The sequence below is a fragment of the Musa acuminata genome, chromosome BXJ2-6, assembly GCF_036884655.1.
Source record: "Musa acuminata AAA Group cultivar baxijiao chromosome BXJ2-6, Cavendish_Baxijiao_AAA, whole genome shotgun sequence".
In the NCBI taxonomy this organism is placed as follows: Eukaryota; Viridiplantae; Streptophyta; class Magnoliopsida; order Zingiberales; family Musaceae; genus Musa; species Musa acuminata.
In genome coordinates this window covers 29,710,479-29,854,657 of record NC_088343.1, presented here as the reverse complement: position 1 = coordinate 29,854,657, position 144,179 = coordinate 29,710,479, and positions in this window count along the sequence as shown.

Genomic DNA, 144,179 nt, shown 5'->3' with positions numbered 1-144,179 from the left:
GTTTCGGCAAGCTTTTCGACGAACTTCTTCCGATGGACTCCCAGCAAGCTCCCGAACTTATGATGACTTTAACGAGTAGCCGAGCCTTCTCGGTGATCTCCGTGAACCTCCGACGATCTCTTCGGCGAACTTCCGAAAATTTCGATAGGTTCCTGATTTCTTCTCGATTGGTTCTGGCAACATCTCCGACGATTCTTCGGACTCTTAAACGTCCATCGAACTTGACTCCGGTATACTTGCTTTGTGTTTTCTGGTTATCATAGTTAATCCTGCACACTTAGCTCAATAATATGGATTAGATCAATTAACCCATCAATTGATTTTATCATCAAAATTCGAGATTCAACAATCTCCCCCTTTTTGATGATGACAATCAATTGATGATGGAGTTAAACATAACTCCCCCTATCTATATGCCATATTATGAGAAGATGAAAACACTTGAATTTCATCCATTGAATTCAAGCATAAACCGATAAGTTCTAACCGTAGAACTTATCGTTATTCTCATTAAGCAATAGTAAATGCGAAACTTCGATAAAAATCATAAGTCAAATGATATGGGACGATTTTTACTACGATAGGAGATAAAGATTTTCAACATGAATTTCATGATATAGATGTAAGGCATGCTTTCAATATGATCAATCAATCTTGTGATATTCTCAAGGATTTTGCAAGGCATATAAGACATTCTCAAGGATCAATCAATTTTTATATAAGTCATACTATCAAAATGGTACAAGTCATCACTTTTCTCCCCCTTTGTCATCAACAAAAAGGGAATGAGACTTGAAGCACATAATTTGTGATTATAACATTGATCATACAAAAAATTTTATCATCCAAAATTAAGTATGCTAAAATGTTTATGTCGAGTTCATCATAAAGGAAAATTCAACATTCATCCATTTTATCAAATCTCTTCTTTCTATAATCAAAAATTGTAGGTGTACAAAGAAGAGATCGTGATTAAAAAATTCAAGTAGTAACTCCAATAAGTCAAGATCATAATTCGAATACAAACTCATTCAAATTGTCAACTTAAAACTCATAATCAAGCCATCAAAATCAATTTCGAGATTCATAAAATCATAAAATCTTGATCAGAGAGAATGAAAAACTTTACGGAAAATCCATTCAAACACATTTATTCTTTGGGACAATTTAACATACCTAATTCCCTTCTAATGAATTCAAATTGATCTTCGTTCAAAGCTTTTGTAAATATATCTACTAATTGATGCTTTGTGTCAATGAATTCTAGAACAACATCATTGTTAAGGACATGATCGCGTATGAAATGATGCCTAACGTCGATGTGCTTAGTTCTAGAGTGCTGAATTGGATTTTTAGTAAGACATATGGCACTAGTATTATCACATTTTATGGGAATGTTTTTAAAGTGAATTCCATAGTCTTCTAATGTATTTTTCATCCAAACAACTTATGCACAACATGCACTTGCAGCAATGTATTCGGCTTCCGCCGTAGATAGTGCAACTGAATTTTATTTCTTGGAAGTCCAAGAAACAAGTGCATGTCCTAAAAATTGGCATGTTCCGGATGTACTTTTTCTATATATTCTACATCCGCCAAAATCGGCATCTGCATAAGCTATTAGATCGAATTTTTCAGATTTTGGATACCACAATCCTAAATTTGGAGTTCCTTTAAGATACCTAAATATTCTTTTAACACTCTTAAGATGAGATAATTTAGGATTAGATTGAAACCTAGCACAAAGTCTTACACTAAACATAATATCCGGTCTAGTCGCGGTGAGGTAGAGTAGACTACCTATCATTCCCCTATATATTTGAGAGGAATAAGGTATGGAAGCTTGTTCCTAGACCAAGTGACCACTTAGTCATAGGTACTAAGTGGGTCTTTAGAAACCTAGCACAAAGTCCTACACTAAACATAATATCCGGTCTAGTCGCTGTGAGGTAGAGTAGTCTACATATCTAACTTAGTCACAGTGCTCATAGGGGTGTTTATTGCTTTTGAATTATCCATGTTAAATCGTTTTAACAATTCTAATGTATATTTAGATTGGTTAAGAAATATACCATCACTAAGTTGTTTGATTTGTAATCCCAAAAAGAAAGTTAATTCACCCATTAAACTCATTTCAAATTCAAGACTCATACATTTGGCAAATGATTCACATAGTGATTCATCCGAAGAGCCAAAAATAATATCGTCAATATAAATTTGCATAATAAGAAAATTATTTTCAAAATGTTTAATAAATAATGTAGTATCAACCTTGCCTTTAGTAAAATTATTTAAAATAAGAAAGGAACTAAGCCTTTCATACCAAGCTCTAGGAGCTTGTTTCAAGCCATAGAGGGCCTTAGTCAATTTGAATACATGATTAGGAAGAAGAGAATTTTCAAATCCGGGAGGTTGTTCGACATATACTTCTTCGGAAATAAAACCATTCAAGAAAGCACTTTTGACATCCATTTGAAATAGTTTAAAATTATTACTACTAGCATAGGCAAGGAGCATCCTTGTGGCTTCTAATCGAGCCACGGGAGCGAAGGTTTCTTCGTAATCGATACCTTCTTCTTGGTTGAAACCTTTGGCCACTAATCTAGCCTTGTTTCTAACCACGATACAATTTTCGTCTTGCTTGTTTCTAAAGACCCACTTAGTACCTATGACTAAGTGGTCACTTGGTCTAGGAACAAGCTTCCATACCTTATTCCTCTCAAATTGATTCAATTCCTCTTGCATTGCAATAACCCAAAAATCATCTTTTATGGCCTCGTCAATGCATTTAGGTTCAATTTGAGAAAGGAAGGCGGCATTAGCACAAAAATTCTTGAAAGAGGAACGAGTTTGAACCCCTTTTGATGTATCTCCTATAATTAGCTCCTTCGGATGAGCATCTATATACTTTCATTCCTTAGGTAAGGAAATTTCGGAAGAAGTTGCATCCAAGTTGCTATTTTGAGGAGGTTCATTTAAATTCAAATTATCAAAACCAAGATCATCATCAAAATTATTTTTCTTTAAATTAGAAATTTCATTAAAAACTACATAAATAGACTCTTCTATTACTAACGTTCTTTTGTTAAAAACCCGAAAAGCCTTAGAAACGGAAGAGTAACCAAGAAAGATGCCTTCATCGGATTTAGCATCAAATTTTCCTAAGACATCTCTTTCATTCAAAACAAAGCATTTACAACCAAAAACTTTAAAATAGGAAATATTTGGTTTTTTGTTATTCCATAATTCATAGGGAGTTTTTGATAAGGATAGTCTTAATAGGACTCTATTCATGATGTAGCATGCCGTATTTACGGCTTCGGCCCAAAAATACTTAGGTAAACTATGTTCATTTAACATAGTTCTTGCCATTTCTTGTAGGTTTCTATTTTTTCTTTCAACTACTCCATTTTGTTGGGGATTCCTCGGAGTGGAGAAGTTGTGATTGTATCCATTAACTTCACAAAAATTTTGAAAGTCACGGTTTTGAAATTCGCCACCGTGATCACTCCGAATTGATGAAATCATGAAACCTTTTTCGTTTTGAGTGAGTTTACAAAATTTAGAGAAGCACTTGAATCTATCACTTTTGTGAGCTAAGAAATAGGTCCAAGTGTATCTAGAGTAGTCATCCACAATCACAAAAGCATATTTGCTTCCACCTAGACTTGTTGTATCAATTGGTCCAAATAAGTCCAAATGGATCAATTGTAACGGTCTAGTGGTGCTAATTTGATTTTTTGGTTTGAAGCTTGTTTTTATTTGTTTGCCTAGTTGACATGCATCGCATACCTTATCCTTAATAAACTTTATATTCGGAATCCCTCGTACTAATTCTTGAGATGAGATTTTAGATATTGTTTTCATGCTTGCATGGCCTAATCTCCTATGCCAAAGCCAAGCATCATCATTTACGGCAGAGAAACACATTTCATTACTTAGTTCATCAAGATTGATGGTATAGACATTATTTTGCTTTAAAGAAATCATAGTCATGTTATGATTTGGTTTTTCAATAATGCACATATTTGATTCAAATCTAACGATATAACCTTTATCGCATAGTTGACTAATACTCAAGAGATTATGTTTCAATCCATCAACTAGTAAAACATCATCAATGAAAAAACTAAATTTGTTACCAATAGTTCCCTTGCCAATGATTTTGCCTTTGTTGTTGTCTCCGAAGGTGACGTACCCTTCTTCTTTGCTAGTGAGCATAGAGAAATGAGATGGATCTCTAGTCATATGTCTTGAGCATCCACTATCGAGATACCATCTCTTGCTCCTAGCTTGTGGGTTTGTCTACAAAAGAGGATGATTTTTAGGTACCCATTTGATTTTGGGTGCCTAAAAAATTGACCCACTAACCTTGTTATTTATTTTTGAATCCTTTATAGTTCCTTTAGGAACCCATATTAATTTTTATGAACTAATTTTCCTAAATGGACATTTGTAGGCAATATGTCCGGATTTGCAACAGAAGTTGCATTTCATATAGGAGGAAACATGTAATGTAGGTCCTTTTATGAAAGTGGTAGGATTTTGATGTAATCCTTTTACAAATCCAATTCCATTTCTATTTGCGATGTGACCCTTGTGTGCAAGGATCATATCTAATCCTTTGCTACCAACCTTAATACTCACACTTAGAGCATGGAGGAGTTTGAAGACTATCAAACTTATCTTGTAGCAAAGCATGCTCTTTCTTTAAGATACTTAACTTCTTGCTAACAGTTCTACATTCATCAAATAATTCATGAAAAGTGATAGAGAGTTCTTCAAAAGATAAATCTTCATTAAATAAATCACATACCTCTTCTCCTAAAGCCATTAGCGCGTAATGAGCAACTTGCTCGGTGTTGGACTCCTCTTCTTCGGACGCGCTTGAATCATCCCATGTTGCCTTGAGCGCCTTCTTCTTTGATGTCCTATTTTTGGCTTGAGGACAATCGTTCTTATAGTGTCCCGGGTTTTTGCACTCATAGCAAATCACTTAGTCCTTCTTTTGTTCAAATTTATTTTTTATATTATTTTTAAATTTGTTCTTTCTTAAATATTTTTTAAATTTTTGAGTCAAAAGTGCAATGTCATTGTCACTGTCCTCATCACTTGATGTTCCTTTCAAGTGGTCTTCTTGTGATTTGAGTGCCATATCCTTCCTGTTCTTTGGAAGGGGGTTCTCGAGCTCGTCATGAGCTTGACATGTCATTTCGTAGGTCATTAGAGACCCAATGAGCTCTTCAAGAGGGAATGCTTTAAGGTCTTTGGCCTCTTGAATGGCCGTAACTTTTGGATCCCAACTTTTAGGGAGGGATCTTAAGATTTTAGTTACTAATTCAAAGTTAGTAAATTCTTTACCAAGAGCTTTGAGTCCATTGATGACATCCGTAAACCGGGTGTACATGTCTCCGATGGACTCACTTGGTTTCATTCCGAAAAGTTCATAAGAGTGCACAAGGATGTTGATTTTGGACTCTTTCACTCGGCTAGTGCCTTCATGAGTGACCTCAAGAGTTCTCCAAATATCAAAAGCCGAATCACACATTGAAACATGATTAAATTCGTTTTTGTCTAATGCACAAAACAAGGCATTCATAGCCTTTGCATTTAAAGCAAAAACCTTCTTCTCCGATTCATTCCATTCGCTCATCGGAAGAGAAGATTTTTGAAATCCATTCTCGACAATAGACCAAAGCTCAAAGTCCATAGAAATAAGGAAGATCCTCATGCGAGTCTTCCAATATGTGTAATCCGACCCATTAAACAAAGGTGGTCGTGCAATAGAATGGCCCTCTTGCATGCCGGAGTAAGCCATCTCTCTTGGGTATTAAACCAAATATGAGAGATAACCTCGCTCTGATACCACTTGTTAGGTTCGGAGCGGCACTAAGAGGGGGGGTGAATTAGTGCAGCGGATTAAAACTTCGGTTTTAGACAAATCTTTCGTACGATAAGAAATCGTAATTGGAAGTGCTTAACTTAAAAGCGTATTCACAAAGTTGTGCAGTAAATGTAATGAGGAAATAAAGCAGTAAGAGGGTTTGCAGTAATGTAAATAGCAGTAATGAAATGCAAACCAGAGATTACGCTGTTTTTAAAGTGGTTCGGTCAAGTGACCTACATCCACTTGCGAGGCCCCTCTTCGATGAGGCTCCCACCTTCCACTAGCAAATCTCTTGAAAGGGAAGGGTGAATACCCCTCTTACAACTTTTACAAGCGGTTCACTCTCTTACAGATTTTCAGCAAGAAAGAAGGAGGTGAACACTAGCAAATGAAAACAAGAAAGGCAAAGACTCTTCTAAGACTTTTCTCTCAATTACTTGCTGCTCAAAAGTTATTCTCTCAGCTGAGATTTGAGGGGTATTTATAGGCCTTAAGAGGATTCAAATTTTGGGCTCCAAAATTTGAATTCTCTTTGGGTTCCCGGTGCTGGAGGTGCCACCGCCCAGCCAAGCGGTGCCACCGCCCAGTGCTCGGGTGCTGGACGGTGCAACCGCCCAGCCAAGGAGGTGTCACCGCCCAGCTCTCGGGTGCTGGGCGGTGCCACTGCCTAGCTCTTCGATTTCACTGGTTTGGCTTAATTTTAGCCCAAACCATATCTGACTTTGGGCCCAGTTGGCCCCTAACCAGGATATAGGATTATCTCTTAATCCTAATCCTAATTACAAGTGAACTACATAACAAAAAACACATCCTAAGCAAGCTTTCAACCGCGAACGTCGAGTCTTGTTTCGGCGAGCTTTCCGACGAACTTCTTCCGACGGACTCCCAGCAAGCTCCCGAACTTGTGATGACTTTAACGAGTAGCCGAGCCTTCTCGATGATCTCCGTGAACCTCCGACGATCTCTTCGGCGAACTTCCGAAAATTTTGACAGGTTCCCGATTTCTTCTCGATTGGTTCCGGCAACATCTCCGACGATTCTTCGGACTCTTAAACGTCCATCGAACTTGACTCCGGTATACTTGCTTTGTGTTTTCTGGTTATCGTAGTTAATCCTGCACACTTAGCTCAATAATATGGATTAGATCAATTAACCCATCAATTGATTTTATCATCAAAATCCGAGATTCAACAGATAAATTACTAGATGAAAGGGAGTATAAATATTCACAAAGCTAGACCTTCGATCCGGGTATCATCAAATACGAGTATGCGAAGAAGACATACCGAAAACCGCCTTTCGAACACACAACAGCCACTATGAATTTTTGCTTTCTTCAACAAAAGATAGAATATCTTGGACATATCATATCAGAGGAAGGTGTGATGGTGGACCCATCCAAAATAGAAGCAATGCAGAACTGGCCACCCGAGGAACATAAAATTGCTACATGGCTTTCTCGGTTTAATAGGCTACAATCGTAAGTTCATAAAAAACTATGAAAAGATCAGTGCATCACTCACTTCTTTACTGAAAAATTATACCTTCCAATGGTTGGACAAAGCCTTTGCTATCTTCGACAAACTTAAGGCAGCCATGATGATGATGCTAGTGCCAACGCTACCAGATTTCAACCGACCCTTCATCATTGAGGCTAATGCATCTGGAGTCGGAATTAGAGATGTTCTCATGCAAGATGGTTGACCACTCACATACATTAGCAAGGCATTGTCTCCCTCCCATCAAAATGTGTTAACATATGATAAGGAGATGCTTGCCATTGTGCACGCAATAACGAGGTAGAGATCGTACTTGATCGGGCGATGCTTTCAAATCAAGACCAATCATAAAAGCCTAAAATATTTCTTGGAGTAGAAGATATCTTCCCCTAAGCAGAAAAAATGGATAACAAAGCTTCTTGGATATGATTATGAAATAACCTACAAAAAGAGAAAAGAGAATGTTGTTGCAAATGCGCTTTCATAGCTATCTAAGCAAGCTTAATTTTTGGCCATTTCAATTTCGACTAGTGACTTCCTTAAGGATATTAAGAGGGAATGGCAGGAAGATCTGGAGACCAGTAAGATCATAAAAAAATTGGAGGAAGCACCAAGCTCCGTGACTCATTATAATTGGGACTCAAAAGAATTACACTATAAGGGACGCATTATGCTTGTGACAAATTCTACTTGCATCTTCACGAGCAGATTTTGGACAAAGTTTTTCCATATGTAGGGTACTAAATTGAAAAGGAGTATGGCATATCACCCACAAACCGTTGGCCAGACGAAAGTTGTAAATTGGTGCTTGGAGATAGCCCAAAGGCACCCACCAAATATGACTACCCAAGGAGAACTCTAAACCCAACTAAGTGCCATTATTGATCGACGGATCGTGACTCAACGACGATGACCCACTACTGAAGTGCTAATATAGTGGGTGAACCTACCAACTGAAGATACCACTTGGGAGAACTATGACGACTTGAAGATCAAATTCCCAGAATTCATGAATCGTTAGCCTCGAGGACATGGCTGATTTGAAGAGGACGGGTCTGTTAGGACTCTAGCTAGGAGAGTCTTAATTGAGAGGGACATTCATGTAAAACCTACCTAAGCCAACCCCTATTAAGAGGTGAAGAGGCCGGCTAGGATTTGTAGGTTGTTTCTTAGAGAAGAATTAGGAGTTGTAAAGGAATAGGAGTCTTAAGTAGGAGTCCTATTAGGAGTTGGTTACAAGTAGGAGTCATATTAGGAGTTAGGGTTTAGAAGCCCTATAAATAGCCATGTATTCCTCCTCATTTGATAAGCAATAGATGAATCTTTTCTGCAGCCTTTAAGCAGCAATTTGGTGGGAGGAACCCCTATAGAGTTCCAAGGAGGTCGATCCCCTAAAGAGATCAACCCCAAGTTTATAATATGCAAGGGTTCTAATAGCTTCTTCCCTTTCGATATCTCATATGGTGTAGATACTACCGGCTTAGTTGAAACTTTATTCAGAAGGTAAGCTGCAGTCTCTAGGACATATCCCTAGAATGAGATAGGTAGGTTAGTAAAATTCATCATGGATCGTACCATGTCTAACATATTGAATCTTGGATTTTGATGGTGAAATAAATTGGTAAATTATTTAACCTAATCTATATGTTGTGGTAAGTGTACAGGATTAACTACGATAGTGATAAGGCGTAAAGCAGATGATAGGCCAAAGTCAAAGATTTAGATGATATACCGGGAGCTCAAAAAGAGCACATCTGAAGATCGCTAAGAGCTCGTCGGAAGATCGCAGAGAGTTCATCACTGAAAGCTCATTAGGAGATTGCCAAGAGTTCATCAGAAGATCGCTGAAAGCTCATCAGGAGATCACCGAGAGTACATCGGAAGATCATCAAAAGTTCGTCGGGAGTTTACCAGAAGCATGCCGAAAGACTCGTTGAGAAGTTCGCCGGAGGATCCCCGAGGGAAAGATCGACATATCGAACTAATTACTTGCCTAAATCGTAGTTAGAACCATAAATTGAGTTTGGATTGGGAAGTGATTCTACTAACTCAGTTAGGGGGCAATTGGGCCCTTCACAGGGCTGAATTGGGCCTGATTGGACAGCCCATTCAGCATCTGAATTTATAGCCGGCGGTGGCACCGCTTGGTGACCCAGTCTCCCATGTGGTATAGGCGGTGGTTTCGCCGACAGTTAATGCTGCTAGAGGTGGTAGCGCCGGCAGTTAATGCTGCCAACGGTGGTACCACCCCTATCAAGCGATGGTACCGCTAGAGCTTGGTCTTCGAGCTTTGTCAGGCGGTCTTACTGCCCAGATTAGGCAGTGGTACCACCTAGTGTTAGGTGTCAAGTGGTGGTACCACCCAGTAATGGCAATGGTATCACCAGAGCTCAGTCTCCGAGTTCTGTCAAGTAGTCGTACTATCCAGATTGGGCAGTGGTACCGCCTAGTGTCAGGTGTCCAGCGGTAGTATCGCCAGTACCCCAGAAATCCAGGATGAGACACTTTTTAGCTCCATTTTAAGGGTAACAAAGTGCTATTATATGTGTAATACCCCACCCTTTTCTTCATGAAAGGGTAACAAAGTGCTATTATATGTGTAAAATATTCCAAGTGTTTGGGTGTGAAATGTGTTGTAAAAGTGAGAAGAGTTCTACTCCCTCTCTTAGCCTTGTAACCATCCAAGAAAGAGAAGTGAGACTTGTAAGGGTTATCTCCTAAACCCGACAACAGGAGAAAGAGCTGTAAAAGGTGGCTGGTCTTCGCCTATTGAAGGAAGGCCTTTAGTGGACACCGGTAACCTCAACGGAGAAGGAATCCGAAGTGGATGCAGGTCTCATTGACCGAATCACTCTAAATTTCGGTTTGCTTTTCCTTTTGTGCAATTTAATTTACTGCAAACCTCCTTGAGCTTCTCCTTACATTCTTATGAAAGTTTTAAGTTCAACACCTTTTTGAAACGATTTGAACTGAGACGAACTTTATATGAAATCGAAGAATTTTCTATTGCACTAATTCACCCCTCTCTTAGTGCCACTTTTGATCATAACAATTGGTATCATAGTAAGGTTCACTCTCATTTGGTTTAAAACCCAAGAGAGATAACATTTGTCGATAACCAAGAGAGTTATTCAATTTTACGTCTGCCCATGTTCAATGGGATGGATTACACATATTGGAAGACTAGAATGAGAATCTTCCTAATTTCAATGGATTTTGAATTATGTAATATTGTAGAAAATAGGTTTCAAAAGTCTTCTCTTCTAATGAACGATTGGAATGAGTTGGAGAAGAAGACTTTCACTTTAAATGCCAAGGCTATGAATGCCTTGTTTTGTGCTTTATATAAAAACGAGTTCAATCGTATGTCTATTTGTGAAATAGCTTTTGATATTTGGCACAAACTCAAAGTGACTCATGAAGGCACCAGTAGAGTGAAGGAGTTGAAAATTAATCTTTTAGTGCACACTTATAAATTATTTCGGATGAAACCGAGTGAGACCATTGGAAACATGTACACCCGATTTACAGATGTCGTCAATGGTCTAAAAGGACTTAGTAAAAGTTTCTTAGATTTTGAATTTGTTAATAAAATTTTAAGATCCCTTCCAAAGAGTTAGGACCCTAAAGTAACGACCATTCAAGAGGCCAAGGACTTAAATAACATTCCTCTCGAAGAACTAATCTGGTCACTAATAACTTATGAGATGACTTGTAATGCTTATAAAGAGCTTGAGAATAACCTTCTAAAGAATAGGAAGGATATGACACTAAGAACTCAAGAAGACTACTTGAAAGAAAATTAACGTGATGAGGACTTTGATGATGACTTGGCTCTCTTGACAAGAAAGTTTAAAAAATTCATAAAAAAGAATAAATTTAAAAATGACACTAAAAATAAATTTAAACCCAAGAAAGATCAAGTAATATGTTACGAATGTAAGAAGTCAGGACATTACAAGAGCAAATGTCCTCTAGCCAAGGAGAAGCAACTAAAGAAGAAGAAGGCTCTTAAAGCAACATGGGATGACTCAAGTACATCTGAAGAAGAAGAGCCAACTAACACTGAGCAAGCTATGCATTATATGCTAATGGCTATTACAGACGAGATATATTTACCATCACAAGCTAGGAGCAAGAGATGGTACCTTGATAGTGGATACTCAAGGCATATAATCGGAGATCCATCTCAATTCTTTAAGCTCACTAGCCTAGATGAAGGATATGTCATATTCGGAGATAACAATAAGGGTAAAATCATTGGCAAAGGAACCATAGGTAACAAATCCAACCTTTTTATTAAAGATGTGTTGTTGGTGGATGGTTTAAAGCATAACCTTTTGAGCATTAGTCAATTGTGTGATATAGGATACATTGTTAGATTTGAATCTAATGCTTGTATTATAGAAAAACTACATAACAACACATCTATGATTGCCCTAAAATAGAATAATGTATACTATCAACATTGATGATCTTTGTAATGAAATATATTTTTTGGTTTTAAATATGATGCTTGGCTTTGGCATAGTAGATTAGGTCATGCTAGCATAAAACTAATCTCTCAAATCTCATCTAAAGAACTTGTAAGAAGAATTCCTCACATTAAGTTCATTAAAGACAATGTGTGTGATGCATGTCAACTAGGAAAATAAATAAAAGGTAGTTTCAAACCAAAAAACTAAATAAGCACCTCTAGACCATTGCAAATGATCCATATGAACTTGTTCGGACCAATTCCTATATCAATCCTATGTGGTAGCAAATACGCCTTTGTTATCGTGGATGATTATAGTAGATACACATGGACTTACTTTTTGGCACACAAAAGTGATTGTTTTAGGTATTTCTCTAAGTTTTGTAAACTTGTTCAAAACGAAAAGGATTTTATGATTTCAATTCGAAGTGATTGCGGTGGTGAATTTCAAAACCGTGATTTCCAAGACTTTTGTGAATCTAATGGATACAGCCATAATTTCTCTACTTTGAGAAATCCTCAACAAAATAGGATAGTAGAAAGGAAAAATAGAAACTTACAAGAAATAGCAAGAACCATGTTAAAGGAACATAGGCTAGCCAAATATTTTTGGGCCGAAGCTATAAATATGACATGCTATGTTATGAATAGGGTTCTAGTAAGACCACTACTTTTCATAACTCCTTATGAGTTGTGGAATAACAAAAAATCTAATGTTTCATACTTTAAAGTTTTTGGGTGTAAATGTTTTATTTGGAATGAAAAAGATACCTTAGGAAAGTTTGATGCAAAATCCGATGAAGGAATTTATCTATCTAGCAACTTGGATGTATCTTCTTCTGAACCTTCTTTGCCAAAGGAATGGAAGTATGTATATCCTCATCCTAAGGAGCTAATTATAGAAGACACATCGAAAGGGGTTCAAACTCGTTCTTCTCTTAAGATTTTTTGTGCCAATGCTGCTTTTCTCTCCCAAATTAAACCTAAATGCATTGACAAAGCTATGAAAGATGATTCACGGGTCATCGTAATACAAGAAAAATTGAATCAATTTGAGAGAAATGAAGTGTGGAAGCTTGTTCCTAGACCAAATGACCATTTAGTTATTGGTACTAAATGGGTCTTTAGAAACAAGCAAGATAAATTTGGTATCATAGTTTGAAACAAGGCTAGATTAGTGGTCAAATGTTTCAACCAAGAAGAAGGTATCGATTATGAAGAAACCTTCGCTCCTATGGCAAGTTTAGAAGTCATAAAGATGCTCCTTGCCTATGCTAGTAGTAATAATTTTAAGTTATTTCAAATGGATGTTAAGAGTGCTTTTCTTAATGGCTTTATTTTCGAAGAAGTTTATGTTGAACAACCTCCTAGATTTGAGAATGATAATCTCCCTAATCATGTGTTTAAATTGACTAAATTTTTTTATGGATTGAAACAAGCACCAAGGGCTTAGTATGAGAGTCTTAGCTCATTTCTTATTCAAAGTAATTTCTCTAAAGGCAAGATTGATACTATATTATTTATTAAAAATTTTAAAAATAATTTTCTCATTATTCAAATCTATGTTGATGATATTATTTTTGGTTCTACAAATGAATCATTATGTGAATCGTTTGCCAAAAGCATGAGTTAAGAATTTGAAATGAGTCTAATGGGTGAACTAACTTTTTTTTTAGGCTTACAAATCAAACAACTTAGTGATAGTATTTTTCTTAGCCAAACAAAATATGTATTAGACTTGCTAAAATGATTTAACATGGATAGTTCAAAGGCTATCAACACTCATATGAGTACCTCCACCAAGTTAGACATTGACAAAAGTAGAGAAAGCTTTGATCAAAAAGCTTATAGGGGTATGATAGGTAGTTTACTATACCTCACCACAACTAGACCGGATATCATATTTAGCGTAGGACTTTATGCTAGGTTTCAATCTAATCCTAAACTATCTCATCTTAAAGTAGTTAAAAGAATACTTAGATATCTTAAAGGAACTACAAATCTAGGATTATGGTACCCAAAATCCAAAAACTTTGAATTGATTGCTTATGTTGATGCAGATTTTGCTGGATGTAAATTAGATAGAGAAAGCACATTCGGAACGTGTCAATTTTTTAGGACACGCACTTGTCTCTTGGTCCTCCAAGAAACAAAACTCGATTGGACTATCCATAACCAAAGCCGAATACATTGCGGCTAGTGCATGTTGTGCACAAATTGTATGGATGAAAAATACATTAGAAGATATAAAATTTATCTTAAGAATATTCCTATAAAATGTGACAATACAAGTATAATATGTTTAACAAAAAATCCTATTCAACACTCTAGAACTAAACAAATTGACATTAGGCATCACTTTATATGACATCTTGTTATTAATCATGATATAATCTTAGAGTTTATTGATATGAAACATCAATTGGCTGATATCTTTACAAAACCCTTAAATGAAGAATAATTTGATTTCATTAGAAGGGAATTAGGGATGTTAAATTGTCCGAATGCATGAATTTGTTAAATTTCATTCTCGGACCTTCTTGATTTTCTATTTTATAAGATTACTCACTTGAATCATGAACTTATAGTATGCGTAATGAGCCATATGCATTTTTCCGTATGAGTTTTATATGATGTTTGTGTACAAATTTTATATGATAAATCATGAACTTGTGGTGTACATTTTTCCATACGAGTTTTATATGATGTTTGAGTACAAATCTTCTCCTCTTATGATGCGAATTTTACATGATGATATGTATGTAAAAGTGTGAGTAATTCATAATGATAAAAATCTTGCAAGTTGAATCACCTAATGTTAGCACCACACCACACCACAATGCGAGCAATGCTCACTACCTATAGGCGGTGGCACCGCCCAGCTGGCGGTAGCACCGCTAGTTGTCACGGGTGGTAGGCAGTAGCACCGCCCAACTGGCAGTGCCACCGCCCGCAACCTGCCCTTTATAAACAACAAGTTAGGGCCGGCAATAGAACCGACCCTAACCCATTCTGCACTTCTCCAAATAGCACCAAACTTCTTGAATCTCTTGCTCTCCCTCTAGCAACTCAAAAATCCCCACTTCCTCCTAAAACAAGAATCAATCTCCAACATCCTTTTGGAGATCACTAAAAAGAAAAACTACTAAGGTAAATCTCTAACCAAATTGATTCCCCCTTTGTATTACTTATTTTTGCTCCTTATTTGTCTTCATAATTGTAGTCTCCATGAGTTCTAGAAGATCCTCTAGGGACAAAGGGAAGAAGAGATTATATGAAAATTATTACTCTTTACTTTTCGATTCTAATCAACATGCCCTTAAATTTTTATCCATAGAGTCTAGGAATATTCATAAGGGTAAATATGTTGATTTAGAAGAATTAAGTGATTTAGAACCCATTCAATGGTTTGCTAATATAGACATTCTCCCAATCCTTCAAATAAGTGAACCCATCTACCCTAGGCTTGTTAGGCTATTTTATAATAATTTACATGTAGGTGAAAATGAAAGGATATCCACCTATCTCTTAGGTCATCATATACCCATTACAAATAGCATAATTTGCAACCTCATAGGAATTACAGAAAAAGAAAGAGGTTGTTATTTTAGAGGACAATAGGATGAAGAATCAGTTGGGACTACTTATACTAATACCTTAGGAACGATTTTTTGTAATCCTAACTTAACTATTCTTCCAAAAAGCTATGAATATTTACTACCTTTAAATACCAAAATACTTTATCACATCCTGAGAAATATTATTCTCCCAAAACAATATCATCATGATGAAGTAAGGCAAATGAAATTAGATACTATGTATTGGATTATGAAGGGACATAACAATTGTTTTGGTTACCTAATCCAACAAAATATGATTGAACTATCGAAAAAGGATATGATGCTTTCATATGGTGGCCTGATCACAAGACTAATCCACGCTTATGACATAGCTATTCCACCTGACAAAGAAGTTATGAAACTAGATAGATTTAATGTCATAAATAGAAACCTACTTCGACGGTTGAGGTGTACTTTCAGAAATAGAATATGGACTAGATTGCCTAGAAGTACTAATCCCCTCCCACCTGGACCAGAACCTGAAACACTAATTTTTAGGGGTAATCAATCTACTCCAACTGGTACCTTTGAGGCAACACCTCCAGTAGAGCAAGCACCTCCCTCATCTATCGACGAAATAGGGACTCTACTGGATCGATTTAAATAACGTCAAGATCAACTTGAATAATGCCAAGATCAAAATTTAATTGAGTTGCAGTAGATTCATCAACAACTCAATACCTTGCTTAGACATTTTGAATTTCCACCTGAATAGTTATGTATGTCTTTTTGTTGATGACAAAGGGGGAGAAGTGGACGAAATCCCTCTCCTTTATTCTGCTTACTTTGATGTTATAATCCTATGTTATTTACCTTGATGTTGTAAGCATAAAATGCTGCTTATTTTAATGTTAAAATTTTGTGCTTTAATGCTAAAAATTTCTATGATGTTGTGATCTCTTTAAATGATGAGCATGTTATCATACAATGATGCAATATCATGCTTACTTTGATGCTGAAAATTTCTATGATGATTATGATCTCTATTGAATATTGAGAATTATTAATCATACATGATGCAATATCGGATTCTTAACTTTTGAGTGCTACAATACACTAATGATATTACCTCATGTAAGTAGTTATGAAAGGCTATGTTGAAACATTTTATCATGCATGAAGTGATTATACATTTAAATATCTTGATGACTTGAAATTATAATGATGCATAATATTTCTAATTTCGATCAAAGCTTGAATTCAAGGTTGTGAATTCAAGTTTATATTTTCTCAAGTATGGCATATAGATAGGGGGAGTTAAGGTTAACTCCATCACCAATTAGTTGTCATCATCAAAAAGGGGGAGATTATTGAATCTCGAATTTTGATGATGAAATCAATTGATAAATTATTTGACCTAATCTATGTATTGAGATAAGTGTATAGGATTAACTACGATAGCGATAAGCCATAAAGCAGATGATGGGCCGGAGTCAAAGATTCGGACGATATACCGGGAGCTCGCCGAGAGCTCGTCTAAAGATCGCCAAGAGCTCATCGGAAGATTGTCAAGAGTTCATCGCTGAAAGCTTATCAAGAGATCGTCGAGAGTTTGTTGGAAGATCGCTGAAAGCTCATCGGGAGATCGCTGAGAGTTCGTTGGAAGATCGCTGAGAGTTCGTTGGAAGATCGCTGAAAGTTCGTCGGGAGTTCGCTAGAAGCGTGCTTGAAGACTCGCCGAGAAGTTCGCTGGAGGATCGCCGAGGGAAAAATCGACATATCGGACTAATTGCTTGCCTTAATTGTAGTTAGAACCATAAATTGAGTTAGGATTGGGAGGCGATCCTACTAACTCAGTTAGGGGCCAACTGGGCCATTTACAGGGCTGAATTGGGTCGGATTGGATAGCCCATTCAGCATATGAATTCATGGCCGGTGGTGGCACCGCTTGGTGACCCAGTCTCCCACCACTGCCTAGACTGGGCGATGGTACCACCAATAGTAAATGCTGCTAGCGATGGTACCGCCCCAATCAGGCGATGGTACCACTAGAGCTCGGTCTCCGAGCTTTGTCAGGTGGTCGTACTGCCTAGACTAGGTGGTGGTACCGCCCAATGTCAAGTGTCAGGTGATGGTAACACCCAGTAATGGCGGTGGTACCACCAATACCCCAGAAATCCGGGATGATATACATTTTGGCTCTATTTTTTAAGCCATAAGGGCCTATAAAAACCTACCATTTTCTGCATGAAAGGGTAACAAAGTGCTATTATATATATGAAAAATTCTAAGTGTTTGGGGTATGAAAAGTGTTGTAAAAGTGAGAAGAGTTCTCCTCCTCCCTCTCTTAACCTTGTAACCATCCAAGAAAGAGGAGTGAGACTTATAAGGATTATCTCCTAAACTCGACAAAAAGAGAAAGAGTTGTAAAATGTGGTTGGTCTTCGCTTATTGAAGGAAGGCCTTGTTAGGGTCGGAGCGGCACTAAGAGGGGGGGGGGGTGAATTAGTGCAGCGGATTAAAATTTTGGTTTTGACAAATCTTTTGATACGATAAAAATCGAACTTGAAAAGCTTAACTTGAACGCGTGTTTGTAAAGGTGTGCAGCAAAGGTAATGAGGAAACAAAGCACGTAAGAAGGTTTGCAGTAATATAAATAGCAATAAGAAAATGCAAACCAGAGATCACACCAATTTTAAAGTGGTTCGGTCAAATGACCTACATCCACTTGCGAGGCCCTCTTCAATGAGGCTCCCACCTTCCACTAGCAAATCTCTTGAATGGGAAGGACAAATACCCCTCTTACAACCTTTTACAAGCAGTTCACACTCTTACAAATTTTCAGCAAGAGAGAAGGAGGTGAACACTCTAGCAAATTGAAAACAAGACTTGCTAAGACTTTTCTAAGACCTTTCTCTCAATCAATTGCTTCTCAAAAAGTTGTGATCTCAGCTGAGAATTGAGGGGTATTTATAGGCCTCAAGAGGATTCAAATTTGGGCTCCAAAATTTGAATTCTCTTTGGTTCCCGATGTTGGCGATGCCATCGCCTGTCAATGGCGATGCCATCGCTTGTCAGTGTCTGACACTGACAGTGTACTGGCGGTGCCACCGCTTGGCTCTCGGGTGCTGGGCGGTGCAACCGCCTGGCTCTCGGGTGCTGGGCGGTGCAACCGCCTGGCTCTTGGGTGCTGTGCGATGCCACCGCCCAGTCTGGCGGTGCCACCGCCAGATCCTTCGGTTCACTGGTTGGGCTTTAAGTTCAGCTCAAACCAAGTCTAATTTTGGGCCTAATTGGCCCCTAACCAGGATATAGGATTATCTTTTAATCCTAATCCTAATTACATGTGAACTACATAACTAAAAACATCCCAAGCAAGTTTTCAACCGTGAATGTCGAGTCTTGTTCCGGCGAGCTTTCCGACGAACTTTCAGTAGACTTCCGATATGCCCTCGGATTTCTTTCGACGGACTCCCAACAGGCTCCCGATCTTGTGACGACTTTAACGAGTAGCCGAGCCTTCTCGGTGATCTCCGCGAACCTCCGACGATCTCTTCGGTGAACTTCCAAAAATTTCGACAAGTTCCTGATTTCTTCTCGGTTGGTTCCGACAGCATCTCCGACGATTCTTCAGACTCTTAAACGTCCATCGAACTTGACTTCGGTATTCTTGCTTTATGTTTTCTGGTTATCATAGTTAATCCTGCACACTTAACTCAATAATATGGATTAGATCAATTAACCCATCAATTGATTTTATCATCAAAATCCGAGATTCAATAATCTCCCCCTTTTTGATGTTGACAATCAATTGATGACGGAGTTAAACATAACTCCCCCTATCTATATGCCATATTATGAGAAGATAAAAATACTTGAATTCCATCCCATTGAATTCAAGCATAAACCGATAAGTTCTAACCGTTGAACTTATCGTTATTCTCATTAAGCATAAGTAAATACGAAACTTCGATGAAAATCATTTTCAAGTCGAATGATAAGGGACGATTTTTACTATGACAGGAGATAAAGATTTTCAACATGAATTTCATGATATAGATGTAAGACATGCTTTCAATATGATCAATCCATCTTGCGATATTCTTAAAGATTTTGTAAGGCATATAAAACATTCGTGTCACACAAGCTTTTGCAATTCATATAAGTCATGCTATCAAAATGGTACAAGTCATCTCTCCCCCTTTGTCAGTAACAAAAAGGAGATGAGACTTTGAAGCACACAATTTGTGATCATAAAATCATTAGAGAAAGAATTCAGCATTAAGATTAATCATTCAAATTTGCTAAAAATATTTATCCAGAATTCATCTTAAAAAAATCAGCATTCATCCAGAAAAAAAATTAGCATTCATTCAGAAAAAAAATCAGCATATAACCAGAATTTTAAAAATACATTTAAAAAGAATGTTCAGTTTTGGTTCAAAAGATGACAAGCTTCGAACTTGATATTAAGAGTAAATAGAACAGAATATAAAGATACATTAATTAATCCTTAGGAGGTAATCCATAGTGCTGATATATAACATCTATTTTTTGATTCATTTGTCGTAGTTCCTTCAAAATTTCAATTTGTTGGAGTTGAATTTATTCTTACTGCGATTTGAGTTGGTCTTATTAGAAATAATCCAATACATGGTGCTTATCTCTATTTGACTCATTTCATCAAGATGAAATTGCTTATGGAATAGTATGCTTGTTATGATATGATGAAGAATTTTAGAGTTAAATGGTAGTAAGTGTTCGCAACTCTTGGGTATTATTCCGAGGTCCGAGTTTGCAAAAATAGTTTCGACAGCTTCGGTGTAAGTTGCTCCGATTATATTAACATCCCATTTACCTCTAAAATAGCAACCCCTATCTTTTTCAGTGATTCCAATTAGTTCACAAATAGTACTATCAAAAATCCTAATTTGTGTTCCCAAAAGGTAAGTACTTAGGCTATCGTTATCTACCCATAAGTTTGCATAAAAGAGCCTAACTAACCTAGGATAAATTGGTTCATCTATTTGTAGGAGAGGTAGGGCCTCTAGATGAGCAAACCAACTAATGGGTTCTAAGTTTTCTAGTTCATCGAGATCAATGTGTTTACCCTTATGGATACATCTTGTTTCGAATTTTGGAAACCTAAGGGCCACTTCTTTGAATCTAAAAAGATCATGGTCATATGAATCTCCTTCAATCCTTTTCCCTTTTGATCTCTTAGGAGCCATTATCTAGACAAGATGATAGATAAAAAAAAAAATGAAATTATAATGAGTAGGTAAAACAATGAGAAGAGGAAGGAAAGATTTTACCATATGGAGTGTTTCTTGGAGGATGGAGAGCTTGGACCAATAAGAATCCCTCTCCAAGACTTCTAGAGGTTAGAATGAGAGTTAGAAAGTTTTTGGGAGAGTTTGAGCGAGGCCTTCACGGGTTGGGGGCGGTGTCACCGCCGGCCCTAACCCTTCGGTATTTAAAGGGTGTCTCGGGCGGTGCCACCGCCTGGCGCCCGAGCGCTCAGTGTTGGAAAATCTTGGGGGCGACATCACATGTGCAACAGAAGAACAATAAAATAAAATCCCCGATTCCCAAAGAGATGTTCGTCGTCGTGCGAAGATTGGTGCGCAAAATCCGTGAAACTTAAAACTGCGTATAGAGTAGATTGTGTTACCTAGGGAGATCGTATATCCTTGTTTCCTTATAGATCCTTAGGAGAGGGTGAAGGAGGTCAAGTGTCCTCCTCTTTAATGGTGATCCACACAGCAGGGTTGCGATGACGCTCCTCAAAACTCCAGGCCTGCTCTGAGGTGGAGAGGGAGAGGAGAATAGGAAAGGAAAGCAAAGGCTCTTGTTGAATCTCGGATTTTGATGATGAAGTCAATTGTCATTTGTTATCTAATCTATATGTTGAGATAAGTGTGCAGGATTAACTACGATGAAAGTGAGACATGCAGCAGGAGTTGCGCCGGAGTCAAGACAATGATCACGTTGGGAGTTCGAGAGTTCGACGGAAGTTCGGACAGTCGTTGGAAGTTCTGCGGGAACAAATCCGAGAAGTCCATAAGCTTGCCAAAGAAGCTCGTCGGAACTCACCAAGTGAATCGTCACAAGTCCAGGAGTTTGCCGGAAGTCCGCAGGAGCATCACCGAGGGTTCATCGGATGATTGACGGAAGTTCGCCGGAAGAAGCGATTGATGCACCGAAGCAAGTTGTAGTAAATGTCTTAGAAAAATCCTAGTTAGCACATTGATTAAGTTGGAAATGGGAGGTGATCCCATTAACTTAATCTTGGGGCAATTGGGCCCCTGAAAAACCCAAATTGGGTCGAATGGATCAACCCATTCGGACCCTGATTTCTGCCAGGCGGTTGAACCGCCCAAGGCAGGAGGTTGCACCACCTGGGCTCAGTCTCCGAGCGAGATTGGGAGGTGCAACCGCTCCAGCCAGGCGGTGGCACCGCCTGGGGCTCAGTCTCCGAGCGAGACTGGGCAGTGCAACCTCCCCTGACAGGAGGTGGCACCGCTTGAGCTCAGTCTTTGAGCTCTGCCAGGCGGTGCAACCGCATCAGTCAGGAGGTGCAACCGCCTGAGCTCGGTCTTCGAGCTCTGTCAGGAGGTGCAACCGCCCCTGACAGGAGGTAGCACCGCCCAGAGGCTCAGTCTTCGAGCTCTGCCAGGCGGTGCAACCGCTCTAGTCAGGAGGTGCAACCGCCTGATCCCGGAATTTCGGGAATTGACAGTTTTGAGCTCCAAATTTGAACTGGGTTGGGGCCTATAAATACCCCACCCATTCAGCACTGAAAGCACAGAATTTACACCGAAATCTTAATCTTTTTCTGTGATTCTTAGAGCTCAAAATTGTTGTAAAGGCCAAAAGTTCTTCTCCCTCTGTTCTTCCAAGTTCTGAGTTGTAAAGAGAGGAGAGAAAATTCTATAAGGGTTGTCTCCTAAGCCCGTCAAAAGGAGTGAAACTGTAAAAGGGTGGTTGGCCTTCGCCTATTGAAGGAAGGCCTCTAGTTGACATCGGTGACCTAGTCGGTGGAGGAAGCCAATAGTGGAGTAGGTCAAGATTGACCGAACCACTCTAAATCTCGGTTTGCATTTACTTTGAGCATATTATCTTTACTGCAAACCTCCTCTAAAGCTTACTGCTTTCTGTGCATATATGATCGGGTTTCAAGCTTTGCACTTTCTGAATCAGCGTTTAGACGTAAATCTGTTTTTCGTACGATCATCATATTTCAGTTTGTGTTTACGTTTTGATTTCTATCTTAACTGCAAACTACCTTTATATCCTTGCCTAAGCTGCATCTCGCCTAATCAAAGTGATTTGCGAATCAGCATTTAGACATAAATCAGTTTCTTCGTACGAACGTCGTATTTCAATTTGCGCTTATATTCTGGTTTTCATCATAACTACAAACTGCCTTCATAGATTGACTTTGACGTCATCTCGCTTGATCTTAAGTTAAAATAATCTTAGAATTGTCTTTCACACCGAAATCGATTTCATCGTTCGAACGTTTTTTATCGTCGAAAGATTTCCGCTGTACTAATTCACCCCCCCCCCTCTTAGTGCTCTTGATCCTAACAATTGGTATCAGAGCGGGGTTAACTCTCTAACAGATTAAAACCCAAGAGAGATGACATACGTTAGAAACCAAGAGGGCCATTCTATTACACGTCCACCCATGTTCAGTGGGACGGACTACACCTATTGGAAGACCCGAATGAGGATCTTTCTTATTTCTATGGATTTTGAACTTTGGAATCTTGTCGAAAACGGATTTTCGAAGCCTTCTCTTCCAGTGATCGATTGGAATGAATTGGAGAAGAAGGCTTTCACTCTTAATGCAAAGGCTATGAATGCCTTATTTTGTGCACTTGATAAAAACGAGTTTAACTGTGTTTCGACTTGTGAAACCGCATTTGATATTTGGCACACACTCAAAGTGACTCACGAAGGCACAAGTAGAGTGAAAGAGTCAAAAATCAATCTTCTGTTACACTCTTTCGAACTTTTCCAGATGAAACCGAGTGAAACCATTGGCGACATGTTTACCCGTTTCACGGATGTCGTCAACGGTCTAAAAGGACTCGGAAAAAGTTTTTTGGATTTTGAGCTCATAAATAAGATTCTAAGATCCCTTCCTAAGAGTTGGGATCCTAAAGTCACTGCTATTCAAGAGGCAAAAGATCTAAGCAACTTCCCTCTTAAAGAACTAATCGGGTCATTAATGACCTACGAGATGACTTGCAAAGCTCATGAAGAGCAAGAAGACATCATTCCAAAGAACAGGAAGGATATGGCACTTAAAACTTCAGAAGACCACTTGAGAGAAAACTCAAGTGATGAGGACTGTGATGATGACTTGGCACTTCTAATAAGAAAATTTAAAAAATTCATTAAAAGAAACAAGTTTAAGAATGAAACAAAAAATAAATTTGAACTCAAGAAGGACCAAGTTATTTGCTAAGAGTGCAAGAAGCCGGGACACTACAAGAGTGATTGTCCCCAAGTCAAGAAGAGAACATCAAAGAAGAAGGTGCTCAAAACAACATGGGATGACTCGAGCGCATCCGAAGAAGAGGAGTCCAACACCGAGCAAGTTGCTCATTACGCCTTAATGGCCATCGGAGAGGAGGTAACAAATTTAATAGATGCAGATTTATCATTTGATGAATTATTAAATGCCTTCCATGACTTATTTGATGAATGCAAGACTATTAGTAGAAAATATAAATTGCTAAAAAAGGAGCATGATAGTCTTACTTGTAATTTTGATAAGTTAAAAACTGAATATCATGATAGTTTAAGTCCATGCACAAAATGTCATGATCTAGAAACTCTCCAAAAGGAAAACTTGCTACTTAAGGACACCTTGAAGAAATTCGAGGTTGGTAGCAAGTCACTGAACATGATCCTTGCAAACAAGGGTCACGTTCCCAAAAGAAGTAGAATCGGATTTGTGAGAAGTCCTCACCAAAATCCAACCACCTTCATAAAAGGCCCCATTTTACATGTTCGACACCAAAGCAAATGCAACTTTTGTTGTAAACTTTGACACAAAACGTATTATTGTCCATTCAAGAAAATTAGTCCGAATAAATTAATTTGGGTTCCTAAAAGAACCATGATAAATTCTATGCAACATGATAAACAATGTAGATCTATTTTTGAGGCACCCAAAAGCAAATGGGTACCTAAAAATCATCCTTTCCTGTAAAGACATAAAAAATTATAAGTTGGAGCAAGAAATAATATTCTGCTCCTTGGATTCTCGATATTCATGACCCAAGATCCAAAAATAACTCGCAATGCTCTCTGGCCTAAATAATCGATAAAGATTAGAAATCACAAATGCGATTTAGATACAATCCTATTTGATTTTTCAGAATTAGAAACGCATGATTCTCAATTCACATATCCTCTGGATTTTTGAACCCATCAGTTTCATCCACTCATAACTTTCGAATCCAACTCTATATAATGAACTAACTAAGTTTGTCATGAACTTGCAAGGCTTACCAACTTGAACAAACTGTCACAAACATGTGTACGACATTGAGAGTATGCACGTTAAAAGATCTATCTTGATCGTGCAAAAGTAAAGTTGATTGCTCTGAATGAAAATTCTTCTCAAGATAAAAACTCTCAAATCAGATCACATTGCGATCAGAACAAGTGCTCACCGCCTGCAGGTGGTGGCACCGCCCCAACTGGAGGTAGCACCTCCGGCTGTCACGTGTTGCAAGCGGTTGCACCGCCCCAACCAGAGGTGCAACCGCCCGCAACTCTGCCCTTTTTAACCCAAGCTAGGGCCGGCGGTGAAACCGACCCCAACTCACTCCCTTCCCCTCTTTACTCTTCCAAAGCTCCTCCATCCCCATTTCTCCCCTCATAGCATCTCAAATACCCCTCATTTCGGAGCAAAACATTAACAATCCTTCCCTCTCTTGAAGATCTCACTAAGGTATTCTCTAAGAAGCCCTTAAATTCTATCTTTAATTCATTTACTCTTGCTCATCACTATTCTTCTAAACAACAGTAGTTATGGGATCTAGAAGATCCTCAAGGGACAAAGGAAAGAGGAGATTAGTAGAAGATTTTGATCTCACCCTTTTCGATTCAAAATACCATGCTGAAAAGTTTTCCTCTTTCGAACTTAGGAGTGTCAATAAGGGAAAATATGTAGATTTAAATGAACTAAGAGACTTAGAGACAATTCAATGGTTTGCAAACTTAGATCTACTCCCTATTTTACAAATTAATGAACTCATCTATCCAAGACTTGTTAGATTGTTTTACAACAACATACAAATAGATGAAGAAGAAAGAATGTCTACCTATCTTTTAGGACAACACATCTCCATTACGGATAAATTCATTTGCGACATGATAGGCATTCCCATAAAAAGTAGAGGACTTTACTTTAGAGGATCATGGGATGATGAAACTGTTGGAACAACATATGTTGAAGCCTTAGAAACAATTTTTGCCAATCCCAACTTAGCATTTGTTCCTAAAAGTTGTGAACATCTACTACCTCTAAACACTAAGGTACTTCATCATATCCTAACTAGCATCATTCTCCCTAAACAATACCATCATGATGAAGTAAGCCAATTAGAATTAGGAACTATGTATTTGATCATGAAAGGACATGACATATGTCTTGGTTATCTTATCCAACAAAACATGTTAGAACTATCTAAGAAAGACATGATGTTCCCATATGGTGGTATAATCACTAGAATAATGAAAGCCTACGATATTCTAATACCACCGGAAGAAGAAGTAATAAAAGTAGATAGGTTTAGCATAATAAATAAAAATCTACTTCATCGATTAAGATGATTTTATAGAAACGGTAACTGGGTTAGAATGCCTAGAAGAACCGATCCCCCTCAACCTGAACTAGAACCAGAAACACCAGTCTTTAGGGGTACCCAATCTCCTCCGATCTGTCCCTTTGAGGAAACACATCCATTTGAGCAAACTCATACATCATCTGTCGAAGATATTGGGATTCGGATAGACCGATTCGAACAAAGACAAGAACGGCTTGAACATCGACAAGATCAAATCCTATCTGAGCTGCAGCAAATTCATCGACAATTTGACTCTTTATTTAGGTACTTTAATTTTCCACCTCATGAATGATCTTGTATGAACACAATCATCTGTTGTTATTGTAAACTCCTTATGTTACTCACCATGATGGGCTTTGCCTTGATCCTTGATATGGTTACCTGATATATTTTATGAGCATATGTAGAGTTACAAACATCTCTCATTGTTTATCTCGGATTTTACATTGAAACGAAATGTTTTGAAAACCTTGTGCCTTGATTTCCATGATAAATATAATTTGAGAAAGTGATATACCAATGCAGTTGATAAGTCATGACATTGCCATGATATTGATACTAAACATCAACTAGCTGATATTTTTACAAAACCTCTAAGTGAAGAGCAATTTGATTTCATAAGAAGAGAATTAGGAATGTTGATGTGTCCGAATACATAAACTAGTTAAAATTATTTTTTGGACTTTATTAAATGCTCAAATCACTTGATTGCCATTACATGCCTAAATAACATGTTGGAAATTATGTGTTGAATACAAAAATATTTTGTCTTCATGATTGTATTTGAAAATCTATAGCATAGTCTTGTCCGAATGCATGAAAGAGTTCATTTCATTTTCGGATTCGCTTAACAATTGGAATGCTAAAAATCGGATTTTCTCATACATTCTTATGAAAAATATTTCTTCTGAAATGAATTTGATGAAATAATTCCTGCTTATGAATTCCATCTTGAAATATGGATGATAGTATTTTTACTTGCAAAAAGCTGTTTCACACACATATCTTGACTCAAAGTAAACTCACAAATAGCTGGTATCACAAATGGCTTTCCTCCTTCATGCAAAAAAATTATAACAAAAAAGAGGAAGAAGTATTCAACGCAATCTATGTATCATGCCTTCCTTTATATGCTTGATAATTTGCTGGTATCACAACTACCATGCTTTTTGTTGATGACAAAGGGGGAGAAATATATGAATTGATGCTATAAACACTGATGCTATGATTGTGCCATGCTTGCATCACCAAGAGATATATGAACAGATGCCATACATTAATTTGCATTATGCCTTGAGTTGATATCTTACCATGTGAAGAAATGTAATACTTACTAAAATATTTGAAATGTGTACATCATGTAATGACATCAAAATCTTACTTCACAGCTTTACATGTTGATATCTTACTATATGATGAATTGCTACTATTACCATCATTCAAACTTGTTATATTTGAAAATGAATGTCAAGCCTTGACATCATCTTCAGAGAGATACATCATGATGGGAGTATTGATAAGTTCAAATGATTTTAACTTATCAATATGTCTCTTGAATTCTTAGGTTTTGAATTCAAGAATGACTTATCTCAAGTATGGCATATAGACAAGGGGAGTTAAGGTTAACTCCATTATCAATTGATTGTCATCATCAAAAAGGGGGAGATTGTTGAATCTCAAATTTTGATGATGAAGTCAATTGTTATTTGTTATCTAATCTATATGTTGAGATAAGTGTGCAGGATTAACTACGATAAAAGTGAGACATGCAGCAGGAGTTGCGCCGGAGTCAAGACAATGATCACGTTGGGAGTTCGAGAGTTCGACGGAAGTTCGGACAGTCGTCGGAAGTTCTGCGGGAACAAATCCGAGAAGTCCATAAGCTTGCCAAAGAAGCTTGTCAGAACTCGCCAAGTGAATCGTCGCAAGTCCAGGAGTTTGCCGGAAGTCCGCAGGAGCATCACCGAGGGTTCATCGGATGATCGACGGAAGTTCGCCGGAAGAAGCGATTGACGCAACAGAGCAAGTTGCAGTAAATGTCTTAGAAAAATCATAGTTAGCACATTGATTAAGTTGGAAATGGGAGGTGATCCCATTAACTTAATCTTGGGGCAATTGGGTCGCTGAAAAACCCAAATTGGGCCAAATGGATCAACCCATTCGGACCCTGATTTCTGCCATGCGGTTGAACCGCCCAAGGCAGGAGGTTGCACCGCCTGGGCTCAGTCTCCGAGCGAGACTGGGAGGTGCAACCGCTCCAGCCAGGCAATGGCACCGCCTGGGGATCAGTCTCCGAGCGAGACTGGGCAGTGCAACCTCCCCTGACAGGAGGTGGCACCGCTTGAGCTCAGTCTTCGAGCTCTGCCAAGCGGTGCAACCACCTCAGTCAGGAGGTGCAACCACCTGAGCTCAATCTTCGAGCTCTGTCAGGAGGTGCAACCGCCCCTGACAGGAGGTAGCACCGCCCAGAGGCTCAGTCTTCGAGCTCTGCCAGACGGTGCAACCGCTCTAGTCAGGAGGTGCAATCGCCTGATCCCGGAATTCCGGGAATTGACAATTTTGAGCTCCAAATTTGAACTGGGTTGGGGCATATAAATACCCCACCCATTCAGCACTAAAAGCACAGAACTTACACTGAAATCTTGATCTTTTTCTGTGATTCTTAGAGCTCAAATTTGTTGTAAAGGCCAAAAGTTCTTCTCCCTCTGTTCTTCCAAGTTCTGAGTTGTAAAGAGAGGAGAGAAAATTCTGTAAGGGTTGTCTCCTAAGCCCGTCAAAAGGAGTGAAACTGTAAAAGGGTGGTTGGCCTTTGCCTATTGAAGGAAGGCCTCTAGTTGATGTCGGTGACCTCGTCGATGGAGGAAGTCAAAAGTGGAGTAGGTCAAGATTGACCGAATCACTCTAAATCTCAGTTTGCATTTACTTTGAGCATATTATCTTTACTGCAAACCTTCTCTAAAGCTTACTGGTTTCTGCGCATATACGATCGAGTTTCAAGCTTTGCACTTTCCGAATCAGCGTTTAGACGTAAATCTATTTTTCGTACGATCATCATATTTCAGTTTGCGTTTACATTTTGATTTCTATCTTAACTGTAAACCACCTTTATATCCTTACCTAAGCTACATCTCGCCTAATCAAAGTGATTTACGAATCAGCATTTAGACGTAAATCAGTTTCTTCGTACGAACGTCGTATTTCAGTTTGCGCTTATATTCTGGTTTTTATCATAACTGCAAACTGCCTTCATAGATTGACTTTGACGTCATCTCGCTTGATCTTAAGTTAAAGTAATCTTAGAATCGGCTTTCACACCGAAATTGTTTTCATCGTTCGAACGTTTTTTATCGTCGAAAGATTTCCACTGCACTAATTCACCCCCTCCTCTTAGTGCTCTTGATCCTAACAGCTCTAGCCTATGAGGCTCTGAATCCCTCCTATTTATAGAGGTCCCCTGTCAAACCCTAATGGGTCCTCCCCTAGTGGGTATTGGATCTGCATCCAATAAGACAAGGGCTCCGTTGGATATCTCATATCCGAACCTCTACTCATCGCAATGCCTACCATATGTGTGTGACCCTCTAGGCCCAATATCGAGCTGGCTATGAGTCATACCTGTCAGAACTCCTTCTAACTCAGTGAATTATTATCTCTGTAATAATTCACTCGACTCATCGACTACGGACGTACTAGGCCACTACGCCATAGTCCCCAAGCGATACAAGGGAATCCAATCCATTAGACCTGTCTGTCCTCAGTTACCGTGTACCTATAGTCCCTCATCCATCTAATATCCCAGAGACCATATATCGAGCATGGTGCTGTCAGACCCATACGGTTTCTACTCGAGTCTCGCTCTAATCGGATTCTCCCGGAGACCTCTTTCTCTCTCAACCTGAATGACCCTAGCCAAGGATTTGTTTGAGCAAGAACACATGGGATATTCCTCTCATAACGCCGAGAGTAGATGATCCTCTATCGACACTCAATAGCCCTCGTAAGGTCGACTACCACTCCCAATGACCAACTGTACTAGATCTGGGACAGCCAAACCTATAAGTCTGGTATCAAAGAGTGGAGCACTCATACAGGACATCCTTGGTGTCTCAAGTCTAAGGACCAGATATACCACTAGGACTACGAAATCGCTGTTTGACAATAAGGCATCATCAACCATCCAGCATTCCGTAAGGGGATCAATCAGTGAACTCATTCTCCAATGAGCACTTGTACTGTATCCCTAGTGTCCCTACACGAGCAGCTATGAGACCAGCTGCATCCATTATATGGACGGGTATACAACACACCAATCTGTCCGGTTATCACGATGTCCCTCACGAGTAACCTATGACAGGGATTATTTAGGATATGTGTTTAAAGGTGAATCGATCTCATTATCATGATCTCATCACGATTCGATTCCCATTGCACAAATCCAAGGACATCACAATATATATATGCATATATGCAATAGTTATAAAGTGATATACGCCAAAATATAATAAGCAAAAAGATTCTGTATCAAGTCACACGTGCCATCACTCACGTGATTGGCTTACTGGGCACTTATGACTAGCAATCTCCCAATTGACCCAAAGCCAATCACCTATGTGTCTGATCCCCATCAGACCCTTGATCAGACCCTTGTGACGCTCAAAGACAAAATGAGACAATGGCTTTGTCAGTGGATCTGCAATGTTATCTTCGGATGGAACTCTTTCCACTACCACATCTCCTCGGGTTACGATCTCTCTGATAAGCTGGAACCTCCTCAGAACACTTCTGATGAGACTCGGGTTCCCTTATTTGAGTAATCGCCCCATAGTTGTTGCAATATAAGGAAGTCGACTTCTCGCTATCCGGAATGACTCCCAAATCTGTGATGAACATCTTCAACCAGACTCCCTCTTTTGCTGCATCTGATGTAGTAATATACTCCGCCTTTGTGGTCGAGTCAGCAGTAGTATCTTGCTTGGAACTCTTCCAGCACATTGCTCCTCCATTTAAGGTGTACACATACCCTGAATTCGACTTGCTATCATCGACATCAGACTAAAAACTTGAGTCTGTGTAGCCTTCAACCTTAAGGCTACTACCTCCATATACTAGTAAAAGATCCTTAGTCCTTCTCAAGTACTTAAGGATACACTTTACTGCTTTCCAGTGCTCCAAGCCTGGATCCGCCTAATACCTGCTCGTGACACTCAGAGCATGCGCTATATCAGGCCTAGTACATAGCATAGCATACATGATAGACCCTATTGCTGAGGAATAAGGTATCATATCCATGTTCGCCCTTTCTTTTAGAGTCTTTGGGGACATACTCATTGAAAGCGATATCCTATGTGTCATCAGTATGAGACCTCTCTTGGAATTTTCCATGCCAAACCATTTCACAATAGTTTCTATGTACCTGGACTAGGACAAGCCAAGCATCCTCTTGGATTTATCTCTATAGATTCTAATCCCCAAGGTATAGGATGCTTCCCCTAAGTCCTTCATGGAGAAATGTCTAGATAACCAAGCCTTTACTGTGGATAGCATTCCTACGTCATTCCCAATGATCAGGATGTCATCTACATATAACACCAAAAAGGTGATAATGCTCCCACTTACCTTCCTGTACACACAAGGCTCATCTTCATTCTTAACGAAGTCATAAGATTTGATTGCCTCATCAAATCTTATGTTCCAACTTCGGGAAGCTTGCTTTAGTCTATAAATGGATCTAAGCAACCTACACACCTTATCTGGGCAGTTCTTGGACACGAATCCCTCAGGTTGCATCATATACACCTACTCCTTGAGGTTCCCATTGAGGAATGAGATTTTCACATCCATCTGCCAGATCTCATAATCATAGTGTGCTGCAATAGCCAATAGAATTCTGATGGATTTTAGCATTGCTACGGGTGAGAAGGTTTCGTCGTAGTCAACACCTTGCCTTTGACGATACCCCTTAGCCACTAGCCTTGCTTTATAGGTCTCCACCTTTCCATCTACTCCGATCTTTTTCTTAAAGATCCACTTGCAACCGATGGGTACAATACCTTCGGGCGCATCAACTAGGTTCCAAACCTTGTTGGAGTACATAGAATCCATCTCAGAATTCATGGCTTCTTGCCACTTCCCAGAGTCTATACTCATAATAGCCTCCTCGTAGGTCTGAGGATCAATATTCTCAACATCCTCTCCTCTAATATGTGCCACATATCTCTCAAGAGGATGGGATACTCTATCAGACCTATGTAAAGTTGAAACTTGTGTATTAGGTACCTGAACAGACTCGGACTGTAGAGTGATGCTTGAGCTTGGTTCTCCAACCTCGCTCACCTCTATCATGCTCCCACTATCTTCGCCAAGAATGCGTTCCTTCTCAACGAACACTGCTCTCTTAGCTACAAAGACCTTTTGGTCCTCGAGATGATAGAAATAATACCCACAAGTTTCCTTGGGGTATCCCACAAATTTGCATCGCTTTGTCCTTGATTCTAACTTATCGGGGTTGTGTCTTTTAACGTGGGTAGGGCAGCCCCAAATCTTAACAACCTTAAGATCAGGCTTCTTCCCTTTCCATATCTCATATGGTGTAGACACTACCGACTTAGTTGGAACCCTATTCAGAAGGTAAGCTGCGGTCTCTAGGGCATATCCGTAGAATAAAATGGGTAGGTCAGCGAAACTCATCATGGACCGTACCATGTCTAATAGCGTACGATTCCTCCTTCCAGAGACACCATTGAGCTGAGGTGTATAAGAAGGTGTCCATTGGGATAATATCCCATGGTTTTTGAGGAACTGAGTAAACTCTGTACTTAAGTACTCACCTCCTCGATCTGATCGAAGAGTTTTGATACTTTTTCCAGTCTGGTTCTCCACCTCATTCGTATACTCTCTGAATTTCTCAAAGGCCTCGGACTTGTACTTCATTAAGTATACATATCCATACCTTGAGAATGAGAAATCATCAGTAAAGGTAATGAAGTAGGAGTAACCACCAATGGCATGAGTTGACATGGGTCCACATACATCACTATGTATGAGTTCCAACAGCTCAGTGGCTCTCTCTCCAGTTCCACTAAATGGAGAGTTGGTCAGTTTTCCATGAAGGCAAGGCTCGCAAGTTGCATATGACACATAGTCGAATGGATCTGGATATCTATCATTTAGCAACTTTTGAATCATTCCCTCATGGATGTGACCTAGCCTACAATGCCATAAGTATGCACTGTTCACCTCATATCGTTTCCTCTTATACACTTACATTCATGATAGTTAGAGTAGTGTCTAGCATAAACAAAACTTTATGCAATCTTCCTCTCGCCAATCTCCCCTTGGCTTTGCTAGAATTTACAATAAATTGTAGATGTGATAAGCAATACTGGTATCCAATACCAATGCACTATCACAAAAATCTGACAATTGGAGATTGATCATGAATGTATCTGAAGCTTCTTCAAGCTTCTATTTCGCCCTTTCTGCAAGGTACTCTGCAGTTCCTCTTCCAGTGCCCATCTTTACCACAGTGGAAGCATTGGCCTTTGTCCTTTGTTGGGTCTTTCTTAGCAACCTTTGCTTTACTTGGTCTGCCCTTGCCCTTTCCCTTCTTAAGGGACCTTTCTGCTTTCTTTTTCTTTCTGGTCTCACCAGTGTAGGGACCTTTCTACCCTTGCCCTTTCCAATCCATTGGACCTGTCTGTCCTCAGTTACCGTGTACCTATAGTCCCTCATCCATCTAATATCCCAGAGACCGTATATCGAGCATGGTGCTGTCAGACCCATACGGTTTCTACTCGAGTCTCGCTCTAATCGGATTCTCTCAGAGAACTCTTTCTCTCTCAACCCGAATGACTTTGGCCAGAGATTTGTCTGAGCAAGAACACATGGGATATTCCTCTCATGACGCCGAGAGTAGATGATCCTCTATCGACACTCAATAGCCCTCGTAAGGTCGACTACCACTCCCAATGACCAGTTATACTAGATCTGGGACAGCCAAACCTACAAGTCTGGTATCAAAGAGTGGAGCACTCATACAGGACATCCTTGGTGCCTCAAGTCTAAGGACCATATATACCACTAGGACTACGGAATCGCTGTCTAACAATAAGGCATCATCAACCATCCAGCATTCCGTAAGCGGATCAATCAGTGAACTCATTCTCCAATGAGCACTTGTACTGTATCCCTAGTGTCCCTACACGAGCAGCTATGAGACCAGCTGCATCCATCATATGGATGGGTATACAGCACATCAATATGTCCGGTTATCACGATGTCCCTCTCGAGTAACCTATGACCGGGATTATTTAGGATATGTGTTTAAAGGTGAATCGATCTTATTATCATGATCTCATCACGATTCGATTCCCATTGCACAAATCCAAGGACATCACAATATATATATGCATATATGCAATAGTTATAAAGTGATATACGCCAAAATATAATAAGCAAATAGATTCTGTATCAAGTCACATGTGCCATCACTCACGTGATTGGCTTGTTGGGCACCTATGACTAGCACTCAGGCGGTGCTATCGTCGGTTCTGGCGGTGCCACCGCTGGCGTGCTGCGGAAGAAGAAAAAATATCCTTTCTTCCCCCTTTTGTTTTTCAGAGGTGTTTGACTCAAGATAGGTTAAGATAATGATTCGATTTTAATATGTCATTTTGAATTGAAGGAGAATGATGAAGTCAAATCCATAGAAGAACAAAAAAGGATGAGACATTTTTTGGAAAATATATTCAAACAAGCTTATTTTCAGGGACAATTTAACATGCCTAGTTTCCTTCTAATGAATTCAAATTGGTCTTCATTTAAGGCTTTTGTAAAAATATCTACCAATTGATGCTTTGTGTCAATAAATTCTAAAACAACATTATTGTTAAGTTCATGATCGCGTATGAAATGATGCCTATTATCAATATGCTTAGTTCTAGAGTACTGAATTAGATTTTGCTAGTCATAAGTGCCCAGCAAGCCAATCACGTGAGTGATGGCACGTGTGACTTGATACAGAATCTTTTTGCTTATTATATTTTGGCGTATATCACTTTATAACTATTGCATAAATGCATATATATTTTGATGTCCTTGGATTTGTGCAATGGGAATCGGATCGTGATGAGATCACGATAATGAGATCGATTCACCTTTAAACACATATCCTAAATAATCCCGGTCATAGGTTACTCGAGAGGGACATCGTGATAACCGGATAGACTGGTGTGCTGTATACCCGTCCATATGATGGATGCAGCTGGTCTCATAGCTGCTCGTGTAGGGACACTAGGGATACAGTACAGGTGCTCATTGGAGAATGAGTTCACTGATTGATCCGCTTACGGAATGCTGGATGGTTGATGATGCCTTATTGTCAGACAACGATTCCGTAGTCCTAGTGGTGTATCTGGTTCTTAGACTTGAGACACCAAGGATGTCCTGTATGAGTGCTCCACTCTTTGATACCAGACTTATAGGTTTGGCTGTTCCCAGATCTAGTACAGTTGGTCATTGGGAGTGGTAGTCGACCTTACGAGGGCTATTGAGTGTCGATAGAGGATCATCCACTCTCGGTATCATGAGAGGAATATCCCATGTGTTCTTGCTCAGACAAATCCCTGGCCAGGGTCATTCGGGTTGAGAGAGAAAGAGTTCTCCGGGAGAATCCGATTAGAGCGAGACTCGAGTAGAAACCGTATGGGTCTGACAGCACCATGCTCGATATACGATCTCTGGGATATTAGATGGATGAGGGACTATAGGTACATGGTAACTGAGGACAGACAGGTCCAATGGATTGGATTCCCCTGTATCGTCTGGGGACTACGGCGTAGTGGCCTAGTACTTCCGTAATCGATGAGTCGAGTGAATTATTACAGAGATAATAATTCACTGAGTTAGAAGGAGTTCTGACAGGTATGACTCACGGCCAGCTCGATATTGGGCCTAGAGGGTCACACACATATGGTAGGCATTGCGATGAGTAGAGGTTCGGATATGAGATATCCGACGGAGCCCTTGTCTTATTGGATGCAGATCCAATACCCACTAGGGAAAGGACCCATTAGGGTTTTGACACGGGATCTCTATAAATAGGAGGGATTCACAGCCTCATAGGCTAGAGTCTTTGCTTGCCCTTCCTATTCTCCTCTCCCTCTCCACCTCAGAGTAGGCCTGGAGTTTTGAGGAGCGTCGTCGCAACCCTGCTGTGTGGATCACCGCTAGAGAGGAGGACGCTTGACCTCCTTCACCCTCTCCTAAGGATCTGCAAGGAAACAGGGATATACGATCTCCCTAGGTAACACAATCTCTATACGCAGTTTTGTGTTTTTGCGGATTTTGCGCACCAATCTTCGCACGACGATGAACATCCTTTTGGGAATCGGGGATTTTTGTTTTCTTGTTCTTCCGCTGCGCATATGATGTCGCCCCCCCTATGATTTCCCAACAGTGGTATCAGAGCCAGGTTGTTCGTGCGAATGATTGGTTTTTGAACTGCGTGTGTTGTGTTTAGGAAGAATATTGACGTCAAAATCGTTGACGCAAAAGCAAGGAAGGGCAGCAACAGTTGCTGCCCTCGATCTGCATGCCTGCAGCCACCTGCAGCGGCAGCCGCAGCCAGGCAGCACAGCGCCGGCGCATGCGCCGGCGCTATGCCTGCAGCAGCCGGCCGGCGGTCTGCTTGCAGCAGGCTTGCTGCCGACGGGGCTGGCAACCCACGGGCAGAGGCGCCGCAGGGCAGCGGCGCCTGCCGCCGAAAGGAAGCGGCGCCTGCCGCCGCAGGGCAGCGACGCGCGACGCCTGCCGCCGCTACTCCCGCGGGCGAAACCCCCCCCACAGGGGCGGCCGCCCGGCGGGACAGCACCGCCTGCGGAGGCAGCGACGCCCGAAGGGGGAGCCCACCTGCAGCGACGCCTGCCGCCGCTACTCCCGCGGGCGAAACCCCCCTCACAGGGGCGGCCGCCTGGCGGGACAGCACCGCCTGCGGAGGCAGCGGCGCCCGAAAGGGGAGCCCACCCGTAGCGGCATCGCCGCCAGCGGGCGTGCCGCCTGCTGGCGAGGGCAGTGCCCTCGCCCCGCCGCACAGGCCGTCGCCGGCAGGGTGGCGGCGGCGGCAGCAGCGAAAAGGGGAAAGGGTATTAGGGTTTTCTGCGCAAAAGACAGTTTTGCCCCTCGGAATTTGAGAAATTCCAGTTTCTGTCTTTTGTCCAAATTACGAAAATACCCTTAGGAATTGAGAAATTCCCTATATATCCCTGATTTCAGAAAATATTAATTAATTAAAAGGTTTAGTTGATTATTATTTTTATTATTATCTAGTAGTCCTACATTATGATGATTATTTATACATGTGATGTATGATGTGTGGACGGATGATCATGGACCGTGTGATGTGTGTACTTGTGATTATTATTATTGAGGTCTGCGAACCTCCATTATATTTCTCGTTTATTGTCGGGCCTGCGTGCCTATGATTAAGTTGTAATCACATGAGGAGGCGCAGCGGGAGCGTGGATGCGATAGCGGGACCCACGAGACGGACGATCGTGATGCATGGAGATGCATCAAGATGTCGACGGAACCGACGAGGACGAGATGGACGATCACAGGGCATGGAGATGCACCGTTACACACATAGATCTTGATGTGAGTGATTAGGCCTACTGGCTCGGGCCTAATCATATTAGGTTGTGGTCCATGATCATCTGGTGTGATTGCTTATACACATACTAGATATGTATATATATTTGCATGCGATGTAGATATATATTAAATATGTATATGTGTGACATGTCATATTAGGAGACCAAATCATAGAAACATCTCTCGATAATATTAAGTCGGTAAACGTGAGGCAATTAGATTGACCCACGTGGCCTTCCATCGTTATGAGTAGGAACCGAATCCCGGTGTAGGTTGAGTTGGTCGAGTCCCTCGAGACTCACCTATATCGCGATTCGCTATCTTGCTTACGACATAGAGATGTCACCGGTGACCTGAGGGCATGATATGCTTGGTCGAGTCCCTCGAGGGTATATCATCAAATCAGACTCATCTTGTAACGAAGGTGTTGACTTAACCGAGCATCATGGTTGGTCGAGTCCCTCGAGGCCATGGTGATTCGGAGGCCGAACAGGACGGGAATCACAAGGAGTTGTGATCGGCAAGAGTTGTCTACCTTTTAGGCTTAGTGTGATTGGTCGAGTCCCTCGAGGTTACACTAAGACGCTGATTGGATCCTGATCCCCACTAGAAGTTTGCCGGAGACTTCCGTTTCACGTGCTGAGGGTGTCGCGTGACTCGTTAGTAAAATAGTGGGAGCATATTAAGATAGAAGTCTATATCTTGATAGTTTATTTCTTGCAAAATCTGCATGTTATTCATTTTTGCTACATCTTTATTTTCAGAAAATGTCGCTTTCAAATCCCTTACGTGGCATACTTGATGTCAACCGCCTCACTGGTCCAAATTATATGGATTGGCTCCGTAACTTGAGAATTGTTCTCACAGCGGAGAAAATCGTGTACGTCCTTGATACAGTGATGCCTACGCCCGAAGAAGGGGCAAGCGAGGATGAGATCGCTCGCTACGTGAAGTACATTGATGACTCCACTCTTGCTCAGTGCTATATGTTGGGCTCTATGACTCCAGAGTTACAGAGACAACATGAAAAGATGGATGCCAGATCCATTCTCCTACATGTCCGTAAATTGTTTGAGGAACAGGGAAGGACTCAACGATATGAGATATCCAAGAGCCTTTTCCGCGCTAGGATGACTGAGGGGACACCGGTTCAGAACCATGTCCTAAAGATGATTGAGTGGATAGAGAAACTCACAGGTCTAGGAATGGTCCTAGAGGATAACTTGTGTGTGGACATTGTGCTTCAGTCCCTACCAGATTCCTTTTCACAGTTCATAATGAACTTTAATATGAACAAGCTTGAGGTGACTCTCCCAGAGCTCCTCAATATGTTGAGGGAGGCAGAGAGTACTATTAAGAAAGAGAAGCCAGTTCTCTACACTGGTGAGACCAGAAAGAAAAGGAAAGCAGAAAGGTCCCTTAAGAAGGGAAAGGGCAAGGGCAAACAAGGTAAAGCAAAGGTTGCTAAGAAAGATCCAACAAAGGACAAAGGCCAGTGCTTCCACTGTGGTAAAGATGGGCACTGGAAGAGAAACTGCAAAGAGTACCTTGCAAAAAGGGCGAAACAAAAGCTTGATGAAGCTTCAGGCACATTCATGATCAGTCTCCATTTGTCAGACTCTTATGATAACACATGGGTATTAGATACCGGTAGTGCTTATCATATATGTAATTCGTTGCAGGTTCTGGCAAGGCCTAGGAGACTAGAGAGAGGCGAGATGGACCTCAAGATGGGTAATGGAGCAAAAGTTGCTGTATTAGCTGTTGGCGAGGTCGCCCTACATCTGCCTAGTGGAGCTTTTATTGCATTAGATGCATGTTATTTTGTTCCTTCTATTATCAAAAACATTATCTCCATTTCATGTTTAACAGTTAGTGGATATAAATTTGTTTTTTAGAACAATGGTTGTTCGATATTATTAGATGATAAGATCATCACGAAAGGAACATTGCATAATGGTTTATTTATGTTAGACACCACTCCACATATCATGAATATAAATGTGTCCAAAAGGAAACGAGATGAGTTGAACAGTGCATACCTGTGGTATTGTAGGCTAGGTCACATCCATGAAAGAAGGATTCAAAAGTTGCTAAATGATGGATATCTAGATCCATTCGACTACGTGTCATATGCAACTTGTGAACCTTGCATTCGTGGAAAATTGACCAACTCTCCATTTAGTGGAACTGGAGAGAGAGCCACTGAGTTGTTGGAACTCATACATAGTGATGTATGTGGACCCATGTCAACTTATGCCATTGGAGGTTACTCCTACTTCATTACATTTACTGATGATTTCTCAAGGTATGGATATGTGTACTTAATGAAGTACAAGTCCGAGGCTTTTGATAAATTCAGAGAGTATAGGAATGAGGTGGAGAACTAAACTGGAAAGAGTATCAAAACTCTTCGATCAGATCGAGGAGGTGAATACTTAAGTACAGAGTTTACTCAGTTCCTCAAGGACCATGGGATATTATCCCAATGGACACCTCCTTATACACCTCAGCTCAATGGTGTCTCTGAAAGGAGAAATCGTACATTATTAGATATGGTACGGTCCATGATGAGTTTCGCTGACCTACCCATCTCATTCTGGGGATATGCCCTAGAAACCGCAGCTTACCTTCTGAACAGAGTTCCAACTAAGTCGGTGGTGTCTATACCATATGAGATATGGAAAGGGAAGAAGCCTGATCTTAAAGTAGTTAAGATTTGGGGCTGCTCTGCCCATGTTAAAAGACACAACCCCGATAAGTTAGAATCAAGGACAGGGCGATGTAAATTTGTGGGATACCCCAAGGAAACTTGTGGGTATTACTTCTATCATCTCGAGGACCAAAAGGTCTTTGTAGCTAAGAGAGCAGTGTTCCTTGAGAAGGAACACATTCTTGACGGAGACAGTGGGAGAATGATAGAATTGAGCGAGGTTGGAGAACCAAGCTCAAGCACCACTCTACAGCCCGAGTCTGTTCAGGTATCTAATACACAAGTTTCAACTTTACGCAGGTCTGATAGAGTATCCCATCCTCCTGAGAGATATGTGGGACATATTAGAGCAGAGGATGTAGAGGATATTGATCCTCAGACCTACGAGGAGGCTATTATGAGTATAGACTCCGGGAAGTGGAAAGAAGCCATGAATTCTGAGATGGATTCTATGTACTCCAATAAGGTTTGGAACCTAGTTGATGCACCCGAAGGTATTGTACCCATCGGTTGCAAGTGGATCTTTAAGAAAAAGATCGGAGTAGATGGAAAGGTAGAGACCTATAAAGCAAGGCTAGTGGCTAAGGGGTATCGTCAAAGGCAAGGTGTTGACTACGATGAAACTTTCTCACCCGTAGCAATGCTAAAATCCATCAGAATTCTATTGGCTATTGCAGCACACTATGATTATGAGATCTGGCAGATGGATGTGAAAACCGCATTCCTCAACGGGAACCTGGAGGAGGAGGTGTATATGATGCAACCTGAGGGATTCGTGTCCAAGAACTGCCCAGATAAGGTGTGTAGGTTGCTTAGATCCATTTATGGACTAAAGTAAGCTTCCCGAAGTTGGAACATAAGATTTGATGAGGCAATCAGATCTTATGACTTCGTTAAGAACGAAGATGAGCCTTGTGTATACAGAAAGGTAAGTGGGAGCGCTATTAGCTTTTTGGTGTTATATGTGGATGACATCCTCATCATTGGGAATGACATAGGAATGCTATCCACAATAAAGGCTTGGTTATCTAGACACTTCTCCATGAAGGACTTAGGAGAAGCATCTTATATCTTGGGGATTAGAATCTATAGAGATAGATCCAAAAGGATGCTTGGCTTGTCCCAGTCCAGGTACATAGAAACTATTGTCAAAAGGTTTGGCATGGAAAATTCCAAAAGAGGTCTCATACCGATGAGACATGGGATATCGCTTTCTACGAGTATGTCCCCAAAGACTCCAGAAGAAAGGGCGAACATGGATATGATACCTTATGCCTCAGCAATAGGGTCTATCATGTATGTCATGCTATGTACTAGGCCTGATATAGCGCATGCTCTGAGTGTCACGAGCAGGTATCAGGCGGATCCAGGCTTGGAGCACTGGAAAGCAGTAAAGTGTATCCTTAAGTACTTGAGAAGGACTAAGGATCTTTTACTAGTATATGGAGGTAATAGCCTTAAGGTTGAAGGCTACACTGACTCAAGTTTTCAGTCTGATGTCGATGATAGCAAGTCGAATTCAGGGTATGTGTACACCTTGAATGGAGGAGCAGTATGCTGGAAGAGTTCCAAGCAAGATACCACTGCTGACTCGACCACAGAGGCGGAGTACATTGCTGCATCAGATGCAGCAAAGGAGGGAGTCTGGTTGAAGAAGTTCATCACAGATTTGGGAGTCGTGCCGGATAGTGAGGAGCCGATTTCCCTATATTGCGACAACAACGGGGCAATTGCTCAAGCGAAGGAACCTAGGTCTCATCAGAAATCTAAGCATGTTCTGAGGAGGTTCCACCTTATCAGAGAGATCGTGACCCGAGGAGATGTAGCAGTGGAAAGAGTTCCATCCGAAGATAACATTGCAGATCCACTAACAAAGCCATTGTCTCAGATTGTCTTTGAGCGTCACAGGGGTCTGATGGGGATCAGACACATAGGTGATTGGCTTTAGGTCAAGTGGGAGATTGCTAGTCATAAGTGCCCAGCAAGCCAATCACGTGAGTGATGGCACGTGTGACTTGATACAGAATCTTTTTGCTTATTATATTTTGGCGTATATCACTTTATAACTATTGCATAAATGCATATATATTGTGATGTCCTTGGATTTGTGCAATGGGAATCGGATCGTGATGAGATCACGATAATGAGATCGATTCACCTTTAAACACATATCCTAAATAATCCCGGTCATAGGTTACTCGAGAGGGACATCGTGATAACCGGATAGACTGGTGTGCTGTATACCCGTCCATATGATGGATGCAGCTGGTCTCATAGCTGCTCGTGTAGGGACACTAGGGATACAGTACAGGTGCTCATTGGAGAATGAGTTCACTGATTGATCCGCTTACGGAATGCTGGATGGTTGATGATGCCTTATTGTCAGACAACGATTCCGTAGTCCTAGTGGTGTATCTGGTTCTTAGACTTGAGACACCAAGGATGTCCTGTATGAGTGCTCCACTCTTTGATACCAGACTTATAGGTTTGGCTGTTCCCAGATCTAGTACAGCTGGTCATTGGGAGTGGTAGTCGACCTTACGAGGGCTATTGAGTGTCGATAGAGGATCATCCACTCTCGGTATCATGAAAGGAATATCCCATGTGTTCTTGCTCAGACAAATCCCTGGCCAGGGTCATTCGGGTTGAGAGAGAAAGAGTTCTCCGGGAGAATCCGATTAGAGCGAGACTCGAGTAGAAACCGTATGGGTCTGACAGCACCATGCTCGATATACGGTCTCTGGGATATTAGATGGATGAGGGACTATAGGTACATGGTAACTGAGGACAGACAGGTCCAATGGATTGGATTCCCCTGTATCGTCTGGGGACTACGGCGTAGTGGCCTAGTACTTCCGTAATCGATGAGTCGAGTGAATTATTACAGAGATAATAATTCACTGAGTTAGAAGGAGTTCTGACAGGTATGACTCACGGCCAGCTCGATATTGGGCCTAGAGGGTCACACACATATGGTAGGCATTGCGATGAGTAGAGGTTCGGATATGAGATATCCGACGGAGCCCTTGTCTTATTGGATGCAGATCCAATACCCACTAGGGAAAGGACCCATTAGGGTTTTGACACGGGATCTCTATAAATAGGAGGGATTCACAGCCTCATAGGCTAGAGTCTTTGCTTGCCCTTCCTATTCTCCTCTCCCTCTCCACCTCAGAGTAGGCCTGGAGTTTTGAGGAGCGTCGTCGCAACCCTGCTGTGTGGATCACCACTAGAGAGGAGGACGCTTGACCTCCTTCACCCTCTCCTAAGGATCTGCAAGGAAACAGGGATATACGATCTCCCTAGGTAACACAATCTCTATACGCAGTTTTGTGTTTTTGCGGATTTTGCGCACCAATCTTCGCACGACGATGAACATCCTTTTGGGAATCGGGGATTTTTGTTTTCTTGTTCTTCCGCTGCGCATATGATGTCGCCCCCCCTATGATTTCCCAACAGATTTTTGGTAAGACATATTGCACTAGTATTATCACATTTTATGGAAACGTTTTTGAAGTGAATTCCATAGTCTTCTAATGTATTTTTCATCCAAACAACTTGTGCACAGCATGCACTTGCAGCAATGTATTCGGCTTCCGCCGTAGATAGTGCAACTGAATTTTATTTCTTGGAAGTCCAAGAAACAAGTGCATGTCCTAAAAATTGGCATGTTCCGGATGTACTTTTTCTATCTATCCTATATCCGCCAAAATCGGCATCTGCATAAGCTATTAAATCGAATTTTTCAGATTTTGGATACCACAATCCTAAATTTGGAGTTCCTTTAAGATACCTAAATATTCTTTTAACACTCTTAAGATGAGATAATTTAGGATTTTATTGAAACCTAATGCAAAGTCCTACACTAAACATAATATCCGATCTAGTCGCGGTGAGATAGAGTAGACTACCTATCATTCCCCTATATGTTTTTTTATCGAAATTTTCACTATTTTCATCCATATCTAACTTAGTCGAAGTACTCATAGGGGTGTTTATTGCTTTTGAATTATCCATGTTAAATCGTTTTAGCAATTCTAATGTATATTTAGATTAGTTAAGAAATATACCATCACTAAGTTGTTGATTTGTAATCATAAAAAGAAAGTTAATTCACCCATTAAACTCATTTCAAATTCATGACTCATACATTTGGCAAATGATTCACATAGTGATTCATTCGAAGAGCCAAAAATAATATCGTCAATATAAATTTGCACAATAAGAAAATTATTTTCAAAATGTTTGATAAACAATGTAGTATCAACCTTGCCTTTGGTAAAATTATTTAAAATAAGAAAGGAACTAAGCCTTTCATACCAAGCTCTAGGAGCTTGTTTCAAGCCATAGAGAGCCTTAGTCAATTTGAATACATGATTAGGAAGAAGAGAATTTTCAAATCCGGGAGGTTGTTCGTCATATACTTCTTCAGAAATAAAACCATTCAAGAAGGCACTTTTGACATTCATTTGAAACAGTTTAAAATTATTACTACTAGCATAGGCAAGGAGCATCCTAATGGCTTCTAATCTTACCACAGGAGCCAAGGTTTCTTCGTAGTCGATACCTTCTTCTTGGTTGAAACCTTTGGCCACTAATCTAACCTTGTTTCTAACCACGATACCATTTTCGTCTTGCTTGTTTCTAAAGACCCATTTAATACCAATGACTAAATGGTTACTAGGTCTAGGAACAAGCTTCCATACCTTATTCCTCTCAAATTGATTTAATTCCTCTTGCATTGCAATAACCCAAAAATCATCTTTTAAGGCCTCGTCAATGCATTTAGGTTCGATTTGAGAAAGGAAGGCGGTGTTAGCACAAAAATTCTTGAAAGAGGAATGAGTTTGAACCCCTTTTGATGTATCTTCTATAATTAGCTCCTTTGGATGAGCATCTATATACTTCCATTCCTTGGGTAAGGAAATTTCGGAAGAAGGTGCATCCAAGTTGCTATTTTGAGGAGGGGGTTCATTTAAATTCAAATTATCAAAACCAAGATCATCATAAAAATCATTCTTCTTTAAATCAGAAATTTCATTAAAAACTACATGAATAGACTCTTCTATTACTAAGGTTCTTTTGTTAAAAACCCGAAAAGCCTTAGAAATGGAAGAGTAACAAAGAAAGATGCCTTCATCGGATTTAGCATCAAATTTTCTTAAGGCATCCCTTTCATTCAAAATAAAGCATTTACAATCGAAAACTTTAAAATAGGAAACATTTGGTTTTTTGTTATTCCATAATTTATATGGAGTTTTTGATAGGGACGGTCTTATTAGAACCCTATTCATGATGTAGCAAGCCGTATTCACAGCTTCGGCCTAAAAATACTTGGGTAGAGACTATGTTCATTTAACATCGTCTTGTCATTTCTTGTAGGTTTCTATTTTTTCTTTCAACTACTCTATTTTGTTGAGGATTTCTCGGAGTGGAGAAGTTTTGATTGTATCCATTAGCTTCACAAAAATTTTGAAAGTCACGGTTTTGAAATTCGCCACTGTGATCACTCCGAATTGATGAAATCATGAAGCCTTTTTCGTTTTGAGTGAGTTTACAAAATTTAGAGAAACACTTGAAACAATCACTTTTGTGAGCTAAGAAATAGGTCCAAGTGTATCTAGTATAGTCATCCACAATTACAAACGTATATTTGCTTCCTCCTAGACTTGTCGTGTCAATTGGTCCAAATAAGTCCAAATGAATCAATTGTAATGGTCTAGTGGTGCTAATTTGAATTTTTGGTTTGAAACTAGTTTTTATTTGTTTACCTAGTTGACATGCATCGCATACTTTGTCCTTAATAAACTTCATATTTGGAATTCCTCGTACTAATTCTCTAGATGAGATCTTAGATATTAGTTTCATGCTTGCATGGCATAGTCTCTTATGCCAAAGCCAAGCATCATCATTTAAAGCGGAGAAGCACATTTCATTACTTAGTTCATCAAGGTTGATGGTGTAGACATTATTTTGTTTTAATGCAATCATAGTTATGTTATGGTTTGGTTTTTCAATAATACACATATTTGATTCAAATCTAACAATATAACCTTTATCGCATAATTGACTAACACTCAAGAGATTATGTTTTAATCCATCAACTAGTAAGACATCGTCAATAGAAAATTTTAATTTGTTACCTATGGTTCCCTTGCCAATGATTTTGCCTTGGTTGTTGTCTCCGAAGGTGACATACCCTTCATCTTTACTAGTGAGCATAGAGAAATGAGATGGATCTCCAATCATATGTCTTGAGCATCCACTATCGAGATACCATCTCTTGCTCCTAGCTTATGATGGTGTATGTTTCTACAAGAAGAGATTATTTTTAGGTACCCATTTTCTTTTGGGTGCCTTAAAAACTGATCTGACTTGTTCATCATATTGCATAGAATTGATCATAGTTCCTTTAGGAACCCAAATTAGTTTGTTTAGACTAATTTTCTTGAATGAACATTTATAAGTTTTATGTCCATATTTGCAACAAAAGTTACAATTGCTTTGGTGCCGAACATGTAAAACAAGGCCTTTAATGAAGGTGGTTGGATTTTGGTAAGGACTTCTCACAAATCCGATTCCATTTCTTTTAGGAACGTGACCCTCATTTATAAGGATCATGTTCAAAGACTTACTACCAACCTCGAATTTCTTCAAGGTGTCCTTAAGTAGCAAGTTCTCCTTTTGGAGAGTTTTTAGATCATGGCATTTTATATATGGAGCTAAACTATTATGATATTCAGTCTTTAATTTATCAAAATTACAAGTGAGACCATCATGCTCCTTTTTTAGCAATTTGTATTTTCTACTAATTGTCTTACATTCATCAAATAACTCATAGAAGGCATTTAATAATTTATGATATGGTAAATCTGCATCAATTAAATCTGTTACCTCTTCTCTGATGGCCATTAGGGCGTAATAAGCAACTTGCTCGGTGTTGGACTCCTCTTCTTCGGACGCACTTGAATCATCCCACGTTGCCTTAAGCGCCTTCTTCTTTGATGTTCTCTTTTTGGCTTGGGGACAATCGTTCTTGTAGTGTCCTGGTTTTTTGCACTCATAGCAAATAACTTGGTCCTTCTTCTGTTCAAATTTATTTTTTGTATTATTTTTAAATTTATTCTTTCTTAAAATTTTTTTAAATTTTTGAGTCAAAAGTGCAATGTCATTGTCACCGTCCTCATCACTTGATATTCCTTTCAAGTGATCTTCTTATGATGTGAGTGTCATATCCTTCCTGTTCTTTGGAAGGGGGTTCTTGTCACACCCCGCTGAATTTTTCTTCTTTTTTTTTGTATTATAATTCAACAACAATTCATTCCAGGATCCGTTCACACATTTGAGGATACTGAGAAAACATTCAGGTCATTCATATCTATAATTTTCCAATTCATAAAACCTGTGCAGTTTATAATCATACTATAATATCACTTGATGATTCACCAAATCCAAAGCCAACTCAACTAAACTATAACCACATCATAAATCCATAAGCGTAGCAATCTATACAATCATAAAACCATCATGTATTACATGTTTATATCATTATACAGTTTAAACTTTAACATTCCCAAAATCCCAACGCAAGAGGTACTTTCCAAATATTTACAAGATACATCAATCTAGATTTGTCATTGATACACACAAAAGAACTTATACAATATCAACTTATTAATTACGAAAGATTTGCCCCAAAACCTTCTAGCTTTCCACTACCTCGACCCAATTCTAGCTTTTCAGTGCATAACAAGCTACCCTGAAAAATTTATATAGCAACGGGGTGAGCATAAAGAGCTCAGCAAGCGACTAACATATCCATGGCGATAGGAGAAGTTCAAGCAGGCTTAGTATCAAGATAACAAAAGCAGAAATACAAGTGTTCATTTGAAGTCATCTCATTTGATATAAAATCACAAAGGTTTACCTCGTTCAAAAACAGGCATTAGACATAACAATAGGAGAAAGGAAATTGGAGCATATCATTGGCATAAGGAGCATATCGATGACATATGATAATTTCAAGGCATAACAAAGACGTAAGGAGCATTTTGGATATCTATGGCATATGAAACAGTTCGGAACATATCAATGGTGAATGAAATGCTTCAGAACGTATCAATGACATATGGAAATATTTCGGAAGCATAAGAAGCATTTCAGAACATATCAAAGAACAAATATAAAATAGAAGCTCAAATGTTGTACTCTAGCATAGTGCATGTGAGGATTAACTCAGTGGTGGCTCCACGCCGTGATGAGTTCTCGACTCCATCCACGGGTAGCCCTTTCCTACTCGAGCCCTCTCACCCTGCCCAAGTGCTAGGTTGGCTCTGAATTTTATATCAAACAGATTAAAGGTGAAATGAGATTATAACATAATATGGTCCATCCATTTCTGGATGACCACCAAGCATAAGTCTCCTACGTCTGGGAGCTCCATCCACCCACGTTTGAGTGAAGTCAATGGGGCCGGCAGAGCAATCGCGGGCTCTAAGTATAACTCCCTTTACTATTTCTAGCAAAGGTTCACAATATCCCACAAGACACCAGAGTACAAAAAGGGTAGTATGAACAATAACATTGACACATATCAGAAGCACATGCGGAACAACGAAGATATGCATGTGCCTTTATCAAACAAGGAAATACAAACAAAGCATTACATAATAAATTTCAGATATAAAATAATTTCAGGATGAACAATACAAGAACTTCAAAGGACTAATATAAAGCTCAATTGAAGAAGAATTTAACAAAAATCATATTTCCAATATGATGAAAATTGAATAGGCAAAACCCAACAAAGTTTTCAATTATGATAGAATTTGAATGGTACATTTTCTGAATTGTTTGAGTGACCAAGCATGCTCTAAATCACTAAAAATAGGTGTCATTGGAAATCTGTTTCAATCTATTTTCAGATGAACTCAGATTTATAATTTTTTGAGTTCTTAACAGGAAGTTACAACAAATAGAGTAAAGGAAGGTCAGAATTGATCATCCCTGTTTTGCAGACTTGATAGAATCGATTTAAACAGAAGTTTCAGAAGGCAAACATACTTCAAAATTTCCAACTAGGTGTCAAAAGAAAGTTATGCGAATCTAGTTTCCAAAAAACTAAGCTTTGTATAATTCAGAATTTTCTCTAGAGAGTTATGAGCAATTTAGTAACAGAAGGTCAGAAATTTCAGTCCCTATTTTGCAGAATCTGTAGGGTTAATTGAAACAGAAGTATTAGTAGGCATTTAAACTCCAAATCATTCAATCTTAGTGTCAAAATAAAGATATTTGAGTCTACTTTTAAATGGAATAGGTTTGCCTAAATCAAAGTTTAGTGCTAAAAGTTAGATCCAAAACAATGTATAGAAGTCAGATTACATAAAAATTTCAGATTCATGGCTTTGTATCAAAAGGAAAGAACGGTTTGGTACTAAGCTAAAATCTTTTGCATTATGAAGAATTAAAAGGAAAACAGAGATTAGGAATTTTGTAGGAAGAGGTTAGAACACTTGCCTTAAGCAAATTTGATTCCCAAATGGGGGGAGTTGATGCAAAACCTCAATCAAAGCTTCTTCTTCAATTCCTCTTCTTCTTCTTCTTCTTCCCTTCTCTTCTCTTCTTAAACTCACGTTGGCTGCAGTATCTAAAGGTTACATTTAGTTTCTCCTTTAATCTCTTATTTAATTACTTTTGGTTAACACAAGGGTTGCAAAGTTGCAAGATGGCAAGCATGCATGAAAAATGCTAGGTGTCATCCTTAGAGCAAATTTAGGTGGACCATTAGGTTAGCTAGTGACACATGTCCACTAATATTTTTTTTTTTAAACTTAAATCTGAATCTTAAATAAATTATATCAAACTTCTAATATTTACTCTTAGGTCCCTAGCCATAAATATTTAATTATTTAATATAAAATAATTATTAAATAATCCTTATTTTTTACAAACAAACCTTTTACTAAATTTTCAAAAATGGGGGATGTTACAGTTCTCGAGCTCGTCATGAGCTTGACATGTCATTTCGTAGGTCATTAGAGACCCAATAAGTTCTTCAAGAGGGAATGTTTTAAGGTCTTTGGCCTCTTGAATGGCCGTAACTTTTGGATCCCAACTTTTAGGGAGAGATCTTAAAATTTTAGTTACTAGTTCAAAGTTAGTAAAATCTTTACCAAGAGCTTTGAGTCCATTGATGACATCCGTGAACTGGGTATACATGTCTCCGATGGACTCACTTGGTTCATTCGGAAAAGTTCGTAAGAGTGCATAAGGATGTTGATTTTGGACTCTTTCACTCGGCTAGTGCCTTCATGAGTGACCTCAAGAGTTCTCCAAATATCAAAAGCCGAATCACAAATTGAAACACAATTAAATTCATTTTTGTCTAGTGCAAAAAACAAGGCATTCATAGCCTTTGTGTTTAAAGCAAAAACCTTCTTCTTTGATTCATTCCATTCGCTCATCGGAAGAGAAGATTTTTGAAATCCGTTTTCGACAATAGTCCAAAGCTCGAATTCCATGGAAATGAGGAAGATCCTCATACGAGCCTTCCAATAAGTATAATCCGACCCATTAAACATGGGTGGACGTGTGATAGAATGACCCTCATGTATGCGGAGTAAGCCATCTCTCTTAGGTATCAAACCAAATATAAGAGTGAGCCTGGCTCTGATAACAATTGTTAGGATCGGAGCGGCACTAAGAGGGGGGGGGGGTGAATTAGTGCAGCGGATTAAAATTTTGGTTTCGACAAATCTTTTGATATGGATTAGATTAACTTGAACGCATGTTTGTAAAGGTGTGCAACAAAGGTAATGAGGAAATAAAGCACGTAAGAAGGTTTGCAGTAATGTAAATAGCAATAAGAAAATGTAAACCAGAGATCACGCTAATTTTAAAGTGGTTCGGTCAAATGATCTACATCCACTTGCGAGGCCCTCTTCGATGAGGCTCCCACTTTCCACTAGCAAATCTCTTGAAGGGGAAGGACAAATACCACTCTTATAACCTTTTATAAATGGTTCACACTCTTACAAATTTTCAGCAAGAAAGAAGGAGGTGAACACTCTAGCAAATTAAAAACAAGACTTGCTAAGACTTTTCTAAGACCTTTCTCTCAATCAATTGCTTCTCAAAAAGTTATGATCTCAACTGAGAATTGAGGGGTATTTATAGGCCTCAAGAGGATTCAAATTTGGGCTCCAAAATTTGAATTCTCTTTGGTTCCCGATGCTGGCGGTGCCACCGCCTATTAGTGTATGACACTGACAGTGTATTGGCGGTGCCACCGCCTGGCTCTCAGGTGCTGGGCGGTGCCACCGCCCAGCCAGGCGATGCCACCGCCAAATCCTTCGGTTCACTGGTTAGGCTTTAAGTTCAGCCCAAACCAAGTCTAATTTTAGGCCCAATTGGCCCCTAACCAGGATATAGGATTATTTTTTAATCCTAATCCTAATTACATGTGAACTATGTAACTAAAAACATCCCAAGCAAGTTTTCAACCGCGAATGTCGAGTCTTGTTCTGGCGAGCTTTCCGACGAACTTCCGACGGACTTCCGATATGCCCTCGGATTTCTTCCGACGGACTCCCAGTAGGCTCCCGATCTTATGACGACTTCAACGAGTAGCCAAGCCTTCTCGGTGATCTCCGCGAACCTCCGACGATCTCTTTGGCAAACTTCTGAAAATTTCGACAAGTTCCTGATTTCTTCTCGGTTGGTTCCGGCAGCATCTCCGACGATTCTTTGGACTCTTAAATGTCTATCGAACTTGACTCCGGTATTCTTGCTTTATGTTTTCTGGTTATCGTAGTTAATCATGCACACTTAACTCAATAATATGGATTAGATCAATTAACCCATCAATTGATTTTATCATCAAAATCCGAGATTCAACAGGCCTTTAGTGGATGTCGGTGACCTCGATGGAGGAGGAATCCAAAGTGGATGTAGGTCTCATTGACCGAACCACTCTAAATTCTTGTTTGCTTTTCCTTTTGTGCAATTTACTTTACTGCAAACCTCCTTGAGCTTCTCCTTACATTCTTACGAAAATTTTAAGTTCAACACTATTAGGATCCTTTTATTTTCCTTTTATTTTCTGCGTATTTATTAAGTCTGTTTAGTTTAGATAAAGTTGGAACTCTATAAATAGGGATGTAACTGCTTCTTTTCAATCATCTATGAAAAATACTATTCTGTATTTTGACAAACCCTAGGAGGGCCGATCCCCTCGAAGCGATCAAGGAGGCCGATCCCCTCGAAGTGATCATCCCCTTTCTCTTCTTCTTTTTTACGATAAGACTTTAGGGTCTTATCATTTGGTATCAGAGCGACGATCCTTGGCGTTCTCGCTACAACGTAACAAAACAAAAAACCAAAAAAAAAAGGAGAAAAGGGTTGTTACCTCGGCGACCACCGATAATTCCCTGCTTCCCTTCTTCCCCACTACCGCCCCTGCTCTCCGGCAGGCCGCGCCCTCCCTTGCTGCCTCCTTTCCACCACCGGCACTGCTTCCTGATCGATCGACCAACGTCGCCGCTACCCCCCCAGCCGGCGACCTCTCCTCCTCGCGTTCCCATCTCGCTCGAGCGAGAAGGATCACTAGCGCTGTCTCCCTGCTAACGGACTACCCCTTCGTCGTTGATACTCTCAGCGATGCTGCCCTAACTTCTCTGCCACCGTGCCCCCCGTCGAGTCGCAGCTATAGCCACCGGTTGCCCCCCTCCTCATGGCGACCGAAACAAGGCAACTCATTGCTGTTGCCCTTGTTTCCAACCGCTCGCCTCCCAGCCGCCGCCGCTCCACCTCGCTCTGCATCTAACCGAAACAGAGCACACTTGCTCTGCCCTTGTTTTCAGCCGCGCCACAGCCGCATGGGGTCCCTTGCTACTACTGGCTGTCGCCACCGTCACTACTACTGTCAGCTACTGTGCAGATGCCCTTGACTAAACATCAGAAACAAGAACTGGAGATTACCGACTTACAATCGTACGCAATGGCTACCGATAACTCAGTGAAGGCACAAATGGAAGCATTGGAAACCAGAATTGAAAATCGACTACAAGAAACTCTTCATGATTTCAAAAAGAGCTTGTTGGAGCACTTTAGCAGGTTTCAACAAGATGGAAGCTCAAGTTTTATGCTAAACAGATCAAGAGATACAGGAAAAGGGCCCCAGGATGGTGACACACACTACCCACGTATTAGGGTAGAATTTCCACAATGGGAAGATGGGGATCCGACCAGTTGGATCTTTAGGGCGGAAAAATTTTTTCGTTTTCATAGAACCCCAGAAGAATCCAAGGTAGAAGTGGCCTCAATCTAGCTCGATGGAGATGCAATCCAGTGGTATGATTGGTACGAAACTTGCCATGGAATTCCTTCATGGGAGCAGTTTAAAAGAGGACTTCTTGTTCGCTTTGGCCCATCCGAATATGAGAATGTTGATGCCCAACTCGCCAAAATTCGTCAGACTTCTACAGTGTTGGAATATCAAAATATATTTGAAAGATTGTCCAACCAAGCTAGAGATTGGTTAGAATGACAACTTCTGGGTACATTTATTGAAGGGCTTATTCCTGAGATCTGGTGCGAGGTTAAGGCTCGTCAACCCCGCACTATGATGGCTGCTATTTCATTTGCATGCCTACATGAAGAAAAAATCAATGTGGAATACCATCGAAACAGAGGTGCCAATAAATAGGTGATTAGCAGGCAACCTACCTCATCTACTCCTAGTCGAAACCATAACACTAGCAGACTAATCCGAGAGGAACTCAAAGAAAGGTTAGTGAAGGGTTTGTGCTGGCATTGCGATGAAAAGTGGAGTAAGGAGCATCGATACAAACAAGGAAGACTTTTGATGATTGAACCGATCGAGGATGAACCAGAAGTAGAAGTATCGGATTCCGATCATGAAGAAGTGGAAACTAATGATGATTTTGAAGCCGTCACACATACAGTGCATGCATTGGCTGGCTACTCTAATCCACAAACTATAAAAATTGGGGGAACTCTAAAACACTAGTCTGTCACTGTTTTGATTGATACGAGTAGCACTAATAATTTTATGGATAGAAAAGTTGCAGCCCGATTAGCTTACCACATCGAATGTTGTGACAAATTTGAAGTCAAGGTCGTCGATGGACGGATTTTAACCTATGACAGCAAGTGCTCAAAGATAAAACTAATTTTGAAGGTCAAGAATTATTTATGGATTTCTTTTTATTACCCTTGGAAGACTATGAAGTGGTGCTCGGAATTGAATGGCTATCAACCCTAGGTGATGTCTCCTGGAAATTTTCTAAACTGATTATGAAGTTCTTTATTAATGGATGACAGGTGACTCTCAAAGGAAGACGTGGAGGTAAGGTTACAACTATCACTAGCCATCGGATGGAGCGGGACCTTCGGAAGACACACACCGGATATTTGGTGCAATTGCATAACATTGAAAAGGAAATGACAATGAACATTCCGGTTGGAAATATTGAATCATTGCTAACAGAGTTTACGGATATATTTGCAGAGCCACACGGACTTCCACCTCTTAGATGTCATGATCATCGGATCCCACTATTACTCGAGAAGGCACCAACCAATATCCGACCCTATAGATATCCATATTTCCAAAAGGCAGAGATAGAGAGGATTGTCACAGAGATGCTCAAAACATGAGTTATACGAGCTGATGTTAGCCCATATTCTTCCCCAGTCTTACTAGTCAAAAAGAAGGATGGCTCATGGCGGATGTGTGTCGACTATCAAGCACTTAACAATATTATAGTGAAAGATAAATATCCTATTCCAGTAGTGGGTGAACTATTGGACGAATTGGGAGGAGCTCAAGTCTTCACTAAATTGGACCTACGATCGGGCTATCATCAAATCAGAGTACATGAAAGGGATGTTCAGAAAACTGCCTTCAGGACACATAATGGTCATTATGAGTTTCTAGTAATGCCTTTTAGGTTAACCAATGCGCCCTCTACCTTCCAGAGTTTAATGAATGATATATTTCAGGCTCATTTCCATAAGTTTATTTTGGTTTTCTTTGATGATATTTTAATATACAATCATTCCCTAGAAAGTCATTTATTACATTTACGAATTGTCTTTAATATTCTTCGTGAGCATGATCTTTTTGTCAAGAAATCCAAGTGCAATTTTGGGCAACCTAAGGTTGAGTACCTTGGCCATATCATATCTCAAAAAGGTGTTGCAGTTGATCCTTCAAAAATCTAAGTGATGACAGACTGGCCAATTCCAAAGTCAATCAAAGTTTTAAGGGGGTTCTTGGGACTAACAGGCTATTATCGAAAGTTTGTGAAGAATTATGGCAAAATTAGTGCCCCCTTGACGTCGCTTCTAAAGAAAAATACATTCAAATGGTCAGAAGAGGCAACTCAGGCATTTCAATTCTTGAAAACTACAATGACTACTACACCCATGCTGGCTTTACCTGATTTTAATAAGATGTTTGTGATTGAATCTGATGCTTTTGGAGCTGGAATAGGGGCTATATTAATACAGGAATGTCAGCCTATCGCTTATGCAAGTAAGGCTCTTTCCCCTTCCCATTTGAGTTTATCTATTTATGACAAGGAGATACTAGCCATAATACATGCAGTCACAAAATGGAGACCCTACCTAATTGGTCGACGGTTTCAAATACGCACTAATCACAAAAACCTCAAATATTTTCTAGAGCAAAAGATTTCTTCTCCAGAGCAACAGAAATGGGTCACAAAGCTACTATGATTCGATTATGAGATCATTTATAAAAAGAGGAGTGAGAATTTAGTAGTAGATGCCCTCTCACGCCTTCTAGAACAAGCTGAACTAGTAGCTATTTCTATTCCTATTTACGAGACTTTGGAAGTTATCAGAAGGGAATGGGCAAATAATCCTGAGATCCAAAACATCATTAAAAAATTAGAAGAAGCCCTAGGTTCTGTCTCAAATTATAGTTGGGATTCGGTGGACTTGCACTATAAAGGCTGAATAGTGGTTGCCCCACATTCTTCTTGTCAGGCAATAATTCTGAAGGAGTTCCATTCATCACCAATTACTGGTCACTTGGGATTTCTCCGCACTTATAAGTGAGTTCGACAACTTTTTTACTAGAAAGGTATGAAAAATTTTATCAAGAAATTTATTACTGAATGTGATGTTTGCCAACGTCACAAAAGTGAGACAATAGCCACCCCAGGCTTACTACAGCCCCTCCCTATTCCTGATGCTACTTGGACCGACATATCTATGGATTTCATTGATAGTCAGTCTCCCATCATCTCAAGGAAAGAGTACTATACTTGTAGTCGTGGATAGACTTACAAAATATACTCATTTCTGTGCTTTATGACATCCTTATACTGCTGCAAGTGTTGCTCGTATTTTTGTGGAAAACATAGCTAAATTGCATGGGAGTCCCTGTTCCATTGTTAGTGATAGAGACAAGATATTTACTAGCTCCTTCTAGACAGAACTTTTTCATTTACAAGGTACTCAGTTGAATATGAGCACTGCTTATCATCCGCAAACAGATGGGCAAACTGAAGTGGTAAACAGGTGCCTAGAAAATTACCTCTGACGCTTTACTAGCGACAAGCCGAAGGAATGGGTCAAATGGCTTTCTTGGGCAGAGTGGTGGTATAATACCTCTTACCATTCTTCTATTAAAATGACTCCATTTGAAGTAGTTTATGGCCAACCCCCACCAACAATTACAAAGTATGTATCCGGTTCTTCTAAAGTTGATCAAGTGAACAAGGAATTGATGGATAGAAATAAGATTATTCAGCTTTTAAAGGATAACCTCACAGCCGCACAAGCAAGAATGAAACAACAAGCTGATAAACACCAAAGTGAACGAGAATTTACTGTGGGTGATTGGGTTTTCCTTCGTCTTCAACCCTACAAGCAAACTTCCATAAAGGTCCGATCTTCCATGAAGCTATCTCCTCGGCTTTTTGGGCCTTATAAGGTATTAGAACGCATTGGACCAGTGGCCTACCGCTTGGATTTGCCTACTAGCTCTAAAATACATCTAATCTTTCATGTTGCATGCCTTAAAAGGAAATTGGGTGAAGATGTAATAGTGTAGTGCCATTTGTCGGACACTTCAACTACTGGGGAAGTTCAAGCTCAACCACAAGTTATACTTGATCGACGAGTTGCAATGTACCGCAGACATCCTATAACTGAAGTGCTGGTGCAATGGGTCAACTTACCAAAGGAAGAAGCCACTTGGGAGTCCTACAACATGCTAAAGGAGAAGTTTCTAGAATTTGTTGCTGCTCAGCCTTGAGGACAAGGCTGAATTAAAGGAGGCGGGATTGTTATGATCCTTTTATTTTCTGTGCTTTCCTTTTATTTTCTGCGTATTTATTAAGTCTATTTAGTTTAGCTAAAGTCAGAACTCTATAAATAGGGATGTAACTGCTTCTTTTCGATCATCTATGAAAAATACTATTCTGTCTTTTGACAAACCCTAGGAGGGTCGATCCCCTCGAAGTGATCAAGGAGAGCCGATCCTCTCGAAGCGATCAAGGAGGCCGATCCCCTCGAAGTGATCATCCCCTTTCTCTTCTTCTTTTTTACAATAAGACTTTAGGGTCTTATCAAACACCTTTCTGAAACGATTTGAATCAAGATGAACTTTATATGAAATCGAAGAATTTTTCGATGCACTAATTCACCCCCCCTCTTAGTGCCGCTCTTGATCCTAACATAACAGCATATGATTTGTCCTTTTAGATACACCATTCAGTCGAGATGTATAAGGAGGTGTCCATTGGGATAAAATTCCATGGTCCTTGAGGAACTGGGTAAACTCTATACTTAAGTACTCATCTCTTTGATATGATCGAATAGTCTTGATACTCTTTCTAGTATGATTCTCCACTTCATTTTTATACTCTCTGAATTTCTCAAAGTCTCGAACTTATACTTCATTAAGTACACATGTCCATACCTTGAGAAATCATCAGTAAAGGTAATGAAGTAGGAGTAATCACCAATGACATGAGTTAATATGGGTCCATATACATCACTATGTATGAGTTCCAATAGCTTAGTGGCTCTTTCTCCAGTTCCACTAAATGGAGAGTTGGTTAGTTTTCCATGAAGGCAAGCCTTGCAAGTTGTATATGACTCATAGTTGAATGGATCTAGATATCCATCCTTTAGCAACTTTTGAATCCTTCCTTCATAGATGTGACCTAGCCTACAATGCCATAGGTATGCACTATTCACTTCATCTTGTTTCCTCTTAGACATACTTATATTTATGATATGTGGAGTAGTGTCTAACATAAACAAACCATTATGTAATATTTCTCTCATCAATCTCCTCAGCTTTGCCAAAATCTACAACAAATTACAGATGTGATAAGCAATACCAATATCCAATACTAATACACTATTATAAAAATCTGACAACTGGAGACTGATCATGAATGTACTTAAAGCTTCTCCAAGCTTTTGTTTTGCCCTTTCTATAAGGTACTCTTTGTAGTTCCTCTTTCAGTGCCCATCTTTTCCATAGTGGAAGCACTAGCTTTTGTCATTTGTTGGGTCTTTCTTAACAACCTTTGCTTTACCTAGTCTGCCCTTGCCCTTGCCCTTCTTAAGAAACTTTTCTACTTTCCTTTTCTTTCTGGTCTCATTAGTGTAGAGAACTAGCTTCTCTTTCTTGATAGTGCTCTCTGCCTCCCTCAACATATTGAGAAGCTCCGGGAGAGTCACCCTAAGCTTATTCATATTAAAATTCAATAAGAATTATGAAAAGGAATCTAATAGGGACTGAAGCATAAGATCCACATATAGGTTATCCTCTAGGACCATTCCTAGACCTATAAGTTTCTATATCTACTCAATCATCTTTAGGACATGGTTATGAACTAGTGTCCTCTCAGTCATCCTATCATGGAATAGGCTCTTGGATATCTTATATCGTTGAGTCTTTTCCTGTTCCTCAAATAGTTTACTGACATGTAGGAGAATAGATTTGGCATCCATCTTTTCATGCTGTCTCTGTAACTCAGGAGTCATGGAGCCCAACATGTAACGCTGAGCAAGAGTGGAGTCATCAATGTACTTCACGTAGCTAACGATCTCATCCTCACTTGCCCCTTCCTCAAGCGTAGGCATCACTGTATCAAGGTCATATGTGATTTTCTCTGTCGTGAGAATAATTCTCAAGTTGCGGATCCAATCCATATAATTTGGACCGGTGAGGCGGTTGACATCAAGTATGCCATGTAAGGGATTTGAAAGCGATATTTTTTAAAAATAAAGATGCAGTAGAAATAAATAACATACAGATTTTATAAAAAATAAATAATCAAAATATGGACTTCTATCTTAATATGCTCCCACTATTTTACTAGCGAGTCACGTGACACTCTCAACACATGAAACGGAAGTCTCCAGCAGACTTCTTGTGGGGTTCAGGATCCAATCAACATCTTAGTATAACCTCGAGGGACTCGACCAATCACACTAAGCCCAAAAGGTAGGCAACTCTTGCTTACAACTCCTTATGATTTCCGTCCTATTCGGCCTCCGAATCACCATGGTCTCGAGGGTCTCGACCAACCATGATGTTCGATTAAGTCAACACCATCGTTATAAGATGAGTCTGATTCGATGATATACCCTCGAGGGACTCGACTAAGCATACAATGTCTTCAAGTCACCGGTAACATCTCTATGTCATAGACAAGATAGCGAATCACGATATAGGTGAGCCTCGAATGACTCGACCAACTCAGCCTATATCGAGAATCGATCCCTACCTATAACGTTGGAAGGTCACGTGGGTCAATCTAATTGTCTCACGTTTACCGACTTAATATTGTGTAGAGAGGTTTTTTTATTTGATCTCTTAATATGACATGTCACACACATATATATTTAATATATATATCTACATCGCATACAAATATATATATATATATATATATATATATATATATATATATATATATATATATATAAACAATCATGCAAGCAATTACACCAGATAATCATAGACCATAGCCTAATGTGATTAAACCCGAGCTAGTGAGCTTAATCACCCACATCAAGATCTATGTGTGCAGTGGTACAAATCCATGCCCTGTGATTATCTATCTCGTCCTCATCGGTTCTATCGGCATCTTGACGCATCTCCATGCATTACGATCGTCCGTCTCGTGGGTCTCGTTATTGCATCCATGCTCCTACTACGCCTCCTCATATGATTACAACTTAATCAAAGACACGTAGGCTCGATAATAAATGAGAAATAAAATGGAGGCTCGTAGACCCTAATAATAATAATCACAAGTACACATATCACACGGTTTATGATCATCCGCCCATATTTCATACATCACATGTATACAACATCATCATGTAGAACTACTAGATAATAATAAAAATAATAATCAATTAAATATTTTAATTAATTAATATTTTTTAAAATCAAGAATATGTAGGGAATTTATTGAGTTCTTAGGGGTATTTTCATAATTTAGACAAAGGATAGAAATTAAAATTTCTCAAATTTCCAAGGGCAAAATTGACTTTTTCCCAAGATTACCCTAAGCCCCCTTCTCCATCGCTTGCTGCGGCCATCGTCATCCGCCGGTGGTGACCTGTGTGGTGGGGGTGCGCGGGTGCGCCGCCCCTGCTCGCGGGCGTTGTGCCCACGGGCGACGCCTCACTAAGGTTGGGCGCACCCGCGGTCAAGCACCCTTGCGGGCGGTTCTGCCCGCGGGGGCTGCTCCTGCAGTCACCGCCCCAGCGGGGCTACACCTACAATCGTCGCCCCCACGGGGCTACTCCTACAATCGTCGCCCCCACGGGGCTACTCCTGCAGTCGCCGCCCCTGCGGGGCTACTCCCGCAACTACCGCCCCCGCGAGGGCTGCTCCCTCAACCACCGCCTTCGCAGGTCACTCGCCCTCGGGAGAGCACCGTTGGCTGCCTGCGGGCGAGTGCCGCCTGCGGCACTCGCGGGTGCCGCCACTTGCGCGCCGCAAGCGATTGTGCCTACCGGCGACCGGCCGCCTGCGGTTGCAACTGCACGCAACAACAGTTGCTGCAGACAAGCAGCAAGCGTGCGGGCATCGCCCTTGAGGCTGCCGCTGCAGGCAGCCTGCCTGCATAAAGATGGCAACAGGGGTGCCTTCTTCGAGCACAGGAAGGGTAGCAACAGTTGCTACCCATTCACGTCTGTTGCGTAAATAATTTTGACGTCAAAAACATTACACAAGCACAACAAATACAGTTCAAAAATAATTTTCACATGAACAATCTGGTCTGATGCCAAATAGGGAAATTTTTGTTAGGATCAAGAGCGGCACTAAGAGGGGGTGAATTAGTGCTGCGAAAAAATTATCGGTTTCAAAATTCTTTGTTTTGATTAAATTTGATTCCGATAAAAATCGTTTCTTAAAGATTTTAACTTGAAAGCATATGAGCACATACAGAAAGTAGTAAGAAGGTAAAGCAGCTTGTAATAAAGGTAAATTGCTCAAGACAAAATGTAAACCAAAACTTTTAGAGTGGTTCGGTCGTTGTGACCTACATCAACTTTCGGATTCCTCCTCCGTCAAGGTCACCGGCGTCCACTAATGGCCTTCCTTCAATAGGCGAAGACCAACCACCTTTTACAGTGCTTTCTCCTTTTCATGGGTTTAGGAGATAACCCTTACAAGTCTCACACCTATCTTGAATTGTCTTAACACTTAGAAAGGGAGGAGGAGGACTCTAGCACTTTTACAACACTTTAACACTCTAAAAATTTAAGATTATGCCAATACATTCGTACCCTTTCATGCAGAAAAGGGTGGGGTATTTATAAGCCCCAGTGGCTTCAAAATTGGAACTAAAAAGTGTCACATCCCTAGATTTCGAGGTACTAGCGGTACCACTACCATTATTGGGTGATACCACCGCTTGACACCTAACACTAGGTGGTACCACTGCCTATTCTGGGTGGTACGATCGCTTGACATAGCTCAGAGACCGAGCTCTGGCGGTACCACCACCCGACACAAGTAGTACCACTGCTGACAGTATTAACTATCGGTGGTACCACTGCCCAGACCACCTAGGAGACTAGGTCACCAAGCGATGCCACCGTCGGCCATGTATTAAGGTGCTGAATGGGCTGTTCAATTAGGCCCAATTCAGCCCTGTTAAGGGACCAGTTGGCCCCTAACTAAGTTAGTGGGATTACCTCCTAATCCTAACTTAATTTATAGTCTAACTATAATAATTAAGACAATTGTCAAAGTATTCTTATTCCGGTACGTCAATTGTTCTTCCTGCGAGCTTCCGGCGATCTTCTGACGAACTTCCGACGATCTCTCAATAATGTTTCGGTGAACTCCCGGTAAGCTCCTAGATTTTACGATGATCTTCTTGGCAAGTTCCAATGACATTCTTTAGCAAGCTCCTGGACTACTAGGTTAGTTCCAATAAAACTACTAATGAATGTTCGGACTTCTGACGAACTCTCGAACTCCCAACAAAGTCTCGATCTTGACTCCGGCACAATACCTACTTTATGTTTTACTGCTATCGTAGTTAATCCTTGACACTTTTCTCAACATATAGAATAATTTACCAATTAATTTCATCATCAAAATCCTAGATTCAACAATCTCCCCCTTTTTTATGATGACAATTAATTAATGATGGAGTTAACCTTAACTCCCCATATCTATATGCCATACTTGAGCAAATATATTTTTGAATTCAAGGCCTCTGAATTCAAGTATCAAGCCGATAAGTTAAGTTCATTTAAACTTATCAATCATCATGATACTTATCATGATTTACTAATTCTAAATACGATACCATATATTTGTCAAAATGATGTCAAAGCATGACATCCATTTTCAAGTCCAATGATAATCAATCATCATTTACGAATTTTGAATATATAATTTAACAAGATGACAATTCTTGATAAAGGATAACAATTCACTAATCCGACAAGATATCAATTGGAAATAGCAAGTTGAGATTATGATATCTGAACATAGTGAAAGACATTTATCAAGCATTCATGAGACATTAATCAAGCATCTACCATACAATACATTTTACACATTTATTAATCATTCATGAGACATTTATCAAGCATCTACGATACAATACACATTGTTTCAAATGTCAAGTTGTCATCAATTTGTCATATTTCTCCTCTTTTGTCATCAACAAAAAGGAGAATAATTCAACAATGCAAGTGTGGTAAAAATTCAACCAAGTTTCACAATCAATGAATCTAAGCAATAAATGAAGGCAAGCAAAACTTTGCGTGATAATTTCTCTTTGAATAAGCTAGCATTTTTACTCAAGGGCTTTTTAGTTCTTCTTTAGTTATGCAAGTCTCTTTCTTCCTTTATAAGAAGAACAAGAAAAAGAAGAAGGGCAAGAAAAGAATCTAGAGAGACCCAAATTCATGAAAGGATTCGAACAAAGTCAAATTCAAAACAGTAAATGAGTTTAATTAAATCATGCTTTAATTTTAACAATGAAAAGGATCAAGAGTATCAAACATAAATCAAATCTGTTACAAACTCAATCAAATCACCATTCTTGCAAGTCATCATTATAGACTTCTTCTTTCATGAGAAGAGTAAGGAAGAGTTTATGAGAAACGATGAAAAGAAATCCATGAATAAAACTTCATAAAATCCATTTCTCAATAAGAATTCATAACAGTGAAATTCATGAAAGATGCATTTATCAATAAGTTCAATGGGTGAAGGGACTAAATGTGTCAAACATCATTACATGATGGAGCAAGGGTATGGAGTAAACTTAATACAACATAAATTCATGAAAGCTCCATTCATGAAATACATAAAGATAGTCCGAAAAAGAAATATAACAACTCATGCAATCGGACAGTTTAACATGCCCATCTCTCTTCTAATGAAATCAAATTGTTCTTCATTTAAGGTTTTGTAACGATATCAACCAATTGATGTTTCATATTAATGAATTCTAAGATTACATCATGATTATTAACATGATCTTGGATAAAGTGATACATAATGCCAATATGTTTAGTTCTAGAGTGTTGAATAGGATTTTTTGTTAAACATATTGCACTTGTGTTATCACATTTTATGAAAATATTCTTAAGATAAATTATATAATTTTCTAATATATTTTTCATCCATACGACTTGTGCACAACATGCACTAGTAGCCATGTATTCAGCTTCGGTCATAGATAGTACAACCGAGTTTTATTTCCTAAAAGACCAAGAGACAAGTGCATGACCTAAGAATTGACATATTCTGGATGTACTTTTTCTATCTAATCTATATCCACCAAAATTCGCATCAGCATAAATAATTAATTTAAAGTTTTTAAATTTTGGGTACTATAATCCTAGATTAGTGGTTCCTTTAAGATATCTAAAGATTCTTTTAACTGCTTTAAGATTAGATAGCTTAGGATTAGATTGAAACCTAGCACAAATTCCTATGCTAAACATGATATTCAGTCTTGTTAGGGTGAGGTATAGTAAACTACCTATCATACCTCTATAAGCTTTTTGATCAAAGCGTTCTCCACTTTCATCAATGTCCAACTTAGTGAAGGTACTCATAGGAGTATTGATAGCCTTTGAACTATCTATATTAAATCGTTTTAGCAAGTCTAATGCATATTTTGTTTGACTAAGAAAAGTACCATTATTAAGTTATTTGATTTGCAAACCTAAAAAGAAGGTTAGTTCCCTCATTAGGTTCATTTCAAATTATAGGCTCATACTCTTGGCAAATGATTTGCATAAAGATTCATTTGTAGAACCAAAGATAATATCATCAACATATATTTGAACAATAAGAAAATTATTTTCAAAATTTTTAATAAATAATGTGGTATCAAACTTTCCTTTAGAGAAATTATTTTGAATAAGAAAGGAGCTAAATCTCTCATACCAAGCCCTTGGGGCTTGTTTCAATCCACAGAGAGCTTTAGTCAATTTAAACACATGATTAGGGAAATTATAATTCTCAAATCTGGGAGGTTGTTCAACATATACTTCTTTGGAAATAAAGCCATTAAGAAAAGTACTTTTAACATTCATTTGATATAACATAAAATTATTACTACTAGCATAGGCAAGAAGTATCTTTATGGCTTCTAATCGTGCCACAAGAGCGAAGGTTTCTTCATAATCATTGCCTTCTTCTTGGTTAAAATCCTTGGCCACTAATCTAGCCTTGTTTCTAATCACAATACCAAATTCATCTTGCTTGTTTCTAAAGGCTCATTTAGTACCAATAACTAAACGGTCATTTGACCTCAAAATAAGCTTTGACATCTCATTTCTTTCAAATTGGTTCAACTCATCTTGTATTGCGATAACCGATGAATCATCTTTCAATGCCTCGTCAATGCATCTAGGCTTAGTTTGAGAAAGAAATGCATTATTTGTGTTAGGATCAAAACCACTAAGAGGGGGGGGGTGAATTAGTGTAGCGGAAAACCTTCTACGATAAAAACTGCGTTCGTTCGTTAAAAGTGATTTCGGTAAGAAAGCCGATTCGTAAATCACTTTAACTTTTGTTTAAGCGAGATACAGCAAAGATATAAATGCAGTTTGCAGTTATGATTCAAATCCGATAGTAGGCGCAAACTGAAATATGATATTCGCACGAAGAAACTGATTTACGTCTAAATGCTGATTCGTAAATCACTTGATTAGGCAAGATGCAGTTTAAGCAAGGATATAAAGGCAGTTTGCAGTTATGATAGAAATCAAAACGTAAACGCAAACAGAAATATGATGATCGTACGAAAAAATAAATTTACGTCTAAACGCTGATTCGGAAAGTGCAAAGCTTGAAACCCGATCGTATATGCGCAGAAAGCAGTAAGCTTTAGAGGAGGTTTGCAGTAAAGATAATATGCTCAAAGTAAATGCAAACCGAGATTTAGAGTGGTTCGATCAATCTTGACCTACTCCACTTTTGGCTTCCTCCACCGATGAGGTCACCGACGTCAACTAGAGGCCTTCCATCAATAGGCGAAGGCCAACCACCCTTTTACAGTTTCACTCCTTTTGACGGGCTTAGGAGACAACCCTTACAGAATCTTCTCTCCTCTCTTTATAGCTCAGAACTTGGAAGAAAAGAGGGAGAAGAACTTTTGGCCTTTACAACAATTTTGAGCTCTAAAAATCACAGAACAAGATCAGGATTTTGGTGTTAGTTCTTGCTCTTTCAGTGCTGAATGGGTGGGGTATTTATAGGCCCCAACCCAGTTCAAATTTGGAGTTCAAAACTGTCAATTCCCGGAATTCCAGGATCAGGCGGTTGCACCTCCTAACTGGAGCGATTGCACCGCCTGGTAGAGCTCGAAGACTGAGCCTCTGGACGGTGCCACCTCCTGTCAAGGGCGGTTGCACCTTCTGCCAGAGCTTGAAGACCGAGCTCAGGCGGTGCAACCTCCTGACTGAGGTGGTTGCACCGCTCAGCCAGTGCTCGGAGACCGAGCCCAGGCGGTGCCACCTCCTGTCAGGGGAGGTTGCACCGCCCAGTCTCACTCGGAGACTGAGCCCAGGCGGTGCCACCTCCTAGCTGGGGCAGTTGCACCGCCCAGTCTCGCTCGGAGACTTAGCCCAGGCGGTGCTACCTCCTGGCTTGGGCGGTTGCACCTCCCGGCAGAAATCAGGGTCCGAATGGGTTGATCCATTCGGCCCAATTTGGGTTTTTCAGGGGCCCAATTGCCCCAAGATTAAGTTAATGGGATCACCTCCCATTTTCAACTTAATGATTGTGCTAACTACGATTTTTCCTAAGACATTTACTGCAACTTGCTCCGGAGCGTCAATCGCTTCTTCCGGCGAGCTTCCAGCGAACTTCCGTCGATCATCCGATGAACCCTCGGTGATGCTCCTGCGGACTTCCGGCAAACTCCTGGACTTGCGATGATCCATTTGGCGAGTTCCGACGAGCTTCTTTGGCAAGCTCATGGACTTCTCGGATTTGTTCCTGTAGAACCTCCGACGACTGTCCGAACTTCCGTCGAACTCTCGAACTCCCAACGTAATCATTGTCTTGACTCTGGCGCAACTCCTGCTGCATGTCTTTCTTCCATCATAGTTAATCCTGCACACTTAAAACAAAACTTCGATCGAGACAATTAATCCTAAGCAATTAACCAAGTTGTCCGGCATGTCATTGGTCCCTCGACGCTTCGTCCGATTCTTCGACGCATCGTCCTCTCCTGCAGCCTATTTCCCAATCGGCCAGTTGACTCCGCAACTCCAATATCCTTGGCATAATACTCGCTCTTTTTGGCCCGATGCCCGAGTCCACGGCTCGAAGCCTTCTGTCGATACGTCGACCGATCCACCGGCCCGATGTCCAATCTTCTGACATGTTCCTTCGACACAACATGATTTTCCTGCTTTAATTGTCTCATCCCGATCGAAGCATCCCACATCACTCAAAACACAGATTAAATCATAAACATATATCAAGTGGTTTCATTATCAAAATACGAGATTCAACAATCTCCCCTTTTTTGATGATGACAACTACTTGATGACGGAGTTAACCTTAACTCCCAGAGTTTAAATAAACTCCCCCTATCAATATGCCATATTGATAGAATCTTGAATTCAAACTGAATTCAAGTCATTGCAATATTCATCATGAATACTTGTAATACGTCATCATGAACTTATGCATAAACTTATGCATAACATGTCATGTCATCAACATACTTCTCCCCCTTTGTCATCAACAAAAAGGAGAAGTACCACAATCAAGTGTTTGTGATATTGGTTCAACTCATTGCATGAAAAACATAATATCAAGTTTTATCATCATGCAAGTTTGCTATTATCAAATATCAACATGTAAAATTGCGATGTAAGCTTTTTATATCATAACGCAAACATTTCAAGTGTTTATCAATTGTAGCATTTCATCACATGGTAAGATATCAACGCGTAAAATTACGATACAAGTTCTTGATATCTTAACGCATGATGCAAACATGGCATAATGCAAATTTGGCAATCATAGCATCAATTCATATATCTCTTGATGATGCAAGCATTGCAAATATGGCAATCATATTAATTCATATATCTCTTGATGATGCAAGCATGGCATAATCATAGCATCAGTGTTCATAGCATCAATTCATATATTTCTCCCCCTTTGTCATCAACAAAAAGGAGAACGATATAAGCAAATTTTAAGCATAAGTGCTTGTAATTATTCATGTCATAACTAGGTTCATATCATTTTCCAACAGTGAGTGATAGGATATCAATTATACAAACATCTCAAAGAAAATATGACATGGAGATAGCTTTGAAAACTTCTTCCTTTTTATCTATTATTATCTTTTTGCATGAAGGAGGAAGACTATTTGTGATACATGCTATTTGTGAGTTTACTTCGAGTGAAGTTAAAATCGATGAGAGATTAAATCATGCTTCATTTTTACAAGGATCAAGATATGTATGTGAAACAAATCCTTGCAAGTAAAAACACTTTCATCCATATTCATCAAATCCATTTCTCAAAAAATATTTTTCACATGATATGTGTATGAGAGATGTATTTGCTAGTTGATTACATATGTCAAAAATCAATGATATGAACTAAACTTGATATGACATATGCTTGTTAAGTTCGGAAGAGAGTAATGTATCAAGAAAATCTGATTGTTAGGATCAAGAAAATCCGAAAATGAAATTTGACTCTTTCTTGCATTCGGACAAGGTTTTGCTATAGATATTCAATTACAATCATGAAGGTAAGGCATGCTCATCATCATGGTAGTACGATGGCAAGTTTACAATTTTAAGACATGCAAGCTAGTAATTTTGAGATGTTCAAGAAAGTAATTCCTTTTCTTTTGAGAAGTGTAATTATTTTCTTTCTCCTTTTTTTTTGAATTATATGAGCTAGCAAATTAGCTTTCAAGCATGTTTTGCTCCCCCTTTGTCATTGTCAAAAAGAAGGGAAGACCCTTTACGTTGATTTCTAAATTATGACAAAGGTAAATAGCATTGATGAAAATTCAAGTCTTGAATGTCAAAACAATTATTTTATCATGAATATTTCATCATTGCATGCATCATTATCATCATATATATTTTTAAAACATATAAACTCATTCTTATATGATTCCAAATCATTATTCCTATTATTTCAATCATTGTTTCAATCATCTTTATAGCTTATCATGCACAATATGTCAAACCATCTAACATGATACAAACATTTATTTTCAAAGTATTTATCACTATTTTCATGTATGATAATAAAGTGTTCATGATACCGAACATTAAATCAATATTTTTTAAGTATTTATCACTTCATTTTGATCATGATACCAAACATTCATCATTTAGAGCATTCATGACATTAAATCAACATTTATAATACTTCATTTTAGCAACAACTCATAGCATTTTAAATCATGATTCATATCATATGCAATACATCACATCATAATTAAAAAGCTCAAGTATTGCGTGCATCATTGCAAATCATAAATGTTTCATATCATGATGGTATCAATTTTGTTAAATTATATCCTACCATGCATGATCATAACTTTTCATTTGTATACATCAAAATAAATTAATAAATATTTCATGTATTCATATCATCACATAAGGAATATCAAGAAGAATATAATTGGGTGATGAGATAAACCTTTCATGAATACAAAGAATCATATCATGAATACAAGGAATACAGGTCACAATTATTCAAGAGAAAAATCATCATTCATTTTCAATTCATTCAATTTGACAAATCATGATCATGATTTTGATAAAACTCATTTCAAATTTAAATCATCAAAATCATTTTTATGGCTCACAAAATTTATAACATAAATAGATTTATGATTTCATTGATAATATATTTTTCCCTCTTTTTTTAAGTGTTTCATCTTAAGTGATTGATTTCATGTTAGCATGCCTTTTCATTTATGTCAAATCAAAACATGCATCAATTTTTAAAGCAACTGTTATTATCATGAAAATCGATAATCCATAATTATCAAGAATCATCATACATAATTTCAAAAATATATACTCATTAATCATAACTTCAAATTAAACATGATTTAATATACTCAAAATCGAGAAATAACAATGGACATCAACATGATACACATTATTACTTCTTAACCATGATTTCATATTTTTAATCAAAATCATTTTGTTTGTTTATCATAAAATATGCAATATTATCATTTTCGAAATTACTAGCATGATCATAATATTTTTTTAAACATTAATTCTAAACTAAAAAAGAAAATACATCATGAAAGCATCAAGTAATTTCAAAATAAATTAGGGGGATTTCGATTACCTCATCATTGAAAGCGGTTAAGGCATAGTTTGCCACCTCGCCTTTCTTGATTTTCTCCTCGTCTTCAGAGGAGCTCGATTCATCCCACTTTGTGTTCTTCTTCTTTGGCCTCTTCCTTCGTTCAAGTTTATTGTTTATTTTAGATTTTTGTTTTATAAACTTATTAAGATTTAGTGTTCGAAGTTCAAGTTCATCATTGTTCTCATCACTTGAGTTATCGCTCAAGTGGTATTCATTTGTCCGGAGTTCCAAATCCTTCCTGTTCTTTGGAAGGTGATTTTATTCATCATGTTCATCATGTGCATTGTGCACCATTTCATATGTTATCAACGAACCAATTAGTTCTTCAAGTGGTAAGTTGTTTAGGTTTTTAGGTTCTTGTATTGCAGTTACTTTTGAATCCCACTTCTTAGAAAAAGAATGCAAAATCTTGTTTACGAGTTCAAAATCCGAAAAATATTTTCCAAGAGCTCTTAAACTATTGACGACATCCGTGAAACGGGTGTACATGTCACCTATAGTCTCACTTGGTTGCATTCGAAAAAGCTCAAAATTATGCAACAAAATGTTAACTTTCGAGTCTTTGACTCTACTAGTTCCCTCGTGCGTGATTTCAAGTGTTCGCCAAATGTCAAAAGTCGTTTCGCACGTAGAAATCCGATTGAACTCATTTTATTCCAAAGCACAAAATAAGGCATTCATAGCCTTTGCGTTTAAAGAAAAATACTTCTTCTCCAAATCCGACCATTCGTTCATCGGTTTAGAGGGAAGTTGAAAACCATTTTTAACGATATTCCATAAACTAAATTCATAGAAATCAAGAAAACTCTCATTCGAGTTTTCCAATAAGTGTAGTCCAATCCATTAAACAACGGTGGACGAAAGACCGATAAACCCTCTTGAAAGCATTGAAGAGCCATTTCTCTCGGGTGTAAATCCGAAATGAGAAATACCAGGCTCTGATACCAATTGTTAGGATCAAAAGCACTAAGAGGGGGGGGGGGGGGGGTGAATTAGTGCAGCGGAAAACCTTCTACGATAAAAACTGTGTTCGTTCGTTAAAAGTGATTTCGGTAAGAAAGTCGATTCGTAAATCACTTTAACTTTTGTTTAAGCGAGATGCAGCAAAGATATAAATGCAATTTGCAGTTATGATTCAAATACAATAGTAGGCGCAAACTGAAATATTATATTCATACGAAGAAACTGATTTACGTCTAAATACTGATTCGTAAATCACTTGATTAGGCGAGATGCAGTTTAAGCAAGGATATAAATGCAGTTTGCAGTTATGATAGAAATCAAAACGTAAACGCAAACAGAAATATGATGATCGTACGAAAAAATAGATTTACGTCTAAACGCTAATTCGGAAAGTGCAAAGCTTGAAACCCGATCGTATATGCGCAGAAAGCAGTAAGCTTTAGAGGAGGTTTGCAGTAAAGATAATATGCTCAAAGTAAATGCAAACCAAGATTTAGAGTGGTTCGGTCAATCTTGACCTACTCCACTTTTGGCTTCCTCCACCGACGAGGTCACCGACGTCAACTAGAGGCCTTCCATCAATAGGCGAAGGCCAACCACCCTTTTACAATTTCACTCCTTTTGACGGGCTTAGGAGACAACCCTTACAGAATCTTCTCTCCTCTCTTTATAGCTCAGAATTTGGAAGAAAAGAGGGAGAAGAACTTTTGACCTTTACAACAATTTTGAGCTCTAAAAATCACAGAACAAGATCAGGATTTCGGTGTTAGTTCTTGCTCTTTCAATGCTGAATGGATGGGCTATTTATAGGCCCCAACCCAGTTCAAATTTGGAGCTCAAAACTGTCAATTCCCGGAATTCCGGGATCAAGCGGTTGCACCTCCTGACTGGAGCGGTTGCACCGCCTAGCAGAGCTCGAAGACTGAGCCTCTGGGCGGTGCCACCTCCTGTCAGGGGCGATTGTACCTCCTGCTAGAGCTCGAAGACCGAGCTCAAGCGGGCAACCGCTCAGCCAGTGCTCGGAGACCGAGCCCAGGCAGTGCCACCTCCTGTTAGGGGAGGTTGCACCGCCCAGTCTCGCTCGGAGACTGAGCCCAGGCGGTGCCACCTCCTGGCTGGGGCGGTTGCATCGCCCAGTCTCGCTCGGAGACTTAGCCCAGGCGGTGCTACCTCCTGGCTTGGGCGATTGCACCTCCCGGCAGAAATCAGGGTCCGAATGGGTTGATCCATTCGACCCAATTTGAGTTTTTCAGGGGCCCAATTGCCCCAAGATTAAGTTAATGGGATCACCTCCCATTTCCAACTTAATCATTGTGCTAACTATGATTTTTCCTAAGACATTTACTGCAACTTGCTCCGGTGCGTCAATCGCTTCTTCCGACGAGCTTCCGGCGAACTTCCGTCGATCATCCGATGAACCCTCGATGATGCTCCTGCGGACTTCCGGCAAACTCCTGGACTTGCGACGATCCACTTGGCGAGTTCCGATGAGCTTCTTTGGCAAGCTCATGGACTTCTCGGATTTGTTCCCGCAGAACCTCCGACGACTGTCCGAACTTCCGTCGAACTCTCGAACTCCCAACGTGATCATTGTCTTGACTCCGGTGCAACTCCTACTGCATGTCTTTCTTCCATCGTAGTTAATCCTACACACTTAAAACAAAACTTCGATCGAGACAATTAATCCTAAGCAATTAACCAAGGTGTCTGGCATGTCATTGGTCCCTCGACGCTTCGTCCGATTCTTCGGCGCATCGTCCTCTCCTACAGCCTATTGCCCAATCGGCCAGTTGACTCTGCAACTCCGATATCCTTGGCACAATACCTGCTCTTTTTGGCCCGATGCCTGAGTCCACGGCCCGAAGCCTTCTGTCGATACGTCGACCGATCTACCGGCCCGACGTCCAATCTTCTGAGATGTTCCTTCGACACAACATGATTTTCCTACTTTAATTGTCTCATCCTGATCGAAGCATCCTGTGTCACTCAAAATGCAGATTAAATCATAAACATATATCAAGTGGTTTCATCATCAAAATACGAGATTCAACAATTTGCACAAAGATTCTTTAGAGAAGAATGAGTTTGAACCCCTTTTGATGTGTCTCCTCTGATTAGCTCCTTAGGATGAGCATCAACATACTTCCATTCTTTGGATAAGGATTGTTCGGAAGAAGATGCATCCAAGTTGCTAGATGGAGAAATAGTTTCATTTAAATTCAAAGCATCAAAATTAAGATCATCATCAAAATTATTATTTTTAACTCTGGAAACTTCATTAAAAACAACATGAATACACTCTTAGTGTCATATCCTTCCTGTTCTTTAAAAGGTTATTCTCAAGCTCTTCATGAGCATTACAAGTCATCTCATAGGTCATTAGTGACCCGATTAGTTCTTCGAGAGGAAAGTTATTTAAATCTTTGGCCTCTTAAATGACTGTTACTTTAGGGTCCCAACTCTTTGGAAGGGATCTTAAGATTTTATTAATAAGTTCAAAATTCGAGAAACTTTTGACGACATTCGTAAATCGGGTGTACATGTCTCCAATGGTCTCACTCGGTTTCATCCAAAACAACTCATAAGTATAGACTAAAATATTAATTTTCGACTCCTTTACTCTACTAGTGTCTTGGTGAGTAACTTTGAGTGTGTGCTAAATATCAAAAGTCGTTTCACAAATAGACACTTGATTGAACTCGTTTTTATCTAAAGCACAAAACAAGGCATTCATAGCCTTAGAGTTTAAAGTGAAAGTCTTCTTTTCCAACTCATTCCAATCATTCAATGGAAGAGAAGACTTTTCAAAGCCATTTTCTATAAGATTCCATAACTCAAAATCCATTGAAATTAGAAAGATCCTCATTCTAGTTTTTCAATATGTGTAATCGTCTCATTGAACATGGGCGGACGTGTGATTGAATGACCCTCTTGGTTGCCGGATAATGCTATCTCTCTTAGGTTTCAAACCAAATGAGAGTGACCTTGCTCTGATACCAATTGTTAGGATCAAGAGTGGCATTAAGAGGGGGGGTGAATTAGTGCAACGGAAAAATTACCGGTTTCAAAAGTCTTCGTTTCGATTAAACCCGATTCCGACAAAAATCATTTCGTAAAGATTTTAACTTAAAAGTGTATAGGAGTATAGAGAAAGTAGTAAGAAGGTAAAGCACCTTACAATAAAGGGAAATTGCTCAAGACAAAATGCAAATAAGAATTTTTAGAGTGGTTCGGTTGTTATGACCTATATCCACTTTCGGATTCCTAATCCGTCGAGGTCACCGGCGTCCACTAATGGCCTTCCTTCAATAGGCGAATACCAATCACCTTTTACAATGCTTTCTCCTTTTCACAGGTTTAGGAGATAACCCTTACAAGTCTCATACCTCTCTTGAATGATCTCAACACTTAGAAAGGGAGGAAGAGGACTCTAGCACATTTACAACACTTTAACACTCTAAAAATTCAAGATTATGCCAACACTTTCTCATGCCCTTTCATGCAGAAAAGTGTGGAGTATTTATAGACCCCAATGACTTCAAAATTATAGCAAAAAATTATCACATCCTCGGATTTTGGGGTACTAGTGGTACCACCGCTATTATTGGGCGATACCACCGCCTTACACTTGACACTGGGCGGTACCACTGCCAAGTCTGGGTGGTACAATCACCTAATAGAGCTTGAAGACTAAGCTTTGGCAGTACCACCACTTGATAGGGGCAGTACCACCACTAGCAACATTAACTACAGGCGGCACCACTGCCCAGACCACTTGGGACACTGGGTCACCAGACGATGCCACCGTCGATCATGTTTTCAAGTGCTGAATGGGCTGTTCAATCCAGCCCAATTTAGCCCTGTTAAGAGCCTAGTTGGCCCCTAATTAAGTTAGTGAGATTATCTCTCAATCCTAACCTAATTTATGGTCTAAATATAATAATTAAGACATTTGATAAAGTATACTTGTTTCAGTATGTCAATTATTCTTCCAACGAGCTTCCGGTGATCTTCCAGCAAACTTCCGATGATCTCTCGGCAATGTTCCAACGGACTCCTGGCAAGCTCCTGAACTTTATGATGATTTTCTTGGCGAGTTTTGATGAGCTTCTTTAGCAAGCTCTTGGACTTCTCGGTTAGTTCCAACAGAACTACCGATGAATGTCTGAACTTCCGACGAACTCTCGAACTCCCAACGAAGTCTCGATCTTGACTCTAGCACAATACCTGCTTTATGTCTTACTACTATCATAGTTAATCCCGCACACTTTTCTCAACATATAGATTAGATCAAACAATTTACCAATTGATTTCATCATTAAAATATGAGATTCAACAATCTTAGGGATGACATCACATGTGTAGTAGAAGAACAGAAAACAAGATCCCCAATTCCCAAAGATATGTTCGTCATCGTGCGAAGATTAGTGTGCAAAAATCCGTAAAACAAAAAACCATGTGTGAGATAGATTATGTTACCTAAGGAGATCGTATATCCCTGAATCCCTATAGATCTCTAGGAGAGGGTAAAGGAGGTCAAGTGCCCTCCTCTCTAGTTGTGATCCATACAGCAGGGCTACGACAAAGCTCCTCAAGACTCCAAGCCTGCTCTGAGGTAGAGAGGGGGAGGAGAATAGGAGAGAAAGCAAAAAGCTCTAGCTTATGAACTATTGAATCCCTTTTATTTATAGAGGTCCCTTGTCAACTTAACCCTAATAGATCCTCCCCTATTGGGTATTGAATCTCCATCCAACTACCCAAGCCTCTTAGATTAGTGGATCTCTATCCAATAATCTCTCATGGGCTTTTATTCGATCTTATCCATAGGATCCAATAATTCAGGGGCTTATTGGATATCCAATAAGATAGGGGCTCCGACGGATATCTCATATCCGAACCTCTACTCATCGCAATGCCTAACTTATGTGTGTGACCCTCAAGGCCCAATATCAAGCTGATCAAGAGTCATACCTATCAGAACTCCTTTTGGCTCAATAAATTATTATCTCCATAATAATTCACTCGACTCATCGACTATAGACGTATTAGGCCACTACGTCGCAGTCCCCAGATAATATAGGGGAATTCAATCAATTAGACCTGTTTGTCCTTAGTTACCGTATACCTATAGTCACTCATCCATCTAATATCATAGAGGTCGTATACTGGGTATAGTGCTGTCAAAGAGTGGAGCACTCATATAAAACATCTTTGGTGTCTCAAGTCTAAGGACTAGATACACCACTAGGACTACGAAATCATTGTTTGACAATAAGGTATCATCAACCATTCAGCATTCCATAAGCAGCTCAATCAATGAACTCATTCTCCAATGAGCACTTGTACTGTATCCCTAGTGTCCTCGTACGAGCAGCTATGAGACCTGCTACATCCTTCATATGAATGGGTATACAGCACACTAGTCTGTCCGATTATTTTAATGTCCTTCTCGAGTAACCTATGACCGAGATTATTTAGGATCTGTGTTTAATGGTGAATCGGTCTCATTATCATGATCTCATCATGATCCGATTCCTATTGCATAGTTCCAAAGACATCACAAAATATATATGCATATATGCAACAAGCAATATAAAGTGACAAATATCAAAATATAATAAGCAAAAATACTGTGTGTCAAGTCACATGTGCCATCACTCACGTGATTGGCTTGTAGGGCACATATGACTAGTAGAGGGAAGCCCTTCGATAAAGTCCATTAATATATCAGTTCATATTGAGTTTGGGATGGTTAAAGGTTGCAACTTTCTAGAACTTGCTATTTGTTAGGATCAAAAGCACTAAGAGGGGGGGGGGTGAATTAGTGCAGCTGAAAACTTTCAACGATTAAAAAGGTGTTCGTACGATAAAAGCGATTTCGGTAGAAAAGGCGATTCGTAAATCTCTTTAACTTGTAATCAAGCGAGATGTAGTTAAAGGAAATCTATGAAGGCAGTTTGTAGTTATGATGAAAGTTAAAATGTAAGTGCAAACTGAAATATGATGTTCATACGATAAAATTGATTTACATCTAAACGCCGATTCGAAAAATACTGAACTTTAAAACACGATCGTAAATGTGCAGAAGGCAGTACGCTATTGAGGAGATTTGCAGTAAGGATAAGATACTCAAAGTAAATGCAAACCGAGATTTAGAGTGGTTCGGTCAATCTTGACCTACATCCACTTTTGGCTTCCTCCACCGACGAGGTCACCGACGTCTACTAGAGGCCTTCCTTCAATAGGCGAAGGCCAACCACCCTTTTACAGTTTCACTCCTTTTGACGGGTTTAGGAGACAACCCTTATAGAATTTTCTCTCCTCTCTTTAAAGATCAGAACTTGGAAGAAAAGAGGGAGAAGAACTTTTGGCCTTTACAACAATTTTGAGCTCTAAAAATCACAGAATAAGATCAGGATTTCGGTGTGTTTTTGGTGCTCTTTTAGTGCTGAAAGGGTGGGGTATTTATAGGCTCCAACCCAATTTGAATTTCGAGCTCAAAACTGTCAATTCCCAGAATTCCGGGATCTGGCGGTTGCACCTCCTGACTGAGGCGGTTGCATCGCCTGGTAGAGCTCGAAGCTTGAGCCTCTAGGCGATGCCACCTCCTGTCAGGGGCGGTTGCACCACCTGCCAGAGCTCGAAGATCGAGATCAGGTGGTGCCACCGCTTGACTGAGGCGGTTGCACCTCCTACTAGAGCTCGAAGACCGAGCTCAAGCGGTGCCACCTCCTGGCTGGGGCGGTTCAACCGCCTAGTAGAAATCAGAGTCCGAATGGGTTGATCCATTCGGCCCAATTTGGGTTTTTCAAGGGCCCAATTGCCCCAAGATTAAGTTAATGGGATCACCTCCCATTTCCAACTTAATCATTGTGCTAACTACGATATTTCCTAAGCCATTTACTGCAACTTGCTCCAGTGCATCAATCGCTTCTTCCGGCGAGCTTCCGGCGAACTTCCGTCGATCATCCGATAAACCATCAGTGATGCTCCTGCGGACTTCCGGCAAACTCTTGGACTTGTGATGATCCACTTGGCGAGTTCCGACGAGCTTCTTTGGCAAGCTCATGGACTTCTCAGATTTGTTCCCGTAGAACCTCCGACGATTGTCTGAACTTCCGTTGAACTCTCAAACTCCCAACGTGATCATTGTCTTGATTCCGGCGTAACTCCTGCTGCATATCTTACTTTCATCGTAGTTAATCCTACACACTTATCTCAACATATAGATTAGATAACAAATGACAATTGACTTCATCATCAAAATCCGAGATTCAACAATCTCCCCCTTTTTGATGATGACAATCAATTGATAATGGAGTTAACCTTAACTCCCCCTGTCTATATGCCATACTTGAGATAAGTCATTCTTGAATTCAAAACCTTTGAATTCAAGAGACATATTGATAAGTTAAAATCATTTAAAATTATCAATACTCCTATCATGATTCCCATCATGATGTTTCTCTCTGAAGATGATGTCAAGGCTTGACATTCATTTTCAAATTTTACATTACAAGTTTGAATGATGGTAATAGTAGCAATTCATCATATTGTAAGATGTCAACATGTAAGACTGCGAAGTAAGATTTTGATATCATTATATGATGCACACATTTCAAATGTTTTAGCAATTATTGCATTTCATCACATGGTAAGATATCAATACGTAAAATTACGATGCAAGTTTTTTGTTTGATATCTTGACACGATACAAACAAGGCATAGCATAGCATTAATACTCATATATTTCTCCCCCTTTGTCATCAACAAAAAGTGTGGTAATTGTGATACCAGGAGAATAATATAAGCAAATTTTGAGCATAAGTGTGATAATTGTTCATGCCTTTACTAGGTTCATGATATTTTCTAATAGTGAGTGATAGGAAATCAATTATACAAGCATATAAAGGAAAGCATGATATGTAGATCGCTTTGAGTACTTCTTCCTTTTTATTTGTTATAATCTTTTTGCATGAAGAAGGAAGGCTATTTGTGAGTTTACTTTGAGTGAACTTAAAATCGATGAGAGATTAAATCATGCTTCATTTTTACAAGGATCAAGATATGTATGTGAAACAAATCTTTGCAAGTAAAAACACTATCATCCATATTTCAAGATGGAATTTATAAGGAGGAATCATTTCATCAAATCCATTTCAGAAAAATATTTTTCATATAATAAGTGTATGAGAAAATCCAATTGTTAGGATACCAATTGTTAAGCGAATCTGAAAATAAAATTAACACTTTCATGCAGTCGGATAAGACTATACTATAGTTTTTCAAATATAATTATGAAGACAAAACATGCTTATTGTTATGGAAATTTTTGTATTCAACACATAATTTCCAACATGTTATTTAGGCATGTAATGGCAATCAAGTGATTTGATCATTCAATAAAGTTCGAAAAATAATTTTAACTAGTTTATGTATTCGGACAAATCAACATTCCTAATTCTCTTCTTATGAAATCAAATTGTTCTTCACTTAGAGGTTTTGTAAAAATATCAGCTTATTGATGTTTAGTATCAATGAACTCTATGATTACATCATGATTAGTAACATGATCTCGTATAAAGTGATGTCTAATATCAATATGTTTTGTTCTTGAGTGTTGTATAGGATTCTTTGTTAAGCATATTGCACTTGTGTTATCACATTTAATGGGAATAATTTTAAGATGAACTTTATAATCTTCTAAGGTGTTTTTCATCCATACAACTTGTGCACAGCATGCACTTGCTGCAATATATTCAGTTTCGATTGTTGATAGTGCAACCGAGTTTTGTGTTTTAGATGACCAGGAAACAAGGGCATGTCCTAAAAATTGACATGTTCCTGATGTGCTTTTTCTATCTAGTCTACAGCCAGCAAAGTCCGCATCAACATAAGCAATTAACTCAAGATTCTCTGATTTTGGGTTCCATAATCCTAGATTTATGGTACCATTAAGATATCTAAGCATTCTTTTAACTGCTTTGAGATGAGATATCTTAGGGTTTGATTGAAATCTAGCACAAAGTCCTATACTGAACATGATATCTGGTCTAGTTGCAGTGAGGTAAAGTAAACTTCCTATCATGCCCCTATAAGTTTTTTGATCGAAGCTTTCTCCACTTTCATCAATTTCTAACTCAGTGGAGGTGCTCATAGGAGTGTTAATAGCTTTTGAGCTATTCATATTAAACCTTTTTAGCAAATTCATAGCATATTTAGTTTGACTAATAAAGATGTCATTGCTTAGTTGTTTGATTTGTAAGCCTAAGAAGAATGTTAATTCTCCCATTAAACTCATTTCGAATTCAAGACTCATAGTTTTAGCAAAAGATTCACAAAGAGATTCATTCGTAGAACCAAAGATAATATCATCAACATAAATCTGAACAATGAGAAAATTATTTTCAAAATTCTTGATGAACAATGTAGTATCAACCTTGCCTTTTGTGAAATTATTTTCAATAAGAAAGAACTAAGTCTCTCATACCAAGCCCTCGGAGCTTGTTTTAAACCATAAAGAGCTTTAGTTAATCTAAACACATGATTAGGGAGGCTATTATTTTCAAATCCAGGAGGTTGTTCAACATAGACTTCTTCGGAAATAAAGCCATTAAGAAAAGCGCTTTTAACATCCATTTGAAACAACTTAAAATTATTACTACTAGCATAGGCAAGGAGCATCCTTATGGCTTCTAATCGAGCCACAAGAGCGAATGTTTCTTCGTAATCGATACCTTCTTCTTGGTTGAAACCTTTGGCCACTAATCTAGCCTTGTTTCTAACCACGATACCATATTCATCTTGTTTGTTTCTAAAAACCCATTTAGTACCAATAACTAAATGGTCAGTTGGCCTAGGAACAAGCTTCCACATCTCATTTCTCTCAAATTGATTTAATTCATCTGCATTGCGATTGCTAGTCATAGGTGCCCAACAAGCCAATCACGTGAGTGATGGCACGTGTGACTTGATACAGAATCTTTTTGCTTATTATATTTTGGCATATATCACTTTATAACTATTGCATAAATGCATATATATATATATATATATATATATATATATATATATATATATATATATATATATATATATATATATATATATATATATATATATATATATATTGTGATGTCCTTGGATTTGAGCAATGGGAATCGGATCGTGATGAGATCACGATAATAAGATCGATTCACCTTTAAACACATATCCTAAATAATCCTGGACATAGGTTACTCGAGAGGGACATCGTGATAACCGGACAGACTGGTGTGCTGTATACCCGTCCATATGATGGATGCAGTTGGTCTCATTGCTGCTCGTGTAGGGACACTAGGGATACAGTACAAGTGCTTATTGGAGAATGAGTTCACTGATTGATCCGCTTACGGAATGCTGGATGGTTGATGATGCCTTATTGTCAGACAGCGATTCCGTAGTCCTAGTGGTGTATCTGGTCCTTAGACTTGAGATGCCAAGGATGTCCTGTATGAATGCTCCACTCTTTGATACCAGACTTATAGGTTTGGCTGTCCCAGATCTAGTACAGCTGGTCATTGGGAGTGGTAGTCGACCTTACGAGGGCTATTGAGTGTCAATAGAGGATCATCCACTCTCGGCATCATGAGAGGAATATCCCATGTGTTCTTGCTCAGACAAATCCCTGGCCAGGGTCATTCGGGTTGAGAGAGAAAGAGTTCTCCGGGAGAATCCGATTAGAGCGAGACTCGAGTAGAAATCGTATGACTCTGACAGCTCCATGCTCAATATACGGTCTCTAGGATATTAAATGGATGAGGGACTATAGGTACACGGTAATTGAGGACAGATAAGTCCAATGGATTGGATTCCCCTGTATCGTCTGGGGACTACAGCGTAGTGGCCTAGTACGTCCGTAGTCGATGAGTCGAGTGAATTATTACAGAGATAATAATTCACTGAGTTAGAAGGAGTTTTGACAGGTATGACTCGCGGCCAGCTCGATATTGGGTCTAGAGGGTCACACACATATGGTAGGCATTGTGATGAGTAGAGGTTCGGATATGAGATATCCGACGGAGCCCTTGTCTTATTGGATGCAGATCCAATACCCACTAGGGGAGGACCCATTAGGGTTAGATAGGGGACCTCTATAAATAGGAGGGATTCAGAGCCTCATAGGCTAGAGCCTTTGCTTGCCTTTCCTATTCTCCTCTCCCTCTCCACCTCAAAGCAGGCCTGGAGTTTTGAGGAGCGTCGTCATAACCCTACTGTGTGGATCACCGCTAGAGAGGAGGACGTTTGACCTCCTTCACCCTCTCCTAAGGATCTGCAAGGAAACAGGGATATACGATCTCCCTAGGTAACACAATATACTCTATACGCAGTTTTAAGTTTCGCAGACTTTGTGCACCAATCTACGCACAACGACGAACATCTTTTTAGGAATTGGGGATTTTGTTTTCTTGTTCTTCCGCTGCGCATATGATGTCGCCCCCAAGATTTCTCAACAGCGGTATTAGAGCCAAGTTGTTCATGCGAATGATTGGTTTTGAACTGCGTGTGTTGTGTTTAGGAAGAATTTTGACGTCAAAATCGTTGACGCAAAAACAAGGAAGGGCAGCAACAGTTGCTACCCTCGATCTGCGTGCGTGCAGCGCAGCCGAAGGCAGACAGCACAGGGGCTGCGTCTGCAGCAGCCGGTCGGCGGCCTACTTGCAGCAGGCTTGCATCAAGCGGGGCTGGCAGCCCGCGGGCAGATCGGGCGCCTCTGCCCACAGGGTGAGACGCCGCAGGGCAGCGGCGCCTGCCGCCATTGCTGCCGCGGGCGAAACCCCCCCCCCCCCCCACCCCATAGGGGCGGCCGCCCGGCGGGACAACACCGCTTGCGGGTGTTGCCCCGCCGGCATAACCGCCCACGGAGGCAGCGGCGCCTGCGGGGGCGCCCACCTGTAGCGGCAGCACCGCCAGCGGGGGTGCCGCCTGCAGGCGAGGGCAATGCCCTCACCCCGTCGCACAGGCCACCGCCAATAGGGTGGCGGCGGCGGTAGCAGTAAGAGGGAATTAGGGTTTTGGGCAAAAAGATAGTTTTGCCCCTGTGAATTTGAGAAATTCCAGTTTCTGTCTTTTATCTAAATTATGAAAATACCCTTAGGAATTGAGAAATTCCCAACATGTCCCTGATTTCAGAAAATATTAATTAATTAAAAGGTTTAGTTGATTATTATTTTTATTATTGTCTAGTAGTCCTACATGATGATGATTATTTATACATGTGATGTATGATGTGTGGACAGATGATCATGGACCGTTGTGTGTACTTGTGATTATTATTATTGAGATCTGCGTGCCTCCATTATATTTCTCATTTATTATCGGGCCTACGTGCCTGTGATTAAGTTGTAATCACATGAGGAGGCACAGCGGGAGCGTGGATGCGATAGCGGGACCCACGAGACGGACGATCGTGATGCATGAAGATGCATCAAGATGTCGACGGAACCGACGAGGATGAGATGGACGATCACAGGGCATGGAGATGCACCGTTGAACACATAGATCTTGATGTGAGTGATTAGGCCTATTGGCTCGGGCCTAATCATATTAGGTTGTGGTCTATGATCATCTGGTGTGATTGCTTATACACATACTAGATATGTATATATATTTACATGCGATGTAGATATATATTAAATATGTATATGTGTGACATGTCATATTAGGAGACCAAATCATAGAAACATCTCTCGATAATATTAAGTCGGTAAACGTGAGGCAATTAGATTGACCCACGTGGCCTTCCATCATTATAAGTAGGAACTGATTCCCGGTGTAGGTTGAGTTGGTCGAGTCCCTCGAGACTCACCTATATCGCGATTCGCTATCTTGCTTACGATATAGAGATGTCACCGGTAACCTGAGGGCATGGTATGCTTGGTCGAGTCCCTCGAGGGTATATCATCAAATCAGACTCATCTTGTAACGAAGGTGTTGACTTATCCGAGCATCATGGTTGGTCGAGTCCCTCGAGGCCATGGTGATTCGGAGGCCGAATAGGATGGGAATCACAAGGAGTTGTGATCGGCAAGAGTTGCCTACCTTTTAGGCTTAGTGTGATTGGTCGAGTCCCTCGAGGTTACACTAAGACGCTGATTGGATCCTGATCCCCACTAGAAGTCTGCCGGAGACTTCCGTTTCATGTGCTGAGGGTGTCACGTGACTCGTTAGTAAAATAGTGGGAGCATATTAAGATAGAAGTCCATATCTTGATAGTTTATTTCTTGCAAAATCTACATGTTATTCATTTCTGCTGCATCTTTATTTTCAGAAAATGTCGCTTTCAAATCCCTTACGTGGCATACTTGATGTCAACCGCCTCACTGGTCCAAATTATACGGATTGGCTCCATAACTTGAGAATTATTCTCACAGCGGAGAAAATCGTGTACGTCCTTGATACAGTGATGCCTACGCCCGAAGAAGGGGCAAACGAGGATGAGATCACTCGCTACGTGAAGTACATTGATGACTCTACTCTTGCTCAGTGCTATATGTTGGGCTCTATGACTCCTGAGTTATAGAGACAACATGAAAAGATGGATGCCAGATTCATTCTCCTACATGTCCGCAAATTGTTTGAGGAACAGGGAAGGACTCAACGATATGAGATATCCAAGAGCCTTTTCCGCGCTAGGATGACTAGGGGGACACCGGTTCAGAACCATGTCCTAAAGATGATTGAGTGGATAGAGAAACTCATAGGTCTAGGAATGGTCCTAGAGGATAACTTGTGTGTGGACATTGTGCTTCAGTCCCTACCAGATTCCTTTTTCACAGTAAATAATGAATTTTAATATGAACAAACTTGAGGTGACTCTCCCAGAGCTCCTCAATATGTTGAGGGAGGTAGAGAGTACTATTAAGAAAGAGAAGCCAGTTCTCTACACTGGTGAGACCAAAAAGAAAAGGAAAGCAGAAAGGTCCCTTAAGAAGGAAAAGGGCAAGGGCAAACTAGGTAAAGCAAAGGTTGCTAAGAAAGACCCAGCAAAGGACAAAGGCCAGTGCTTCCACTATGGTAAAGATGGGCACTAGAAGAGGAACTGCAAAGAGTACCTTACACAAAGGGCGAAATAGAAGCTTGGAGAAGCTTCAGATACATTCATGATCAATCTCCAATTGTCAGATTTTTGTGATAGTGCATTGGTATTGGATACCAGTATTGCTTATCACATCTACAACTACCTTCTGAATAGGGTTCCAACTAAGTCGGTAGTGTCTACACTATATGAGATATGGAAAGGGAAGAAGCCTGATCTTAAGGTTGTTAAGATTTGGGGCTGCCCTACCCACGTTAAAAGACACAACCCCGATAAGTTAGAATCAAGGACAGAGCGATGCAAATTTGTGGAATACCCTAAGGAAACTTGTGGGTATTATTTCTATCATCTCGAGGACCAAAAGGTCTTTGTAGCTAAGAGAGTAGTGATCCTTGAGAAGGAACACATTCTTGGCGGAGACAGTGGGAGAATGATAGAGTTGAGCGAGGTTGGAGAACCAAGCTCAAGCACCACTCTATAGCCCGAGTCTGTTCAGGTACCTAATACACAAGTTTCAACTTTACGCAAGTCTGATATAGTATCCCATCCTCCTGAAGGATATGTGAGACATATTAGAGGAGAGGATGTTGAGGATATTGATCCTCAGACCTATGATGAGGCTATTATGAGTATAGACTCCGGGAAGTGGCAAGAAGCCATAAATTCTGAGATGGATTCTATGTACTCTAATAAAGTTTGGAACCTAGTTGATGGGCCCAAAGGTATTGTACCCATCGGTTGCAAATGGATCTTTAAGAAAAAAGATCGGAGTAGATAGAAAGGTAGAGACCTATAAAGCAAGGCTAGTGGCTAAGGGGTATCGTCAAAGGCAATGTGTTGACTACGACGAAACCTTCTCACTCGTAGCAATGCTAAAATCCATCAGAAGTCTATTGGCTATTGCAGCACACTATGATTATGAGATCTGGCAGATGGATGTGAAAACTGCATTCCTCAATGGGAACCTCGAGGAGGAGGTGTATATGATGCAACCTGAGGGATTCGTGTCCAAGAACTGCCCAGATAAGGTGTGTAGGTTACTTAGATCCATTTATGGACTAAAGCAAGCTTCCCGAAGTTAGAACATAAGATTTGATGAGGCAATTAGATCTTATGACTTCGTTAAGAACGAAGATGAGCCTTGTGTGTACAGGAAGGTAAGTGGGAGTGCTATTACCCTTTTTGGTGTTATATGTGGATGACATCCTCATCATTGGGAACGACGTAGGAATGCTATCCACAGTAAAGGCTTGGTTATCTAGACACTTCTCCATGAAGGACTTAGGGGAAGCATCCTATATCTTGGGGATTAGAATCTATAGAGATAGATCCAAGAGGATGCTTGGCTTGTCCTAGTCCAAGTACATAAAAACCATTGTCAAATGGTTTGACATGAAAAATTCTAAGAAAGGGCGAACATGGATATGATACCTTATGCCTCAACAATAGGGTCTATCATGTATGTCATGCTATGTACTAGGCTTGATATAGCGTATGCTCTGAGTGTCACGAGCAGGTATCAGGCGGATCCAGGCTTGGAGCACTAGAAAGCAATAAAGTGTATCCTTAAGTACTTGAGAAGGACTAAGGATCTTTTACTAGTATATGGAGGTAGTAGCCTTAAGGTTGAAGGTTACACTGACTCAAGTTTTCAGTCTGATGTCGATGATAGCAAGTCGAATTCAAGGTATGTGTACACCTTGAATGGAGGAGCAGTGTGCTGGAAGAGTTCCAAGCAAGATACTACTGCTGACTCGACCACAAAGGTGGAGTACATTGCAGCATCAGATGTAGCAAAGGAGGGAGTCTGGTTGAAGAAGTTCATTACGGATTTGGGAGTCGTTCTGGATAGCGAGAAGTCGACTTCCTTATATTGCGACAACTATGGGGCGATTACTCAAATAAGGGAACCCGGGTCTCATCAGAAGTGTTCTGAGGAGGTTCCAGCTTATCAGAGAGATCGTAACCCGAGGAGATGTAGCAGTGAAAAGAGTTCCATCCGAAGATAACATTGCAGATCCACTAACAAAGCCGTTGTCTCAGATTATCTTTGAGCGTCACATAGGTCTGATGGGGATCAGACACATAGGTGATTGGCTTTAGGTCAAGTGGGAGATTGCTAGTCATAGGTGCCCAGCAAGCCAATCACGTGAGTGATGATACGTGTGACTTAATACAGAATCTTTTTGCTTATTATATTTTATCGTATATCACTTTATAACTATTGCATAAATGCATATATATATATATTGTGATGTCCTTGGATTTGTGCAATGGGAATCGGATCGTGATGAGATCACGATAATGAGATCAATTCACCTTTAAACACATATCCTAAATAATCCCGGTCATGTTAGGTTCGGAGCGGCACTAAGAGGGGGGGGTGAATTAGTGCAGCGGATTAAAACTTCGGTTTTAGACAAATCTTTCGTACGATAAGAAATCAGAATTGAAAGTGCTTAACTTAAAAGCGTATTCGCAAAGTTGTGCAGTAAATGTAATGAGGAAATAAAGCAGTAAGAGGGTTTGCAGTAATGTAAATAGCAGTAATGTAAATAGCAGTAATGAAATGCAAACCAGAGATTACGCTGTTTTTAAAGTGGTTCGGTCAAGTGACTTACATCCACTTGCGAGGCCCCTCTTCGATGAGGCTCCCACCTTCTACTAGCAAATCTCTTGAAAGGGAAGGGTGAATACCCCTCTTACAACTTTTACAAGCGGTTCACTCTCTTACAGATTTTCAGCAAGAAAGAAGGAGGTGAACACTAGCAAATGAAAACAAGAAAGGCAAAGACTCTTCTAAGACTTTTCTCTCAATTACTTGCTGCTCAAAAGTTGTTCTCTCAACTGAGATTTGAGGGGTATTTATAGGCCTCAAGAGGATTCAAATTTTGGGCTCCAAAATTTGAATTCTCTTTGGGTTCCCGGTGCTGGAGGTGCCACCGCCCAGCGCTCGGGTGCTGGACGGTGCAACCGCCCAGCCAAGGAGGTGTTACCGCCCAGCTCTCGGGTGCTGGGTGGTGCCACCACCCAGCCAGGCGGTGCCACCACCTGGCTCTTCGATTTCATTGGTTTGGCTTAATTTTAGCCCAAACCATATCTGACTTTGGGCCCAGTTGGCCCCTAACCAGGATATAGGATTATCTCTTAATCCTAATCCTAATTACAAGTGAACTACATAACAAAAAACACATCCTAAGCAAGCTTTCAACCGCGAACGTCGAGTCTTGTTTTGGCGAGCTTTCCGACGAACTTCTTCCGACGGACTCCCAGCAAGCTCCCGAACTTGTGATGACTTTAACGAGTAGCCGAGCCTTCTCGGTGATCTCCGTGAACCTCCGACGATCTCTTCGGCGAACTTCCGAAAATTCCGACAGGTTCCCGATTTCTTCTCGATTGGTTCCGGCAACATCTCCGACGATTCTTCGGACTCTTAAACGTCCATCGAACTTGACTCCGGTATACTTGCTTTGTGTTTTCTGGTTATCGTAGTTAATCCTGCACACTTAGCTCAACAATATGGATTAGATCAATTAACCCATCAATTGATTTTATCATCAAAATCCGAGATTCAACAATCTCCCCCTTTTTGATGATGACAATCAATTGATGACGGAGTTAAACATAACTCCCCCTATCTATATGCCATATTATGAGAAGATGAAAACACTTGAATTTCATCCATTGAATTCAAGCATAAACCGATAAGTTCTAACCGTAGAACTTATCGTTATTCTCATTAAGCAATAGTAAATGCGAAACTTCGATGAAAATCATAAGTCAAATGATATGGGACGATTTTTACTACGATAGGAGATAAAGATTTTCAACATGAATTTCATGATATAGATGTAAGGCATGCTTTCAATATGATCAATCAATCTTGTGATATTCTCAAGGATTTTGCAAGGCATATAAGACATTCTCAAGGCATGCTTTCAATATGATCAATCAATCTTGTGATATTCTCAAGGATTTTGCAAGGCATATAAGACATTCTCAAGGATCAATCAATTTTTATATAAGTCATGCTATCAAAATGGTACAAGTCATCACTTTTCTCCCCCTTTGTCATCAACAAAAAGGGAATGAGACTTGAAGCACATAATTTGTGATTATAACATTGATCATACAAAAATTTTATCATCCAAAATTAAGTATGCTAAAATGTTTATGTCGAGTTCATCATAAAGGAAAATTCAACATTCATCCATTTTATCAAATCTCTTCTTTCTATAAATAACAAAAATTGTAGGTGTACAAAGAAGAGATTGTGATTAAAAAAAAATTTCAAGTAGTAACTCCAATAAGTCAATATCATAATTCGAAAACAAACTCATTCAAATTCAAATCGTCAACTTGAAACTCATAATCAAGCCATCAAAATCAATTTCGAGATTCATAAAATCATTAATCTTGATCAAGCCATCAAAATCAATTTCAAGATTCATAAAATCATAAAATCTTGATCAGAGAGAATGAAAAACTTTACGGAAAATCCATTCAAACACATTTATTCTTTGGGACAATTTAACATACCTAATTCCCTTCTAATGAATTCGAATTGATCTTCGTTCAAAGCTTTTGTAAATATATCTGCTAATTGATGCTTTGTGTCAATGAATTCTAGAACAACATCATTGTTAAGGACATGATCGCGTATGAAATGATGCCTAACGTCGATGTGCTTAGTTCTAGAGTGCTGAATTAGATTTTTAGTAAGACATATGGCACTAGTATTGTCACATTTTATGGGAATATTTTTAAAGTGAATTCCAAAGTCTTCTAATGTATTTTTCATCCAAACAACTTGTGCACAACATGCACTTGCAGCAATGTATTCGGCTTCCGCCGTAGATAGTGCAACTGAATTTTGTTTCTTGGAAGTCCAAGAAACAAGTGCATGTCCTAAAAATTGGCATGTTCCGGATGTACTTTTTCTATCTATCCTGCATCCGCCAAAATCAGCATCTGCATAAGCTATTAGATCGAATTTTTCAGATTTTGGATACCACAATCCTAAATTTGGAGTTCCTTTAAGATACCTAAATATTCTTTTAACACTCTTAAGATGAGATAATTTAGGATTAGATTGAAACCTAGCACAAAGTCCTACACTAAACATAATATCCGGTCTAGTCGCGGTGAGGTAGAGTAGACTACCTATCATTCCCCTATATGTTTTTTGATCGAAATTTTCACTATTTTCATCCATATCTAACTTAGTCGCAGTGCTCATAGGGGTGTTTATTGCTTTTGAATTATCCATGTTAAATCGTTTTAACAATTCTAATGTATATTTAGATTGGTTAAGAAATATACCATCACTAAGTTGTTTGATTTGTAATCCCAAAAAGAAAGTTAATTCACCCATTAAACTCATTTCAAATTCAAGACTCATACATTTGGCAAATGATTCACATAGTGATTCATCCGAAGAGCCAAAAATAATATCGTCAACATAAATTTGCACAATAAGAAAATTATTTTCAAAATATTTAATAAACAATGTAGTATCAACCTTGCCTTTAGTAAAATTATTTAAAATAAGAAAGGAACTAAGCCTTTCATACCAAGCTCTAGGAGCTTGTTTCAAGCCATAGAGGGCCTTAGTCAATTTGAATACATGATTAGGAAGAAGAGAATTTTCAAATCCGGGAGGTTGTTCGACATATACTTTTTCGGAAATAAAACCATTCAAGAAAGCACTTTTGACATCCATTTGAAATAGTTTAAAATTATTACTATTAGCATAGGCAAGGAGCATCCTTATGGCTTCTAATCGAGCCACGGGAGCGAATGTTTCTTCGTAATCGATACCTTCTTCTTGGTTGAAACCTTTGGCCACTAATCTAGCCTTGTTTCTAACCACGATACCATTTTCGTCTTGCTTGTTTCTAAAGACCCACTTAGTACCTATGACTAAGTGGTCACTTGGTCTAGGAACAAGCTTCCATACCTTATTCCTCTCAAATTGATTCAATTCCTCTTGCATTGCAATAACCCAAAAATCATCTTTTATGGCCTCGTCAATGCATTTAGGTTCAATTTGAGAAAGGAAGGCGGCATTAGCACAAAAATTCTTGAAAGAGGAACGAGTTTGAACCCCTTTTGATGTATCTCCTATAATTAGCTCATTCGGATGAGCATCTATATACTTCCATTCCTTAGGTAAGGAAATTTCGGAAGAAGTTGCATCCAAGTTGCTATTTTGAGGAGGAGGTTCATTTAAATTCAAATTATCAAAACCAAGATCATCATCAAAATCATTTTTCTTTAAATTAGAAATTTCATTAAAAACTACATGAATAGACTCTTCTATTTGTTGGGAAATCATGGGGGGCGACATCATATGCGCAGCGGAAGAACAAGAAAACAAAAATCCCCGATTCCCAAAAAGATGTTCGTCGTCGTGCGAAGATTGGTGCGTAAAAATCCGCAAAACACAAAACTGCATATAGAGATTGTGTTACCTAGGGAGATCGTATATCCCTGTTTCCTTGCAGATCCTTAAGAGAGGGTGAAGGAGGTTAAGCGTTCTCCTCTCTAGCGGTGATCCACACAGCAGGGTTGCGACGACGCTCCTCAAAACTCCAGGCCTACTCTGAGGTGGAGAGGGAGAGGAGAATAGGAAAGGCAAGCAAAGACTCTAGCCTATGAGGCTGTGAATCCCTCCTATTTAAAGAGATCTCGTGTCAAACCCTAATGGGTCCTTCCCTAGTGGGTATTGGATCTACATCCAATAAGACAAGGGCTCCGTCGGATATCTCATATCCGAACCTCTACTCATCGTAATGCCTACCATATGTGTGTGACCCTCTAGGCCCAATATCGAGCTGGCCGTGAGTCATACCTGTCAGAACTCCTTCTAACTCAGTGAATTATTATCTCTGTAATAATTCACTCGACTCATCGACTACGGACGTACTAGGCTACTACGCCGTAGTCCCCAGACGATACAGGGGAATCCAATCCATTGGACCTGTCTGTCCTCAGTTACCATGTACCTATAGTCCCTCATCCATCTAATATCCCAGAGACCGTATATCGAGCATGGTGCTGTCAGACCCATACGGTTTCTACTCGAGTCTCGCTCTAATCGGATTCTCCCGGAGAACTCTTTCTCTCTCAACCCGAATGACCCTGGCCAGGGATTTGTCTGAGCAAGAACACATAGGATATTCCTCTCATGACGCCGAGAGTGGATGATCCTCTATTGACACTCAATAGCCCTCGTAAGGTCGACTACCACTCCCAATGACCAATTGTACTAGATCTAGGGAAAGCCAAACCTATAAGTCTGGTATCAAAGAGTGGAGCACTCATACAGGACATCCTTGGTGTCTCAAGTCTAAGGACCAGATACACCACTAGGACTACGGAATCACTGTTTGACAATAAGGCATCATCAACCATCCAGCATTCCGTAAGCGGATCAATCAGTGAACTCATTCTCAAATGAGCACCTGTACTGTATCCCTAGTGTCCCTACACGAGCAGCTATGAGACCAGCTGCATCCATCATATGGACGGGTATATAGCACACCAGTCTATCCGGTTATCACGATGTCCCTCTCGAGTAACCTATGACCGGGATTATTTAGGATATGTGTTTAAAGGTGAATCGATCTCATTATCGTGATCTCATCACGATCCGATTCCCATTGCACAAATCCAAGGATATCACAATATATATATGCATTTATGCAATAGTTATAAAGTGATATACGCCAAAATATAATAAGCAAAAAGATTCTGTATCAAGTCACACGTGCCATCACTCACGTGATTGGCTTGCTGGGCACATATGACTAGCAATCTCCCACTTGACCTAAAGCCAATCACCTATGTGTCTGATCCTCATCAGACTCCTGTGACGCTCATAGACAATCTGAGACAATAGCTTTGTCAGTGGATCTGCAATGTTATCTTCGGATGGAACTCTTTCCACTACTACATCTCCTCGGGTTACGATCTCTCTTATAAGCTGGAACCTCCTCAGAACACTTCTGATGAAGCCCGGGTTCCCTTATTTGAGTAATCGCCCCATAGTTGTCGCAATATAAGGAAGTCGACTTCTCGCTATCCAGAACGACTCCCAAATCTGTAATGAACTTCTTCAACCAGACTCCCTCCTTTGCTACATCTGATGCAGCAATGTACTCCGCCTTTGTGGTCGAGTCAGTAGTAGTATCTTGCTTGGAACTCTTCCAGCACACTGCTCCTCCATTCAAGGTGTACACATACCTTGAATTCGACTTGCTATCATCGACATCAGACTGAAAACTTGAGTCAGTGTAACCTTCAACCTTAAGGCTACTACCTCCATATACTAGTAAAAGATCCTTAGTCCTTCTCAAGTACTTAAGGATACACTTTACTGCTTTCCAGTGCTCCAAGCCTGGATCCGCCTGATACCTGCTCGTGACACTCAGAGCATGCGCTATATCAGGCCTAGTACATAGCATGGCATACATGATAGACCCTATTGCCGAGGCATAAGGTATCATATTCATGTTTGCCCTTTGGAATTTTCCATGCCAAACCTTTTGACAATGGTTTTTATGTACCTGGATTGGGACAAGCCAAGCATCCTCTTGGATCTATCTCTATAGATTCTAATCCCCAAGATATAGGATGCTTCCCCTAAGTCCTTTATGGAGAAATGTCTAGATAACCAAGTCTTTACTGTGGATTGCATTCCTACATCATTCCCAATGATGAGGATGTCATCCACATATAACACCAAAAAGGTGATAGCGCTCCCACTTACCTTTCTGTATACACAAGGCTCATCTTCGTTCTTAACGAAGTCATAAGATCTGATTGCCTCATCAAATCTTATGTTCCAACTTCGGGAAGCTTTTTTTTAGTCCATAAATGGATCTAAGCAACCTATACACCTTATCTGGGCAGTTCTTGGACACGAATCCCTCAGGTTGCATCATATACACCTCCTCCTCGAGGTTCCCGTTGAGGAATGCGGTTTTCACATCCATCTGCCAGATCTCATAATCATAGTGTGCTGCAATAGCCAATAGAATTCTAATGGATTTTAGCATTGCTACGGGTGAGAAGGTTTCGTCGTAGTCAACACCATGCCTTTGACGATACCCTTTGGCCACTAGCCTTGCTTTATAGGTCTCTACCTTTCCATCTACTCCGATCTTTTTCTTAAAGATCCATTTGCAACCGATGGGTACAATACCTTAGGGCGCATCAACTAGGTTCCAAACCTTATTGGAGTACATAGAATCCATCTCAGAATTCATGGCTTCTTGCCACTTCCCGGAGTCTATACTCACAATAGCCTCCTCGTAGGTCTGAGGATCAATATCCTCAGCATCCTCTCCTCTAATATGTCCCACATATCTCTCAGGAGGATGAGATACTCTATCAGACCTGCGTAAAGTTGAAACTTGTGTATTAGGTACCTGAACAGACTCGGGCTGTAGAGTGGTGCTTGAGCTTGGTTCTCTAACTTCGCTCAACTCTATCATTCTCCCACTGTCTCTGCCAAGAATGTGTTCCTTCTCAAGGAACACTACTCTCTTAGCTACAAAGACCTTTTGGTCCTCGAGATGATAGAAGTAATACCCACAAGTTTCCTTGGGGTATCCCACAAATATGCATCGCTCTGTCCTTGATTCTAACTTATCGGGGTTGTGTCTTTTAACGTGGGCTGGGCAGCCCCAAATCTTAACAACCTTAAGATCAGGCTTCTTCCCTTTCCATATCTCATATGGTGTAGATACTACCGACTTAGTTGGAACTCTATTCAGTAGGTAAGCTGTGGTCTCTAGGGCATATCCCTAGAAGTAGGTCAGCGAAACTCATCAAGACCGTACCATATCTAATAACGTACGATTTCTCCTTTCAGAGACACCATTGAGTTGAGGTGTGTAAGGAGGTGTCCATTGGGATAATATCTCATGGTCCTTGAGGAACTGAGTAAACTCTGTACTTAAGTACTCACATCCTCGATCTGATCGAAGAGTTTTGATACTCTTTCCAATCTGGTTCTCCACCTCATTCTTATACTTTCTGAATTTCTCAAAGGCCTCGGACTTGTACTTCATTAAGTACATATATCCATACCTTGAGAAATCATCAGTAAATGTAATGAAGTAGGAGTAACCTCCAATAGCATGAGTTGACATGGGTCCACATACATCACTATGTATGAGTTCCAACAACTCAGTGGCTCTCTCTCCAGTTCCACTAAATGGAGATTTGGTTAGTTTTCCACGAATGCAAGGCTCACAAGTTGCATATGACACATAGTCGAATGGATCTAGATATCCATCATTTAGCAACTTTTGAATCCTTCTTTCATGGATGTGACCTAGCCTACAATGTCACAGGTATGCATTGTTCAACTCATCTCGTTTCCTTTTGGACACATTTACATTCATGATATGTGGAGTGGTGTCTAACATAAATAAACCATTATGCAATGTTCCTTTCGTGATGATCTTATCATCTAATAATATCGAACAACCATTGTTCTCAAAAACAAATTTATATCCACTAACTGTTAAACATGAAATGGAGATAATGTTTTGATAATAGAAGGAACAAAATAACATGCATCTAATGCAATAAAAGCTCCACTAGGCAGATGTAGGGCGACCTCGCCAACAGCTAATACAGCAACTTTTGCTCCATTACCCATCTTGAGGTCCATCTCGCCTCTCTCTAGTCTCCTAGGCCTTACCAGAACCTGCAACGAATTGCATATATGATAAGCACTACCGGTATCTAATACCAATGTGTTATCATAAGAGTCTAACAAATGGAGACTGATCATGAATGTACCTGAAGCTTCATCAAGCTTTTGTTTCGCCCTTTCTGCAAGGTACTCTTTGCAGTTTCTCTTCCAGTGCCCATCTTTACCACAGTGGAAGCACTGGACTTTGTCCTTTGTTGGGTCTTTCTTAGCAACCTTTGCTTTACCTTGTTTGCCCTTGCCCTTTCCCTTCTTAAGGGACCTTTCTGCTTTCCTTTTCTTTCTGGTCTCACCAGTGTAGAGAACTGGCTTCTCTTTCTTAATAGTACTCTCTGCCTCCCTCAACATATTGAGGAGCTCTGGGAGAGTCACCTCAAGCTTGTTCATATTAAAATTCATTATGAACTGTGAAAAGGAATCTGGTAGGGACTGAAGCACAATGTCCACACACAAGTTATCCTCTAGGACCATTCCTAGACCTATGAGTTTCTCTATCCACTCAATCATCTTTAGGACATGGTTCTGAACCGGTGTCCCCTCAGTCATCCTAACGCGGAAAAGGCTCTTGGATATCTCATATCGTTGAGTCCTTCCCTGTTCCTCAAACAATTTGCGGACATATAGGAGAATGGATCTGGCATCCATCTTTTCATGTTGTCTCTGTAACTCTGGAGTCATAGAGCCCAACATATAGCACTGAGCAAGAGTGGAGTCATCAATGTACTTCACGTAGCGAGCGATCTCATCCTCACTTGCCCCTTCTTCGGGCGTAGGCATCATTGTATCAAGGACGTACACGATTTTCTCCGCTGTGAGAACAATTCTCAAGTTATGGAGCCAATCCATATAATTTGGACCAGTGAGACGGTTGACATCAAGTATGCCACGTAAGGGATTTGAAAGTGACATTTTCTGAAAATAAAGATGTAGCAGAAATGAATAACATGCAGATTTTGCAAGAAATAAACTATCAAGATATGGACTTCTATCTTAATATGCTCCCACAATTTTACTAACGAGTCACGCGACACCCTCAGCACGTGAAACGGAAGTCTCCAGCAGACTTCTAGTGGGGATTAGGATCCAATCAGCGTCTTAGTGTAACCTCGAGGGACTCGACCAATCACACTAAGCCTAAAAGGTAGGCAACTCTTGCCGATCACAACTCCTTGTGATTCCTGTCCTGTTCGGCCTCCGAATCACCATGGCCTCGAGGGACTCGACCAACCATGATGCTCGGTTAAGTCAACACCTTCGTTACAAGATGAGTCTGATTTGATGATATACCCTCGAGGGACTCGACCAAGCATACCATGCCCTCAGGTCACCGGTGACATCTCTATGTCGTAAGCAAGATAGCGAATCGCGATATAGGTGAGTCTCGAGGGACTCGACCAACTCAACCTACACTGGGATTCGGTTCCTACTCATAACGATGGAAGGCCACGTGGGTCAATCTAATTGCCTCACGTTTACCGACTTAATATTATCGAGAGATGTTTCTATAATTTGGTCTCCTAATATGACATGTCACACATATACATATTTAATATATATCTACATCGCATGCAAATATATATACATATCTAGTATGTGTATAAGCAATCACACCAGATGATCATGGACCATAACCTAACATGATTAGGCCCAAGCCAGTAGGCCTAATCACTCACATCAAGATCTATGTGTGCAACGGTGCATCTCCATGCCCTGTGATCGTCCATCTCGTCCTCGTCGGTTCCGTCGACATCTTGATGCATCTTCATGCATCGCGATCGTCCGTCTCGTGGGTCCCGCTATCGCATCCACGCTCCCGCTGCGCCTCCTCATGTGATTACAACTTAATCATAGGCAGGCAGGCCCGACAATAAACAAGAAATATAATGAAGGCTCGCAGACCTCAATAATAATAATCACAAGTACACACATCACACGATCCATGATCATCCGTCCACATATCATACATCACATGTATAAATAATCATCATCATGTAGGACTACTAGATAATAATAAAAATAATAATCAACTAAACCTTTTAATTAATTAATATTTTCTGAAATCAGGGACATGTAGGGAATTTCTGAATTCCTAAGGGTATTTTCATAATTTGGACAAAAGACAGAAACTGGAATTTCTCAAATTTCGAGGGGCAAAACTATCTTTTTTCCAGAAAACCCTAATGCCCTCTTACTGCTGCCGCTGCCGCCGCCGCCACCCTGTTGGCGGCAGCCTGTGCGGCGGGGCGAGGGCGCTGCCTTCGCCTGCAGGCGGCACGCTCGCTGGCGGCGCTACCGCTGCAGGTGGGCTCCCCCTTTCGGGCGCCGCTGCCTCCGCAGGCGGTGCTGTACCGCCGGGCGGCCGCCCCTATGGGGGGGTTTCGCCCGCGGGAGCAGCGGCGGCAGGCGTCGCGCATCGCTGCCCTGCGACGGCAGGCGCCGCTTCCTTTCGGCGGCAGGCGCCGCTGCCCTGCGGCGCCTCTGCCCGTGGGTTGCCAGCCCCACCAGTAGCAAGCCTGCTGCAAGCAGACCGCCGGTCGGCTGCTGCAGGCACAGCGCTTGCGCATGCGCCGGCGCTGTGCTGCCTGGCTGCGGCTGCGGCTACCGCTGTAGGTGGCTGCAGGCATGCAGATCGAGGGCAGCAACTATTGCTACCCTTCCTCGCTTTTGCGTCAACGATTTTGACGTCAATATTCTGCCTAAACACAACACACGCAGTTCAAAACCAATCATTCGCACGAACAACCTGGCTCTGATACCACTGTTGGGAAATCATTAGGGGGCGACATCATATGCGCAGCGGAAGAACAAGAAAACAAAAATCCCCGATTCCCAAAAAGATGTTCGTCGTCGTGCGAAGATTGGTGCGTAAAAATCCGCAAAACACAAAACTGCATATAGAGATTGTGTTACCTAGGGAGATCGTATATCCTTGTTTCCTTGCAGATCCTTAGGAGAGGGTGAAGGAGGTCAAGCGTCCACCTCTCTAGCAGTGATCCACATAGCAGGGTTGCGACGACGCTCCTCAAAACTCCAGGCCTACTCTGAGGTGGAGAGGGAGAGGAGAATAGGAAAGGCAAGCAAAGACTCTAGCCTATGAGGCTGTGAATCCCTCCTATTTATAGAGATCCCGTGTCAAACCCTGATGGGTCCTTCCCTAGTGGGTATTGGATCTGCATCCAATAAGACAAGGGCTCCGTCGGATATCTCATATCCGAACCTCTACTCATCGCAATGCCTACCATATGTGTGTGACCCTCTAGGCCCAATATCGAGCTGGCCGTGAGTCATACCTATCAGAACTCCTTCTAACTCAGTGAATTATTATCTCTGTAATAATTCACTCGACTCATCGACTACGAACGTACTAGGCCACTACGCCGTAGTCCCCAGACGATACAGGGGAATCCAATCCATTGGACCTGTCTGTCCTCAGTTACCATGTACCTATAGTCCCTTATCCATTTAATATCCCAGAGACCGTATATCGAGCATGGTGCTGTCAGACCCATACGGTTTCTACTCGAGTCTCGCTCTAATCGGATTCTCCCGGAGAACTCTTTCTCTCTCAACCCGAATGACCCTGGCCAGGGATTTGTCTGAGCAAGAACACATAGGATATTCCTCTCATGACGCCGAGAGTGGATGATCCTCTATTGACACTCAATAGCCCTCGTAAGGTCGACTACCACTCCCAATGACTAGCTGTACTAGATCTGGGGACAGCCAAACCTATAAGTCTGGTATCAAAGAGTGGAGCACTCATACAGGACATCCTTGGTGTCTCAAGTCTAAGGACCAGATACACCACTAGGACTACGGAATCACTGTCTGACAATAAGGCATCATCAACCATCCAGCATTCCGTAAGCGGATCAATCAATGTACTCATTCTCTAATGAGCACCTGTACTGTATCCCTAGTGTCCCTACACGAGCAGCTATGAGACCAACTGCATCCATCATATGGACGGGTATACAGCACACCAGTCTATCCGGTTATCATGATGTCCCTCTCGAGTAACCTATGACTGGGATTATTTAGGATATGTGTTTAAAGGTGAATCGATCTCATTATCGTGATCTCATCACGATCCGATTCCCATTGCACAAATCCAAGGACATCACAATATATATATGCATTTATGCAATAGTTATAAAGTGATATACGCCAAAATATAATAAGCAAAAAGATTCTGTATCAAGTCACACGTGCCATCACTATTACTAACGTTCTTTTGTTAAAAACCAGAAAAGCCTTAGAAACGGAAGAGTAACCAAGAAAGATGCCTTCATCGGACTTAGCATCAAATTTTCCTAAGACATCTCTTTCATTCAAAATAAAGCATTTACAACCAAAAACTTTAAAATAGGAAATATTTGGTTTTTTGTTATTCCATAATTCATAGGGAGTTTTTGATAAGGATGGTCTTAATAGGACTCTATTCATGATGTAGCAAGCCGTATTTACGGCTTCGGCCCAAAAATACTTAGGTAAACTATGTTCATTTAACATAGTTCTTGCCATTTCTTGTAGGTTTCTATTTTTTCTTTCAACTACTCCATTTTGTTGGGGATTCCTCGGAGTGGAGAAGTTGTGATTGTATCCATTAACTTTACAAAAATTTTGAAAGTCACGGTTTTGAAATTCGCCACTATGATCACTTCGAATTGATGAAATCATGAAACCTTTTTCGTTTTGAGTGAGTTTACAAAATTTAGAGAAGCACTTGAAGCAATCACTTTTGTGAGCTAAGAAATAGGTCCAAGTGTATCTAGAGTAGTCATCCACAATCACAAAAGCATATTTGCTTCCACCCAGACTTGTTGTATCAATTGGTCCAAATAAGTCCAAATGGATCAATTGTAACGGTCTAGTGGTGCTAATTTGATTTTTTGGTTTGAAGCTTGTTTTTATTTGTTTGCCTAGTTGACATGCATCGCATACCTTATCCTTAATAAACTTTATATTCGGAATCCCTCGTACTAATTCTTGAGATGAGATTTTAGATATTGTTTTCATGCTTGCATGGCCTAATCTCCTATGCCAAAGCCAAGCATCATCATTTACGGCGGAGAAACACATTTCATTACTTAGTTCATCAAGATTGATGGTATAGACATTATTTTGCTTTAAAGCAATCATAGTCATGTTATGATTTGGTTTTTCAATAATGCACATATTTGATTCAAATCTAACGATATAACCTTTATCGCATAGTTGACTAATACTCAAGAGATTATGTTTCAATCCATCAACTAGTAAAACATCATCAATGGAAAAACTAAATTTGTTACCAATAGTTCCCTTGCCAATGATTTTGCCTTTGTTGTTGTCTCCGAAGGTGACGTACCCTTCTTCTTTGCTAGTGAGCATAGAGAAATGAGATGGATCTCCAGTCATATGTCTTGAGCATCCACTATCGAGATACCATCTCTTGCTCCTAGCTTGTGGGTTTGTCTACAAAAGAGGATGATTTTTAGGTACCCATTTGATTTTGGGTGCTCAAAAATTGACCCACTAACCTTGTTATTTATTTTTGAATCCTTTATAGTTCCTTTAGGAACCCATATTAATTTTTGTGAACTAATTTTCCTAAATGGACATTTGTAGGCAATATATCCGGATTTGCAACAGAAGTTGCATTTCATATAGGAGGAAACATGTAATGTAGGTCCTTTTATGAAAGTGGTAGGATTTTGATGTAATCCTTTTACAAATCCAATTCCATTTCTATTTGCGATGTGACCCTTGTGTGCAAGGATCATATCTAATCCTTTGCTACCAACCTTAAACTTGTTTAAGGTTTCCTTAAGAAGCAAATTTTCATTTTTTATTGCTTTTAAATGCTCACACTTAGAGCATGGAGGAGTTTGAAGACTATCAAACTTATCTTGTAGCAAAGTATGCTCTTTCTTTAAGATACTTAACTTCTTGCTAACAGTTCTACATTCATCAAATAATTCATGAAAAGCGATAGAGAGTTCTTCAAAAGATAAATCTTCATTAAGTAAATCACATACCTCTTCTCCTAAAGCCATTAGCATGTAATGAGCAACTTGCTCGGTGTTGGACTCCTCTTCTTCGGACGCGCTTGAATCATCTCATGTTGCCTTGAGCGCCTTCTTCTTTGATGTCCTCTTTTTGGCTTGAGGACAATCGTTCTTGTAGTGTCCCGGTTTTTTGCATTCATAGCAAATCACTTGGTCCTTCTTTTGTTCAAATTTATTTTTATATTATTTTTAAATTTGTTCTTTCTTAAATATTTTTTAAATTTTTGAGTCAAAAGTGCAATGTCATTGTCACTGTCCTCATCACTTGATGTTCCTTTCAAGTGGTCTTCTTGTGATTTGAGTGCCATATCCTTCCTGTTCTTTGGAAGGGGGTTCTCGAGCTCGTCATGAGCTTGACATGTCATTTCGTAGGTCATTAGAGACCCAATGAGCTCTTCAAGAGGGAATTCTTTAAGGTCTTTGGCCTCTTGAATGGCCGTAACTTTTGGATCCCAACTTTTAGGGAGGGATCTTAAGATTTTAGTTACTAATTCAAAGTTAGTAAAATCTTTACCAAGAGCTTTGAGTCCATTGATGACATCCGTAAACCGGGTGTACATGTCTCCGATGGACTCACTTGGTTTCATTCGGAAAAGTTCATAAGAGTGCACAAGGATGTTGATTTTGGACTCTTTCACTCGGCTAGTGCCTTCATGAGTGACCTCAAGAGTTCTCCAAATATCAAAAGCCGAATCACACATTGAAACACAATTAAATTCGTTTTTGTCTAATGCACAAAACAAGGCATTCATAGCCTTTGCATTTAAAGCAAAAACCTTCTTCTCCGATTCATTCCATTCGCTCATCGGAAGAGAAGATTTTTGAAATCCATTCTCGACAATAGACCAAAGCTCAAAGTCCATAGAAATGAGGAAGATCCTCATGCGAGTCTTCCAATATGTGTAATCCGACCCATTAAACAAAGGTGGTCGTGCAATAGAACCCTCTTGCATGCCGGAGTAAGCCATCTCTCTTGGGTATTAAACCAAATATGAGAGATAACCTCGCTCTGATACCACTTGTTAGGTTCGGAGCGGCACTAAGAGGGGGGGGTGAATTAGTGCAGCGGATTAAAATTTCGGTTTTAGACAAATCTTTGGTACGATAAGAAATCGGAATTGAAAGTGCTTAACTTAAAAGCGTATTCGCAAAGTTGTGCAGTAAATGTAATGAGGAAATAAAGCAGTAAGAGGGTTTGCAGTAATGTAAATAGCAGTAATGTAAATAGTAGTAATGAAATGCAAACCAGAGATTACGCTGTTTTTAAAGTGGTTCGGTCAAGTGACCTACATCCACTTGCGAGGCCCCTCTTCGATGAGGCTCCCAACTTCCACTAGCAAATCTCTTGAAAGGGAAGGGTGAATACCCCTCTTACAACTTTTACAAGCGGTTCACTCTCTTACAGATTTTCAGCAAGAAAGAAGGAGGTGAACACTAGCAAATGAAAACAAGAAAGACAAAGACTCTTCTAAGACTTTTCTCTCAATTACTTGCTGCTCAAAAGTTGTTCTCTCAGCTGAGATTTGAGGGGTATTTATAGGCCTCAAGAGGATTCAAATTTTGGGCTCCAAAATTTGAATTCTCTTTGGGTTCCCGGTGCTGGAGGTGCCACCGCCCAGCGCCCAGGTGCTGGATGGTGCAACTGCCTAGCCAAGGAGGTGTCACCGCCCAGCTCTCGGGTGCTGGGCGGTGCCACCGCTTGGCTCTTCGATTTCACTGGTTTGGCTTAATTTTAGCCCAAACCATATCTGACTTTGGGCCCAGTTGGCCCCTAACCAGGATATAGGATTATCTCTTAATCCTAATCCTAATTACAAGTGAACTACATAACAAAAAACACATCCTAAGCAAGCTTTCAACCGCGAACGTCGAGTCTTGTTTTGGCGAGCTTTCCGACGAACTTCTTCCGACGGACTCCCAGCAAGCTCCCGAACTTGTAATGACTTTAACGAGTAGCCGAGCCTTCTCGGTGATCTCCGTGAACCTCCGACGATCTCTTCGGCGAACTTTCGAAAATTCCGACAGGTTCCCGATTTCTTCTCGATTGGTTCCGGCAACATCTCCGACGATTCTTCGGACTCTTAAACGTCCATCGAACTTGACTCCGGTATACTTGCTTTATGTTTTCTGGTTATCATAGTTAATCCTGCACACTTAGCTCAATAATATGGATTAGATCAATTAACCCATCAATTGATTTTATCATCAAAATCCAAGATTCAACTGGTCATAGGTTACTCGAGAGGGACATCGTGATAACCGGACAGATTGGTGTGTTGTATACCCGTACATATGATGGATGCAGTTGGTCTCATAGCTGCTCGTGTAGGGACACTAGGGATACAGTACAGGTGCTCATTGGAGAATGAGTTCACTGATTGATCCGCTTACGGAATGCTTGATGGTTGATGATGCCTTATTGTCAGACAGCGATTCCGTAGTCCTAATGGTGTATCTGGTCCTTAGACTTGAGACACCAAGGATGCCCTGTATGAGTGCTCCACTCTTTGATACCGGACTTATAGGTTTGGCTGTCCCAGATCTAGTACAGTTGGTCATTGGGAGTGGTAGTCGACCTTACGAGGGCTATTGAGTGTTGATAGAGGATCATCCACTCTCGGCATCATGAGAGGAATATCCCATGTGTTTTTACTCAAACAAATCCCTGGCCAGGGTCATTCGGGTTGAGAGAGAAAGAGTTCTCCGGGAGAATCCGATTAGAGCGAGACTCGAGTAGAAACCGTATGGGTCTGATAGCACCATGCTCGATATACGGTCTCTAGGATATTAGATGGATGAGGGACTATAGGTACACGGTAACTGAGGATAGACAGGTCCAATGGATTGGATTCCCCTGTATCGTCTGGGGACTACGGAGTAGTGGCCTAGTACGTTCGTAGTCGATGAGTCGAGTGAATTATTACAGAGATAATAATTCACTGAGTTAGAAGGAGTTCTGACAAGTATGATTCACGGCCAGCTCGATATTGGGCCTAGAGGGTCACACACATATGGTAGGCATTACGATGAGTAGAGGTTCGGATATGAGATATCCGACAGAGCCCTTGTCTTATTGGATGCAGATCCAATACCCACTAGGGGAGGACCCATTAGGGTTTGATAGGGGACCTCTATAAATAGGAGGGATTCAGAGCCTCATAGGCTAGAGCCTTTGCTTGCCTTTCCTATTCTCCTCTCCCTCTCCACCACAGAGCAGGCCTGGAGTTTTGAGGAGCGTCGTCGCAACCCTGCTGTGTGGATCACCGCTAGAGAGGAGGACGCTTGACCTCCTTCACCCTCTCCTAAGGATCTGCAAGGAAACAGGGATATACGATCTCCCTAGGTAACACAATCTACTCTATATGCAGTTTTAAGTTTCGCGGACTTTGCGCACCAATCTTCGCACGACAACGAACATCTTTTTGGGAATCGGGGATTTTGTTTTCTTGTTCTTCCGCTGCGTATATGATGTCGCCCCAAAGATTTCCCAACAGCGATAATCCATGAATCATCTTTCATGGCTTCGTCAACACATTTGGGTTCAATTTGGGAGAGAAAAGCGACGTTGGAACCAAAATTTTTAAGAGAAGAACGTGTTTGAACCCCCTTTGATGTGTCTCCTAAGATTAGCTACTTAGGATGAGCATCTACATACTTCCAATCCTTGGGTAATGTGTTTCGGAAGTGGATGCATCCAAGTTGATAGTTGGAGACGGGGTTTCATTTAAATTCAAGGAATCAAAATTAACATCATCATCAAAATCGTTTTTCCTGATTTCGGAAATCTCATTGAAAACAACATGAATGGATTCTTCAATAATTAAAGTTCTTTTATTGAAGATACGAAAAGCTTTAGAAATCGAAGAATAACCAAGAAAGATTCTTTCATCGGATTTAGCATCAAATTTTCCTAAGTTATCTTTTTCATTCAAGATAAAACACTTACACCCAAAGACTTTAAAATATGAAACATTGGGTTTTTTGTTGTTCCATAACTCATAGGGAGTTTTGGTGAGTAAGGGTCTTACTAGAACTCTATTCAAAATATAGCATGTAGTGTTTACGGCTTCGGCCCAAAAATATTTGGGTAGGCTATGTTCATTCAACATGGTTCTTGCCATTTCTTGTAAATTTCAATTTTTTCTTTCTACTACTCCATTTTGTTGAGGATTTCTAGGAGTAGAGAAATTATGGTTGTATCCATTGAGTTCATAAAATTCTTGGAAATCATGGTTTTGAAATTCACCACCGTGATCACTTCTAATTGACGAAATCATAGAACCCTTCTCATTTTGAACAAGTTTACAAAACTTGATAAAATATCTAAAGCATTTATTTTTCTGTTTTAAGAAGTAAGTCCATGTGTATCTGCTATAGTCATCCACAATGACGAAGGCATATTTGCTACCTCCTAGGCTTGATGTAGAGATTGGTCTGAACAAGTCCATATGGATCAATTGTAAGGGCCTAGAGGTGCTTATTTGATTCTTAGATTTAAAACTACCCTTAATTTGTTTACCTAATTGGCAAGCATCACATATATTTTCTTTGATGAACTTGATATGAGGAATTCCTCATACAAGTTCTTTAGATGATATTTGAGTGATTAGTTTCATGCTAACATGACCTAATCTTCTATGCCATAGCCAAGCATCCTCATTCAAAATCGAAAAACACATTTCATTACACAAATCATTGATGTCAATGGTGTATACGTTATTTTGTTTTAATGCAATCATAGATGTGTTTTTGTGTGGCTTTTCAATGATGCAAGCATTAGATTCGAATCTGACAATATATCCTTTATCACATAATTGACTAATGCTCAAGAGGTTATGTTTTAAACTATCAACTAACAAAACATCTTCAATAAAGAAGTTGGATTTGTTACCTATGGTTCCTTTGCCAATGATTTTACCCTTGTTGTTGTCTCCGAAGGTGACATAGCCTTCGTCTATGCTAGTGAGCTTAGAGAATTGAGATGGATCTCCGGTCATATGCCTTGAGCATCCACTATCAAGGTACCATCTCTTGCTCCTAGCTTACGATGGTATAGGTTTCTACAAGAAAGGATGATCTTCAGGTACCCATTTGCTTTTGGGTGCCTCAAAAATAGATCTACATCGTTTATCATGTTGCATAGAATTTATCATGGTTCCTTTAGGAACCTAAATTAATTTGTTCGGACTAATTTTCTTGAATGGACAATAATGCATTTTGTGTCCAAGTTTGCAACAAAAGTTGCATTTGCTTTGGTGTCGAACATGTAAGATGGGGCATTTTATGAAGGTGGTTGGATTTTGGTGAGGACTTCTCACAAATCTGATTCCACTTCTTTTGGGACCGTGACCCTTGTTTGCAAGGATCATGTTCAAAGACTTGCTACCAACCTTGAATTTCTTCAAGGTGTCTTAAAGTAGCAAGTTTTCCTTTTGGAGAGTTTCTAGATCATGGCATTTTATGCATGAACCTAAACTATCATGATATTCAGTTTTTAACTTATCAAAATTACAAGTAAGACTATCATGCTCCTTTTTTAGCAATTTGTATTTTTTACTAATAATCTTGCATTCATCAAATAAGTCATGGAAGGCATTTAATAATTCGTCAAATGATAAATCTACATCTATTAAATTCGTTACCTCCTCCCCGATGGTCATTAAGGTGTAATGAGCAACTTGCTCAGTGTTGGACTCCTCTTCTTCGGACGCGCTCGAGTCATCCCACGTTGCTTTGAGCGCCTTCTTCTTTGATGTTCTATTTTTGACTTGGGGACAATCACTCTTGTAGTGTCCTGGCTTTTTGCACTCATAGCAAATAACTTGGTCCTTCTTGGGTTCAAATTTATTTTTTGTTTCATTCTTAAACTTTGTTTCTTTTAATGAAATTTTTAAATTTTCTTGTTAGAAGTGCCAAGTCATCGTCATAGTCCTCATCACTTGAGTTTTCTCTCAAGTGGTCTTCTGAAGTTCTAAGTGACATATCCTTCCTGTTCTTTGGAAGGATGTCTTCTTGCTCTTCATGATCTTTGCAAATCATCCCGTAGGTCATTAACGACCCGATTAGTTCTTCAAGAGGGAAGTTGTTTAGATCTTTCACCTCTTGAATAGCAGTGACTTTAGGATCCTAACTCTTAGGAAGGGATCTTAGAATCTTATTTACGTGCTCAAAATCTGAAAAAAAATTTTCGAGTCCTTTTAGACCGTTGACGATATCCGTGAAACGGGTAAACATGTCGCCAATAGTCTCACTCGGTTTCATCCGGAAAAGTTCGAAAGAATGTATCAAAAGATTGATTTTTGACTCTTTCACTCGACTTGTGCCTTCGTGAGTCACTTCGAGTGTGTGCCAAATATTAAATGCGGTTTCACAAACCGAAACACGGTTGAACTCGTTTTTATCAAGCGCACAAAATAAGGCATTCATAGCCTTTGCATTAAGAGCGAAAGCCTTCTTCTCCAATTCATTCCAATCGATCATTGGAAGAGAAGACTTCGAAAATCCATTTTCGACAAGATTCCAAAGTTCAAAATCCATAGAAATAAGAAAGATCCTCATTCGGGTCTTCCAATAGGTGTAGTCCGTCCCATTGAACATGGGTGGACGTGTAATAGAATGGCCCTCTTGGTTTCCGGTGTATGCCATCTCTCTTAGGTTTTAATCTGTTTGAGAGTTAACCCCGCTCTGATACCAATTGTTAGGATCAAGAGCACTAAGAGGGGGGGGGGGGGGGGGGTGAATTAGTGCAGCGGAAAACTTTCAACGATAAAAATATTCAATCGATAAAAGCGATTTCGATAGAAAAGTCGATTCGTAAATCTCTTTAACTTGTAATCAAGTGAGATGTAGTTAAAGGAAATCTATGAAGGCAGTTTGCAGTTATGATGAAAGTTAAAATGTAAGCGCAAACTGAAATATGATGTTCGTACAATAAAACTGATTTACGTCTAAACGCCGATTCGAAAAATACTGAACTTTAAAACATGATCGTAAATGTGCAGAAGGCAGTAAGCTATTGAGGAGGTTTGCAGTAAGGATAAGATGCTCAAAGTAAATGCAAACCGAGATTTAGAGTGGTTTGGTCAATCTTGACCTACATCCACTTTTGGCTTCCTCCACCGACGAGGTCACCGACGTCTACCAGAGGCCTTCCTTCAATAGGCGAAGGCCAACCACCCTTTTACAGTTTCACTCCTTTTGACGGGCTTAGGAGACAACCCTTACAGAATTTTCTCTTCTCTCTTTAAAGATCAGAACTTGGAAGAAAAGAGGGAGAAGAACTTTTGGCCTTTATAACAATTTTGAGCTCTAAAAATCACATAATAAGATCATGATTTCGGTGTGTTTTTAGTGCTCTTTCAGTGCTGAAAGGGTGGGGTATTTATAGGCCCCAACCCAGTTTTAATTTTGAGTTCAAAACTATCAATTCCTGGAATTCCGAGATCTGGCAGTTGCACCTCCTGACTGAGGCGGTTGCACTGCTTGGCAGAGCTCGAAGACTGAGCCTCTGGGTGGTGCCACCTCCTATCATGGGCGGTTGCACCTCCTGCCAGAGCTCGAAGACCGAGCTCAGGCGGTGCCACCTCCTGGCTGGGGCGGTTCAATCGCCTAGCAGAAATCAGGGTCCGAATGGGTTGATCCATTCGACCCAATTTAGGTTTTTTAGGGGCCCAATTACCCCAAGATTAAGTTAATGGGATCACCTCCCATTTCCAACTTAATCATTGTGCTAACTACGGTATTTCCTAAGACATTTACTGCAACTTGCTCCGGTGCATCAATCGCTTCTTCCGGCGAGCTTCCGGCAAACTTCCGTCGATCATCCGATGAACCCTCGGTGATGCTCCTGCGGACTTCCAGCAAACTCCTGGACTTGCAACGATCCACTTGGCGAGTTACGATGAGCTTCTTTGGCAAGCTCATGGACTTCTCGGATTTGTTCCCGTAGAACCTTCGATGACTGTCCGAACTTCCGTCGAACTCTCGAACTCCCAACGTGATCATTGTCTTGATTCTGGCTCAACTCCTGCTGCATATCTTACTTTCATCATAGTTAATCCTACACACTTATCTCAACATATAGATTAGATAACAAATGACAATTGACTTCATCATCAAAATCCGAGATTCAACACTATTGTCTCGCCTTTATATCGCTAACATACATCACATTGTGCCACAAATTTAGCAATAATATTTTTCATCCCTATCCAATAAAAATTTTGCTTAATTCTCTTATAATTCTATGGAGCCCAGAGTGCCCGGTCGAAGGTGTAGAATGTATCTCTTAAAGGGTGGTCTTTATGCAAGTTGAATTTGGCATAAGCACAATGCATCCCCTATAGCGTAATTCTTTTGAGTCCCAATTGTAATGAGCCATGGAATTTAGTGTTTCCTCCAATTTTTTTATGATCTTACAAGTCTCCAGATCTTCCTGTCATTCCCTCTTAATATCTTCAAGGAATTCCTTGATCGAAAGTGAAACGATCGAAAATTCAGCTTGCTTGGGTAGCCACGAAAGCGCATCTGCAACAACATTCTTTTTCCCCTTTTTGTAAGTTATATCATAATTATATCCAAGAAGCTTTGTTACCTATTTTTGTTGCTCGGGGGAAGATATCTTCTACTCTATGAAATATTTTAGGCTTTTATGGTCGGTCTTGATTTGAAAGTATCACCCGATCAAGTATAGTCTCCATTTAGCCATCGCATGCACAATTGTGAGCATCTCATTGTCATAAATAGTCATCCTGAGATGGGAAGAAGATAATGCCTTATTGGTATAAGTGAGGGGGTGGCCATCTTGCATTAGTATAGCACCAATTCCAACTTCGGAGGCATCAGCTTCAATAACAAAATTCTTGCCGAAGTTGGGTAGCGCTAGTACGAGCGTTGTCGTCATTACGACTTTAAGTTTAGCAAAATTTGTAGTGGCCTTTGTGTGTTTAAAAGGTGGTTTTCGATATATCTTCTTCTCACACTCGTATTTGATGATACCCGGATCGAATGTCCAGCTTTGTGAAGACTCATGCTCTCTTTAATTCATCAAGTAATTCATCTACTACTAGAATATGATATTTGTCCTTGACAATTATATCATTGAGAGCTCGGTAATCAACGTACATTTGTCATGTTCCGTCCTCCTTTCGTACGAGGAGCACAGGTGAAGAGTAGGGTCTGCAACTTGGCCGAATAACTCATGTTTCAAGCATCTCTTTTATAATCCTTTCTATTTCATCCTTCTAGAGATATGGATACCGAAATGACCAAGTATTTGCTGGAGGTTTGCCCGGAAGAATCGGTATACAATGATCATGCCGACGGGTAGGAGGTAGGTTGCGTGGTTCGTCAAATATATCTGAAAATTCAAAAAACAAAAGAAGTAGGTTTAGATCTTCAAATTCTATTGGCTCTCCCTTAGTTTGTTGCTCAAGTTATACCAAAAAGCCACTACATGCTTTGTGCAATACATTCTCCATTCGTTGTGTATAAATCGTCATTACGTCGCCCCCATGTTTCGCGTGCAATATCATATGTTTCCCCTTATTGTAAAATTTTATAATTAGTTTCAGAAAGTTCTAGGAAACATCACCTAATATCGTCAATCATTCGATGCTTAGTATGGCCTTATAATCATCAAGAGGGAGGAGGAAGAATTATGCAATTATCTCTTGGTTCTGTAGTAATAGTTTCACCCGTGGGCACCTATGATCACACTTCAAAATTCAACCATCGGTGACCTTAATGTCAAACTTACTACAATTCTTGATAGATAAGGCCATCCAGACACCAACCTTACTATTCATAAAATGATTAGTGCTCCCAGTGTCAATAAGAATGGTGATAGGTGTTGGGAAATCATTGGGGGGGCGACATCATATGCGCAGCGGAAGAACAAGAAAACAAAAAATCCCCGATTCCCAAAAAGATGTTCATCGTCGTGCGAAGATTGGTGCGCAAAATCCGCAAAAACACAAAACTGCGTATAGAGATTGTGTTACCTAGGGAGATCGTATATCCCTGTTTCCTTGCAGATCCTTAGGAGAGGGTGAAGGAGGTCAAGCGTCCTCCTCTCTAGCGGTGATCCACACAGCAGGGTTGCGACGATGCTCCTCAAAACTCCAGGCCTACTCTGAGGTGGAGAGGGAGAGGAGAATAGGAAGGGCAAGCAAAGACTCTAGCCTATGAGGCTGTGAATCCCTCCTATTTATAGAGATCCCGTGTCAAAACCCTAATGGGTCCTTTCCCTAGTGGGTATTGGATCTGCATCCAATAAGACAAGGGCTCCGTCGGATATCTCATATCCGAACCTCTACTCATCGCAATGCCTACCATATGTGTGTGACCCTCTAGGCCCAATATCGAGCTGGCCGTGAGTCATACCTGTCAAAACTCCTTCTAACTAAGTGAATTATTATCTCTGTAATAATTCACTCGACTCATCGACTACGGAAGTACTAGGCCACTACGCCGTAGTCCCCAGACGATACAGGGGAATCCAATCCATTGGACCTGTCTGTCCTCAGTTACCATGTACCTATAGTCCCTCATCCATCTAATATCCCAAAGACCGTATATTGAGCATGGTGCTGTCAGACCCATACGGTTTCTACTCGAGTCTCGCTCTAATCGGATTCTCCCGGAGAACTCTTTCTCTCTCAACCCGAATGACCCTGGCCAGGGATTTGTCTGAGCAAGAACACATGGGATATTCCTCTCATGATACCGAGAGTGGATGATCCTCTATCGACACTCAATAGCCCTCGTAAGGTCGACTACCACTCCCAATGACCAGCTGTACTAGATCTGGGAACAGCCAAACCTATAAGTCTGGTATCAAAGAGTGGAGCACTCATACAGGACATCCTTGGTGTCTCAAGTCTAAGAACCAGATACACCACTAGGACTACGGAATTGTTGTCTGACAATAAGGCATCATCAACCATCCAGCATTCCGTAAGCGGATCAATCAGTGAACTCATTCTCCAATGAGCACCTGTACTGTATCCCTAGTGTCCCTACACGAGCAGCTATGAGACCAGCTGCATCCATCATATGGACGGGTATACAGCACACCAGTCTATCCGGTTATCACGATGTCCCTCTCGAGTAACCTATGACCGGGATTATTTAGGATATGTGTTTAAAGGTGAATCGATCTCATTATCGTGATCTCATCACGATCCGATTCCCATTGCACAAATCCAAGGACATCACAATATATATGCATTTATGCAATAGTTATAAAGTGATATACGCCAAAATATAATAAGCAAAAAGATTCTGTATCAAGTCACACGTGTCATCACTCACGTGATTGGCTTGCTGGGCACTTATGACTAGCAATCTCCCACTTGACCTAAAGCCAATCACCTATGTGTCTGATCCCCATCAGACCCCTGTGACGCTCAAAGACAATCTGAGACAATGGCTTTGTTAGTGGATCTGCAATGTTATCTTCGGATGGAACTCTTTCCACTGCTACATCTCCTCGGGTCACGATCTCTCTGATAAGGTGGAACCTCCTCAGAACATGCTTAGATTTCTGATGAGACCTAGGTTCCTTCGCTTGAGCAATTGCCCCGTTGTTGTCGCAATATAGGGAAATCGGCTCCTCACTATCCGGCACGACTCCCAAATCTGTGATGAACTTCTTCAACCAGACTCCCTCCTTTGCTGCATCTGATGCAGCAATGTACTCCGCCTCTGTGGTCGAGTCAGCAGTGGTATCTTGCTTGGAACTCTTCCAGCACACTGCTCCTCCATTCAAGGTGTACACATACCCTGAATTCGACTTGCTATCATCGACATCAGACTGAAAACTTGAGTCAGTGTAGCCTTCAACCTTAAGGCTATTACCTCCATATACTAGTAAAAGATCCTTAGTCCTTCTCAAGTACTTAAGGATACACTTTACTGCTTTCCAGTGCTCCAAGCCTGGATCCGCCTGATACCTGCTCATGATACTCAGAGCATGCGCTATATCAGGCCTAGTACATAGCATGGCATACATAATAGACCCTATTGCTGAGGCATAAGGTATCATATCCATGTTCGCCCTTTCTTCTGGAGTCTTTGGGGACATACTCGTAGAAAGCGATATCCCATGTCTCATCGGTATGAGACCTCTTTTGGAATTTTCCATGCCAAACCTTTTGACAATAGTTTCTATGTACCTGGACTGGGACAAGCCAAGCATCCTTTTGGATCTATCTCTATAGATTCTAATCCCCAAGATATAAGATGCTTCTCCTAAGTCCTTCATGGAGAAGTGTCTAGATAACCAAGCCTTTATTGTGGATAGCATTCCTATGTCATTCCCAATGATGAGGATGTCATCCACATATAACACCAAAAAGCTAATAGCGCTCCCACTTACCTTTCTGTATACACAAGGCTCATCTTCGTTCTTAACGAAGTCATAAGATCTGATTGCCTCATCAAATCTTATGTTCCAACTTCGGGAAGCTTGCTTCAGTCCATAAATGGATCTAAGCAACCTACACACCTTATCTGGGCAGTTCTTGGACACGAATCCCTCAGGTTGCATCATATACACCTCCTCCTCCAGGTTCCCGTTGAGGAATGCGGTTTTCACATCCATCTGCCAGATCTCATAATCATAGTGTGCTGCAATAGCCAATAGAATTCTGATGGATTTTAGCATTGCTACGGGTGAGAAAGTTTCGTCGTAGTCAACACCTTGCCTTTGACGATACCCCTTAGCCACTAGCCTTGCTTTATAGGTCTCTACCTTTCCATCTACTCCGATCTTTTTCTTAAAGATCCAGTTGCAACCGATGGGTACAATACCTTCGGGTGCATCAACTAGGTTCCAAACCTTATTGGAGTACATAGAATCCATCTCAGAATTCATGGCTTCTTTCCACTTCCCGGAGTCTATACTCATAATAGCCTCCTCGTAGGTCTGAGGATCAATATCCTCTACATCCTCTGCTCTAATATGTCCCACATATCTCTCAGGAGGATGGGATACTCTATCAGACCTGCATAAAGTTGAAACTTGTGTATTAGATACCTCAACAGACTCGGGCTGTAGAGTGGTGCTTGAGCTTGGTTCTCCAACCTCGCTCAATTCTATCATTCTCCCACTGTCTCCGTCAAGAATGTGTTCCTTCTCAAGGAACACTGCTCTCTTAGCTACAAAGACCTTTTGGTCCTCGAGATGATAGAAGTAATACCCACAAGTTTCTTTGGGGTATCCCACAAATTTACATCGCCCTATCCTTGATTCTAACTTATCGGGGTTGTGTCTTTTAACATGGGCAGAGCAGCCCCAAATCTTAACTACTTTAAGATCAGGCTTCTTCCCTTTCCATATCTCATATGGTGTAGACACCACCGACTTAGTTGGAACTCTGTTCAGAAGGTAAGCTGCGGTTTCTAGGGCATATCCCCAGAATGAGATGGGTAGGTCAGCGAAACTCATCATGGACCGTACCATATCTAATAATGTACGATTTCTCCTTTCAGAGACACCATTGAGCTGAGGTGTATAAGGAGGTGTCCATTGAGATAATATCCCATGGTCCTTGAGGAAGTGAGTAAACTCTGTACTTGTACTCACCTCCTCGATCTGATCGAAGAGTTTTGATACTCTTTCCAGTCTGGTTCTCCACCTCATTCTTATACTCTCTGAATTTCTCAAAGGCCTCGGACTTGTACTTCATTAAGTACACATATCCATACCTTGAGAAATCATCAGTAAATGTAATGAAGTAGGAGTAACCTCCAATGGCATGAGTTGACATGGGTCCACATACATCACTATGTATGAGTTCCAACAACTCAGTGGCTCTCTCTCCAGTTCCACTAAATGGAGAGTTGGTCAGTTTTCCACGAATGCAAGGCTCACAAGTTGCATATGACACATAGTCGAATGGATCTAGATATCCATCATTTAGTAACTTTTGAATCCTTCTTTCATGGATGTGACCTAGTCTACAATGCCACAGGTATGCACTGTTCAACTCATCTCGTTTCCTCTTAGACACATTTACATTCATGATATGTGGAGTAGTGTCTAACATAAATAAACCATTATGCAATGTTCCTTTCGTGATGATCTTATCATCTAATAATATTGAACAACCATTGTTCTCAAAAACAAATTTATATCCACTAACTGTTAAACATGAAATGGAGATAATGTTTTTGATAATAGAAGGAACAAAATAACATGCATCTAATGCAATAAAAGCTCCACTAGGCAGATGTAGGGCGACCTCGCCAACAGCTAATACAGCAACTTTTGCTCCATTACCCATCTTGAGGTCCATCTCGCCTCTCTCTAGTCTCCTAGGCCTTGCCAGAACCTGCAACGAATTGCATATATGATAAGCACTACCGGTATCTAATACCCATGTGTTATCATAAGAGTCTGACAAATGGAGACTGATCATGAATGTACCTGAAGCTTCATCAAGCTTTTGTTTCGCCCTTTCTGCAAGGTACTCTTTGCAGTTTCTCTTCCAGTGCCCATCTTTACCACAGTGGAAGCACTGGCCTTTGTCCTTTGTTGGGTCTTTCTTAGCAACCTTTGCTTTACCTTGTTTGCCCTTGCCCTTTCCCTTCTTAAGGGACCTTTCTGCTTTCCTTTTCTTTCTGGTCTCACCAGTGTAGAGAACTGGCTTCTCTTTCTTAATAGTACTCTCTGCCTCCCTCAACATATTGAGGAGTCTGGGAGAGTCACCTCAAGCTTGTTCATATTAAAGTTCATTATGAACTGTGAAAAGGAATCTGGTAGGGACTGAAGCACAATGTCCACACACAAGTTATCCTCTAGGACCATTCCTAGACCTGTGAGTTTCTCTATCCACTCAATCATCTTTAGGACATGGTTCTGAACCGGTGTCCCCTCAGTCATCCTAGCGCGGAAAAGGCTCTTGGATATCTCATATCGTTGAGTCCTTCCCTGTTCCTCAAACAATTTACGGACATGTAGGAGAATGGATCTGGCATCCATCTTTTCATGTTGTCTCTGTAACTCTGGAGTCATAGAGCCCAACATATAGCACTGAGCAAGAGTGGAGTCATCAATGTACTTCACGTAGCGAGCGATCTCATCCTCGCTTGCCCCTTCTTCGGGCGTAGGCATCACTGTATCAAGGACGTACACGATTTTCTCCGCTGTGAGAACAATTCTCAAGTTACGGAGCCAATCCGTATAATTTGGACCAGTGAGGCGGTTGACATCAAGTATGCCACGTAAGGGATTTGAAAGCGACATTTTCTGAAAATAAAGATGTAGCAAAAATGAATAACATGCAGATTTTGCAAGAAATAAACTATCAAGATATGGACTTCTATCTTAATATGCTCCCACTATTTTACTAACAAGTCAAGCGACACCCTCAGCACGTGAAACGGAAGTCTCCGGCAGACTTCTAGTGGGGATCAGGATCCAATCAGCGTCTTAGTGTAACCTCGAGGGACTCGACCAATCACACTAAGCCTAAAAGGTAGACAACTCTTGCCGATCACAACTCCTTGTGATTCCCGTCCTGTTCGGCCTCCGAATCACCATGGCCTCGAGGGACTCGACCAACCATGATGCTCGGTTAAGTCAACACCTTCGTTACAAGATGAGTCTGATTTGATGATATACCCTCGAGGGACTCGACCAAGCATATCATGCCCTCAGGTCACCGGTGACATCTCTATGTCGTAAGCAAGATAGCGAATCGCGATATAGGTGAGTCTCGAGGGACTCGACCAACTCAACCTACACCGGGATTCGGTTCCTACTCATAACGATGGAAGGCCACGTGGGTCAATCTAATTGCCTCACGTTTACCGACTTAATATTATCGAGAGATGTTTCTATGATTTGGTCTCCTAATATGACATGTCACACATATACATATTTAATATATATCTACATCGCATGCAAATATATATACATATCTAGTATGTGTATAAGCAATCACACCAGATGATCATGGACCACAACCTAATATGATTAGGCCCGAGCCAGTAGGCCTAATCACTCACATCAAGATCTATGTGTGCAACGGAGCATCTCCATGCCTTGTGATCGTCCATCTCGTCCTCGTCGGTTCCGTCGACATCTTGATGCATCTCCATGCATCACGATCGTCCGTCTCGTGGGTCCCGCTATCGCATCCACGCTCCCGCTGCGCCTCCTCATGTGATTACAACTTAATCATAGGCACGCAGGCCCGACAATAAACGAGAAATATAATGGAGGTTCGCAGACCTCAATAATAATAATCACAAGTACACACATCACACGGTCCATGATCATCCGTCCACACATCATACATCACATGTATAAATAATCATCATCATGTAGGACTACTAGATAATAATAAAAATAATAATCAACTAAACCTTTTAATTAATTAATATTTTTCTGAAATCAGGGACATGTAGGGAATTTCTAAATTCCTAAGGGTATTTTTGTAATTTGGATAAAAGACAGAAACTGGAATTTCTCAAATTTCGAGGGGCAAAATTGTCTTTTTCCCAGAAAACCCTAATTCCCTCTTTTTGCTGCCGCTGCCGCCGCTGTGCCGGCGGCGCCTGTGCGGCGGGGCGAGGGCACTGCCCTCGCCTGCAGGCGGCACGCCCGCTGGCGGCGACGCCGCTGCGGGTGGGCGCCCCCTTCGGGCGCCGCTGCCTCCGCAGGCGGTGCTGTCCCGCCAGGCGACCGCCCCTGTGAGGGGGGTTTCGCCCGCGGGAGTAGCGGCGGCAGGCGTCACGCGTCGCTGCCCTGCGGCGGCAGGCGCCGCTTCCTTTCGGCGGCAGGCGCCGCTGCCCTGCGGCGCCTCTGCCCGTGGGTTGCCAGCCCCGTCGGCAGCAAGCCTGCTGCAAGCAGACCGCCGGCCGGCTGCTGCAGGCATAGCGCCGGCGCATGCGCCGGCGCTGTGCTGCCTGACTGCGGCTGCCGCTGCAGGTGGCTGCAAGCATGCAGATCGACGGCAGCAACTGTTGCTGCCCTTCCTCGCTTTTGCGTCAACGATTTTGACGTCAATATTCTTCCTAAACACAACACACGCAGTTCAAAAACCAATCATTCGCACGAACAACCTGGCTCTGATACCACTGTTGGGAAATCATTGGGGGGGCGACATCATATGCGCAGCGGAAGAACAAGAAAACAAAAAATCCCCGATTCCCAAAAAGATGTTCATCGTCGTGCGAAGATTGGTGCGCAAAATCCGCAAAAACACAAAACTGCGTATAGAGATTGTGTTACCTAGGGAGATCGTATATCCCTGTTTCCTTACAGATCCTTAGGAGAGGGTGAAGGAGGTCAAGCGTCCTCCTCTCTAGCGGTGATCCACACAGCAGGGTTGCGACGATGCTCCTCAAAACTCCAGGCCTACTCTGAGGTGGAGAGGGAGAGGAGAATAGGAAGGGCAAGCAAAGACTCTAGCCTATGAGGCTGTGAATCCCTCCTATTTATAGAGATCCCGTGTCAAAACCCTAATGGGTCCTTTCCCTAGTGGGTATTGGATCTGCATCCAATAAGACAAGGGCTCCGTCGGATATCTCATATCCGAACCTCTACTCATCGCAATGCCTACCATATGTGTGTGACCCTCTAGGCCCAATATCGAGCTGGCCGTGAGTCATACCTGTCAGAACTCCTTCTAACTAAGTGAATTATTATCTCTGTAATAATTCACTCGACTCATCGACTACGGAAGTACTAGGCCACTACGCCGTAGTCCCCAGACGATACAGGGGAATCCAATCCATTGGACCTGTCTGTCCTCAGTTACCATGTACCTATAGTCCCTCATCCATCTAATATCCCAGAGACCGTATATCGAGCATGGTGCTGTCAGACCCATACGGTTTCTACTCGAGTCTCGCTCTAATCGGATTCTCCCGGAGAACTCTTTCTCTCTCAACCCGAATGACCCTGGCCAGGGATTTGTCTGAGCAAGAACACATGGGATATTCCTCTCATGATACCGAGAGTGGATGATCCTCTATCGACACTCAATAGCCCTCGTAAGGTCGACTACCACTCCCAATGATCAGCTGTACTAGATCTGGGAACAGCCAAACCTATAAGTCTGGTATCAAAGAGTGGAGCACTCATACAGGACATCCTTGGTGTCTCAAGTCTAAGAACCAGATACACCACTAGGACTACGGAATTGTTGTCTGACAATAAGGCATCATCAACCATCCAGCATTCCGTAAGCGGATCAATCAGTGAACTCATTCTCCAATGAGCACCTGTACTGTATCCCTAGTGTCCCTACACGAGCAGCTATGAGACCAGCTGCATCCATCATATGGACGGGTATACAGCACACCAGTCTATCCGGTTATCACGATGTCTCTCTCGAGTAACCTATGACCGGGATTATTTAGGATATGTGTTTAAAGGTGAATCGATCTCATTATCGTGATCTCATCACGATCCGATTCCCATTGCACAAATCCAAGGACATCACAATATATATGCATTTATGCAATAGTTATAAAGTGATATACGCCAAAATATAATAAGCAAAAAGATTCTGTATCAAGTCACACGTGCCATCACTCACGTGATTGGCTTGCTGGGCACTTATGACTAGCAATAGGTTGTTGCTTCAGAAGTCCTCCCACTTTCATCGTTTGCGGGTTCGCGTAACGGGCAAGGGCATGCATCATAATATCAACCGACTATTATTCTTCATCTGTGACCTCTTCCTTATGTTCCTAGACCTCCTCCTCCATGTCTTCAAGAGGTTCAATCAGTAGGAGGTGGCCCCTTTTGCAGCGATGATCACGGTTCTACGGCTCGTCGTAATGCCAATAAAGACCCTTTGTTGTTCGGTCACATAGTTCTTCTCTTGTCAATTTTTTTGGTAGCAAAGGATGGCTAGGAGTAGAAGGAGGTTTATATGCCATGGGTCTAGGAGAGGTTCTAATCCTCTGAGTATCTTGGTTGAGCCGTTCTTCTTGTATTCAGGTGAAAGAAATCACAGTTGTCATGATACGAGGTTGTCGCGCCTTAACCTCCACTTTTATCTCTGGCTTGAGTCCTTCGATGAATGTTCTTAACAATTGATGGTTAGTACAATCACAAGCAAGGTAGGATATCTTCTTAAACCTAGTTGGTACTCTTGAATCGTATAGTTTTGTCGAATCTTTGTGAGCTAGCCATTGATATTTTCATACTCCGTAGGTCCGAAATGATTCAGCAGTGCATTCTTAAATTGATTCTACGTTAGAGCCCCATGATTGTATTCCAGCTAATTATACCATTGAATAGCATCTCCTTCAATGTAGATGACAGCAATTTCCACCATAGCATCATCCGATGTTTGGTAGTAGTGAAAGTAATGTTTGGTGCACGAAATTCACCCCACCGGGTCTCCTTCGTCCTATCGTGGGAATTCCACACTCATGCGTGGCTGAAGCATGTCTGAGGGTTATCCCTCTTTCTCTAGAGGTCTCTTTGGATTCTCTCCTCGATGAAATTTGGTTGGACTCGGCGGTTGTCTAATTCTAAATTCTGCAAACATAGCACGCAATTTGTCCTCCAAGCACGATTCAAGCCGCGATTCAATTCAAGATTCCAATGCTTCAAATTTGGCATCATTTGGATCTTGAAAAGGCATAGCATATGCCTATAGATCAGAGATGTCTTTGTGTTTATTTTATTGATAGGTTAATGGCATAGGGTGGTGGAAGGTTCGAAAATATTAAGGATCACGGAAAGGTACTACAGCAGATTTTTACATCTAAAGTGTAGTAGTTTGGACGTAAAAGGTCAGTAGTTTATATTAAGAATTTTTTAACAAAACCAAAGAGAAATTAACTTTTAGGAAGTGTTAAAGCTGTCATAAAAATTTCATAGAGATTTGGATAGAAAAAATATGGTAGCAAGATCAAACAAACTGTGCTATGCGGTTGGAATTCTGCAGTGCATCTTTCGTCGTAGAGATAAAAACTTTATGATAAAAAGTTTATGCAGTAATATAGGAAAAAATTTTATTTTTTAATTTTTGAATAAGGATAACTAAATTGCAGCAGTAGTAAGAAAACCAGAACCTGTTGCAATTCATGGGGAGATCAAAGGATAATCCGCGGTGGTGGAGATGACGGTGAAATTCGGCGACGATCTTTTAAGAAATTGTGGGAATTGCTTTGGGTGGCTGATGGATGGTTGTAGAAGGGCAGCGAGAAGCCAAGAATGCTACTTTGATACCAAGTGTTAGAATCCTAGCGGATTCAATGGAATGAACTATACATATTGAAAAACATGAATAAGAGTTTTCTTATTTTCTATGAATTTAGATTTATAGAATATTATCGAATATAGTTTTCAAACATCCTCTAAACCTATAAATGAATGGAATGAGTTTTAGAAAAAATTATTTTCTTTAAATGCGAAAACTATGAATACTTTATTTTACGCTTTAGACAAAAATGAGTTTAATTGCGTTTCTATATGCGAAACTACATATAATATTTTGTGCACACTTGAAATCACTTATGAAGGCACAAGCAGAGTAAAAGAATCTAAGATAAATCTTTTGATGTATAGTTTTGAATTGTTTTGAATGAAACCAAGCGAAACTATTGGAGATATGTACACCTATTTTATGGATGTCATCAATAGTTTAAAAGCACTTAGTTAAAGTTTTTTTAATCTTAAACTTGTTAATAAAATTGTATGATCCCTTCCTAAAAATTAAGATCTAAAAGCAATTGTTATTTAGGAAGCAAAAGACTTGAGTTATTTTCCTCTTGAAGAACTCATAGGGTTATTAATGACCTATGAAATGAATTATATGACATATGACAAATATGAGAACAACCTTTCAAAAATAGGAATGATTTAACACTTAAAACAAAAGAGGATCACTCAAGTGAAACCTCAAGTGATGATGATGATTTTGAACTTTTAACAAGAAAATTTAAAAAATTCATAAGAAGAAACAAAAAAAATCTTGTAAATCAAGATACTAAGAATAAAAATGAACTGAAAAAGAACACAATCATCTGCTACGAATGCAAAAAGCCGAGACACTTCAAAAGTAAATGTCTTCAATTGAAGAAAAAGAAGCTACCAAAGAAGAAGAAAGCACTTAAAGTGACTTGGGATGAATCGAGCTCATCTGAAGATGAGAAGCAAACCAATAAAGGCGAGGTGACAAATTACGCATTGATGGCTCTCAATGATGAGGTATGTGACTCAACCAAAACCCATTTACCTTACGATGAATTACTTAATGCTTTTCATGATTTGTTTGATGAATGTAAATTAGTTGGTAAAAAAATAAATTATAAAAAACGGATCATACATCTCTTTCTAATGAATTTACAAATTTTAAAAATGAGTGTGATAAATGCTTGTTAAACATGTGCATTAAGTGTGAAGAATATGATTCACTTAAGAAAGAAAATATAGTATTACAACAAACTTAAGAAAAATTTAAAATTAAAAACAAATCTTTAAACATGATTTTTGCTAACAAAGATCATGTACATAGAAAAGTATGAATCAATTTTGTGAGTAGCAATACTCAACAAAAATCTACTTTATTTGTTAAAAGACCCACATTATATGTTTCCTTTGAAAATAAATATAATTTTTGTGGTAGATGTGGACATTATGCTTATAAATGTTCGTTTAAAAAATATAGCTCACATAAATTAGTTTGGGTTCCTCAAGGAACCATAAATGACTTAATGCAAATAAACAAGATAAGTAGATCTAACTATAAGGGAACCAAAGTCAAATGAGTATCGATAACAAACCCACCTTTATTGTAGAAATGACTATAATCAAAAGCTAGGAGCAAAAGATAAAATCTTGATAGTGGATGCTTTACTATTTAATGTGTTATATTCTTTTGATTTTGATGATTTTTGCTTCATATAACTGAAGATCCAAAACACTTCACAAGGCTCATTAGCCAAAAAAATAATAATAAAGGAAAGATTATTAGAATTAGAATTATTAGTAACAAATCTTTTGATTGAAGATGCTTTATTGTTTAATGTGTTATATTCTTTTGATCTTCTTGATTTTTGTGATGAAACTTGTTTTTTGATTTTAAACATTGATGCATAGATTTGGCATAAAAGAAAAGTGCATGCTTGTATGAAATTAATCACATAAATCGAAAAAAAAGGGAATGCATTTTTTCTTCAAAATGTCTCTATCAAGTTTTTAATAAGAGATTAATGAATCTATTTATGTTATTTTTTATGAATTTCTTGAATTTTGAAAGTGATTTTCATGATTTAAATTTAAATGAGTTTTATCCAAATCTTGATCTTGATGACTAGAGATTTCTTATGCATGAATCAAGATATTTTACTATTTGATCTTCTATATTTCTTTTTGCTATTTACTAAAGAGGAGAATTATCCAAATGAATCATGATTTTTCTTTTAATTTCTTAGAATTATAAATTGAGTTTTTTTTATGAATCATGATCACCTATTATTTGTTCTCATATGATTCTTCCTTTTTACTAAAGAGGAGACTTATCAAAATGAGTCATGATCTTTTGATATTCATAACTTGATATTTGTTTATTTCATATGACTCCTTTGTGTTTATGATATCTATACCCCATCATCAAATTGATCACTCTTGATATAAATTTATCTTTGTTATTAATATTTGTCATGATTTGAAAATTGATGTAAAGGAAAAAGAATTACAACATTGTATTATTCCCTTCTTTTAGATAATGACAAAGGGGAAAACGAAATTGCTACCTTGTACATTTGAAAGAAAGGCAAAACTTGCTGGCTTGATATTATGATGCATGCAATAATATTGTTTCGACTTGAATTCAAAGGTTATCACAATTTTTGAATTCAAGTTTGCTTTATTTCAATGTGGCATATTGATAAGGGGAGTTTAGTTAAACTCTGTCATCAAATGGTTGTCATCATCAAAAAGGGGATGATTATTGAATCTCGTATTTTAATGATGAAATCAATTGATGAAGTTATGATCTAATACGCATTTGAGTGACATAGGACTAAATTCGATTGTGGAAAGACAATTCAATTGAAGCAAGAAGTGTTGGAAAATCTAAGGCGACATTGCATGCATAGCGAAAAAATAAAAAATAAAACCCCAGAATTCCTACAGAAAAATAAGGTTTCATCATTGTGTAAAGATTTGTATGTAAAAACCCGCAAAACAAAAAAACTACACATATAAGAAAGATGTGTTACATAAGAAGGTCGTATATCCCTAAAAACCTATAGATCTATGGGAGAAGATGTAGGAGGTCAACTATTCTCCTCTCTAGGAACAATCCACATGGTAGGGGCTGCGAAGATGCTCCTCAAATCGCTACCCAAATCTCTTCCTCACGCATACCACATAATCAAGAAGGGGCTACCCCTTCTTGCTGTCCACACACCCCAAAAAGGGGTTGCAGTATGAGAAGAAGAGGGAGAGAGGAGAATAGGAGGAAATAGCTAAAAAAAAGCTAATGCATGACCCTTTGGTTCCCTCCTTTGTAGAGGCCCCCTATCAAATTACCCTAATGGATCCTACTATATTGGGTACTGGATCTGCTATTTATAGGTACCGTACAAGCCAATCACATGAGTGATGGCACATGTGACATGACATACGTTATTTTTTATTATTATATTTTAATATTTTATCACTTTATATTATTTATTACATATATATATATGTATATGTACATATATATATATATATATATATATATATATATATGTATATATATATGTATGTATATGTACATATACATATATATATATATATGTATATATATATGTATATATATATGTATGTATATATATATACATACATATATACATACATATATATATATATATACATATATATATATATATATATAATGATGTTCATGGATCTGTGCAATGGGAATCAGATCATGATGAGATCACGATAATGAGACCGATTCACCTTTAAACACAGACCCTAAATAATCCTGGTCATAGGTTACTTGAAAGGGATATCGAGATATCCGGACAGATTGGTGTGCTGTATACTCATCCATATGATGGAGGCAATTGGTCTTATAACTACTCGTGTGGGGACATTAAGGATACATTGTAGGTGCTTATTGGAGAATGAGTTCACTAATTGATCTGCTCATGGAATAGTGGATGGTTGATGATGCTTTATTATCAGATAACGATTTCATAGTCCTAGTAGTGTATCTGGTCCTTAGACTTGAGACACTAAGGATGTCCTATATGAGTACTCTATTCTTTGATGTCGGACTTATTGGTTTGGAAGTTCCAAATCTAATGTAGTCAGTTATTGGGAGTGGCATCCAAACTTACGAGGGCAATTGAGTGTCGATAGAGGATCATCCGCTCTCGGTATCATGAGAGGAATATCCTATGTGTTCTTGCTCAAATAAATCATTGGCCAAGGTCATTTGGATTGAGAGAGAAAGAGTTCTCTGGGAGAATCCGATTAGAACGAGACTCGAGGAGAAACCGTATGGACTTGATAGCACCATGCCCAATATATGGTCTATGGGATATTAGATGGATGAGGGACTATATGTACACGGTAATTGAGGATAGATAGGTCCAAAGGATTGTATTCCCCTGTATCGTCTGGGGACTATGGCGTAGTGGCATAGTACGTCCATAGTCGATGAGTCGAGTGAATTATTATGGAGATAGTAATTCACTAAGACAGAAGGAGTTTTGGCAGGTATGACTCACGGCCAGCTCGATATTGGGCCTAGAGGGTCACACATATATAGTAGGTGTTACAACAAGTAGAAGTTCAAATATGTTATATCTGTTGGAGTCCATATCTTATTGGATATCCAATAAGCCCCTGAATTATTGGATCCCATGGATGAGATCCAATAAGAGCTAATAAGAGGTTATTAGGTCGAGACCTACTAATCTAAGAGGCTTAGGTAATTGGATAGAGATCCAGTACCGAATAGGGCAGGATCCATTATAGTTAATTGGGGGCCTCTATAAATAGGAAGGAACTAAAGGCCCATAGGATGGGGCTTCTATGTTGCAACCTCCTATTCTCCTCTCCCCTTAGCCTCCTTCAGATAGCAAGCTTGGAGATTTGAAGAGTGTCGTTATAGCCCTATTGTGTGGATCACCGCTAGAGAGGAGAATGTTTGACATCCTTCATCCACTCCTACAGATTTGTAGGGATTCAAGGATATACGATATCCCTAGGTAACACAACTATCTCACACGTGGTTTTCTATTTCATAGTTTTTTGTGCAGAAATTTTCGCACGACGATGAACACCTTTTAGGAATTTAGGATTTTTTTTTCTATTCTTCCATTGTATATGTGATGTCGCCCCTAGATTTCCCAACAGTGGTATCAGAGATAGGTTGTTCGTGCAAAAGATTGGTTTTGGACTACGTGTGTGGTGTTTTAGCAAAGTGTTTGATGTCAAATTCACTGATGCAAAAGCGAGAAAGGGTAGCAATTATTGTTGCCCTTGGTGCCTTCGAAGATGGCAGCCTTACTATTATCTGTGTGTAGGTAGGTCGCCTGCAATGGTGACAACAAAGGTACTGCCCCTAAGCAGGCCGCCTGCATGCAACAACTGTTGCTGCGCACAATTACAGCCATAAGCGACCGGGCGCCTATAGGTAGAGCCGCATGCGCGTTGGCTCTTCGCTTGCAATGCAAGCGGCGGCACCCACGGGCGATGCCTATGGGCACAATGCCTGCAATGGTGCTCGCCCATGGGCGACCGACTCGTAGGGGTAGCCACCGCTTGTAGCACTGACCGTAAAGGTGCCCGCCAGTCGGCATAATAGCCCACAGGGGCGCCCGATCGTAGGGACGATGCCGCTCGTAGGCAAGGGCGATGCCCCCAACCCCCTACAATGGCCGGCGGCGGTAAGGTGGTGGTGGCAACAACAAAACATGGAGAAGGAAGGGGATTAGAAATTTCCTGGGCAAAAGATAGTTTTGCCCCTTAGAATTTTAAAAATTCTGAGTCTGTCCTTTCTATTGAATCTCATATTTTGAAGATGAAATCAATTGGTAAATTGTTTGATCTAATCTATATATTGAGATAAGTGTGTAGGATTAACTACAATAATAGTAAGACATAAAGCAGATGTTGGGCCGGAGTCAAGATCGAGATTTCGTTGGGATTTCGAGAGTTAGTTGAAAGTATGGATATTTATCGAAAGTTCTGTTAGTACTGACCGAGAAGTCTAGGAGCTTACCAAAGAAGCTCATCGGAACTCGCCAGGAAGATCATTGTAAAGTCCAGGAGTTTGCTAGGAGTCTGTTAGAACATTGTCGAGAGATCGTCGGAAGTTCACTAGAAGAACAATTGACATTCTGGACCAAGATTGCTTAGTTAATATCTTAAATTATTGTAGTTAGATCTTAAGTTAAGTTAGGATTGGGAGGTAATCCCACTAACTCAGTTAGGTGTCGACTGGGCCCTTAACAAGGCTGAATTAGGCCAGTTGAATAGCCCATTCAGCACCTAAAGTTACGGTCGGTGGTGGCACCGCTAGGGCCTGCGATGGCACTGCGTGGGACTTAGTCTCCCAAGTGGTCTAGGCAATGGTACTACTAGTAGTTAATGCTGTCAAGTAGTGGTACCGCCTTGTCAGGCGATGGTACCGCCAAAGCTCGGTTTTCGAACTCTGTTAGGTGGTCGTACCACCCAAACTAAGCAATGGTACCACCTAGTGTCAGTCTACAAGCGATAGTATCGTTGAATAATGGTGGTGGTACCGCTACTATATTAAAATATGGGGATGTGACCCTTTTTTGCTCTAATTCTGAAACCATTGGAGACTATAAATACCCCACCCTTTTCTACATGAAAGGGCATGAAAGTGTGACTAATATCTTGAAGTCTGGGAGTGTTAAAAATGCTGTAAAAGTGCTAAGAGTCCTCCTCATGTTCTAAATCTTGTGATCATTCAAGATAGGTGTGAGGCTTGTAAGGGTTATCTCTTAAACCCATGAAAAGGAGAAATCGCTGTAAAAAGATGGTTGGTCTTCGCCTTTTGAAGGATGACCATTAGGGGACATCGATGACCTCGATGGAGGAGGGATCGGAAGTGGATGTAGGTCATAATGACCAAACCACTATAAATTCTGGTGTGCTCATTTCCATTCTACTTTTCATTTCTACCATTACTTTCTAAGTTAATTGCTAGTTCATTTACTCTAAAGTCAAGCACTTTCTGAGATTGGTTTTCAACGAATGAATATTTTAAAAATCGATGATTTTTTCACTGCACTAATTCACCCCCCTCTCTTAGTGCTGCTGTTGATCCTAACAATTGGTATTAGAGCAAGGTCACTCTCGGTTTGGTTTGAAACCTAAAAGAGATGACATTTGCTAGCAAACAAGAGGGTCATTCAATTACACGTCCACCCATGTTCAATGGGACGGATTACACCTATTGGAAGACTAGAATGAGGATTTTTCTAATTTCTATGAATTTTGAGTTATGGAACATTGTGGAAAATAGCTTTCAAAAGTCTTCTCTTCTAATGAACGATTGGAATGAGTTAGAGAAGAAGACTTTCACTTTAAATACCAAGGCTATGAATACTTTGTTTTGCGCTTTAGATAAAAACGAGTTCAATTGAGTGTCCATTTATGAAATGACTTTTGATATTTGGCACACACTCGAAATCACTCACGAAGGCACTAGTAGAGTAAAGGAGTCGAAGATAAATATTTTAGTTCATATCTATGAATTGTTTCAGATGAAGCCAAGTGAAACTATTGTTGACATGTACACATTTTTATGGATGTCAATAATAGTTTAAATGCTCTTGGTAAATGTTTTTCGAACTTTGAACTTGTTAATAAAATCTTGAGATCCCTTCCAAAGAGTTGGGAGCCTAAAGTAATAGCCATTCAAGAGGGCAAGGATTTGAATAACTTCCCTCTCGAAGAACTTATTGGGTTACTAATGACATATGAGATGACTTGTAATGCTCATGAAGAGCTTGAGAACAACCTTCCAAAGAACAGAAAGGATATGGCACTAAGAACTCATGAAGATCACTTGAAAGAAAGTTCAAGTGATGAAGACTATGATGATAACTTGGCACTCTTGATAAGAAGGTTCAAAAAATTTATAAAAAAGAATAAATTTAAAAATGACACTAAAAATAAAATTGAATCTAAGAAAGAACAAGTTATATGATACGAATGCAAGAAGCTAGGACATTTCAAAAGCAAATGTCCCCAAGTAAAGAAGCAACCAAAGAAGAAGAAGGCACTCAAAGCAATGTGGGATGACTCGAGCGATTCGGAAGGGGAAGAACAAAGCAACAAGGGGATCACTAACTATGCACTAAGCAGTTCATTAGATGTAAATTTATCTTTCGATGAGCTTTTAAGTGCTTTTCATGAATTATTTGATGAATATAAATTAGTTCGTAAAAATTATAAATTATTAAAAAAGGAGCATGCTACTCTTATTAATGATTTTGATAGATTAAAAATTGAATATGATGATAGTTTAGCTCCTTGCATAAAATGTGATGAATTGAAAATGCTTAAAAAGGAGAACTTGCTATTCAAAAAAACTTTAGAAAAATTTGAAGTTGGTAGCAAGTCCTTGAATATGATCCATGCTAATAAGGGTCACGTTCATAGAAGTAGCAGAATTAGATTTGTGAGTAGCTCTCACCAAAATCCAACCACCTTTGTTAAAGGTCCTACCTTGCATGTACCACCCCGTACTAAATGCAACTTTTGTTGCAAACTTAGACATGTTGCCTATAAATGTCCACTTAAGAGATATACTCCACACAAATTGATTTGGGTTCCTAAATGAACCATAAAGAACTCTATGCAAAATGATAAATTGAGTATATCGATTTTTGAGGTACCCAAGATCAAATGGTTACCTAAAAATCATCCTTTTGTGTAGAAATATTTACTATCACAAGCTAGGAGCAAGAGATAGTACCTTGATAGTGGATGCTCAAGGCACATGATCAAAGATCTATCTAAATTCTCTAAACTCACTAGCCTAGACGAAGGGTATGTCACCTTCGGAGAATACAACAAGGGTAAAATCATTAGCAAAGGAACCATAGGTAACAAATCTAACTTTTTGATTAGAGATGTGTTGTTGATTAATGGCTTAAAGCATAATCTTTTGAGCATTAGTCAATTATGTGATAAATGATACGTCATTAGATTTGAATCCTATTGGGAAATCTTGGGGGTGACATCACATGCACAACGGAAGAACAAAAAAAATAAAATCCCCTATTCCCAAAGAGATGTTCATCGTCGTGCAAAGATTGGTGCGCAAAATCCACGAAACTTAAAACTGCGTATAGAGTAGATTGTGTTACCTAGGGAGATCGTATATCTCTATTTCCTTGCAGATCTTTAGGAGAGGGTGAAGGAGGTCAAGCGTCCTCCTCTCTAGCAGTGATCCACACAACAGGGCTGCCAAGCCTGCTCTAAGGTGGAGAGGGGGAGGAGAATAGGAGAGGCAAGCAAAGGCTCTAGCCTATGAGGCTCTGAATCCCTCCTATTTATAAAGGCCCCCTGTCAAACCCTAATGGATCCTCCCCTAGCAGGTATTGGATCTGCATCCAATTACCCAAGCCTTTTAGATTAGTGGATCTCTATCCAATAATTTCTCATGGGCTCTTATTAGATCTCATCCATAGGATCCAATAATTCATGGGCTTATTGGATATCTAATAAGATAGGGGTTCCGACGAATATCTCATATTCGAACCTCTACTCATTGCAATGCGTACTATATATGTGTGACCCTCTAGGCCCAATATCAAGTTGGCCATAAGTCATACCTATCAAAACTCCTTCTGGCTCAGTGAATTATTATCTCCATAATAATTCACTCGACTCATCGACTACGGACGTACTAGGCCACTACGTCGTAGTCCCTAAACGATATAGGGGAATCCAATCCATTGGACCTGTCTATCCTCAGTTACCATGTACCTATAGTCCCTCATCCATCTAATATCCCAGAGACCGTATATCGAGCATTTTGCTGTCAGACCCATACGGTTTCTACTCGAGTCTCGCTCTAATGGATTCTCTCAGAGAACTCTTTCTTTCTCAACCCGAATGACCCTGGCCAGGGATTTGTCTGAGCAAAAATATATGGGATATTCCTCTCATGACGCTGAGAGTGGATGATCCTTTATCGACACTCAATAGCCCTCGTATGGTCGACCGTCACTCCCAATGATCAATTGTACTAGATTTGGGACATCCAAACCTATATGTTTGGAATCAATGAGCAAAGCACTCATACAGGACATCCTTGGTGTCTCAAGTCTAAAGACCAAATACACCACTAAGACTATGGAATCGCTATCTGACAATAAGGCATCATCAACCATCCAGCATTCAAAAAGTGGATAAATCAGTGAACTCATTCTCCAATGAGCACTTGTACTGTATCCCTAGTGTCCCCACACGAGCTACTATAAGACTAGCTACATCCATCATATGGATGGTTATACAGCACACCAGTCTGTCCGGTTATCATGATGTCCCTCTCGAGTAACTTATGATCGGGATTATTTAGGATCTGTGTTTAAAGGTGAATCAGTCTCATTATTGTGATCTCATCACAATCTGATTCTCATTGCATGGATCCAAGGACATCATAATATATATATGCATATATGCAATAATCAATATAAAGTGATAAATGCCAAAATATAATAAGCAAAAAGATTCCGTGTTAAGTCACACGTGCCATCACTCACGTGATTGGCTTATTGGGCACCTATGACTAACAAATCCAATGCTTGCATTATTGAACAACTACATAAAAACACCTCTATGATTACCTTAAAATAAAATAATTTGTACATTATTGACATTGATGATCTTTGTAATGAAATATGTTTTTCGGTTTTGAATGACGATGCTTGGCTTTGGCATAGGAGATTAGGTCATGCTAGCATGAAACTAATCTCTCAAATCTCATCCAAAGGACTTGTAAGAGGAATTCCTAATAATAAGTTTATTAAAGATAATGTGTGTGATGCATGTAAAGTAGGAAAACAAATTAAAGGTAATTTCAAACCAAAGAATCAAATAAGCACCTCTAGCCCATTGTAATTAATCCATATGGATTTGTTTGGACCAATTGATATATCAAGCCTAGGAGGTAGCAAATACACCTTTATCATTATGGACGATTTGTTTTAGGTATTTTTCTAAGTTTTACAAAACTTGTTCAAAATGAAAAAGGCTTTATGATTTCATCAATTCAGAGTGATCAAGGTGGCGAATTTCAAAATCATGATTTCTAATTTTTTTGTGAATATAATGGATATAACCATAATTTCTCTACTCCAAGAAATCCTCAACAAAATAGAGTAGCAGAAAGAAAAAATAGAAATTTATAAGAAATGATAAGAATCATGTTAAACGAACATAGCCTACCCAAATATTTTTGGACCGAAGCCGTCAATATGGCATGCTATGTCATGAATAGGATTCTAGTAAGACCATTACTTTCCAAAACTCTTTATGAATTGTGGAATGACTAAAAACCCAATATTTCGTTCTTTAAAGTTTTTTGTTATAAATGTTTTATCTTGAATGAAAAAGATGCCTTAGGAAAGTTTGATAAAAACTCCGATGAAGGTACTTTTCTAGGTTATTCTTTTATTTCAAAAGTATTTTGTGTCTTTAATAAAAGAACCTTAGTTATAGAAGAGTCTATTCATATTATCTTTAATGAAGTTTCCAAATTTAAGAAAAATGAGTTTAATGATGATCTTAATTTTGATGCTTTGAATTTAAATGAACCTTCTCCTGCAACTAGCAACTTGGATACATCTTCTTCCGAAACATCCTTACCCAAGAAATGGAAGTATGTAGATGCTCATCCTAAGGAGCTAATCATAGGAGACACTTCAAAAGGGATTCAAACTTGTTCTTCTCTTAAAAAGTTTTGTGCCAACACCACTTTTCTTTCTCAAAATAAACCTAAATGCATTGATGAAGCTTTGAAAGATGATTCATAGGTTATCACAATGCAAGAAGAGTTGAAATAATTTGAGAGAAATAAGGTGTAGAAGCTTGTTCCGAGGCCAAATGACCATTTAGTTATTGGTACTAAATGGATCTTTGGAAACAAGCAAGATAAATTTGGTATCGTGGTTAGAAACAAGACTTAATTAATGGCCAAGGGTTTCAACCAAGAAGAATGTATTGAATATGAAGAAACCTTTACTCTTGTGGTACGATTAGAAGCTATAAGGATACTCCTTACCTATGCTAGTAGTAATAATTTTAATTTATTTCAAATGGATGTTAAAAGTGCTTTTCCTAATGACTTTATTTTCGAAGAAGTTTATGTTGAACATCCTCCCGGATTTGAGAATGATAATTTTTTGAATCATGTATTTATATTGACTAAAGCTCTTTATAGATTAAAACAAGCCCCAAGGGCTTAGTACGAGAGACTTAGCTCCATTCTTATCCAAAATAATTTCTCTAAAGGCAAGGTCGGTACTACATTGTTTATTAAAAATTTTAAAAATAATTTTCTTCTTATTCAAATTTATGTTGATGATATTATTTTTGGTTCTACAAATGAATCCTTATGCGAATCGTTTGCCAAGAATATGAGCTAAGAGTTTGAAATGAGTTTAATGGGTGAGCTAACTTTCTTTTTAGGCTTACAAATCAAATAACTTAGTGATGGTATTTTTCTTAGTCAAATAAAATATGTATTAGACTTGATAAAATAGTTTAATATGGATAGTTCAAAGGCTATTAATACTCCTATGAGTACCTCCACTAAGTTAGACATTGACGAAAGTGGAGAAAGTTTTGATCAAAAAGCTTATAGGGGTATGATAGGTAGTTTACTATACCTCACTATAATTAGACCGGACATCATGTTTAGTATAGGACTTTGTATTAGGTTTCAATCTGATTATAAGCTATCTCATCTTAAAGCAGTTAAAAGAATTCTTAGATATATTAAAAGAACCACTAATATAGGATTATGGTATCCAAAATTTGAAAACTTTGAATTAATTGCTTATGTTGATGTGGATTTTGTTGGATGTAGAATAGATAGAAAAAGCACATCCAAAATATGTCAATTCTTAGGTCATGTACTTGTCTCTTGGTCTTCCAAGAAATAAAACTCGATTGCACTATCTACGACCGAAGTCGAATACATAGCGGCTAGTGCATGTTGTGCACAAGTTGTATGGATGAAAAATATATTAAAAGATTTTAAGATTCACCTTAAGAATATTTTCATAAAATGTGATAACACGAGTGCAATATATTTTTAAAAAAAATCCTATTTAATACTCTAAAACTAAACATATTGACATTAGGCATCATTTTATAAGAGATCATATTAATAATCATGACATATCTTTAGAGTTTATTGATACGAAACATCAATTAGCCGATATCTTTACAAAACCTTTAAATTAAAAATAATTTGATTTTATTAGAAGAGAGTTAGGGATGTTAAATTGTTCGAATGCATGAATTTGATGTATATCTTTTCTATACTTTCTTGATTTTTTTTAAAAAGTTGTCATGAAATTATTTCATTTCGTAAATAAGGCTTTGATGAAATCTAATATCAAATTTATTTCATACAAACTTAATGATTTTTTATACACTTAGTCTCTTCACTCATGGAATTCATTGACAAATGCATCTCTCACGGATTTCACTCTTGTGAATTTTTAATAAGAGGCAGATTTGATTTATGAAGTTTTATTTGTAGATTTCTTCTTCATATGATGCTCCTTTCCCATGAATTCTTCCTTACACTTCTCATGAAAGAAGAATTTTTATGAATTTTTGGTATGTGATAATCACTTGCAAAATTAGGGATTTAATTTCGTATGGATATTTTGATCCTTTTCATGAATCCTTTCTCTTTGTTAAAAACTGAAGTATGATTTAATGAAGCTCATTTATTATTTTGAATTTTACTTGGTTCAAATCCTTTCATGAATTTGGTTCTTGATGGATTCTTTCCTTACCCTTCTTCCTCTTCTTCTTATTCTTATGACAAAGGAAGAAAGAAACTTACACATCTAAAGAAGAACCAAAAAGCCCTTGAGTAAAAATGTTAGCTTATCCAAAAAAGTTATCATACAAAGTTTTTTCTTACCTTCCCTTTATGGTTTGGATAAATTAGTATGAAACTTGCTTGAATTTTAGCCACACTTTTATTGTTGAATTGTTCTCCATTTTGTTGATGACAAAGAGGGAGAAATATGGCAAATTGATGACAAATTGGCATGATGAATGTTTGAGGCAAATGTATAAAATGTATCTTGTCGAACATGCTAGAATGTTTTACGAATGCTTGAAATATAATTGGAATCGTCAAATACATCGCAACACATTGCAAATACTTAAAACATATCAAAGTGTATTTCATATGCATTGTAGATACTTAAAATATTTCATGAATTCTTGATAATTGTCTATAATTATGATAAGGTATCATGAGCTTAACTTGCTATTTATAATTGATATCTTACAACAGAATGATGAATTGTTATCTTTTATAAAAAATTGTCATCTTACTAAATTTCATATTTGAAATTCATATCATATTTAAAAATGATTATTGTCTATCATCATTAGACTTGAAAATGAATGTCATGCCTTAACATTATTTTTATTGATAAATACATGGTATCATATTTTGAATTGGTAAATCATGATAAGTATCATGATGTGCATGTTGATAAGTTTAAATAAATATAACTTATCAGTTTGATGCTTGAATTCAAAGGCTTTGAATTCAAGAATGTATTTTCTCAAGTATGGCATATAGATAGGGGGAGTTAAGGTTAACTCCATCATTAATTGATTGTCATCATCAATAAGGGGGAGATTGTTGAATCTCGGATTTTGATGATGAATTCAATTGGTCAATTGTTTGATCTAATCTATATGTTGAGAAAAGTGTGCAGGATTAACTACAATAGCGGTAAGGCATAAAGCAGATGTTGGGTCGGAGTCAAGATCGAGATTTCGTTAGGAGTTCGAGAGTTAGTCAGAAGTATAGACGTTCGTTAGAAGTTCTGCCGGAATTGACCGAGAAGTCTAGGAGCTTGCCAAAGTAGCTCATTAGAACTCACCAAGAAGATCATCGTAAAGTCCACGAGCTTGCTAGGAGTCCACTGAAACATTACCGAGAGATCGTTGGAAGTTCGTCGAAAGATCGCTAGAAGAACAATTGACATACCGGACCAAGATTGCTTAGTTAATGTCTTAAATTATCATAGTTAGACCTTAAATTATGTTAAGAATGGGAGGTAATCATACTTAGTCAAGGGCCAATTGGACCCTTAAAAGGGCTGGATTAGGCTGGTTGAATAACTCATTTAGCACTTGAAGTCACGACCGATGGTGGCACCGTTTGGGACTCAGTCTCTCAGGTGGTTTGGGCAATGGTACCATCAACAATTAATGCTGTCAAGCGATTGTACCTTCTAGTCAAGCGTTGGTACCGCTAGAGCTCGGTCTCCGACCTCTATCAAGCGATCGTACCGCCCAGATTGAGCGGTGGTACCACCCGGTGTTAGTTTTGTAGGCGGTAGTACCGCCCAATAAAGGCGGTGGAACCACCAGTACCTCGAAATCCGAGGATGTGATATTTTTTAGCTCCAATTCTAAAGCCATTGGGGCCTATAAATAGCCCACCCTTTTCTGCATGAAAGGGCATGAAAGTGTGAATAGTATCTGTTAGGATCGAGAGCACTAAGAGGGGGGGGTGAATTAGTGCAGCGGAAATTTTACAGCGATTAAAACCGAAAGCTGCGTTCGTTCGATAGAAACTATTATGATGCAAAAGCTGATTCACAGTTTGTATCTAAGTGCAGTTTGCGTCTAAGCGCAGATTGCGTCTAAGCGCAGTTTGCGTCTAAGCGCAGTTTGCGTCTAAACACAGTTTGCGTCTAAGCGCAGTTTGCGTCTAAGCGCAGTTTGCGTCTAAACACAGTTTGCGTCTAAGCGCAGTTTACGTCTAAATGCAGTTTACGTCTAAACGCAGTTTGCATCTAAACGCAGTTTGCGTCTAAACGCAGATGACAGTTTGCAGTTCTAAATGAAATCAAGACGTAAACGTAAACTGCACAGAACCTTGTTCGTAAAAGCGCAGAAGACAGTTTGCAGTTGTAAATGAAATCAAAAGACGTAAACGTAAACTGCACAGAGCCTTGTTCGTAAAAAAGCGCAGAAGATAGTTTGCAGTTGTAAGTGAAATCAAGACGTAAACGTAAACTGCACAGAACTCATTTGTAAAAGCGCAGAGAGACAGTTTGCAGTTTGTAGATGGAATCAAGACGTAAACGTAAACTGCACAGAATTCGTTCGTAAAAGCGCAGAGAGCAGTTTGCAGTTTGTAAATGGAATTAAGACGTGAACGTAAACTGCACAGAACTCGTTCGTTAAAGCACAGAGAGCAGTAGCTATGTAGGAGGTTTGCAGTAATGATAAAGTGCTCAAAATAAACGCAAACCAGAGATTTAGAGTGGTTCGGTCAGTCTTGACCTACTCCACTTTTGGCTTCCTCCACCGATGAGGTTACCGACGTCAACTAGAGGCCTTCCTTCAATAGGCGAAGGCCAACTACCCTCTTACAGATTCACTCCTTTTGACGGGCTTAGGAGACAACCCTTACAGATGTTTTTTCTCCTCTCTTCACAACTCAAACTTGAAGAACAGAAGGAAGAGGAAAACTAGCAGTTTTGAGCTCTAAGAACCACTGAAAAGATCAAGATTTCGGGTAAGTTCTTGCTATCTCAGTGCTGAATGGGTGGGGTATTTATAGGCCCCAACCCATTTCAAAATTGGAGCTCAAAACGATCAAATCCCGGAATTCCGGGATCAGGCGGTTGCACCTCCTGACTGGAGAGGTTGCACCGCCTGGCAGAGCTCGAAGACTGAGCCCAGGCGTTGCCACCTCTTGACTGAGGCGGTTGCACCTCTCTGCCAGAGCTAGAAGACCGAGCTCAGGCGGTGCCACCTCTCTGTTAGGGAGGTTGCACCGCCCAGTCTTGCTCGAAGACTGAGCTCAGGCGGTGCCACCTCCTGGCTGGGGAGGTTGCACCGCCCAGTCTCGCTGGGAGGCATAGCCCAGGCGGTGCCACCTCCTGGCTGGGGCGGTGCCACCTCTTTCACTATTTCAGCTCACTTGGTTTGGCTCCAAACTTGGCCCAAACCAGTCCGAACTTGGGCCTAATTGGCCCCTACTTGGGTTATAGGATTAACACCTAATCCTAACCCTAATTAACATGCTAACTATGATTTTAAAGACATTTTCTAAGCTATTACAAAGTCCGCAAGTCAAGACTTCTTCTGGCGAGCTTCCGGCAAACTTCCGGCGGTCTTCCGATGAACTCTCGGAAACCATTCTGCGGACTCCCGGCAAGCTCCTAGACTTCACGATTCGATCTTAGCGAGTTCCAACGAGCTTCTTCAGTAAGCTCTGATCTTTCTCGGCGAGCTCCGCGAACTTCCAACGAACCTTCCGGCGAGCTTCCGAAAATCCTTCGGCAAGCTCCCAACTCATTCTCGGCTAGTTCCGGTAGCATTCCCGATGAACCTTCGGACTTCCGTCGAACTCTCGAACTTGCAACAAATCCTTCGCGCTTGACTCCGACACTTTGTTTCGCTTTATGTCTTCATCGTTATCATAGTTAATCCTGCACAATTAAAGCAAAACTTCGATCGAGACAATTAATCCTAAGCAATTAACCAAGTTGTCCGGCATGTCATTGGTCCCTCGACGCTTCGTCCGATTCTTCGGCGCATCGTCCTTTCCTGCAGCCTATTGCCCAATCGGCCTGTTGACTCCGCAACTCCGATATCCTTGGCGCAATACCCGCTCTTCTTGGCCCGATGCCCGAGTCCACGGCCCGAAGCCTTCTGTCGATACGTCGACCGATCCACCGGCCCGACGTCCAATCTTCTGACATGTTCCTTCGGCACAACATGATTTTCCTGTTTTAATTGTCTCATCCTGATCAAAGCATCCTACGTCACTCAAAACGCAGATTAAATCATAAACATTTATCAAGTAGTTTCATCATCAAAATACGAGATTCAACAATCTCCCCCTTTTTTATGATGACAACCACTTGATGACGGAGTTAAACTTAACTCCCGGAGTTTAAACAAACTCCTCCTATCAATATGCCATATTGATAGAACCTTGAATTCAAACTGAATTCAAGTCATTGCAATATTCATCATGAATACTTGCAACACGTCAACATGAACATATAAATAAACTTATGCATCACATGTCATGTCATCAACATACTTCTCCCCCTTTGTCATCAACAAAAAGGAGAAGTACCACAATCAAGTGTTTGTAATATAAGTTCAACTTATTGCATGAAAAACATATTATCAAGTTTTATCATCATGCAGTTTTGAAGCTAAAAAATTTAGCAAATGTTACATCATGCTTAGAATATTCAGGCTATCAAGTTTTAGATATGCAAGTTTTACAGCATACAAGATAGCACTTTTAGAACATGCAAGCTAGCAGTTTTGAGATGTTCAAGAAAGCAACTCTTGCTTCTTGAGATATGCAAATTTGTCAAGTTTTGCTAGATGTGCAAGTTAGCATCTTTGCCTCTTGAGATAGGCAAGATAGCACATATGCTTCTTTTGAGATAGCAACTTTTCGCTTCTCTTTAGACTACAAGCTAGCAATTTTTACGATATACAAGTTTCGCAATATACAGGCTAGCAAAAAACTTCGAAAGCAAATGCAAGATAACTTTCTTGTGTAGGCTCATGATTATTGCTTCCTATTGTAATGTGCAGGTTGCATGTCTTGCTTCTTGAGATATTCAAGATAGTGATTTTCAAGAAGACAATTTTTGCTTCTTGAAATAAGCAAGTTAGCAATCAAGTTTTTACATCTTCTTGACTTGTGCAAGTTAGCTATCTCCCCCTTTGTCATTGTCAAAAAGAAAGGAAGAATACAGTTTTGTAGTTCTTTTTCCTTTTACAACGATTTCAAAATCATGATAAAGGATGAATAATCAAGTTATGAATGTCAAGACAATTTTTCATCATGAATATTTTATCATTGCATGCATCGTTATCATAGGTTGAAGTATTACATGCATAATTTCATATCACCATTCATAATTACATTAATGTTTCAATATAGCAATTTCTTCTCAAAGTGTGTAACTTAGCACTCATAGCATTTTAAATCATGATTTACATCATATGCAACACATCACATCATAATTAGAAAGCACAAGTATTGCATGCATAATTGCACATCATAAATGTTTCATATCATGATGGTATCAATTTTGTCAAATTATATCCTACCATGCATGATCAAAACTTCTCCCCATTTTATCATTGAAAACAAGAAGAAAGTAGGGGGTAGAGCATAAAAGTGTTAAATATTTCAATCATTTCAAGGCATCATAGATCAAGTTATGATTCGTGATTCATCATAAAGCAAGTTAGTTTTCAATCATCACATAAGGCATTTAAGGAATTTTTAAAACATAGGAGAATGATTAATTTAAGCATACAATGTTTCAATCCAATTCAAGTCATGAATATCAATGCTTTCATATTGTGAGTATCAATTCATGAATACCACAGGATATTATTTGTGACTTCAATTTTGCAAGATCAAGATTATGATTTAGATAAAACTTATTCAAATCAAATCATTAACTTGAAATTCATAATCAAGTCATTAAAATTAATTTCGAGATTCACAAAATATCATGAAATCATTAATCTCGATCAGATGGGAAAAGCATTTTTTAAGAGATTCTTTTTCATCTAATCATGCCTTAGTCTTTATATGCCAAATTAAGATAAGCATGAAGGTTCAAGACAAAAGGCAAAGAAATCTTGTTATTTCTATATTATGAAATATATGATATCAAGGCTCATGATTCATTTGAAAAGATATAGTACAAAGAGCAACTTGAAACATTATTATCAAGATCACATTTTAAAATATTCCAAGTTTTAAGATATTAATATGACACTTCATTGAATTCTAAGAAATCAAAAGACAAGTTGCATTTCATTTGAAGAACTCCTTTTTGATAAGCATAATGAACGATCTTGATTTATAACGAGCTTCATGTTATAATTATCAAGATCATGATTTTAATAATTATTCTCTTTAGCAATGAATCACAAAAGCACTTTATTTTTGCATAAGAAATCTCATTGTATTATGATTTATAAATTCTTTTTCTGCACATGAATCATAGGAGATATGTATGTGAAACAAATCTTTGCAAGCAAAAATACTATCATTCATATTTCAAGATGGAATTTATAAGCAGGGATCATTTCATCAAATCTATTTTAGAAAATTATTTTTCATAAGTGTATGAGTAAATCCGATTGTTAGGATACCACTTGTTAAGTGAATCCGAAAATGAAATTAACACTTTCATATATTCAGACATGATTTTTGCTATAGATTTTGAATTTAAATCATGAAGATCAAACAAGCTCATGATCATGAATAACTTAAAATCTCATGCATAAAATTGTTAATCATTGTATCATAACCATTTAATATTATTATGCATTACTTTAAATCAAACGTGATTTCATTCAACAATGTTAATCAAACATGATACACATTATTACTTCTTAACCATGATTTCATATTTTCAATCAAAATAATTTTGTTTGTTTATCATAAAATATACAATATTATCATTTTCGAAATTACTAGCATGATCATAATTTTGTAATTTTTTTTTTTTAACATGTAATTTTCAAGAAAATTAATTCTAAACTAAAAAAGAAAACTACATCATGAAAGCATCAAGTAATTTCAAAATAAACCAAAGGCATTACCTCAACGTTGTAGGCTGTTAAGGCGTAGTTTGCCGCCTCGCTTTTGTTGATTTTTTCTTCGTCTTCGGAGGAGCTCGATTCATCCCAATTTTTGTTCTTCTTTTTGCGTTTAAAGCAAGTAGTTCCATTCTTTTTGCTTTTTAATTTTCGTTTCATTTGTAGTTTAAGTTCACCATCACTTGAGCTTATGCTCGAGTGGTCTTCAAATGTTCTATGTCCCAAATCCTTCCTGTTCTTTAGAAGGTTGTTTTGTTCATCATTGTCCTCATCACTTGAGTCATCGCTCAAGTGGCATTCATTTGTCCAGAGTTCCAAATCCTTCCTGTTCTTTGGAAGGTGATTGTGTTCAACATGTTCATCATGTGCATTGTGCACCATTTCATATGTCATCAATGAACCAATTAGTTCTTCAAGTGATAAGTTGTTTAGGTTTTTAGCTTCTTGAATAGCAGTTACTT